The sequence below is a fragment of the Eurytemora carolleeae genome, unplaced genomic scaffold (assembly GCF_000591075.1).
Source record: "Eurytemora carolleeae unplaced genomic scaffold, Eaff_2.0 scaffold856, whole genome shotgun sequence".
NCBI classification, from domain to species: domain Eukaryota; kingdom Metazoa; phylum Arthropoda; class Copepoda; order Calanoida; family Temoridae; genus Eurytemora; species Eurytemora carolleeae.
Genome location: NW_019396743.1, coordinates 1 through 123912, shown reverse-complemented (window position 1 = coordinate 123912; position 123912 = coordinate 1). Strand labels below are relative to the sequence as shown.

The 123912-nt window shown below is 31.7% G+C and overlaps 4 protein-coding genes across 4 annotated transcripts in view; 1 reads left to right on the top strand and 3 right to left on the bottom strand.

The window, feature by feature from the left end:
* Positions 1–30684, bottom strand: part of LOC111708089 (uncharacterized) — a 34794-nt gene extending 4110 nt beyond the window's left edge. The window contains exons 1-27 of the mRNA XM_023481352.1: positions 30610–30684; positions 27897–27994; positions 26624–26763; positions 26455–26512; positions 25945–25987; positions 25432–25534; positions 25091–25140; positions 23124–23210; positions 18460–18528; positions 17575–17620; positions 17233–17309; positions 16867–16957; positions 15952–16010; positions 15805–15873; positions 15660–15739; positions 15345–15399; positions 14904–14993; positions 13468–13509; positions 7003–7062; positions 6364–6419; positions 5914–5961; positions 5788–5846; positions 5614–5636; positions 3824–3936; positions 2909–3004; positions 2236–2254; positions 1325–1404 (exon numbers count right to left, since the gene is read on the bottom strand). Of these exons, the coding sequence (XP_023337120.1) occupies positions 1325–1404; positions 2236–2254; positions 2909–3004; positions 3824–3936; positions 5614–5636; positions 5788–5846; positions 5914–5961; positions 6364–6419; positions 7003–7062; positions 13468–13509; positions 14904–14993; positions 15345–15399; positions 15660–15739; positions 15805–15873; positions 15952–16010; positions 16867–16957; positions 17233–17309; positions 17575–17620; positions 18460–18528; positions 23124–23210; positions 25091–25140; positions 25432–25534; positions 25945–25987; positions 26455–26512; positions 26624–26763; positions 27897–27994; positions 30610–30666 (1868 nt within the window). The 5' untranslated portion in view covers positions 30667–30684. The remainder of the gene's footprint in view (positions 1–1324; positions 1405–2235; positions 2255–2908; positions 3005–3823; positions 3937–5613; positions 5637–5787; positions 5847–5913; positions 5962–6363; positions 6420–7002; positions 7063–13467; positions 13510–14903; positions 14994–15344; positions 15400–15659; positions 15740–15804; positions 15874–15951; positions 16011–16866; positions 16958–17232; positions 17310–17574; positions 17621–18459; positions 18529–23123; positions 23211–25090; positions 25141–25431; positions 25535–25944; positions 25988–26454; positions 26513–26623; positions 26764–27896; positions 27995–30609) is intronic.
* On the top strand, positions 8236–11750 carry LOC111708090 (serine-rich adhesin for platelets). The gene is made up of 4 exons (XM_023481353.1): positions 8236–9898; positions 9950–10134; positions 10202–10473; positions 10929–11750. Exons 1-4 carry the CDS (start codon positions 8257–8259, stop codon positions 11647–11649), a joined length of 2820 nt encoding a protein of 939 aa, XP_023337121.1. The 5' UTR covers positions 8236–8256; the 3' UTR covers positions 11650–11750.
* Positions 30685–34872: 4188 nt separating the features above from the next.
* On the bottom strand, positions 34873–60522 carry LOC111708088 (uncharacterized). Its single transcript, XM_023481351.1, has 19 exons — positions 60404–60522; positions 58401–58449; positions 55573–55635; positions 55140–55213; positions 54258–54309; positions 53565–53588; positions 53261–53310; positions 48367–48532; positions 47490–47537; positions 45606–45680; positions 44385–44429; positions 43876–43954; positions 42237–42284; positions 41696–41770; positions 39871–39935; positions 37457–37607; positions 36386–36473; positions 35788–35901; positions 34873–34970 (listed from the first exon to the last, which is right to left on the bottom strand). The coding sequence occupies exons 1-19, from the start codon at positions 60501–60503 to the stop codon at positions 34873–34875; spliced, it is 1464 nt and encodes a 487-aa protein (XP_023337119.1). The 5' UTR covers positions 60504–60522.
* A 2937-nt stretch (positions 60523–63459) lies between these two features.
* On the bottom strand, positions 63460–123736 carry LOC111708086 (uncharacterized). The gene is made up of 52 exons (XM_023481347.1): positions 123098–123736; positions 120315–120415; positions 119947–120139; positions 119196–119473; positions 118291–118332; positions 117723–117953; positions 116658–116768; positions 115129–115209; positions 113101–113269; positions 111344–111405; positions 109794–109876; positions 104111–104174; positions 103637–103734; positions 102351–102410; positions 101527–101621; positions 101277–101350; positions 100802–100899; positions 98860–98919; positions 97007–97090; positions 95987–96037; positions 94480–94608; positions 92927–93029; positions 92587–92651; positions 91722–91806; positions 91000–91145; positions 90800–90924; positions 89187–89333; positions 87821–87876; positions 87280–87409; positions 86385–86458; positions 85374–85467; positions 83830–83896; positions 82431–82529; positions 81025–81098; positions 79931–80038; positions 78543–78631; positions 77832–77876; positions 77002–77053; positions 76314–76430; positions 75953–75994; positions 75805–75871; positions 75453–75533; positions 74764–74853; positions 73750–73853; positions 72741–72824; positions 71830–71895; positions 70520–70591; positions 69533–69600; positions 68207–68290; positions 67372–67431; positions 65741–65900; positions 63460–63625 (listed from the first exon to the last, which is right to left on the bottom strand). Exons 1-52 carry the CDS (start codon positions 123100–123102, stop codon positions 63460–63462), a joined length of 4989 nt encoding a protein of 1662 aa, XP_023337115.1. The 5' UTR covers positions 123103–123736.
* Between the last annotated feature and the right edge of the window lie 176 nt (positions 123737–123912).

The following is a 123912-nucleotide window of genomic DNA, read 5'->3' as shown; positions in this document are numbered from 1 at the left end:
TTTATTTTATTCTAGATATTCCCCTTTCTATAATTTTAAGGCATCAAGCAATAAGTCAAAAAATGAAAAGCTTAAATTTTCAAATTTTCATACATTTTTGGAGAAAGTTAAAGCTTATTTTCTCTTTTTCATTAAAATTATTTTTCTATTAGCTATATTTTTGGAGTGGATACAAAACGCCCAAGAACAAAATGTCCAATAACAAAGCACCTCAAACATAACACCCAAAAACAAAGCACCCAAGATTTCAAAATGTCCAAAGCAACAAAAAGCCCAAATAACAAAATGTCCAAAGTTACAAAATGACCAGAGATAAAAAATGTCCCAAAGTTACAATATTTCCAAAGTTACAAAATGTTCAAAGTTATAGAATGTCCAAAATTACAAAATGTCCAACTGTCCAAAATTACAAAATGTTCAAAATTTTCTAAAAATGTCAAAATAATAACATGTTTAGTTACAACTTAAAAACTAGCATTTTTATTTATGAACTAAAAAGATTAAAAATCCCTACTTACTAAGATACAAAGATACAAGATACTTAGTGTGCAAGTTACTAAGATACTAAGATACAAAATGTTATATACTACATTTAGTAATCAATGCAAGACATTTTTAGACAATGTAAGGCATTGCAAATTTTGGACATTTGGACACTTTGTAATTTTGGACATTTTGTAACTATGAGCATTTTGTAACTTATTAGTGAGTTTGTTGGTAAAAAAGGATTTTTAACCCACATAGATACAGAAAGATATGAAAAGTTGCATCAATGTTAAAGACCTTGTCAATAATGTTATAGACCAGGTCAAATGAACATAAAAATAGTACAAAAGAACCAAAAAGTTGTAACTTTGAATGTTTTATAACCTTGGACATTTTGTAATTTTGGACATTGTGTAATTTTTGGACATTTTGTAACTTTGGACATTTTGTAAATTTGGGCTTTTTGTTATTTTGGGTATTTTGTTATTTGGGTGTTTTGTTTTTGGACGATTTGTAGCGTTGGGCGTTTTGTTTTTGGGTGATGTGTAATTTTGGGTGTCTTGTTATTGGGAATTTTGTTTTTGGGCGTTTTGTATCCACTCCCTCTACTTTCTTATTATCAACTGCTGGATACCTGCACCCAGCAGTAAAATAAATAGTTTTATTCAAGCACAAAGCACACATGTACTAGTGTACTGTGTCCTTCATCATACAATAAATAAAAAGAGGAGTACAGCTCCCAAAACACATGCTCCTGTATACTGTATCCTATATCATACAATAAATAAAAAGAGAAGTACAGCTCACAAAAAAATTAAATAAAATCTTTGGAAAAAACCTGAATCCCCAAATTTTCCAAACTGATCCTCCAGCATCACCATAGCAGGCATCCCCAGATACTTGAGTATGCTGTGTTCCCTAAGGCAGTTTATTGTGTTCAAGTCCATTCCAGGTTTTAACGTTTTTAACGATATATGACACATTTATTTAATCAAATCAGGTAATGTCTGTTCTCTAGAAATAAAAGTGTTCAATTCTGATAATTCCTATGTTTTTTTCCTGCAGTATAAATGCAAAAGTCACTTTAGTATAGAAACCTTGCACGTAATTGAAAATAGTCAGTTTTCAAAAAATTTTCATTCCGTCAGCATATCTTTTGTTTTTCTTAATCACAAATCAGGTTACTTAAAATTTTGCTACATTTTTTACATATTTGAAATGGCATGGTCAAGGGATTTTCAAAAATGTATATTTTATTCTTTTTTAGTACATTTTTTTCAAAAATTTTTAATACATGATTTGATTTTGCTAAAAAATTAAATTTTTGAAATTTGCTAACTTTTGTATGCAGATTTCAAAAGTAGAGCATCAGAGCTTTCCAATAATGTATCATTTATCATATTTGGACATCAAACACGGGATTTAGAGGGGGGGGAAAATTAACCCCCCCCCCCAGCGTATCCTGGTTTTCAAGAATCCAAGCAGGGATAGGGTTAAAGTTCTATTCATTAAAAGTTGCAAAATTTCACAATGAGTGTCAGAAAGGAGAGTGTTAGGACAAACAAACTAGAGGGGGGGGGTGTCAAACGTTTTTTTAGGGTTAAAGGAATATAATTTGTTAAATTTGAGTCAATTTATTAGTTCCTTTATTTTATTCTAGATGAAAGAAAAGTATAATTCTTCAAAGCAATAGAAAAAAGCTTGAATATTTCATTTTTTCTTGATAGTTCCGATAAATTTGTTTAATACCTGATACTTTGCCCCAAGTCTTTTAGAAAACAAATCATAATTAAGTTTACTTTCTACTTTTCTTAAATTTTGCTAATATTTGTATAAATGATATGTAATCGAAAAGAAGGAAATCAAAAAGTTAAGGTTTAAATTCTATAATTTTGTTTACAGTAATTATCCGAAGCCTGGATGCATTTTTTTAATTCAAGTTTCTCAAATTTTGTCAAACATTTTTTAACCGAAAGGGAAAAAAACATTAAAAAAACTGTTGATGATGAAATAACACGGAGAGTGTTTTATCAATTCATGGAAATTATCAAAAGATAAGATGTTAATTTTGATAATTTTAATAAAAAATCAAATCTATTTTTTTCTTCCAAAAATAAAAAAAAAACCTATATAAACATAGGTAAAGAATAAGTCACAAAAAGCTTTAAACAAAAGGTTTAAATATTATATTTTCAAGAAATTGTTAGCATTAAATAAATGATAATAACTCGTTTTTTTTCTTTGCCAAACATTAAGCACATAATTATACTTTATTCAGAAAATTTGTTAAAAGAATATATAATTCGTTTAAATATTTTTTTTTTCAATTTGGATTTTTTTTTTAATCGGCTGGAATATTTTTATGTGAAGATCTAAAACTTGATTTTCAAGGCCACTCCCTTTAACATAATTCTGATTGTTCCTGATAAATGTTCCATTATTGTTCCAAGCAGGGTCTCCAGGATGGAACTGTGCATGCTTTCCGCTCAATAAAAGGAACTCCTCAGGATTTGTTGAACTAAATTATAAATTTTCAAAAATTTTTTTAATAAAAAAAATGGTGCAGCTAATTATTTTTTTATTATTTTTGTCGTCTTTAATCTCTTTTATTTTTTATTTCGGCTTCTTTATTATTATAATTATCATTTGTCAACATATTAAAGTACAACTTAAGATGCTTTTTGAAATTTATAAAATAAAATTGTGGTGCTTACAAGGAATGGTTGTAAAATCAGACAATTACAAATTTCAATAATTTCAATTTTATGATTTAACTAAAGCATTACATAAAGTAGTTTAAAAAATTAAGTTAAAAGGTTCTTGCTTTTTTAATTCTATGGAAAGTTGAAGATCAATGGTGGATTCGTTGACTGAAGTTATTCCTGGAGGGTATGACCATCACAGGATATCAAAGAGGAACCAAATTAATCCCGAGTTTCATAATTCAAAACTTCAAGAACTTTTTCCTCAGTTGCAATTTCAAAACTTTTAACGACATTGTAAAAATAAATAAGATCAAAAGACCAATAATTTTTGTTTTCATTTTGAAATCTGACTCTCTAGAGTTATGTAAACTATTTGTCAATATTTATAATTCATAAATCTATAATCTATAATATTTTGGATTTATAATATTCATAATTTATAATATTTATATCTATAGTATTTATAATTTATAGTATGTATGACTTATAATAAAATCATAAGTTATAATATTTATAATCTATAATATTTATAATTTATAATATGTATGACTTATAATACAATTATAAGTTATAATATTTATAATCTATAATAGTTATAATTTATTATATTTATAATTTATTATAAAAATTACCTTATCTTATATTTAAGAGTGTAAGCTGTTGCAAGTTTGGCACCGGTACAAAACTCTTTAAATGTATTAATACCATGACTGCAGTTTTCGTAAACAAATGCATCGACTGCAACCTTAAAGGAACAGAGATGGAATTTAAAGAATTTGAGCCGCAGTTTAAATCCGCCCAACCCCGGTTTAAATTAAGCGCCAGCTTAAATATTGAAACATTTGATACAATTTTAAGTGGAACCAACCATTTTAAACCGCGGCTTAAATTTAAACCGCCGCTTAAATTCTTTAAATTCGGCCACTGTTGGTATAATTACAAGTAACACTTCATTGAAAGGGTTTAATGACATATTTGCAACGGTTTTGTTTAAATCTTTATGTGAGTAGTAATGAGGAAGATATCGTTGTTTTATTAATAGAGATATTTTTCTTTTTTCCATGTCTCTGCTGCGTGAGTTTATAAAAGGGAGTGATGGATTTTTTATTGGAAAATTATAGAATCATTTGAAATTGAACATTTTAACTAGTTTATCTATACACCCCCCGCATGTTTTACTAAAGTGGTGACCCCAGACAAGAAAAGAATCATGGCCGAAAACACAGCCTCCTGGTCAGAAACAGCTCAAGAATCGGACGAGGATGACAATCTCAAGCTTAAACTTCTTATCCACGAGTTCACTATTCCTTCGTCCTACAATCAGCTTCTCCTGGAGCTAATAAGCTAAACCTCAGCTACTCCTGGAGCTAATAAGCTAAACCTCAGCTACTCCTGGAGCTAATAAGCTAAACCTCAGCTACTCCTGTAGCTAATAAGCTAAAACTTAGCTACTCCTGGAGCTAATAAGCTAAAACTTAGCTACTCCTGGAGCTAATAAACTAAACTTCAACCCTCAAGAAGCTAATCTGCTACACAGCTACAAAGGGAGCTAATTAGCTTCACAGCTACTCCCAGAGCTAATCAGCTAAACAGATACTTCTGGAGCTATCAAACAACTCAGCTAACATCTTAACCTACTCGTAGATATTTTGGACGCCAGTTCTCTACATGTTGAATCTATGCCCGCCTAACCTTCACTACAACAGATCTCTTTAAATGGCCACTGGCCAGCCTTACACAAGGTTGATCATGACGTGGGGAGGGGGCAGATCAGAAATTCACAAACAATTAGTTGTGAATAATATTATCACCCGAACTCCTTCTACTCCTTTTCCGTAAACACTTACAAGGAGCTAATTATCAGTCTCGACACTCTGTACTCGAGACTTAGGGGGGACTTCTGTAGAGGATATGAAATCCCCAAAAGAGGATTATGAAATCCGCAAATCAGTTGTGTCGGACCCTGGAACCGTAGAAGACCTGCTTCACTTCCTCTCCTTTTACACACTCGTTATTTATAATGAAATTATATCTAGAAGCAATAAATGTACTTCTAAAATGAAACCACAATAAAAAATATCATTTCTATAGAAGAAAAATGAGGATTTATTTAGTTTTTTGTCTCAGTCAAAGGTAATTCTTGTGCAAAAGAAGCATGTAACTCTTTAAGTGGAGGGTCACTAGAAATAAAGCCAACTCATAAATTATAAACCTTGAAAATGAAACAGATCTAAATAATTTAATGGTTCACATTTAATTAATGTTCATAAATCAAAAATATTTAGCAGATTCTAAAACTGTAGTGTCAATATCTTTTAGACAGTGTTAACAAAAATTTGTACTGAAACATTAAATAAACAAAAGCAATTGCTTTCTTATTTTCTGTCTTCTTTAAACCTTAATTCTTTTTAAATTGTCTTACCTCATGCGGGTACTCGTGTTTTTCTAGAATAGAGTACAAGTTAGCCATTTTTTATTTAGTAATATTATTAAAGTTTATAATTTCGTACCTAATATAAAGGTATACAATAGATATCAGATACAAGGAACGAAAAATCGTTGCGCGCAAATTTCTTTTAGAAATTTCCAACTACACCTGGTTGTATATATGCCTCATCGCATTCCGGTAAACACCACCCCCAGTTCGAATCCTCACTTAAAATACAGGGGGTATATAACAATAAACATGGGATATAACAAACTATTTATAGTTTGAACCTACCTGACAAGGTTTTCACAGTTTGATGAGTTAGATTGCCCTTGACACACACTTGAAATTATAATGATTTAAATGAGATAAATACTTGAGCACTTGCTAAAAAACTTGTCTAATCCCTTTCTCATTTTTACTGAATGGATACCTTCAGAAGTAAATTGTTGTCAATATTTAATAATTCCTTTTAATGAAATTAGAATTAAATCGACAATATATTTTATATAGAGCGCCTATGTCTATGTCAGCGTTTATGTCAATACAATAAAGACAATTTTTCTATTTAAGTTTGATTTCGCACATGCTTTTTAAAAATGACAAGTTTAAAAAGCTTTTAATTAAAGCTTCTCTTTATTTCCTTATTTATGTGTCATGCTGTTTAAAAGCCCGAGAAAGAAAATATTGAAATCGAAAGTCGTCTTCATTCATATCTACGACGAAGACTGCATAAGACTATACCTGCACCATCCGTGTTTGTATGGGAAGTCAAAAGCACTCCGAACTTTGCTTGCAGTCTAAAGAAGGAAGTGTAAACGTAATTTCAAGTTATTCTTTATTCATAGAGCTGCATGGTCAATTGACAACGGTAGTCTTAAAACTTTTGTCTTATCAAAAATAAAAAGTTTTTTTTCAATGACAGAGAAAAAACAACTACTTGGGCGCGCTTGTGACGCCCCAAATTTTTAATTAATGGTCATTATTAATTTATTCTTAACCTATGTTCACTATGACCTCCTTGAATGTACTCAATATTACAAAGTTACAGGATCCATTCATGGATAATTATATGAATGGTAAAAGTAATTATAAATTGAAATCATTATAATAAATCAATGCAAGCTACAAAATGCAATGTTTGTAAATAAAAGATTTCAAAATACATTCATAAACACATAGCACATGCCTTTTAAAATGAAGATTGTGCCAAAAACCAGTACCCCCCCCCTCCCCCTTGACCCCCTAAAATATCGATCTAAATTCAGCACAATATTTCTATGAAAGTAGGTAAGAATTTTTTGGGGGGATGATTTCAAAATTTCTAATATTAATGCTTGTTATTAAGATACCTACCATATATGAATAGAAATAAAAAGATACCTCAAAATTACTGAATGGAAAGCAGGTGTGAATCACATCATTTTCATCATAGATCTCAACCTAAATTCAACAAAATAAGATTAAAAGTTGATTGCTTTATGAACGAGGGTGCTAGAGGGTCAGGAAACCTGTCGGTCTTGGGGTGCAATCATAGGTACTGGAATAGGGTAAGGTAGTCATACTATTCTAGATTCTGTGCCTAACCTACGTCATAACCAGGTACAGGGCACAAAGTGGACACTGGTCCTAGAACTGTCTTGGGATACGATCTGTTGTAGGCGAGTATACGCATAATTGTGATTGGGATTTCTTTGGCGGTCTGAGAATTCTCCACCAATAGTTTTAATCAGTGACGTCAGACGTCACCCCGTACCTTATCCACCTTTCATTCGTGCGCGGGCCTTAATACCCTATTCCAGTACCTTTTAAGTCAACATTTTTTTCCCTGCGGCGTGAAATTTTGTTCCTAATTATCAATTTTTTTGTTCCTAAAAAATCTTGCCACCCCCTCACTTAAATCCTGTGTCCGCCCCTGGTACCCATGGGTGCAATTTAAACTACCCTTAACATGAATATTGCATACCATATTGCTATTCGCTGTTCCTTGTGATGGGTTATAGCTAGATTCGTTTTTTGCATTTGATTCATGGATAATTTTTAATTGTATGCTTTAAAATCTTCCATTGGTTTATACTACTCAAGTAAGTGGTCAATACTAAGAAGTCCCAGGAAAGTTAGTACAGAATCTTCTTTCTCAACTCTAAGGGGAAAATCATAAAATTGCCCAAACTTTTATATAATTTAAAAAGAAATTAATTTATAATACATTTCTAAACTAAAAATAAGTGGTTATTGTTGTTATTGTGGTTATTGTTATTTTAAACATAATAGTATAATTACTTCCTGTACAGATAATCCTATACAATTAAACAAATTTTTCTAAAACATCTGTAGAGGGCTTAGGTAATACTATTAAAACGCAGTAAACAAAAAATCATAACTTACATAAGTGACTAAACTTTTTTTTAAATTCCCCCGAATGTAAGATTTATTTTTAATAAATTTATCAAATATGAGAATAACAATGTTGTCTTATTTAAATTATGGAATTTTTCATATTCTTTTTTTATTTCATAATTGATTTAAGTCAACAATAATGACAAATAACAACCAAACAATGGCATAGAAAACACTTGTGTATTCTATTCATGATAAATCTGAACATTTTATCAATCAAATACAACAGTATCAAACATGACAGGAATAATGCCACCCATGCTTTTAATACTAGTCGTCTCATCATTAACAATTCCTACATTTGGTCAGCTTTGTCCAGCAATTGCATCCTATAGTAATTCCTGGAACAAAGGTCAAACTGGAACCCTTGATATAACATTTCCATCCTTGGTTTCAGAATGGCAAGTCTTGATGGTCTTTGATAAACCACTGACAGATTTTGACTTCTACCAAGGAACTGTTACAAGGATTGATTCAAAAACATTCTTGATAAAAAGTAAAACATGGATTAGTTTGCAATCTGCAGGATCAAAAATATCATGTGGTTGGAAAGCTTTGTTTAATTCAATGTCTGTTCCACCAAAAGTAACATCTGCTGAGCTTGTAGGATTTGAATGTAACACTTCTGGAACCTCCATAACAACCTCATCAGCACAAACCCAACCTACTACATCTACATTGTTAACAACATCAACCCTGAGTGAGACTTCTTCACCCACTATGGGGATAAATTGTCCAACAGCAGTATCATATGGTAACTCCTGGAATCAGGGTCAAGATGGAAACCTTGATATAACCTTTCCGTCTGCAGTCTCTGATTGGCAGGTTACTTTGATCTTTGATAAGCCAATAAATCAACTGAATTTTTACCAGGGATCAGTTACAAAGATTGATTCTAAAACATTCTTAATTAAAAGTCTAAGTTGGAATAGTGTGCAGGCCTCAGGATCTAAAATAGTATGTGGTTGGCAAGCACTATTTGATGCAACTTCCAGTCCACCTAGGGTAGTATCTGCACAGCTTAATGGATTTGACTGTGCAGCGTCTTCATCAAAAGCTCCTAGTTCTTCAACTATATCCTCAACTTCTTCAACAACCACAAAATCTACAACAAACCCCACCACAGCTTTTTCATCCATTAGTACAAGTACTGTCACCATCACTACAACTGCTAGTCAGGGGATAATCAAAATTTGTCCAACAGCAGTTTCCTATGGTAACTCCTGGAATCAGGGTCAAGATGGAAACCTTGATATAACCTTTCTGTCTGCAGTCTCTGATTGGCAGGTTACTTTGATCTTTGATAAGCCAATAAATCAACTGAATTTTTACCAGGGATCAGTTACAAAGATTGATTCTAAAACATTTTTAATTAAAAGTCTTAGTTGGAATAGTGTGCAGGCCTCAGGATCTAAAATAGTATGTGGTTGGCAAGCACTATTTGATCCAACTTCCAGTCCACCTCGGGTAGTATCAGCACAGCTTAATGGATTTGATTGTGGAGCATCTACATCAACAACTCTTGAATCTACATCAACTGCTTCCTCAGTGACAACTACAACTGTATTATCCACTGCAACTGCAACGATTCCCTCTTCCACTTTTACTGCAACAATAACTTCCTCCACTGCTGTACCAATCACATCCTCCACAACAATCTCTTCTTCTTCTCCTACTACAGCATCCACATGCTCTGTAATACTTAAGTATGACTACAATGAAGTAATTCATCTTTCAAACCTTTTCTACCAAGCTCAAAGGTCTGGAAATCTGGATGCATTTGGAGATTTCAATCATGATATGATTCCATACAGAGGAAACTCTGCATTGCAAGATGGTTCTGACAATGGAGTGAATTTATCGGGTGGATATTATGATGGTAAGATTGAAACTTTATCTCTTTTCTAATTCTAATTTTTATTATTACTAGCTGGTGACTTTGTTAAATTCAACTTTCCAATGGCAGCAGCAACTACACTGATTGCATGGGGTGCAATAGACTTCAAGAGTGGATATGAGGCTTCAGGAGAATATAATGCTACTCTCAATACAATCAAATGGGCTACTGATTACTTTATTAAATGCCACACAAATACAAATGAATTATGGGCCCAGGTAAAATACATAATTCCAATAGATATATATATATAAATGTTTTAAGTCAAAATGTTGAATTATTAAGGTTGGAGATGGAAATGCTGATCATAGTCAATGGACTAGAGTTGAGCAAATGACAATTCATCGACCATCCTTTAAAATAGATTCTCAAAATCCAGGCTCCGATCTTGCAGGAGAAACCTCAGCTGCTCTTGCAGCTGCTTCAATTGCATTTAAAGATGTTGATCCATCATATTCTTCTACTTTGCTTTTGGAGGCAAAGTCATTATTCAATTTTGCTGATACCTACAGAGGTGCTTACAGTGATTCTGTTTCAGCAGCAGGAAGTTTCTACAGGTACAGTAATGATTTAATAATCATAATGCAGCATCTAATTTGAGAACTGTGAGAGATTATGAAGAAAAGTTATTATCCTTATTTAACCCTTTGGCACCAAGAAGAAATTATTGGCAAGAAAGTCAGGGGCTTCTTAAAAATAGTTACAGAAAGCCATAAAATCCTCAATAATATGTAAACAATAAATATGTAACTTTGCTTTTTCTCTGCTTTCCTTATCCTTATATATTTATTTTTATTTTTTTGAATTTGGGGGAAACTTTTGGAGATTTTCAAATATGTTTTTCTGAAAAACTTAATTTTGTATGTTTTTGTTATATTTCATAAATAAATAATCACTTACTTACTAACTTACCTATTACTGGACACTAACATGCATTTTTCTTTTGAGGCAAAAGGGTTAAAATATTTTTAAGAAGACTAAATTCTGATTCTTAAACTATTCATTAATCAAGATCATGGAGTGGTTATATGGACGAGCTAGTTTGGGCAGGGGCATGGTTATACAAAGCTACCAAAGAAACTAGCTACCTTGACCGTGCAACACAGCTTTATGTTGATAAGTCAGTGGGTGAGTTTTCTTGGGATGACAAAACAATTGGCGGTCAAGTTTTGCTGGCCCAGCTAACAGGTGACATCAAATATATAAACAAGGTTAGTGACTTCTGCAATAGAATGATAAATTCACAAGTAAAGACTCCTAAGGGCATGGTTTTTATTCAACAATGGGGACCTCTTAGACATGCCTCTAATGCTGCCTTTGCTTGTCTTGAAGCTGCCAAAATAAATCACACAAGTATTGATTCAACAAAGTTTCAACAGTTTGCCATGGATCAAATTCATTACGCTTTGGGGGATACAGGAAGAAGCTTTGTTGTTGGATTTGGAACTAACCCTCCAACCCGCCCTCACCATAGATCCTCTTCCTGCCCAACAAATCCAAATGCTGTGTGTGACTGGAATTCTTATAACAATCCTGGACCTAACCCCAGCACCTTGTGGGGAGCTCTTGTTGGCGGCCCAGGTCTGGATGACAGCTATGCTGATTTAAGAAGTGACTACATCAAAAATGAAGTAGCATGTGATTATAATGCAGGATTTCAGTCAGCATTAGCAGGTCTTCGAACCTTAGCAACAGAAGGAAAACTACCAGGAAAGAAGGGATTAGTTTGCTAATTAGTTCCAAGAAAACCTCTGGAAAAGATTAATTGGATTCAATTTGGAAATAAATAATATTGGCTAATGATAATTTTAAACAATAAATAGATAATTTTCTATGTTTTATGTTTTTTTTTGTTTTTAACTCTTAAATCATATTATTCTTAGGGCTGGGTATATTAACCCTATTTATCCTGACGTCTGGTTCACTGGCTCTGGCTGCCTTTTTTTTTTTTTTTTTGGGGGGGGGGGGCAATTTGACCCCCCCTCTAAATCCCACGTTTGATGTCCAAATATGACAAATGATACATCATTGGAAAGCCCTTGGGATCTACTTTAATAATGTTAAAAAATGGCATGGCAAATTATATTAAGAAAAAAATGTGCTAAAACAAAATTCTACAAATTACAACAAATTATACATTTTTGAAAAGCCCTTGACCCAGCAAATATCAAATGTGAAAAACCATTTACAACATTTGTAAACCCTTTCTGTGTATTGCAGAAAAACTGAAAATATGCAAATTCCCTTTAAAGGTGTCTTTGCAAAAATCAGTGCAAAATTCTTTGCAAAAATTGTGCAATTTGCTTGCTTTTGTTATAGGCTTTCCAAAGAGCTATGCAATTAGAAAGCCAATGACTGGAAGTAGGTCTAAATTTTTTCAGTCCCTTTCAGCCTGAAAGGGAGTTCAAAGTGTACAAATCATGTAAATGTTCACAAATTATATGCAGTATGAGTATTTCGAATTTTTTAAAGCTGTTAAATAAACTTTATAATGAATTAGGTGAATAAAAAACATCTTTTGATTTATAGTTATAACGGAAAATCATCGTTTGTAAAGTGAAAGGCATAGAGTCTTTGTGAAATGATCATTGGTCAATTATGAAACCAGCCTATATCATAATTTGGTTTTCTTTTAATATTAATTTTAGACTTTCAACAAAATGATATTCCAGGGCCCAATAGGTTATATAGCATAAGTATGAAAAGTACACCTGCAGTATGGAAACAGTACAACAAAATGGCCGTTTTACACTTTTTTCTAATAAATTCCCCTCTAATATATATTCTATTCTCTTTGGGGATAAGGCCCTAACCCCGGAATTGTCAAAAAAGTTTAGACCATCCCCTCTGGTTAGTTTCCTATGCAAAATGGAAATTTATCATTTTACGGAATGGAAATGTGAAATTTATCTGGTTTACAGAATGGAAATTAGAAAAATATAATTATTCAGAATGGATACCCCATTTCCAGTTTCCATTTTCTTTAGGATTATCCTGGAATTCCATATATTTCCGGATTATTCCATTTTCTTTAGGAGGAATTCCATATATTTCCGGATTATTCCATTTTCTTTAGGAGTATCCTGGAATTCCTTATATTTCCAGATTATTCCATTTTCTTTAGGATTATCCTGGAATTCCATATATTTCCGGATTATTCCATTTTCTTTAGGAGTATCCTGGAATTCCTTATATTTCCGGATTATTCCATTTTCTTTAGGATTATCCTTATATTTCCAGATTATTCCATTTTCTTTAGGATTATCCTGGAATTCCATATATTTCCGGATTATTCCATTTTCTTTAGGAGTATCCTGGAATTTGGTATATTTCTGGATTATTCCATTTTCTTCAGGATTATCCTGGAATTCCATATATTTCCAGATTATTCCATTTTCTTTAGGAGTATCCTGGAATTCGGTATATTTCCGGATTATTCCATTTTCAAAAGGAAATTTTTTTTTCTGGAGTAATGTTTTAGATAATTTTCCTCTGTTAAAAAAAGAAAATGTCCAAAAATAGATAAAATCAAGTATTTTTTTCTTTCTTACTTTGGAAACGGATATACCAGCAGTAGAGGACGCTACAGGATCCTAAAACAAATATTTTTTAAATGAAGTATCTATAATTTAAAATATTTGTGGAATTTTAGATTTGAATTTTAAATATTATAATATTCTGATAAAAACATTGAGATAGAGAATTATATTTTACACCAGATTTTGTTTAAGATTAAATTAAAGAAGCCATAAATATGTCAAAAACAAGATTTAGTAAATGCTTTCCCCTTAAATGTTAATAATTTAGATAATAAAGAAAATGTAAACAATTTTGTAAGACTTATTTACTTTACTACCTAATGGTGTAAACCTTGGATATTAAAATTTTGATTATTTGATATAACAGAATTCATAGTTTTAATATCCAAGGTTTAGTGCATTGGGTTGCAATGATAAATGAAAATCAAAATTTGTGGCGAAGATTCAATTCCTCCGTTTATTATTTTTATTACTTATCAAAAACTTTGTATTTTTTAGTATTATATCTCCTTTCTCACTTAAATGTGTGTATGTTATGTTGTAAATGTCCTACTGCACTAATAGCTTCAGGTCTGTACCAATTTAGGTATAACCTCCCGTATTCTTAGGCAAGAATGTAATGCAAGGAAATTTAATTACGGTCGCGTAAACTCTGCGTACATTGAAACCAGTTCTCTCTGGGCAGAATTTGTAAACAAGAACAGATGCATCAGTGTTGGTTTAGTATCCGAGGAGGTTAAAAGCATTGAATTTTGATAATTTTGATAATTCACATAATAGTTTCTTATGACAAGAATATTGCATTGATTATTTATGTGAAAGATGGATCCCAGTCAGGCTTTGACATCCGTCTTGTGTTTACATTACCGCCCAGTGACAGTACACTGCAGTACAAAAGATGCGTACACCTCCTTGTTCTCAGGTATCTGTTTTACAAGATACAACTCAATCTTGATCTCAAGGTTCTGCTGTACTAGTCAATATCAATCCGGATACGACTGTTTACCAAGGTTGTTTGTAAACGTTGCAATTATACATTCGATTGCTCAATTACGGAAAAAATTTGTCTCCTACAGTAATATACAGTAAAATTCGTAAATAACGTCACTATTTGTAGTGGCAAGTGATTTACAGATTGCACTGTCTATTTTTAGGAGACGACATTTTAAGAACAGTGAGAACCAGGAAACTGTGGAATATTAATATGATATGAAAGCAACACAGTATAAACTGTTGTCGTTACATAGAAAATAATTTTACTTGTGATTTATGAAATCAATTATAAAGTTATATATGGGTCTGTTTTCACAACACTATTGCTTTGTCTCATGTCCTAACTTGACTCTAAAAGTCGTCTTCCTATTCCAGAGTTTTCTGGTTCTCACAGTGCATTGGAGCCGCATGGAGAGAAAGCAACCTTGATAAACAACCTAACTGTTCAGGTTTACCTTTCTGAAGTCTAAATCCATTTGTCCAGTTTGGACAATTCTCTGAATAAACTTTCTGCAGATGGGGTCATTCAAAGTCGGGTTGGACACCTAGAATAATGATGATTAACGGGGTGAACCCCTCCCCCCCCCCACTGTTTTGTATTTACCAAGGTTTTATAAAAAGGCTGGTTACTCTCGACGCGCTCCAATGTAATGTCGTCTCCTAAGATAGATAGATAAAAACCTCATATGACATCAATCTTGCCACTATAATCAGTGAGGTCATATGAGGTTTTTATCTATCTATCTTAGGAGACGACATTTCCCCTACATTAGAGCGCATGTAGAGTAACCAACCCTATTTTACAACCTTGGTATTAAGTAACCAAGCAGAGGTTAAAAAAATCAAAAACCGTTTAACCTTAATTAATAATAATGAATTTAAATTTGTTTACTTACATTAACTTGTCTCCCTTGCATTTTGTATGGATTCACAACATCCTTGTTACATTTTCTAAACAACCATTCTAATAAAGGAAATGAATCTTTGATGCCACAAACTCAAACTTTCTAATCCCTATATCTTTGCCACTTTATAGTGTAAACCTTTGATGTTTCAAACTTAAATTATTTGGCCGTTTGGTTACTCAAAAATCTAGGAAGTTTTACAAATTTCAAAATTAAAGTTTACCAAAATAAAAAACTTGAACAGAAAAAGATTCTAAAATTTCTTATCAGCGCTAATTTTTATTCAATAAGAAAATTATGATTTACCCAAAACAATCATGAAACATACTATCCATTGGACCATAAGCATTTGTTCTGCACTGGTATCTCAGACCTTTATCCCCATGCTGGAATAACAAAAAGATTATTACTGTAATAATAATGATACTAGAAAGTAAATAAATGATGTTACTGGGCCAGCTTCTCTGGCTGTGCTCCCAAAGGCTGTGATAAAACTTGTTTTGGAAAGCACGCTCACGCCCTGCAAATAAATTGTTGTAAAGATTTTCAAAAATATTTTAGATTTCAAAAAGAATAGTTTAACAATTTTTTTACTCTCCATTGGATCAGTAAATGCACCCGGATGGCATCTCAGAAATCCCTGGTCCAGATCAAAATCTAGAAGGATATTTTAAATAGATATAACCGGATCAAACTCTTGATATTTTAAATAGATATAACCGGATCAACCTCTAGAAGGATATTTTAAATAGATATAACCGGATCAAACTCTAGATATTTTAAATAGATATAACCGGATCAAACTCTAGAAGGATATTTTAAATAGATACAACCGGATCAAACTCTAGAAGGATATTTTAAATTGATATGATAAATATAAAAATTATATTATTCATAAGTTTATTTCAAAGCTCCATAACATAGAAATATTAAATATTAGAAATGATTTAAGATAAGATAAATAAAAATTCGAATTATAACAAAATGTAACTTAATTTTCAAACAAAAGTTTGAATAGACCTTTTATTATGTATTTTAAGAATTGCTTATTCTAAACTCAAGAGACAAGTTGTTCCAAATGTTGAGAAGAGAATTAAAAGGTAAATACTGTAATTAACTAGTAATGTTGAGAAGAGAATTAAAAGGTAAATACTGTAATTAACTAGTAATGTTGAGAAGAGAATTAAAAGGTAAATACTGTAATTAACTAGTAATGTTGAGAAGAGAATTAAAAGGTAAATACTGTAATTAACTAGTAATGTTGAGAAGAGAATTAAAAGGTAAATACTGTAATTAACTAGTAATGTTGAGAAGAGAATTAAAAGGTAAATACTGTAATTAACTAGTAATGTTGAGAAGAGAATTAAAAGGTAAATACTGTNTATAAACCAGGTTTCTAACCTCCAATATCATAAACCAGGTTTCTAACCTCCAATATTATAAACCAGGTGTCTAACCTTCAATATTATAAACCAGGTTTCTAACCTCCAATATTATAAACCAGGTTTCTAACCTCCAAGTGAAGGAAATGCATCAGCTCCATTGCTCAGGAAACAGTCCAAGTCTTCAAAACTTTCTTCAGGTTTTGTTTTTTGTAAAAACCTCTGAAATTAAATTTCCAATTGATTAATTTTAAAACATTTCTCAGTTGTCAGTTCTTAAAAATCAACTGGTGGTAAACATTTCAGGGTCAATTTATTTTTTCATTTTCTTTTTTGAAAAGTTCACTAGCAAGGGTACAAACCCTTTGCTTTTGTGTGCTAAATTTATTTCTAAATTACTCTTTCATTACAGGGAAAAGGGATCTTTGAGACAATTTGTAAAAAAGGAAGGTGGAGCACCAAATACCCCCCCCCCTCCAAACGTACAAAAAACTTACTGTTTGAAAAATTCTAGATATATTTGTGTTGCCAAGTCCAAGCTGTTCTGGAGTTAAACTAGGAGGAGGGGGAAGACCTGAACAAAAATGCTTGCAAAAAAAAATTTACAAATGAAAAAATTCTTTTAATTTTTACACTTTAAATATATTTTTATTGTATCCTAATGTTATTTTATTAGTTATAATTATGTATAAAAGAAGAAAATTTCTTTTTTATTAAGATAAAGTAGGTTTCTTTTAACATAAGATTAAAGGGTTCAACAAATTTTAAACAGATTTTTTTGATATTTAGCTAATAATGATATATAATTTATATTCATGTGTGCATAAAGCTCTACTTACAAATAGGAACTAAACCGTCGATTTTAGCATTGGGGTCTGTAATATCCTAAAATTTTAAAATAAATTATATGAAACGGCTGAACCAGTTGAATCAAATTTGGATTTCCCTATTCGTTAAAATGTGTTGTTGAATGTAAGCGCCAAAAACCGGTTTCAATTGAGCGCCCGCGCATAAATCTTGAAACATTGAATACAATTTTTAGTGGAACCAACCATATTTGAACCGCGTCTCAAATTCTTTAAATGTGGCCTCTGGACTAAATAGCAAAAATGCATTGTTAAATATTAGATTGTAAACAGTATTGAATTTAGAGCGAGTACCATAAATGGGAATAAAAAGGGGCCAATTGATTCGTCGTGGGGGGGGTGGGATAAAGATGGGTGTTTTTTATTAAGGAATATATGAGATTACACATATCTTTGTTATTTACTTATATAAAGATGTAATCTATGTATGAATGTCTGTCTGTTTGTTTATCCGATCATCATAACTCAGGAATTTTTTTATTGGGGACTTGGGAATGTCTACATATATAAAGTTTTAATCTCTTTTTGTCTGTCTGTTTGTATGTCCGATCATAACTCAGTGACCCATGATTAACCGAAATCACTCAAATTTTGATTGGGGAATTTGAAGGAATCACGGGAATTGTCTTAGTTAGTGTTTGAGATTCTAAGTCGAGAAGGTGGACTTTTCTAGGAAAAATAACTAAAATCGTAATTTAAGACCAAGCGCGGGTAAACGGCTGGGGTAACTATGAGTAACCTGGGCAACGCTGGGTTCACTAGCTAGTCTATTATAAAAAAATAATTGATTATCGATTTTTTTTTGTCTGTAATGCTAGCTGTATTTTGAATTTGTAAAAAAAATTGAAAATATGTGACCTGAAGTTGTATATCTTCTACAGTTTCCACCAATGCTACGTCATACGGTTGTGAAACTTCATTAGGACCCTAGATACATACTGGGCGTTACATCACAACAAAAACAAAGTAAATAAGTATTAGGTGTTTCACATCGTCTTTTAGGAAAACGGCTTTATTAAGTGAACCCAATTAAAGCGCAGAGCACTTCCTGATTCACAACAGTACACTAAAAAAAATTGTTTGATCAGAAATGAATGACATATTCATGTTTATAATTTTGAAAACTGATTCTACATTATTTCGACTGCACCGCAATGTATTTGTTAAGCTACCAAGCTATGGGCTGAAAACATCTAGATACTCCTATCACACCTTGTCATGCTCTGCTTAAGTTGATTGGAACTTCCTGCACAAGCCTCCTAAACTCTAGACTCGAATCTACTCTCTCAGATCTTCATCTCAAGTAAACCAGTGCTCTTGATATAGATTACACGGTTCAATATCTTTCAAATTGTTGATCAGGTTATAAGGGTACATTGTGAATCGGACACTCTTCCTTTTCAGGTCCTTTAATAACGAAATCTCACAAAAAAAAACCAGCTCCAATTTTAGAAAGCTCAGTCAAAAGACATATTTAAAGTCAGCTAAGTGGACAGGGACTATGATTATTAACATATAACTATGATTATTTTTCCGTTTTAGTTGTTTGCATGTCAAATCAAACTGCCCAAAGAGGATGATAATAATGTTGAATTATGCGCATTATGTTGCATGATGGTTTAAAGACTACTGTTGTGAATAGGATATACTAATCTGTAAATGGCGAATTATTGTAAATACTCCCATTATGACCAGGTTCCTAACTTAGGTTTCATAGTTCCAATATTATAAACCAGGTTTCTAACCTCCAATATTATAAACTTGGTTTCTAACCTCCAATATTATAAACCAGGTTTCTAACCTCCAATATTATAAACCAGGTTTCTAACCNGGGCACAAAATCAGGCAATAATCTCTTAATATTGTGGTTTAAGCTTTATGTGATGAAAAATATTGACGGAAATGTTTCTAAAAAATTATCTATATTTTCACAGGATTGATACATATTGCATTATAAATTATGATATTAAATATATTTACACTGAATGCAGTATTGATTAAAGTTTTTATAATGAAACTTTTATAGTTAAGGACAAAAGTGAGATCTTAAAGTATTTTTTCTATACGATGTAATTATACTTATATGGAATACATGCTCTAATTTCAAGTGACCCGCCATTTATAGAGTGGCTGTCCGATGTACCTTTGAAACCTTCATTTCTCCATCGTTTCTGAAGCAAGAAATGCGCAAGTCACTTTTGTAGTGAAACCACACAAAAAATATTCAGTTTTCAAAATGGGAAACATGGATATTTAACGCAATACTTGATCAGACAAAGCATTGAAGGGTATTGTTGTGAATCAAAATATATTTTATTTTTTTCTAAATATTTAAGTTTGGGTAAGTGCAATGCAATGCAATGTACAATGTAGATTGCCTGAGGAAGGGAAATGCAAGCTGATGTAATATTAAAAGAGCCCCCCATTATGAGTGCCCCATTCAGGGAGGGCACGCGTAGGAGGGGCCGGGGGGCTTGGCCCCCCTCGTATGCCAATGCAGGTTAGGGGAGGCCGAGCGCAGCGGCCACAAGTACAACTAGCTGCTGTAAAACAACATGCTAGTAGGTGGAAGTGTAGCATAGCGGATTTGGTGTAGAGGTCAGAAGGTGAGTATAGCGGATGTGCGTAGCTCGAAAGATACACATCGGGATAATTTAAATAGTCATGTAACGGAATGATTCCCGTTATACTTTTTATTGGGTATATTCAAATGTCTTACACAGCTAGCTCTAGCTCCATAAAATCGGATTTGTACGTTAATTGAATCGGTGTTTCCAGTGGTATCTTACATTGAATTGAAATGCCATCTTTATTCAGATCTGATGTATTTGAAAAGTGTTCTTAAGAATTGATTTAACAAACTACTAAAGAAACTAATTAGCAAAATCAAGTTGATTTATCTTTAATAAACTTTTATCTTTTCTCGACTGTTTGCGTAATTTCAATTGGGCCTTAATATAATTGTTGTTGTTAATCGTTTTTAAACGATCAAAAACCCGATTGATTTTTTCTTTGTTTATTTTTTATCAAAAAACTGATTCTTTTTCGCTTTGTTTATTTTTTTCTAAGTATAATCATTTCTTTTATGGAAAAAACATCGTTTTTGAAAATGAATCACTTGTTTTGAACTTTCAAATAAGGAAAAACTATTATTGTTGAAAACGATGGTTTTATAAAAAATATCTTTTTATTCAAACAATCGTTCTGAAAGGGTTATTGGCTAGGGCTGGGCGACATTCCTGAACATGAACGAACAGAACAATCAAGAATGATCCCATCATTCCAAAAAAAGAACGAACGCATAGTACACATTCTTAAAAATGTTGGAACGATATGTAAAGGAACGGAACAGAAATTTTTAAAAAGAACACGTTCCTATCATCAAGAACGCTTTCTAAGTCAAGAATGCATTTTAAACTTCTGTATATCGTACATTAAGGATTTTAGGACTCTTGCCCCTCCCCACTGTCTTACAAAATTATACATTGCTCGGCCCAGAAATTATCTAAGCTTATTCTTTTAACCTTAAATTTAAAATATATAATTTAAAGTATACTTGGGGCCCTCAGGAACTTTTTATTGTAAAATTGTAATTTTTTTTTACTTTTTAACCAACTCTTACTATTTTCTATAAAACTTTTGTCTTGGATGAAATCGTTCTTTATTAGGAATGGAACGGGGGATGGAAATGTTCTTGACTATAATTAACAGAACAAGAAAGATGGAACCGTTCTTGGACTAAGAACACCAAGAATGGAACAGAACGATTGAAAAAAGGAACAAGAACGGAACAAGTCTGAACGTGCCCAGCCCTAACAATGGCCAAAACTTTTTATTTAAACGATTCATGGCAAACACATTTAATTTTAAACAATTAATGACCGAAACTTTTTCTTGACAATGATCAATGGCCAATTTAAGGGACAATAATTTGTATTTGAAACGATTAATGGCCAATACTTTTTATTTGAAATGATTAAGGGCCAAAGCTTTTTATTTAAAACAATTAATGGCCAACATTTGTTGTTTGAAACCATTTATGTCCAAAAAAAATTTTTTAAAACAAATTACTGACCAAAATTTGTTTTTGAAAGGATTAATTATCAACACTTTTTTATTTCAAAGGATTAATGGCCAAAACTTTTTCTTTGAGACAATTTATGGTAAAAAAATGTATTTGAAATGATAAATGGCCGATACTTTAATTTGAAAGGCTTAACCCTATTCCCGCTGGGGGGGGGGTCAATTTGACCCCCCTCTGTAGTTTTTTTTACATAACTCAAAAAGTATTGGTCTGAGGCTGTTGAAATTTTCTGACTTTTCTTACATACCCAAAGCCCTCCCTTTAGGCCTAAAACCGGGCTTTAATACTAACTGCCTGAGTCCTAAGGCACACTGCCTGAATGACTGCTTTTGCCTGTAGCAAACTAAATCTTTGTTTTGACCCACTTTCACTTGTCAGATTTTGATAAAATTTAGCTTTTTGGAAAGCCTATGACATAAGGAAACGGATTGCACAATTTTTGCGAAAAAAAAATTGCAAATTTTTTTGCAAACAACCTGTCAAAGGAAATTTGCACATTTTTAGTTTTTCTTGATTAAAAATCAGGTTATTTAAAATTTTGCAAAGATTTTTGCATATTTGAAATGGCATGGTCAAGGGCTTTTCAAAAATGTATAATTTGTCATTTTTTGGACAAATTTTTTTTTGCAAACATTTTTACTATAAAACTGGATTTTGCGATAAAAATTCAATTTTCGGAAATTTGCAAATTTTTTTGCAGATTCTAAAAGTAGAGCACAAGAGCTTTCTAATGATGTATCATTTGTCATATTTGGACATAGAACATGGGATTTAGAGGGGGGGGGGTCAAATTGACCCCCCCCCCCAGCGTATCCTGGTTTTCAAGTACCCCAGCGGGGATAGGGTTAACGGCCAATACCTTTTTTTTGAAAGGGTTAATGGCCAAAAATTGTAAGAATGAATGGTATAAAATGAAAAATACTTTTTTATTTGAAATGATTAATTGTTAATACTTTTTATTTGAAACAATTAACAGTCAAAAAAGATATATTTAAAAAGATTCATGGCTAAGACTTTTTATTTGAAATATTTAGTGGCCAATACTTTTTATTTGAAACTTTTAATGGTGAAAAATGTATTTGAAACAATGAATGGCCATTACTTTTTATTTAAAGTAATTCAATTTCCAATACTTTTTAATTGAAAAAAAAATGGCGCAATTTTTTATTAAAATTGATTAATGGCCAAAAGTTGTTATTTGAAACAATTAATGGCCAACACTTTTTATTTCAAAAACTTAATGGGAAACATTTTTTATTTGAAACTATTAATGGCCAAAACTTTTATTTTGAAACGATTATTGGCCAAAACTTTTTATTTGAAGTGATTTAATACTTATTGGTCCTTTCTAGGACCAGCTTTACAGTTTCTGTATTTCATGTTCATTATTTCAAGGGTCGTCTTCCTACTGCATATTTTTATTGGTATGTGAACCTACCTGCCAATAGTCCGGATGAACTATAACAGTCTGAACAGCATAGGGTCCCCGCTTTCCAACCTTTGTACGCGGTGTTCCGAATTCAACCTTAATATCATACTGATTTCGACAATTTCGACTTTTTTCATTGAAATCTTGCCGAAAATTATTAATTATTAAAGTAAAATTGAAAACTGCAAGAATATAATGCAAGGAAGGTTAATTGCAGTTGCGTATACTATGCGTACATATTGAAATCAGTTCTCTCTGGGCGGAATTTGTAAACAAGAATAGATGTCTCAGTGTTCGTTTAGTATCAGAGGAGGATAAAAGCATTGAATTTTGATAATTTTGATAATTCACATAATATAGTTTCCTGTAACCAGTATATTTCATTGATTATTTATGTGAAAGATGGATCCCATGTCAGGCTTCGACATCCGCCCAGTGACAGTACACTGCAGTACAAAAGATGCGTACACCTCTGAAATAACTTTCCTTGCATTAAATCCTTGGGAGACTGCATCATATTGCAAATAAATGTTGCATAGATCTACACAATTGCCCTAGCTCTAAACTGGAATTTGCACATTTTCAGTTTTAGGGTTAAGGAGACATCACTCGTCCGTAGGAATAGGGTTAACAAATTACATTTACAATCAAATTCAAGGTTCAACAATTAACTTAAAGTATTTTAAGGGACTGAAGGCGTAATGTTAAGTGAGTTCAGACTGTACACAGCGCACACAGTGAGTTCAGAATGTACGAAGCGAGGGAGGGAACTCCCGGACGCCATGAGCCTCCGCTATGCAGACACAAGCCTCCCAGATTTGCTAGGCAGACCGAGCCTCAGCTATGCAATAATGAGCATGCGCAATACATCAAAATTGCATGTAAAATACAGGAGGGTTTTTTAAATTTGTGTTTTAAATTTAAATAAAAGATTTTTATACAAATTATTCAACAAAGTGGCATGGGAGGTTTCTCAAAAATGGGAAGTTTTTATCAATTAGCATAAATAGTGCCTAATTATGACTAATAAAGTGGTATTTAAAACTTTAAACATTTTTTACACGAAAAGGAAAATATTTAAAGAAAAAAATTTGAATTGAATTTCATTTTATCTTTTATAATCTTTGATTTAAGCAATACCTTTTTTTGTAGTTCAAATTAAATCTCGAAAATTTGTATCATTTATTTAAATCTTAACATTTTTCAAAACAAAAGGTATTGTTTAAGTCAAAGATTATAACAAAACAAATTAAGTTTACTCAAAAATATTTCTCAAAATATCTTCCTTTCTGCGTAAGAAATGTTTAGAGTTTTAGTATAATTCTTATAAACAACTTTAAGAGTTCATATATGTTTCTAATCATGTCAATCAAAAAATATTTCTAATCTTTAGTAAAATTCTTATGCCACAACGTCAAAAAAAAAATTGTTAAATTTTTTTATGACACATAAAACCAAGATTTAAAAAAGCTGTGCTGTAGAGTGGAGGCTTATTTACTGCATAACAGAGGCACGGTCTGCAAAGGGGAGGCTTGGTCTTCATAGTTGAGGCTCGATCTGCCTCGCAAATCTGGGAGGCTCGTGTCTGCATAGTGGAGGCTCATGGCGTCAGGGGGTTCCCTCCCTCACGCAGCACACACCGGAATTTGTAGCTAATCATACTAAAGGATTAAAATACGTTTACACACGTATCTTTGTACACAACGAACAAACAAAGCTTTTACGGGTACAGTTGTGAATCGGACATGGCCTTCTTTGTATGGAGGGTCACTTGAAATTATGCCCACAGTTTCTTTAATTGGAAATTTTAACAACATTTTAAATTCACTTTAATCTCATCTTTTTAATTTTTCTAATTTATCAATTCAAAGAATTTTTACAGAATTCTGAAGAAAAGGGAATTAGAGCTAATAAGAGTTCTTTCACTGTATTTTAGAATAAAAATATAAAAAAATGGTAAAATTTTTATTTCAAACCTGGATCCTTTCCATTTTGTTCTTGAAAATTTTCTCAAATCCTTGATTGGCTGAAACACAATAGTCTTATTCAATTCAAGTTAAATAAAAATAAAAACATTTAACTTAAAAGCTTGATAAACGAACGTTTCTTTATTTGGATTTTGGGTTGTCAAAGGGATTTTCTTTTAATGATTTTCTACCTTTCAGACTGCTTTTCGCTTTCTTAAAAATGTTTATCTTTTTAGAAAGAAAAAAAATGAATATTTTAATAGTTTTCTTAACAGACAAGCATAAAACAGTTATGTTGGAAATAACATAATAAATGAAAGTATCTTTAAGAAAAAACATGAAACACTCACCCACTGGACAGGGCTCAATAGTTCCACAAAAGCAATGTGCGGCAGTTATAAACCATCTTTTGTTGAGCAAAGACCCCGTACACTGAACAACATCAAAACTATCCTAAATCAAAGACTCTGTATAATAGACAACATCAAAACTATCCTTAATCAAAGACCCGTACACTGGACAACATAAAAACAAATCAAAGACCCCGTATACTAGACAATATCAAAACTATTCTTAATCAAAGACCCCGTACACTAGACAACATCCAAACTATCCTAAATCAAAGACCCCGTACACTGAACAACATCAAAGCTATCTAAATTAAAGACTCCGCACACTGGACAACATCAAAGCTATCCTAAATCAAAGACTCCGTACACTGGACAACATCAAAGCTATCCTAAATCAAAGACTCCGTACACTGGACAACATCAAGGCTATCTAAATCAAAGACCCCGTACACTGGACAACATTTAAAATATCCTAAATCAAAGACCCCGTACACTGGACAACATCAAAACTACCATAAATTGACGAATCCGCACACTGGACAACATCAAAGCTATCCTAAATTAAAGAGTATTTTGGGCCTAACTATGGTAAAAGTTATGATGACTGTGCAGTTGATAATAGTTTTTATTCTTTTTTAATGAATTTGTCTGTTTCAGTAACGCACGAAACAAGATCGAAAAAGTAAGGATAGTTTAAAAATGAAATAGTTTTTAATGTTGGTTATTGCGGGAACGAAAAAAATCTGGCCCTATCCTTAACATTAAAACTTTCTTCTAATAAATGAACTGAAAATGAAATGAAAATACGAAAGAACGTTTCTCTTTAAATCTATTTTAACAATTTAACAATTTGATTTCTCACAATTTACCCTATTCAGGCTGACTTCTGGTTTTCCAAATATAGTCTGAGGGGGGGGGGGTATTATTATGTTTATTATTATTATTATTATTATTATTATTATTATTATTATTATTATTATTATTATTATTATTTTTATCATTATTATTATTATTATTATCAACCTTGATTTTGGTTTCTCTATATCTTCCACCAAGTTTGCTCCCAATCCACAGACACAGTCTATAAGGAATTGCTTCGGTAATTTGTTTGTAATCTTTATTATACAAGGTACATAATATTTCTGGTTGGTTCTCAAACAGACATTGTACTCGAATTAAAAGAGTTCCTTACCTCCTACTGGAATCACAGGATTTGTCGGAGGAGGAAGAGTAGACGTTGATTCTGTTGAGTTTGCTGCTGTTGATGATGTTGTAGATCCCGAGGGGGATGGAGAAGGTCCCGGTTGCGGAGGAGTCGGTATTCCTGGTAATCTTTTAAAAAATACATTTTTTTTCATTTATATTCACTAATCACTAGGCTTCAAGGTTGCTTCGAGCATATATTCTATTTCAATTGTGAACATTTTCTGTTGTATTAATTGTAAAATTTGTAAAATCAATTCAGTCGTTTTGACGTTTATTGGATACAAACAAACCAACAAACACCAAAACAAGCAAAATTTAGATATTTGGCGAGTTTATGCCTAAAAAAGTCCAACTTGGCTATAGCGCCGCTAAACCTAGCAGGCCCAATTTGTATTTTGTGGAAACTCACAAAGTTAAAAAATGTTGCTTATACAAAATGTCGATCATTGAAATGTTAATTTATTAAAGTAAAATAAAAAAAATACACTTTTTATTTGTTGTACATTAACTTCACAAAAGATGAGACTTCAGAGACGACTCTCTTGAAATTATTCAGTCTTTTTTCATACAGCCATGGGTTTCTTGAAATTGTAAACCTGTTTTTTTTTTTCTCAAATATTTAAAAATACCATTCAAAGACTTTATTTAATTAAAGCAGAAATCCAAATGCAACCTTCAACCCGTTGCATTGTATCTAAAGAGCTTTAGGTCGTCTTTAAAGTCTTATCCTTTGTGGATAACCCTGTACACTTATATGATCACACCCGTGGACAAACTGAATAAAACTTCTAATTGATCCGGACAGCTTTTAAAAATTATGCATCAAATGTCAAGACTGGGTCTAGTTTCAATTGTCGCAAAGTTTTGGCCTTTACTAACTCAATTATTTTTGTAGGAAATATACATGCACAATTTCGAACTACCGCGCGTATTTCGAGATTTTGAAGTAATTGGCAAAATTCCAATAAACCTAAACTTAATTTGGTTCACATTCACTGTGGTTTAAAGGTCTTACGCTTTTAAGCAAAAATAAATGAGAATTTTGCCAATTACTTCTCAAAAACCAAAGCTAACAACAAGAATTTTATAGTGCTAAAATGTACATGTAAAGGGCTACAGAAAAGTTTAAGTGAGTTAGAGCGGTAAAATCTAAGCCCAAGGCGTAGCGACACTTCAAAGTCGACCCCCCTGTCTTAAAAATTGATAAGACTGATTATAAGCGGACTGGATATATGACTGTGATTTCTTTAACAACTTACTCGAAAGAGCTCCCAGTATCTGATGCTTTACTACCAGGTCCGCAGCACCAGGTTCCATTCTCATATTTTATCAGGGAGTAGTGACATCCAGACCCATCCTGGAGTAAACTAGACTACAAATATACTCCAGACCCATCCTGGAGTAAACTAGGCTACAAATATACTCCAGACCCATCCTGGAGTTAACTAGACTACAAATATACTCCAGACCCATCCTGGAGTAAACTAGACTACAATATACTCCAGATCCATCCTGGAGTAAACTAGACTACAAATATACTCCAGACCCATCCTGGAGTAAACTAGACTCCAAAGATACTCCAGATCGAGCCTTATTGGAGTAAACTCGAATTATAGAACATAAACATGGTTGAATTCAAATCAAAGAAACCAAATGCATCTCTTCCAGGTGGCTTTGAACAATAAAATGTTTACAACATCAAGTTGCAAAGATTTAGGGATTAGAATTGTATGGCAAATTTTAAGTGTCTGGAGTTCTGAGAAAGGATTTGTATTAGCTAAATACCTAAAATTTAATTATGAAATATCCATCTTAGGTCGAATGGTTTAGTGTTATTCATCCGACATCCAAGGTTATAATGCAAGGAAAGTTATTTCAGAGGTGTACGCATCTTTTGTACTGTAGTGTACTGTCTCTGGGCGGTAATGTAAACACAAGACATATGTCGAAGCCTGACATGGGATCAATCTTTCACATGAAAAATCAATAAAATATTCTGATCATAGGAAACTGATGCATCTATTCTTGTTTACAAATTCCGCCCAGAGAGAACTGGTTTTAATGTGTAATTAAAGTATGCGCAACTGCAATTAACTTTCCTTGCATTATAGCCTTGCCAACATCCAACATCTCAAAACAGTTTTTTGTTAAAGATTGTATTTATTAAAACAATGCAATAATTTTATCCAACTAAAAAATGAAAACCAACCAAAATCGTTTTTTTGATCTTCTTTGTGGATCAAACTTTGGCATAATGTAGAAAAGAATTGGAAAAAGATTCTGAAAATATACCATTTTAGCGGCGGCTAAATAAAAGACGAAAAGTCTAAGAACAACTAACTATATTTTCATTTTCAATAAACAAAGAAATAAAATATCAAATATGGCGACTCTATATATATATCACATGAGTTTGATCAGGTCAGTAGTTGCAGACATTACGGCGGAAAGTAGGACGACTTGTCCGCCACACCATGAGAGAATTTAACCAAAAACAAGCGTGAACGATTAGCATCACTGAGTCTAAAACTAAAGAATGCGCGAAATTTAAATTATATAGCATAAAATTTCTGAAAAATACTCTTAAGTTAATCCTGAAGGGAATTAAAATGTCACGGGAAAAATATCAATCAGTTAGATTTTGGGAATCACGGATCGACAGAGATTAATGCAACATCAACTGTTCTGGTTCGTAAGATTAATTTTTCTCGTTACACGTTAAAGCAGTGCTTAAAAACATATATTCAGGATTGCAGAGTCTGAATTTAATGAATTTGAGCTGTGTCTTAAATCCGCCAAAAACCGGTTTCAATGAGCGCCGGCTTAAATTTTGAAACATTGAATACCATTTTAGGTGGAACCAACTGTATTTGAGCCGCGGCTTAAATTTAAGCCTCTGCTCAAATTCTTTAAATTCGGCCTCAGGATGTATTTATTTTATTCCAGATTGAAGGAAAATATTTTTTTTTCTTAAATCGTCAGATTACAACAAAAGTATCTTCAGCTTAATAGTCAGGTTTAAATTAAGTCAGAAGTGGCATTTAAGCTGAAACTAAACATTTCAGTCGTAACTTTTAGTTCTTTAGTTTTGGACTCAGGTCGCATTTCTAGATCTTGAGTTAGTCTAATAAGACTGTTCACGGTAAACTAGAGATTCTGGTTTAAATTCCAGTAAGTCTTAACTTAACCCAATTATTTTCAATTAAATGTAGATTTTTAGAATTTACAACAGTGAATTCCAAATATATTTATACATAGCAAGATTATTTATAATGTCGTATTCACATTTAAGATCAAATGCTGCAGAAAAACGTGTTTACTATATCAATGGTTGTTCTTTATATTTCAGGGATATTGATTTACTTTGAATTAAAAATAAATGATATTTGAATATATTTTTATAAATCGTGTTCAACCCTTTGAAACTGCAAATATCTCAGCAGCTTTCTCTTTGAGCAGACCAATGATGATGCATAACACTGTCATACATTTTTAAATAAGTTTCAAGACGACATTTCATGCGCTCTTGCTATGTATTCTTATATGTGAGATGGGCCGTATATAATCATTTTTTGTTGATCTATCTATCTATTGAATAATAATAAATATACAAAGGATCTCTTATAACGCTATTTTCTACGGGTTTTGACTTAAAGATCCAACTATGACTGAACATTGCATTTAAATCTAATTAGTTTTACATAATATATCACTCTAGTATGTTGAGTCCATTAGCGCCTGATCCAATCAGGGTTCAGCAATGTGTTTGTTTGGTGTCTTTTCTGAACCAATAGAAACAGTATGGCGGTAACATCTATCTTTCTATCTATCTCATTATCCAATAAGAGATGAATCCTTATATCGGGGCTATACATAAAATGGAAATATTTACTTCTACTGAAACTATATTTATATATATATTGAAGCTAGAGACTTGAAGTAGGTGACAGTCCCTTTGAAATATTTACTAACCTGTATATAAAGATAGGCTAACACAAGGGATAACAGTCTTTTTTCAACCATTTCCATTTTTTTCTGTTTTTTAGAAATTAAACTTCTTTATATAACTGGCAAAACAAGCTCAAATTCAAACAAAGGAATTGAGACTTTGTAACAAACTCAAATTTTCTATTTTTGGCTAATTTCGCTGTCTAATGGTGTAAATCTTGAATATTTAAAACTTTATCAGTGAGCGAATTTAAAGAATTTGAGCGGCGGTTTAAATTTAAGCCGCGGCTGAAATATGGTTGGTTCCACTTAAAATGGTATCAAATGGTTCAAGATTTTAGCCGGCGCTTAATTTAAAACAGGGTTTAGCAGATTTAAACCGCGGCTCAAATTCTTTAAATTCCATCTCTGATTACATGGATTTTATTGGTCTAAACAGATTTAGGATTCAGAATATTAGAGTTTGAGTAAAAGACTCAATTCCAAAGTCCTATTTTTTATATGTTGTAGATCCTTTTATTTTCATAAAAAAATATTACTAACATAACGTAAATATTCTTCTAATTTGATTTTTTTTTTAATAAAGGGAAATAGTTTTCACATACTTTTGATAATGAAAATGTGAATATTATATTAAAAGTTATTTCAATAAAAATATTGAAGAGAAATTTGTTCATCCATTGAAAATTTTTAAAAACAATTTTAATATATTAAATTTCTGCAAGATTAGTAAGACGTACTGTGCAAGTGTTTTGTACATCTTTTTCATTTAGTTCTGGTGGACTAAGGTCAATTTGAATTCGAACCGGACCGGCCTCTTGTACCGGCCTTAGTGACGAGCGGCAAGCACCGGCCCGGCCAGACTTTCTGCAGATCTCGGCCTATCAAAGGTCTAATTGACCTACCTCGCTAGCCTAGTTTAATGTATAGTATTTTTGTAATATTTAAATTTTTATCCTGATAGAGACTGAAGCGTCATTATAATCTTCATCATTAAATACCAGGACTGTCCGATCTACAATGGTACCCTTTAAACCTATCACTGATCATTAACCCTATCCCTGCTGGGGTACTTGAAAACCAGGATATGCAGGGGGGGGGGGTCGATTTGACCCCCCCACTCTAAATCCCATGTTTTATGTCCAAATATGACAAATGATACATCATTAGAAAGCTCTTGTGCTCTACTTTTAGAATCTGCAAAAAAAATGCAAATTTGCAAAAATTGAATTTTTTATCGCAAAATCCAGTTATATAGTAAAAATGTAAAAAAAATTTGTCCAAAAAATGAAAAATTATACATTTTTAAAAAGCCCTTGACCATGCCATTTCAAATATGCAAAATTTTAAATAACCTGATTTTTAATCAAGAAAAACTAAAAATGTGCAAATTTCCTTTTACAGGTTGTTTGCATAATTTTTTTTCTCGCAAAACTTGTGCAATCCGTTTCCTTATGTCATAGGCTTTCCAAAAAGCTAAATTTTATCAAAATATGACAAGTGAAAGTGGGTCAAAACAAAGATTTAGTTTGTTACAGGCAAAAGCAGTCATTCAGGCAGTGTGCCTGAGGACTTAGGCAGTTAGTATTAAAGCCCGGTTTTAGGCCTAAAGGGAGGGCTTTGGGTATGTAAGAAAAGTCAGAAAATTTCAACAGCCTCAGACCAATACTTTTTGAGTTATGTAAAAAAACTACAGGGGGGGTCAAATTGACCCCCCCCCCCGCAGGAATAGGGTTAAGAGCAGAGAACTCCATGCGTTAAATTCTAAACCCAACACGACGTTACATATTCTATGTCCAACATGTTGTTCAATAATTACAAACATTTCTGTAAATAAAATTGATAAGTTCGTCATCATTGATCGGTAAAAGAAGGGTTTTATTGTGAATCAAACATGTCACTCTACAAATCGAGCACCCTTTGAAGTTTCATCTACAGTCCCTTTAAAATTTGAATGTTTATTTATATGTAAATGAAAGGATTGGTATTAGATAACTGAGGTGGTTTTAGGACGTGAATACTCAGAAATCTGATCAGGCTGCTGCATTAGTATTGTTCTCACTTAGAAAGGTTTTCATAATGCTATGCACAATACTGCTCATGAGTCATGCCAAAGAAATTTTAGAATTATTTAAAATTTCAGTTTTCCATCTTTAGATTTACAAAAAAATATTACGTTTTGAATTCTGACAGTGTCCTTTATTGTCTCTCTGCAGCAAAACTCAGAACGTCGCTCGAGCAGATTGTTGCAGTTATCATTTATCCTGAGGCCAAATCTAAAGAATTTGAGCCGCGGTTTAAATTTAAGCTGCGGCTCAAATTTTGTTGTTTCCACTTAAATTTGTATTGAATTTTTCAAGATTTAAGCCGGCGCTCAATTGAAACCGGTTTTTGGGGGATTGGAGACGCGACTTAAATTCATTAAATTCGGACACTGATCAGAAAGAGGTTTAATGGTACTGTTGTCAATCGGGCATCCTAAACCACATGGAGTGTCTCTAAAACCTATGTTTAGATGTACCTTTGTCCTTTTTATTGATCGATGAATGTCCATTTCATTATGTATAAATATACGTTTTTTTGTAGGGTTTAAAATCGTTTTAAAACAAAAGAAAACGATAGTTTTTCGTATCGTTTTTTCTAAAATCGAAGGTGTTGTTTTATAAAAGAAAAGTGCTTTCAAAACAATTGAAACATTCGTTAACAAGACGACGGGTAAAATCGTTCTCTTACAAAAGAAAAGTTTTTGAAAGCAATTTCATTAGAAAATTTTATGAATGCCTTATATAATCTATGTCGAGGAAAATTACCTTAAACAAAAATTTAAAAAAAAACTTCTTTCTTTTTTCCCTTATTTACGCCGTCAACAAAACGATCGATTCGTTTTTCAGAAAAGTGAAAACGATTCATCCCTATTTGTCTGTTCACAGAATTCTAAAACCTGATAAAGCATCCAAATAATTTGTCCAATATTTATTTTAGATTTTTCAATATTGACATATCACATAATTACATACATAACCAATACAAAATATATCAAACTTTTTTTAGAAATAATTTTATCTACAAAAGGGATAAATATTCTTTTTATACATCGAGTTACATAAAAATGTAGTTCGTTGCGTGACAACACATTTTTTCCATTATATCATAATATTTTCGTAAGTTATAAACATCATTTTAATTTTTTTCATGTTTTGATTAATATTTAGTAGTTTATATATTAAATCCAGTCAAAACGGAAATGAAAGGAATTTTAATTTTAAAAGATTGTGAACATCAAATACAAAGTTGACCTCAGATCACATTTTTGAAAAATTATGATAAATTTATTTTATTCATATTTGGTTTTAACATTTTAAATATTTTTAATTATCGGTGCAATCGACAACAATTTCAAGGATTTTTTTCACCTGACTTGTACACAAATAATTGACAAATTTACAAATAATGTGCTTACAAGTAAGAAAATAAGTAAGTAATCATTTATTTATGAAAAATAAAAAACAAACAAAATTAAGTGTATAAGGAAAAAATATTTGAAAACCTCCAAAAATATTTCCCCCCAATTCTAAAAAAAGGAAAAATTGAAAATAAAAGGAAAAAGAAAAGAAAGAAAGGAAAGTTACATATTTTTTGTTCACATCATATTTAATATAAACAAGTGTTGAATTGTTAGTATTTTTCGACAAAATAGAAATAAAAATGATATATTTATTTGTAATGTATGAAAAAATAAGATATGTTTTATGGGTTGTGAAAAATGTATAGGTTAAAAGATTCCATCATATAAAAGTTCATCTCCCATGGCCTTATCCACGGTGTGTATTATTACGACTATATGGATTATTGTGATTCAAAATTTCCGACATAAATCTAAATAAATAGTTTGCTCTTGTGATCTTAATTATCTGGAAAAAACACGATTATTTGAATATTGGCACATTACATTTTAAGATAATAGAATTTGAAAATACCGCAAAAATTTAAGATGCCGCAAAACCCAACCGAGACAAAAATATATTTTTTTAACTTACAAGTGATCTTAAAAAGCAGTCTTTTTAAATGTTAAAAGTTTTACTGTTTAAATGTTAAAAGTTTGACTGTTTTAATTTGAAAAGTTTGACTGTTTAAATGTTAAATAGTTTGACTGTATACATGCTGAGTAGTTTGACTGTTTAAATTTTGAGTAGTTTGCCTGTTCAAATGTTAAAAGTTTGACTATTTAAATTTGAAAGTTTGACTGTTTAAATGTTGAGTAGTTTGACTGTTTACATGTTGAGTAGTTTAACTGTTTAAATGTTGAGTAGTTTGACTGTTTAAATGTTGAGCAGTTTGACTGTTTAAATATAAATCCATTACAAGGTTGTTTGACCACGAAGTCCCTGAAATAAAAACAAAATAAAAAAAGTTAAATAAATTTAAAAGATTTTAAATTTTAGCATATTTTCAACAAATCTATTGTTTTTGAACCAAAAAGAGGTTTTAAATCAGACAAGCGATAAAACCATGCAGTAAAGGGACTGTAAACGTAATTTCAAGTAACCCACCATGCAAAGATGTCAATGTCCGATTTACAAAGGTTCCCTTGAATCATTTATCGAAAAAATTTTGGAAGATACCGCCGTTTTCTTAATACGAAAAAAGTATTTAATTCTGATAATTTCTTAATGGCTTCTGATAAGCAAGAAATACCCAAGCTACTTTTGTAGAGAAACCGCAAATTAAGATAAATAGTTTAAATAAACAAAAATATGGATATCTCATCTAAGCATTTAACTGTTAAGGGTACCGTTATAAATTGGACATTGTCAGCTTTACATGACAATTCATTCACAGTCCCTTTAGGCTTTAATACAATATTTTTGCAATAACGTTTCGAACTATTTTCTTTCAAAGAATTTAATCAGTTTGTTATTACATTCCAAAGGTGTTGTTCTGCTTCAAGATCTTTTTCAAGCTTTTAATATTTAAAATTTAGACAGACTTCATCGCTTGAAAGATTAAAAGTCTTCGGCTTGCAAAGAAATAGGGATTAAAAAATCAAAGATTGTTGCAATAACTAATAATTGACGAACTGATAATAAGCAATGAGTTAAACCGCTTCTCCCATATTCATAAGTTTTCAACACGAAACCAGAAATAAGTTTTGTTTCTAAAAAATACAAACATTATTTTATTTTATCTAAAATTTTTACAAACCTTTCTTTTCCTTTGTTTTGGGTGAAGGTTCTGGTTTAAGTTTTTTGTTGAGACCCATCTTTGGACTTTTAGACACATCAGATTTTTTGGAACCATCGAACCGTGACGTATTTCCTGAAATTTTAATATCTTGAATTTGCTACAGATAATGAATTTTTGATATAAAAAAACTTTTTTCTTTTTAAATTATTTGAATATACATTTAGAATCTTAAGTTCGTTTGCAATATCCTAAGTTAAGGGGAATGATAGAGAATTCTGTGAAACACACAATACAAAATGTCGTAAGGGAAGAGAAGATTTGAAACCTTGAAATTTAGGGGGAAAATGAGTTTTTGTCCCCAAACTAAAATTTTCTAATCCTTATATTTTTGCAACCTGAAGGTATACAACTTTTTTATTTCAAACTTAAACTATTATAACAGATCTATGTCTACGGAGTACGGACATCTATTTGCAAAAACCATGGATTAGATTATCAGAGTTTGTGACATGAGCTCAAATCCTAGAAAAATTAAATGTTTTAAATGCGGATAGAAGATAGGGGTGGGGCGGGGAGCATCCATGATAAATATAAAATCTATAAAAAATGTTCTAACCTTTGTTTTCCTTATTTTTGGAGAAAATGCTGGGGAGTTGAATCCAGGAGATCTTTACTTTCTCATGGTTGTCCAAGGATTTAGAAATCTAAACATTCAAAAAACAAAATTTAATTTCCAATTAATTACTTTTTCCATACAAAAAAGATACAATATCTTATCCTGTCTTGCTGCCTTGAGCTGTGCTTAAATGCGTGTTTAATCCTTTTAAAAATATACATGTTTTATTTTGGAAAAGAGATTGAGATTTTGCCAAAAAACTCAATTGCCTATTACCTAAATCTTTGCAAACTGATTATGTAAACCTTTGATGTTTTAAACATAGACATTTTGGTTTTTAGAATTTGTATTTTGAAATATCAAAGGTCTGAAAAATCTGGTTGTAAAGATATAGGGCTTATAAAAATCAGAGTTTGTGGCAAAACCTAAATTCCTTTGATTTATGCTTTTCTTTCAAGAAATTTGCAAAAAAAACTTGCAAAAACGAAATAGTGTCTAATGTTTATGTTTCTACGTCAAATTAATTTCGGATTTTCCGACCCAAACAGTGGGATTTCCCCCCCCCCCCCAAATCGTGATAGGATTTATCACGATTGGGGGGGAAATCCCGCTTCCACTGTTTTTTCCTAAATAACTTAAAAACGGTTAACATTAGATATCTAAAACTTCTTCACTTTATCAACTTCATAGTTGTGAAAACATTTTGAATTTTTTGTTTTGATGCAAAGGGTCTGGTGCAACAAAGTCGAACGGCGGGCCGATGTTTAAAAATATCAGAAAAGGTTGATAACTTTTTCTTAATAAAGCTGCAGGTCTAAAATGTATATAATTAAAAAGCCATTGAAAATTGGATGTAATAACATGTTTCACATGGTAATATTTGCTAAAAGTAAACATTTTTTTAAAATGTTTCCAACGTATTTTTCAAAGTTTTTTTAAATCCTCCCCTGACAAATTATACCCAGCACCATAATTTCACCCTCAACTAAGCTTCCGGTGTGTACTGTAGTGATTTGCGGTTCTCTAACCGAAGAAATGGGTTTTAGTGGAGAGTATAATTGTGTTTTTAACCTTGGGCTTTACTCTGTATACAGTGGCATGACAGTCAGGGATTTCTTCTTCATCATCCTCTTCATCATTTTCGCCTTCATGATCGTCTTCTTGTTTTCTGATCAAGTCTGTGTCAGCCTCCTCCATAACAGTGACTTCCATTTCTCCAGACCTAAACAAGCCGATTACTTGCCACAAATTAGGATTTTTTTGATTTCTTGAACTAGATGAAGCAACATAACAAACTGCAGACAGAACACAGACTAACTGTAGGTCATATGTTAGTAAATGCGATATTTAATCCACAGCAGGTTCTACTGGAGTACACAACCAATCAACAGACATCTTTCTCAGAGCTGAAAACTTTAGAATGGTGGATTATCAAGATTCATGCTACAACTCATAATTTTATTAAACCCCAAATTATTTTAAAACGCATTCAATATCCATGAAAGAAGTTATAAATTTAACCAATCAGCGTGTCATGTTAAGATGTACTCTTTAACTTTTGAAAAAGCCGGTTTTGATTAATGGTGTTGATGGTGTCATATCAATAAACCTAAACATCGAACGTAAGTTTTGGATTAATGTTTATTAAGACTAACAAATGACAATAGTCCTAAAATTTGTTTTTAATAAGTTCATATTAACATGATTAAATTTATATTTGTTTAAAAGCCTGTTTGTAAACAGCTGAATTTAATTCAGTCGGATATTAGTCCAATCGATATAGCATTGTATCTGTAATTGTTTTCAAACGTAGTTTGTATACAGCAGAAATATCTAAAAAGAGGATTATAAGAAGAAAATCAAAAGTGTGTACATTGGATAATCAGATTACGCGATCGTGATTAAGGATATCTCATTCTAAAGTTTTCAGCTCAGGCATCTTACAGCCATTTAATCTAGATTTAAACAATAGATTCAAAAGTTTGCTTGCCTGTGGGCCCACTTAATTACTCAAAATGAATATTTAAAAAAATTCAAATCATGGTATCGCATATTCCGTAGTCCATCCACAGCTGATCATGTTTTGACACAAAAGGACCAGATTACCTGTAAAATTTCCAGGGTGGATTTTTTACCCGTATCATTTCCTCTCCCTGAGTCCTCCCTTTCCTCCAGTTTAGTATTTTGCTGGCATTTTAGTGTGAAAGCTTTATATAAATATTCTATATATTTGGATCATCCATGTAATTGTCTTAAAAACTATTGTCAAGAAAAAATTAATAAGAATCAATGTTAAACATTTAAGGGTAACGTTCTTAATCTGACACTCTTATAAACAGAGGACCAATTGAATATACGTTTTAGAATTGTGTTGCCAAGATTTTAATCTGATGTGGAAAATCTTTGATATTTCAGAATTAATAGTTTAAGATATCCAAAGCCTACGAAATTATACTGAAAAGATATATTTGAATTAAAGTTCGTAAGAAATAATATTCCTATTCTAATTTTGAACTTTTGATATTTGTAAGAAAGAAGGGCGGAGGAATACCCCCCTTCCTCGGATAAATTTTCCCTAACCTCTAAAGTCAAAAAAAAGAAAAAAGTTTTTTTCATTCATTTGTGCGAATTTTTTACGATAAAAATAATTCAAACAAAATAAAGTTTTCTTATTTCTTAGACTTTTAAAAATACTTTCTGAACAAAATTTAAATTAAATAAAATTATTAATGTAATCTAAAAAAGAAAGATTGAAAATATCTATTTTGAGATGAAAATTTAAATTCAAAAAGTTATTCAAGCCAAAAATTGTGAATTCATGTCTTTAATAATATTGAAAAAAATCTGATTTTTAACATATCTTATTTCATTTCTGTGTCTAATGCTGCAAGATACTTTGATTGCTATAAGTTGTCCATAAAAAGATAGAATTACATGAAAATATGAATTATTTTATCAAAAGGTTTCAGAAAACCCTAAACAGGCGGTGGGGGGGGGGGGATAGTGTGGTAAGTTAGATGCCTCACTCATTTGTTTACACTTGCATTTTTATTTTTGATACTATATAACTTTAACATTTCTTTTATTTGTAGAAAAACTAATTATTTTTGGTTTTATTTCACTATTTCTCGTGTTCTTTTTGCAGCACTTAAAACTATATATTAAATCAATAACGTGCTTGATTCTAGCTTTAGTTGAATCATTGGAATTTAACAAAATTCAGATCTATTTGTTTGGATACCTTTCAGGTAGGTGGCTTCTTCTTCATCGGTTTTAATCTATTTGGAGACAACAAGGGTCGTCGTTAACGATCGTTAACGTTCGTTTAAGTAGAATGGCTGTTAAATAAATAACAAAACATCAAATCGCAAAAAAAAAATTTTAATTTCATTTTCTTTTATTTTCAACGTCGTTCACGAATCGATCAGTACTCGGTTTTTAGAAATTCGAAAACGATCTCTTTCCCTACTTGTGGTGCAGCTTACCTTTCTTGTTCCATGGATTGTGTCCGAAACCCCTCCTGCTCAATGTCTGTGAATTCTAAACCAGCCTGCAATTAAGAATGAATAAAACTTTATTTTTAAAATGTTGTTAAAAGTTATGGATGTAAATATGGCAATGCCCAATACACGTATATGTAACATTTATCTTCAATTAATACGACAGACATTAAGAAGAAACTTGAGCAGTAGAGTCATAAATTAATCAACAGTAACAGATATAATACTAGATGTCGTCTTTTCCACATTCGTGGTTTTTTTTGTTCACAATAACCCTGAGGCAGAAGCCCAAAGGAGTTACGCGTATGCCGCGTTGAATTACAAGACAGAGCAAAAACCCCAACGAGGTTATAGTGTATAGAGTGATGATGTACGCTAATCCTTTGCTAATTGTATAGACCATAAACTATACCGAGAGCGCACTGCATATTTGTTAATTATAAGGAGAATCGATTCTGGCCTAACCTTTAGTCTATCAATATTAATAAACATTTGTAAGTGTACAGTACAGCTAACCGAGCACACAGGTAGAGAACTATCATCCCCCTTGAAAACTCCTTAATCTAGTGTTCTATCGTTATTGTTAATTCATCTATGAGTAGAGTAATTGCAAAATATCAAGGAAAATAAAATATGGAAAATCATGAGTGATTGATTTGATCTTTATGTCTCTCATAATCTATATAATATTGGTTTTAATTGGGGTTGATTTGCATTTTCCACTCATTTCTGGGATTTACAAACTCAATCTAATAAAGGCTTCATGACATACCTTTCAGCTTTCACCTTGTTTTATATCTTTCATTATAGTCATTTATTTTACATTAACTACAAAGATCTGTAAAAAAACTGAATTTATTTAAGTTTAACTAAACTTTTTACCAAACATTGACAAAAAAGGCAGTAATATAAAAATGATAGTTTTACTCTAAGAGGAAAAAGATGTTACTTTTTGAAATCTTTAGAAAAGCTACTCTGCAAAACTTTGAAAAAATATGGTCATTACTCATTGTTAAATTTTCTTGTCGTCAATGTAGTATGTTAAGATCTTAACGAAATCTAATGTGGAAATGACATTATTTATAAGTAAGAAATAAAAATGTTTTTTTATTGTCCACACCATTTTTTTTCTTTTAAAAAAACATCTAATTTTAATGACATTGACTATTACATTAGAATTTAGAATCATTTAGAATATGTTGACTTAAAATTTGAAATATCTGATTCCGACGTATCTGCACAATGTTCGTATCCAATATTCATGATACGGAAATGGGTTATTAACGGAATTACCGTAGTATAAGCGACCCCCCTATTTAAAGAGATTCACAACGTAACATTTAAACCTTTATCTGACCAAACAGGAGGCAAATTGGTTTTGTAGCTTAAACAAATTTTAAATTTTGTCAACTTCATTCTTCTTCTCTGCTGAGGCATACAACGTTTTTAATGGAGAATAACTTGAAATTAGGTTTACTGTCCCTTTAATTGTGAAAAGTAATATTTTGTTGTTTAGATTTCTTGATCAAGATGAACTGCAGACCTGGATTAGAAACGTCCAGGAGAAAGAAATGAGAGAGGATACACAGGGAAAAGAATTAAAAAAATATTAATTAAAAAAAATTCAGTTTGTAATTTATAGAATAAATGTTACAAACGTGTACTTCTTTGAATCGGGCATTGCCATCTTTACATGTGGGGTTTCAGCAGGAATAGGGTTAATGCACAATTTTCTTTATTTTACGTGAACTCAGACTTTTAAAAATCCATTTAATTTTTAATTGTTTTTTTATTTTATTTTCATAATTACCTCAGTTCTTGTACCGGTGCTTCGGATAGTTCCTCGTTTAGTATAAAACAGGCTGGTAGCCCAAGCATTCTTCACCTACAAAATTTAAACTAATTAAAGGAACTGTCAACAAAATTTAAACTAATTAAAGGAACTGTCAACACAATTTAAACTAATTAAAGAAACTGTCAACACAATTTAAACTAATTAAAGGAACTGTCAACACAATTTAAACTAATTAAAGGAACTGTCAACGGAAATTTAAACTAATTAAAGGAACTGTCAACGGAATTTAAACTAATTAAAGGGACTGTCAACAGAATTTAAGCTAATTAAATGAACTGTCAACGGAATTTAAGCTAATTAAAGGAACTGTCAACGGAATTTAAGCTAATTAAAGTAACTGTAAACGGAATTTAAGCTAATTAAAGGAACTGTCAACGGGTTTTAGATTTAACAAGAATTATAAATAAAAGTTGTCAGAGATCTTCTCTCCTTTAGAGCTATACAAAAAAAATGAGAACCAGAAAAGTGTGGACTAGGAAGACGAATTTTATCTCACCTCGTCTAGGCTGTACAGATTTGACATACAGATCGATGAGAGAACCTCCTGAAGTAAATTCAATAATAACCAGAATAAAGTGGAATTAACTTGTATATAATATCTAGAGAACTGACAAATATTTATCTAAAAGTCTTCAGCCTCTGTTGAAGCATTTTCACTTATTTTCAATATTAATCCAATCCAGATCAACGGTCTACAATTTTGTGCAGTGGAGTGTTCTTTATCTTAAATATTGATCTTGCTATCAAATGTGGACATTTTTTTAATTGAAGGATAAATTACTGATCCATCTCCAGCCTGTTCCTCTAAACTCCATCTTTAACCTGTTCCTTTAAACTCCATCTCCAACCTGTTCCTCTAAACTCCATCTTTAACCTACTCCTTTAAACTCCATCTCTTACCTAATCCTTTAAACTCCATCTTTAACCAGTTTCTTTAAACTCCATCTCCAGCCTGTTCCTCTAAACTCCATTTCCAACCTGTTCCTTTAAACTCTATCTTTAACCTACTCCTTTAAACTCCATCTCTTAGCTAATCCTTTAAACTCCATCTTTAACCAGTTTCTTTAAACTCTATCTCCAGCCTGTTCCTCTAAACTCCATCTCGAACCTGGTCCTTTAATTTCTATCAATAACCTGTTCCTTGAAACTCAATCTCCAACCTGATCCAAATTTAAACTCAATCTCCAACCTGTTCCATTAAACTCCATCTCCTAGCTGTTCCTTGAAACTCCATCTGTAACCTAATCCTTTAAACTCTAAATTTAACCTGTTCCTTGAAACTCCATCTTTAATCTAATTCTTTTTAACTATATATATATCTAACCTGTTCGTTACAAACTATATTTCTAACCTTTTCCTTTAAACTATATATATAACCTGTTCCTTTAAACTATATATCTATCCTGTTCCTTTAAACTATATATATAACCTGTTCCTTTAAACTATATATCTATCCTGTCCCTATAAACTATATATCTGACCTGTCCCTATAAACTATATATATAACCTGTCCCTATAAACTATATATATAACCTGTTCCTTTAAACTATATATCTATCCTGTTCCTTTGAACTATTTATCTAACCTGTCCCTATAAACTATATATATAACCTGTCCCTATAAACTATATATCTATCCTGTTCCTTTAAACTATATATATAACCTGTTCCTTTAAACTATATATATAACCTGTCCCTATAAACTATATATATAACCTGTTCCTTTAAACTATATATATAACCTGTCCCTATAAACTATATATCTATCCTGTCCCTATAAACTATATATATAACCTGTCCCTATAAACTATATATCTAACCTGTTCCTTTAAACTATATATATAACCTGTCCCTATAAACTATATATCTAACCTGTCCCTATAAACTATATATATAACCTGTTCCTTTAAACTATATATATAACCTGTTCCTTTAAACTATATATCTAACCTGTTCCTTTAAACTTTATATCTAACCTGTTCCTTTAAACTCAATCTCCAACCTGCTCCAAATTTAAACTCCATCTCCTAGCTGTTCCTTGAAACTCCATCTTTAACCTAATTCTTTAAACTATATATATTATCTGTTCATTACAAACTATATATTTAACCTGTTCCTATATGCTATATATCTAACCTGTTCGTTACAGACTGGTAAATCAGGGTGTTTATAAACCTCGCCTCTTTTCCCTCTAACAGGCTGGGTCTTCAAGGATCTGAAAATGGAGTCAAACATTCACTCTCATCTCAAAATGTCAGGAATTATGAAAGCTTTACTAAATTCGAACTAGTTTCATAGTTCTATACTGGAATTTATTTCGACCCCCAATTCATGATATATTCTTTAAAAGCAAGAAAATCGACAATATCTCCAACATTTTTGATTAAATACAAATTTCAAGAGTACCATTGGGAATCCGGCATGACCCTCGGTCTAGATGGAGGGTCAACAGAAAATAAAACGAAAGTCCCTTTTATTTGTTTTCCCAAAAAAATACATCTAAATTTAACGATTTGAGCAACGTCAACTGCAGGTTCAAATTTAAAACACCGAATCACGGTTCAAAGATTAAGGAAAGATTTGAATCTGACGGAAGGCAGTTCAAATTCACTTATTCGGCCCCAGATCCTTTATATATTAATTACCTTCTTCTGCCAGCGTATATGGCGGGATGAAGTTCAACTTCTTCACTGTAAAAAAGTAAATTTAATAAGTTTATCACACACACTGTAAAAAGCAAATTTTATGAGTTTATCACACACACTGTAAAAAGCAAATTTAATGAGTTTATCACGCACACTATAAAAAATTAAAATCAATAAGTTTATCAAAACGAAAAAGAATGGGTTCATTCTTTCCTAAGCATGTTACACAACAATACTTATGTTACCCAAAATGATTATCCAATGTTGAGGGGGGGGGGGGCTGAAAGGAGTTTTAAGAAAGTTAGATTTTAATTCAACAATATTTATATTCTATATTTTTAATACTTTTTTTGCGTGTTTCTTAGTTTCTCAAAAGAGGTTAAACAATGTTAATCTTTACCTAATTTCAGTATCAAAAAGAGTATACTCACTACTCAGACTTCGAACCTTGGATAAAGAACATTTCTGTTCTACTCCTATTTACCTAATTTCTGTATCATGAAGAGTACTCAGACTTCGAACCTTGGATAAAGAACATTTCTGTTCTTCTCCTATTTACCTAATTTCTGTATCATGAAGAGCTCTTAGACTTCGAACCTTGGTTAAAGAACATCACTGTTCTTCTCCTATTTACCTATTTTCTGTATCATGAAGAGCTACTTCGAACCTTGGATAAAGAACATTTCTGTTCTTCTCCTATTTACCTAATTTCTGTATCATGAAGAGCTCTTAGACTTCGAACCTTGGTTAAAGAACATCACTGTTCTTCTCCTATTTACCTATTTTCTGTATCATGAAGAGCTCTTAGACTTCGAACCTTGGATAAAGAACATCACTGTTCTTCTCCTATTTACCTAATTTCTGTATCATGAAGAGCTCTTAGACTTCGAACCTTGGATAAAGAACATCACTATTCTTCTCCTATTTATTTCTGTATCATGAAGAGCTCTTAGACTTCGAACCTTGGATAAAGAACATCACTGTTCTTCTCCTATTTACCTAATTTCTGTATCATGAAGAGCTCTTAGACTTCGAACCTTGGATAAAGAACATCACTATTCTTCTCCTATTTACCTAATTTCTGTATCATCAAGAGCTCTTAGACTTCGAACCTTGGAAGAACATCACTGTTCTTCTCCTATTTACCTAATTTCTGTATCATGAAGAGCTCTTAGACTTCGAACCTTGGATAAAGAACATCACTGTTCTTCTCCTATTTACCTAATTTCTGTATCATGTAGAGTACTCAGACTTCGAACCTTAGATAGAGAACATCGTCGTTCTCCTCCTATTGCCCTGAAATACAGTAATAACTAGTTTTACCATAAATAAAAGTCGTCCTTGTTCACTCTTCTAATTGGCAGTAGGAATAGGGTTAAAAAGCTTAACTTTAAATCCTGTTTTCTATATAGTTACAGCTCTTCAGTTTGCATCGTGTAGAAATCAACAACCAAATTTCTATTGTTTTCAATTTTAGTTTATCTGCACTATAGAAACAAATCTCAAGAACTGAAGGTTCAAAATATATTTGTTTTAAATATGGAAATAACACCCACTTTATTTACTTTCTAAGATTTTAATCATCGTCAATGTTAAATTTTGTCCAAATCCTTAACCATTAACTAAACTGGTTTATGGTGAAGTGTAATTTATTTTAACATTTTTAACGAGTTGAAAAAAAAGTTAGAGAAAGATCTATTGGACCCAAAACAGCGGAATGACAGACAGTCATTTAAGCAATTTTTATGTGAATTGCATGTTGTTTTAAAGCAAATAGCTGTTTTTGAAATCTTCAGAAACCTCTTTATATATTGTTTAATGTTTCATAAACTAATGGTTACCCACAAAATATCAAATTTCAGACACGACTGCACAGAATTGTTTTATTTTTATTTCTCATATTAACGAATATCTGAATTCTATTTTAATTTGATTGTAGATTCATTTCCCCCCATTAGAGATAATGTTATTTAGTATGGAGAGGATTTGTGTATGAGTAAGCTATTTATAAAAATAAAAAATAAAAGAATAAAAAATTACGTGTTAAGCNCCAACCCCCTCCTATAAAGTGCGTTAGAACAAGTCAGAAAATGTAAAATTCCCACTCCTAGCAATGTTGGGGTCTTAGAATGCTTTAATGCGTGCTGTGTGAAAATGCATTTAGTACTATTTTTTGCAGGTTCTGTAAAAAGAATTAAATTTTATAATTCTGTAAAAAAAAAGTAAAAAATACTTTTCATTTTAACGTCAAGAGATCATAAAACTGTTTCATTAATTTTCCTTTTCCAGGAAATAGTTTTATCGAGATTGATTTTGAAGAAAATTTAAAGTTTTATAAGTGAATCTATAAACTCACTGACAAGCAGAGAGTTATTCATTTGTATAGAGGATGGGAGGATATTTTACAAGGTCTTGCAAAAAACAAGAGTGAAACAACGACTTTAAAGGGACTGTAAACGTAATTTCAAGTGACCCTCAATGCAAAGAAGGGAATGCACCCTGAACTACCGAGGGAGAGAAGCATTCGGTTTCTTTTATTTGAAATCAAACGTGTTTTCGTCTATAACTCAACAGTCTTTAGACTTACAGATTTGTTTATTTTATAATTTTTCATGTATATGCCAAAAAAATATTTAAGATAAAAGTCTATAAAATTATGTAAAAGGGGTTAAATTGTGATCGAAAGTCACAGTTTTCTGAAATATTGACAGAACCGTTAAATCCACGTGAATGTCGATTTACAAAGGTACCTTTAAAACCTTTCTTTGTTCGTCGAGTACAATGATGTGCTCCCCGGAATTTGCAGCTGATCACACAAGCTGCAGATTTAGATAAGTTTACACACATATATCTCTGTACTCGACAAACACAGGTTTTGATGGTACCGTTGTAAAGTTTTTTCCTTCAATATATTTTTCACCACTTTTCCTAGAAACTTTTTCTTTTTCTACATTTGCGGAAGTTTTTTCGTTATAAAATTATCTCATATACAATCAGATTGACTTAATAGTTTTTTTTAACGTGAATTACTATCATAGTCGATATTCGTAATGGATGATCAAAAGAAAATTTTTACTAAAATTATTTTTGAAAATGAAGACAAACCTGAAAGATGCTCTATTACGACTCATCCAGTCATAGATTTCACAATTCCTAGAATTCAATCTGTTTAGAAATTTTTGGATTCGTGCAAAGAAACTGAGTTTTTACCACAAACTCTGATTTTCTAATTCCTATACCTTTGCACATCATAGTTTCAGTAGTCGTAAATATTTCTTTTTACTAACAGTGCAGATTGAAGGATTCATAACTCTGATTGGATAATGAGATAGATAGAAAGATAAATATTACCGTAATACTATTTCTATTGGTTTAGAATAGACAACAAACACATGGCTTACCCCTGATTGGATCAGGCGCTAATGGACTCGGCATTAGCAACTCAATGTCGTAGACCTTTGATATTTCAAACTATGTTCCATCAATTGATTTATCAATTGAAATGGCAAAGATTTACACCATCACGTAGCAAAGATATAATAATTAGAAGATTTGAGTTTGTGGCAAAAATTCAGTTTCTTTCCTTTTTTGGACACATTATACATTTTACAGGATTTTAACCTGAGTATATTAAAAATATATTTTTAATCACGATTTAATTAACTTAAGCTATAATCGGATGGAGATTTTAAAAAAAAAATGAAATCAAAGTATGTTATTTTCCCCCAAAAAGATTGTCATAAGACAAATGTTAAAGTACCCCCCTATAAAAATATGAAAACATAATTACAAATATTTTCCTATCACCCCCTCCCCCCTCCCTTACCCCTCCCCCTCCCTTACCCCTTGTAGAGAGAATATTTTCTGAAAATTTAACTGAACAAAATCGATTATTTGTAATCCCTGGGGATCTTAACTATCAAATTCAGAGAATAGTTTGACATACACACAATATATATTTAAGAAATTTGTGTACACTTACTTTTCTTGATTAAGTTCTGGATCTAGTATCTGGGACGAACAGGAGATGGATTTAGATCTTATCTTTTCTCCGGGTTCTCCTGAACTACTATCCGTCCCTCCTCCACTCTTCTCTCCATCCTCCCTTCTCTTTTCCCTCCCTCCTCTCTCATCATCCTCCGGGCAACCTGGACAGGTTTCATCGTCGTTAAGTGAAAAATTGATTGGTTACGCTCCACGCATAGAGAGGAGCATATTCGACTTTTCTCATTCGTTCATTTTTTGTAAACATGCCAAATTTTCTTTGTGTTTTTCAATCGTACCAAAAAATAGATTTTATTCGTTTTCTCAGTGAACGATTTTTCAGTAAAATTGTTTGAATTCAGTAATATCGTTTGTTCAAAAAAATGGTTTGTTCATTTTCTAGTTACTCTAGAGATACCCATCTCTAGTTCTCTAGTCATAAACAAATCAATTTAATTCCAAACAAATCATTCATATATTACAAACAGTAGTCATCGATTATTTTTCGACGCATTCTTATATAGTTAATATTTCATAATATTTTTGAATTTTTTTTTTTTTAAATAATTTTCGCTGGCGCTGGATTTTCGAAAAATGTCGTCTTCATTATCAAAAAAATGTTTTCAAAAGTAACTCTCAGATCATGAAAAATACAAAATAAAATGAAATATCAACTATTTACGAATGCGTCGAAAAATGATCGATGACTATTGTTAGTAATATCTGAATGATTTGTTTGGAATTAAATTAATCAAAAGCGCTTTTTATCGCATTAAGCCTATACCCCCTTTCATTTGTCGCGAACACTCCCATTAAGGTACTATTAAATATGTTTGGTTTGGTAAGTTGAGCTTCAATACTGGAAGCCGATATCTACAGGTCTCCACAATTTATCATTAAAGGGGCTGTTTGCGTTATTTCACATGACCATCCTATTCGCTACGAACGGTACACCTTTTAATCTTTTTCTGAGAAATAATGAGGAAGACAGCGAAGTGTTTTTCTCTAGAATTTCCTTTCTCTGATTTCTCAAACAATATTCTGAGATTGTGATGCAAAAATAGTCTGAGATTGTGATGCAAAAATAGTCTGAGATTGTGATGCAAAATGCAAAATAGTCTGAGATTGTGATGCAAAAATTATCCATCTCTAGTTCTCTAGTTACTCTAGAGATACCCATCTCTAGTTCTCTAGTTACTCTAGCGATACCAATCTCTAGCTCTCTTGTTACTCTAGAGATATGCATCTCTAGTTCTCTAGTTACTCTAGAGATATACATCTCTAGTTCTCTCTAGTTACTCTAGAGATATGCATCTCTAGCTCTCTAGTTACTCTAGAGATATGCATCTCTAGTTCTCTCTAGTTACTCTAGAGATATGCATCTCTGGTTCTCTAGTTTCTCTAGAGATATGCATCTCTAGTTCTCTCTAGTTACTTTAGAGATATGCATCTTTAGTTCTCCAGATAATCTAGAGATGCCCATCTCTAGTTCTGCACCCTTGTATCTCTTTAAATGAAAGAATGGGATTTCCGGTAACAATTGCCATCGTTCTGAACAATTAACGAAGGCATACAAACGCGTTCTTAAAAACATCGTAATGATCATAATTGAAAACGCGAAACAAATGCTAACTGGTTGAAAAATTGCTGTAAGGTTTAAAAAATTGCCCATTTTGCCCACTAATGAGTTTGATAGTTGCATACTGTTCCCAAAAGTGGAATTAATAGATGAATACTTAGCCCACTAGAGGGTTTAATAGTTGCACAGTTTGGCCACTAGAGGGTTTAATAGTTGCACAGTTTGCCCACTAGAGGTTTAATAGTTGCCCATTTTGCCCACTAGAGGTTTAATAGTTGCCCATTTTGCCAACTAGAGGTTTAATAGTTAATACTTTGCCCACTAAGGAAATGCCCATTATGTCCACAAAGGTGTTAAATAGTTGCATGCTTTGTCCAGAAAGGGTTTAAATAATATAGTTGCCCACTGTAGGCGGATAAATTAACAAGGAAATGAAAGTAGTTTAACAAATATAATTGTATAATGGTGAAATATTTGATAAAGTAAGCTCTGGATTGTAATTAAAAATATGATTTGATTCCTAATACAGAAAATATATTTACCATAATCTTCAATCCTAATCTTTTTTGTAATATTTTGTAATATTAAACGAACTGAGATATAAATATTCAAGTCTCACTAAGTTACAACAAAGGTTATAAAGGGAGTGTTCGCGAAAAATGAAAGGGGGTATAGGCTTAATGCGATAAAAAAGCGCTTTTGATCGCTACTAATCTTACTTCTATCTGCTGCGTCTTGTCTGAGATTGTGATGCAAAAATAGTCTGAGATTGTGATGCAAAAATAGTCTGAGATTCTGATGCAAAAATAGTCTGAGATTCTGATGCAAAAATCTGCTAGACATTAATTGAGAAGAAAATTGGTAATTTAAAATTGTCAGTTTTCAAATCAGGAACCAAGGATATCTCTATAATTGTTTTATATAGGAAAACTAAAATTTTCGTAATCACTCCCTTTAGTAATAAGTCTAATCCGAAATATTATGTGTATTTTTTATATTAAAAGTATAAAGTTCTATTTAATTACAAATAGAGATATATTTCCATTATTTTTCCCTGATATTTTAAAGTTAAAGCGTTTGTAAATGTAATTTCAAGTAACCCTTCAATAGTTCGATTCACAAAAGATGAATTTGATTAAAAATGAAATAGATATCCATGTTTTAACACTTTTGAAAAAAGATTACTTTCAATTTTGCTTTGCAAGGATATATATAGTTTACTAAAACATAATAAATTTTGTGTGTAGATAGAGCCAACATTTTTATCGAGAATGAAAGTTTTCTAAAATATTTTTTTGTAAAGATAAATAAATAGCTCCGAAATACACGGCACATGTTATCCAACAGCTTCATATAGTTGGCGCTACAGTACATATCATATAATTCTCAGTGACATAACCAAGTGAATAGTGATAAAGACGACATTTTAAAAATTCTTCCGATGTATTCATATTTGTTAGTTACACTGTACAAAATTGACTTGTAGATTTTAGCTTCTGGAAAAATCTAGATCACATTTTTTCAAGGAGAAAAAACGGCAATAACTCTCACAGTATTGAAAAGATAAAATGCCAAGGGTACTGTTGAGAATCAGGCATATCCCTCTTTTTTAAATGATAGATAAAATCGGCATCACGACGACAGTTTCGTTAAGAAAAGATTATTTAATCACGCGAACAGTCCCTTTAAGAGAGGATTATTTAACTATGTGAACAGTCCCGTTAAGAGAGGATTATTTAATTACGTAAACAGTCCCTTTAAGATTGATTTATTTAATTACGCGAACAGTCCCTTTAAGAGAGGATTATTTAATTATGTGAACAGTCCCTTTAAGAGAGGATTATTTAATTACGTGAACAGTCCCTTTCAGAGAGGATTATTTAATTACGTAAACAGTCCCTTTAAGAGAGAATTATTTAATTACCTGAACAGTCCCTTTAAGAGAGGATTATTTAATTACGTGAACAGTCCCTTTAAGAGAGGATTATTTAATTACGTGAACATTCACTTTAAGAGAGGATTATTTAATTACGTGAACATTCACTTTAAGAGAGGATTATTTAATTATGTGAACAGTCCCTTTAAGAGAGGATTATTTAATTACGTGAACAGTCCCTTTAAAAGAGGATTATTTAATTACGTGAACATTCACTTTAAGAGAGGATTATTTAATTAAGTGAACATTCACTTTAAGAGAGGATTATTTAATTACATGAACAGTCCCTTTAAGAGAGGATTTTTAATTACGTGAACAGTCCCTTTAAGAGAGGATTATTTAATTACGTGAACAGTTCCTTTAAGAGAGGATTATTTAACCCTATAGTCCTATTTGACCCCCCTGTAGTTTTTTTACATAACTCAAAAAGTATTGGTCTGAGGCTGTTGAAATTTTCTGACTTTTCCTACATACCTAAAGCCCTCCCATTAGGCCTAAAACCGGGCTTTAATACTAACTGCCTGAGTCCTCAGGCACACTGCCTGAATGACTGCTTTTTCCTGTAACAAGCTAAATATTTTTTTTTGACCCACTTCCACTTGTCAGATTTTGATAAAATTTAGCTTTTTGGAAAGCCTTTGACATAAGAAAACGAATTGCACAAGTTTTGAGAGAGAAAAAAATGCAAATTTTTTGCAAACAACCTGTCAAAGGAAATTTGCACATTCTTAGTTTTTCATGATTAAAAATCAGGTTATTTAAAATTTTTGCATATTTGAAATGGCATGGTCAAGGGCTTTTCAAAATTGTATAATTTTTCATTTTTTGGACAAATTTCTTTTTTTGCAAACATTTTTACTATATAACTGGATTTTGCAATAAAAAATTTAATTTTTGCGAATTTGCAAGTTTTTTTTGCAGATTCTAAAAGTAGACCACAAGAGCTTTCCAATGATTTATCATTTGTCATATTTGGACATCAATATGGGATTTAGAGGGGGGGGAGTCAAATTGATCCCCCAGCATATCCTGGTTTTCAAGTTCCCCAGCAGAGAAAGGGTTAATTACGTAAACAGTCCCTTTAAGAGAGGATTATTTAATTATGTTATTAGTCCCTTTAAGAGAAGATTATTTAATTATGTGAACAGTCCCTTTAAGAGAGAATTATTTAATTATGTGAACAGTTCCTTTACGAGAGGATTATTTAATTACGTGAACATTCACTTTAAGAGAGGATTATTTAATTACGTGAACAGTCCCTTTAAGAGAGAATTATTTAATTACGTGAACAGTCCCTTTAAGAGAGAATTATTTAATTACGTGAACAGTCCCTTTAAAAGAGGATTATTTAATGACGTGAACATTCACTTTAAATACCTGGTGTCTCGTCCTCGTCCTCAAGATCTTCCGAATATCCATCTCCAAAACTTAGTAAACAAGAAGAATAATTGATAAAATTATAAAGGAAGTGGCCGGCTATGTAAGGTAGTTGAACTGAGTATGCAGTGTTGTGAAAAACTTCTTTCGGAATCATTTGAAACATATTAAATCCTGAGTTTGAGCGCAAATTCGACGTTCAAAACTCCTACTTTGGGGGTGGATACGTTTTCAGAATTTGTTTTATTTAACAAAACGCCATGTTAAACATTAAAAAAAATTATACGTTTAAAACTTATATTACCTCACATGGAACGGAAGTTTTTGTCTGGCAAAATTTGACCAAAGTTAAAGTTAAAATTAGATCTGACAAAATTACATTAAAACTTCATACACATGTACACCAGACCCTTTCAACTGTTGAATAAAAGACGACTTTAAAAACTGATAAAATTTAGGTATATTCTTCAAACACACAGTCCATTTAGTTTGAAAATTTACAAAATTTTAAACTCAATTCCTTTTATCAAGAGGTATTGGTAAGAACAAAGTGTTTTTTTTCGCTCCAGAGACCGTGTAGCATTAAAATGGGTTATATGCCACAAATGTCGAACCAGTGTAATTGAAATGAACTTCTTCGTTTGGTGTGAGATTTGGGTCAAGAAGAGCTGGGAACTTGGATACGCAAAATTTTGATCTCGATATCCGTCGTGGACACTTTTAATTAGAGGATCAATATTTTTAATCTCTATAGTTTACTTAATATTCGAAGGTATTATCATTATGCGGGGATATTGCATAAAGATCAAATTGAACCGCAGGTTAACAAAAGAGCATGATAAGGCATTGATCTCCATATTCACATTACAAGAGTTCACACCTCAGAATATAAATTAAAGTTGATTACTATTTAACCTTCAGACAACCTTTCTAAAGAAATGCACTATACATTTTTTTCTTAATTGCACTTGACATTTTTTTTAATTTGGTTAAATTCCTTGGTGGACATCCTACATCTACTGAGAATGCTCTCTTAGCTTCGTGTAAGTCTAAATAAATTTGTAAATAATAATTTGAGACAAACAAGCATAAAAATACATAACAATAATAATATGTAACAAACTGTGTTCATGCCACAACTCCCTTTATCTTTGCAAATTTAAGCCATTGTCGTGTAGATCTTTGATATTTCCAACTATGAAGTATGTTTCATCAAATACTCTAAGTTTGAACTTTTAAATGTTTAAATCAACACAGGTTGGAAAGATATAAGGGTTTTAGAATTATAATAGTTGAGAGAAGAACTTAATTTTTTTTGAGTACTCACAATGAATTGCAATTAAGGTTGTTAATTGAATTCAAAAAATGATTGATGGATGAATTTCATGATCAAACATCAAAATAATAAAGAGTAAGAATGTCTTGTACAAGAACAATCGATATTAAAGGGAGTGTTTGCGAAAAATGAAAGAGGGAACGGCGAAAAATAACTACTTTTGATCGCTACCTTACTTCCATCTGTTGCGTCTATAAGGACTCATGCTGAAGAACAAAGCGTCCATACAAATTTATAAAGTTGCAACATTTAACTCAGATCGTAAAATAATCATTTTTATTCCAAACAAATAGATCAGATATTACAAACAAAAGTCATCGATTATTTTTTACCTGTAAGCCTATATACCCCCTTTCATTTTTCGCGAACACTCCCTTTAATTGGATTGTTTGCATTTTTTAAATAACAAATAAACCAAAATTTTTAAAATCAGACACACAAAAAATCCATCTGCACTCGCACTTAAAAGGTCGGAATAATAATAATTTTGACCCTAAATAAAAGGTATCCGACTTTTTTTTTTTTTTAAATCAAATAGTCAACCTTTTCTCAGCGAAGATTTTTTAGGTTTATCCAAACTCAGCTGTTTCTTTGGTTTATCCATGTGCCGGGTGTTTCTAAACAAAAATAAATATCTATAACAGTTCTCATAGTAATAATAATAGTAATATAAACTGGTCATATTTTCTCAGTCAAATATAGGCTCTGGCCTCTATACCGGCAGTTTTGAAAATTTCAGATTTAAAAAGTTTTAATATACCTTTTCTTAAAATAATTAACAAAAAATTATTTTTTCTCATAGAGTTGATCCTGATCTTGATCCTGATCTTGATCCTGATCTTGATCCTGATCTTGATCTTGATCCTGATCTTGATCCTGATCTTGATCCTTATCTTGATCCTGATCTTGATCCTGATCTTGATCCTGATCTTGATCCTGATCTTGATCCTGATCTTGATCCTGATCTTGATCCTACCTGAATGTTTTTTTGATCAGTTTCTCTGTTGAATATGTTTTCATTTGTCTCATACTCATTGCCCTAAAATCATATTTTATTTTTATACTATTTTATATTTATCTCAATATTATAGCAAGGGTATTTTTATACTATTTTATATTTATCTCAATATTATAGCAAGGGTATTTTTATACTATTTTATATTTATCTCAATATTATAGCAAGGGTATGTATCCAATGCATGTAAATGTTTTTAGTATTATAATGCAAGCAGTTGATAACTCTTTTGTAAAAGTGGATTAAAACTTGCTTTTTATCTTGCTATGAATTCTGTTAATTCAAAAAGTCTAGGTTTGAATTAAAAATTGTCTAGTTAAATATTGATTGAGGGGCATACACTTAAAAATTTAAACCTGAAAGAAGGGTCAACAGAAACATATGGTTTTTAATAATAATAACAAATAACCCATTAAAAGACTTTTTTCAAGGCAGTCTCATTATTTGTGGGTAACCCTGTATTTCCAGGAACACTTCAGAATTTAATCATATTAAAATTGTTCGCTGAAAAATATTTTAGAAAGAATTTGCTAATTCCAACTTCATTATAAATTCTAGAGAAATAGTATTTTCCTCTTAACTCTACTCTCAAAAGATTTAAACAATTTCTTACTTAAAGACTTTTTATGTCTTACAGTAAAAAAAATGAAACAACAATTTTAAAATGTTACTGTTTCTTTAAATTCCAAGGGATTACTGGACTGTAGACGTCACTTCAAGAGACCGTATATTTAATACAGTTGGAGTTCTGAAACACTTTCTCGACCTTGAAACCCAGCATTAGAGGGGGTAATGCTAAATTTAGGCCTTAAAGAAACCAAGCATTTTCTGCCTTATAGAAACCGAGCATTATGGGGGTGATGCTCAGTTTCTGCCTCATAGAAACCGAGCATGAGAGGGTAATACTCGGTTTCTGCCATATAGAAACTGAGCATTAGAGGGTAATGCTCGGTTTCTGTCTTATAGAAACTGAGCATTAGAGAGGTAATGCTCGGTTTCTGCCTTATAGAAACTGAACATTAGAGAGGTGATGCTCGGTTTCTGTCTTATAGAAACTGAGCATTAGAGAGGTAATGCTCGGTTTCTGCCTTATAGAAACTGAACATTAGAGAGGTGATGCTCGGTTTCTGTCTTATAGAAACTGAGCATTAGAGGGTAATACTCGGTTTCTGTCCTATAGAAACTGAGCATTAGAGGGTAATGCTCGGTTTCTGTCCTATAGAAACTGAGCATTAGGGGGTAATGCTCGGTTTCTGTCCTATAGAAACTGAGCATTAGAGGGTAATGCTCGGTTTCTGCCCTATAGAAACCGAGCATTAGGGGTTAATGCTCGGTTTCTGCCCTATAGATACTTAGCATTAGAGAGGTAATGCTCAGTTTCTGCCCTATAGAAACCGAGCATGAGAGGGTAATACTCGGTTTCTGCCCTATAGAAACTGAGCATTAGAGGGTAATGCTCGGTTTAGAAACCGAGCATTAGGGGGTAATGCTCGGTTTCTGCCTTATAGAAACTGAACATTAGAGAGGTAATGCTCGGTTTCTGTCCTATAGAAACTGAACATTAGAGGGTAATGCTCGGTTTCTGTCCTATAGAAACTGAGCATTAGGGGGTAATGCTCGGTTTCTGCCTTATAGAAACTGAGCATTAGAGAGGTAATGTTCGGTTTCTGCCTTATAGGAACTGAGCATTAGAGAGGTAATGCTCGGTTTCTGCCTTATAGGAACTGAGCATTAGAGAGGTAATGTTCGGTTTCTGCCCTATAGAAACATTATGGCCATTTCGTTTGAGAGCCCCAATTTTTCATTGGAGACCCCCAGATTTTCATTGAAGATCCCCAAAATTTTTAATTGAGACCTTAAGATTTTTATTGAAGATCCCAAATATCTTTAATTACGAACCAAATTTTTTTTCGGAGACCCCAATATTTTCATTTAGAATCCCATACTTTGCGTTTTAAATCAATTGGAGACTCAAAGATTTTCATGGAGAACTCTTAAGTCCCCACGTTTTTGTATTTAAACCACAATTTTGGGTTTCCAATGAAAATCTGGGGTCTCCAATACAAATCAAGTTGTCTCCAATGAAAATCTTGGGGTGCCCCAAAAAATTATGGGGTTCTCCAATGAAAATCTGGAGGTCTCCAAAGAAAATCTTGGGCTCCAATGAATTTTATAAGGTCTCCACAGAAAATCTGGGAGTATGTAACGAAAATCTTAAAGTTTCCAACAAAACTCTGGGGTCTCCAATGAAAAGTCTGGGGTCTACAATGAAAATTTTGGGGTGTCCAATGAAAATATGGGGGGCTCCAATGAAAATCTTGGGGTCTCAAATGCAAATCTTGGGTTTTTCAACGAAAATTTGCGGGTCTTTGATGAAAATCTTGAAGTCTTCAACGAAAATCTTGGGGTTTCCCATAACATTCTGTGGGTTCCTTAAAATTCTGGAGGTCTCCAATGAAATTCTGGGGTCTCCGATTAAATTCTTGGGGGCTTCAATTGGAATCTGGGGGTATACTATGAAATTCTGGGGGTCTTAAACGAAAATCGTTGGGTCTTCATTGAAATTCTTGGGGTCTGCAACGAAAATCTGGGGTCTCAATAAAGAGCTGGGGGTCCTAATGATAATCTGGGGGCCTTCAATGAAAAGTTGGGGTTTCTGTAAGGCAGAAACCGAGCATTACCCCCTAATGCTCGGCTTTAAAGTGTTAAAGTTCCCAAGCCGACTACAGCGGAAATATTGCGTGTCCTTTTGTTGTAAAGCTTATTCCCTTGAAAGAAGTTTTCCTTACTTTTGTCCGGGTGCTCCCCCGTCTACAGAACAGGTTCGCAGTACGTTATCTAAACATTTTTTAAAAAGGGACTGTAAGCGTATTTTCAAGTGACCCTAAAAGCAAAATTGACAAGAGTACCCTTAAAGCTTTGTCTTTTCAAGATATATGAATGATATATCAATATTTGTAATTTAAAAACTTATTAATTTGAATTGTGGTTTCTCTACAAAAGTGAAGATAAACACTTTTAAACCTGAAAAAACGACATTATCTCAAGGCTACTGTTGTGAATCGGACGTATTGCCATCTTTGGTTGAACGATCCCTTGAAAATACGTTTTAGTAATTAATGAAGGGTGATGGATGGAGAATGATGAGGGAGAAAAGGGAAGGGGATGTTATATGTTTGCATCACGTCTTCTTAACATAAATTATTACTAGGCTTTTATTAAAAAGGGAGGTGCAAGATGGATTAAGATTTTTTCACATTACTTTATCTTAAATATGTCAAGCTGAGTATGAAGCTTANGAGGGTTGTAAGGGGAAATGGAAGGCGAATGGCTAAAGAGGTGGAATGGGAGAGGGAGATGGGAGATGGGAAAAGGGAGAAGGTTAAGAACGGGAGGGTTAGTCTCATACCTTGTGTCATCAACCTTTTTATTATTTAGTCAATAGATGGGGGTCATTTTCTAAATTTTACGGAAGATTCCGTTAACAAACGTAAACGAAAATATATTTACGGAAGATTCCGTTAACAAACGTAAACGAAAATATATTTACGGAAGATTCCGTTAACAAACGAAAATAACGTCCAGTTCGTTAAAGAAGGAAAACAACTGTTACTGAAAATAAGGATGGGAATTTCGATAAACGGGCGTACACTTCTTGAGAGATAATCTCGTTAATTTTCGTTTTCTATACTCTTGTTAAATCTCGTTAAAGAACTGGACAGCTAATGAAAGCAAAGGCACTTTAACCCTATTCCTGCTGGGGGGGGGGGTCAATTTTCCCCCCTCCATGCAGTTTTTTTTACATAACTCAAAAAGTATTGGTCTGAAGCTGTTGCAGTGGTATTTAGAGCAGGTTCTGTTTGTTGTGTTAACTGATAGACCTGGACAGATGCGTCTTGAGTAAATTGTTATGGAGTAGGTATTTCCTACTGTAATAACTGATAAAGTGATCTTTTGGTGTTGTAAATAGTTCAAGGGGGAAAAATATATCCCTTCCCTCAACTGTATTGTGTATAGTTATTCTTAGCCCCACGCGCGCCAAGTGGGGCCCATGGAGAGTCAGGAATACCGGTCAACGATTCACCTGAGAATCCGGAAGATCGGGGATTCTCGGAGAAAAGGAGCTGGTCAACATAAGAGGAGAAGGAGTTAGTCTACGATGATCCGACGGAAGAGGAGGAGAAGAATCATGATCGTGACTGTCTAGGATATTTGTGTACATAATTCATAGCTCAACCAATAATTCGTTTTCTTTGACTATTTAATAAAGTATTTGTTTCGTGTTTCTTGTGTAATATTAGTCGAGCGTGTGAACTAGTTTTGCGTTGTGCATAGGGATGTTAACATTTTCATTTTTTTTGAAAAACGATCGTTTTTTTCGTTTTCCTATCGTTTTTTGTTTCGTTTTCCGATCGTTTTAAAAACTATCGTTTTCTTAAGTTTTTAAAACAATTGTTTTTAAAATGATCGGAAAACGAAACAAAAAACGATAGGAAAACGAAAAAAACGATCGTTTAATGATCGTTTTCAAAAACGATTAACAACCCTAGTTGTGAATTTAGCAAATGTGGATTCTTTCATATAAAACATTACAACTTTCCAAATCTGTATCATTTGTCATATTTGGACATCAAACATGGTATTTAGAGGGGGGGGGGGTCCAATTACCCTCGCCCTCCCCCTCTAGCGTATCCTGGTTTTTAAGTACCCCAGCAGGTATAGGGTTAAGAAATTCGTCAGTGTCTAACGTTGAATACGCGTGGTATAAACGTGAAGAATTTAGAAGGCTCACCTTTTTCTCTCACAGGATTGTTATCAATCCTATCAACTGAACCAAATTCTGGATTTTTTAACGTTTCTTTTAATCGTATTCTTCCGGAGACAGAAACCATTTTATATTCCAGGTTTACCTTTTCTGAAACCTAGATATTTATATTATGAAACCTAGACTTATATTCTGAATCCTAGATATTTATATTCTGAAACCTAAATATTTATATTTTGAATCCTAGATATTTATATTCTGAATCCTAGATATTTATATTATGAAACCTAAATATTCATATTCTGAAACCTAGATATTTATATTCTGAATCCTAGATATTTATATTTTGAATCCTAGATATTTATATTCTGAATCCTAGATATTTATATTCTGAAACCATGATTATTATATTCTGAACTCTGTATACTTACATCCATGAAACCCTAGATATTTTGTAATCTAAATCTATCTTGTGAAATTAAGCTCTGTATTCTTAATCCCAAGAAAATTGTTTTCGCTTCACACACAATTACCATTTTAAAGCTTTATAATTTGACTTAAAACCATTACAATTGCTTTCATAAGTTTGGAATAGTTAAATTTAATTCTTTTGTTGTTTAGTTTTAGGTATTTTAAATTAAAAATATGAAGTTAGTTATATCTAGACAGAAAAAATAAAAAAAATAGATATAAATGTACTATTTATTTTTTGAGAAAAATTCTTTGTTTGGTTCATTTGGTTAATTTTTGTTGTTTGTGTTGAATGGTGCATATTCTGTAATGTTTGATGTTTCAGATCAAAAAAACAAAAAACTGCAAGAAATTTCCTAAATTTCAAAACTTTGGGTTGTATTGTAAATAAAAGAAGAAATTCAAATGAATGCAACATTACTGACAAGAAGTTTTGGCGCTGTAGGGCTGGGCACGTTCCAAATTTGTCTAGCCTTTTTCGTCAACTGTTAGTTCCAACCATAAAAAAAATTTCAGGTAGCCGTTAATTTTAAAGGTAAGAACGGAACGATCGTTTCGTTACCGGCATTTGCCTTTTTTAACATGAACATCTTGAATTATTTTTATCGAATGTTTGGATCATAACAATTAACCAGAGCAACAAAAATGAAGAAAAAAAAAGAATTTTTTTTTCAACAAGTATAAGAAATATTTTTTTCTCGGTTTTTATTAGAAATTCAAATTATTTTTAATCTTTTAAATAGAATAAGATGAGTTGGGACAAAAAAATATTTCAATCAATTTAAATTAATTTCTATCAATTTCAATCAATTTCAATCATTTTCAATCTTACGAGCAGTTATCTTCAGTTAGACCTGTTTGTTTTGTGAACCTAAAATACTCAAATTAAAAAGTGCCCGCAATCAATATCGGAATCAATTGCATTCAAGATTGCAGTTCCTCCATCGTGTAATAATGATACCTTCTTCATTTTTCATTGTTCATTGTAAAGCAACAAGAACCAAGCAACAAGAAAATGTTTTGATATTTTTAATGGTAAATTTAAAAAAAATATTGCCAAACATTTATTTTTATTTTAGACTTATCTTCCACCTTTGTCTTAATTTAAATATTTATTACTTTAAGTGAGTGTTTAGTGTTTTATTCGACTCTCTAACAAGAAAAAAATAGATCTTTCAATCGGAAAAACATTGTTTGGACGCTAACGTCAAAGGTTTCAAAGGAACAGGAGATAAAATAGAGTTTTTCTCAACGAGATCTTTCAGCGATATTCTTTTTCATGTGAATCAATAGAAATATCTAAAATTGTATGACATGTGAATCAATAGAAATATCTAAAATTGTATGACATGTGAATCAATAGAAATATCTAAAATTGTATGACATGTCAATCAATAGAAATATCTAAAATTGTATGACATGTGAATCAATAGAAATATTTAAAATTGTATGACATGTGAATCAATAGAAATATTTAAAATTGTATGACATGTGAATCAATAGAAATATCTAAAATTTCAAAAAAAAATGTTCTTCTTTAAAAATTGTCAGAAAACTGAAATGTATTTTTTTTGCAATTCTGAAACTATAAAGTTACAATAAATTGTACTTGGTTTTTAAAAAGCCAATAAAACAGTGACTGAAATGTAAAATATGGTATTTTTAGATAAATCCATATGTTTTTGACAATTATTTTATGTTCCAAACCCCATTTTATTTGTCACAGAATTAGAGTTTTCAAGAGTTCTTTATTGTGTTATTTTTCTTTTAACCTAAAGATTTAGATTTTAATGGCATCGTTTTCAATTTCTCAAGACACTGTATATCAACCGATTAATCACTTTAAAATATGATTCACCAATTTTGTTGTCGCTCTACAAATATACAGAGAGATTAAAAAAACTGTGGAATAATAAGCCGATATTTAAACAATCTGAAGTGTTTCCAAGTGTTGTTTCAAAGCAAACAGTTTTAATACTATAGGCAGTAATAGTTTAAAAATTAATAGATCAAGTGCAGTGGGTTTGTTTACACTGCACACTGTATTTATATCATACTAGCTGAAGAGCCCGGCAATGCGCGTGGAAAAAAAAGTTTAAAAGAAAATAAATTGAAAGAAAAAATTCTATTTTTTTTTAGCCTATAACACCCCCCGGCCACCCATGACTGTACAGAAACACTTTCCGCCCAATCAGTCCAGCCGTTTGGCCGGCTATACGCAACATATATATATATACGAATGTCTTGTTTTATTAAATAGATTTATTGGAAATTTCTACGAATCAATTTGTCTAACAGTTTTTTTCTTATTCTATAGATTTTTGGGTCTCCCTGTATATTCTCTTCAAAAAATAATAAACGTATATATGTCACTCTCCTCCACTAAACCCCCGTTAATTCTTTGGTCTGAGTATACAGCAAATTAGCACAGAACACACCGAAAGCTTAGTTGGTTAAACTCGGTCCGGTACTATAAATGAACCGGGGTTTACAGTGAAAGAGGTATTTAAAAAACAACTTTAAAAATTCATTAAATGTGTGTCCAGTCCCTTTAGTTCCATTATTGCAGGTGTTGTTCTGGAGAATAGGTTTGCTAGAAGAGTTTAGAGAGACTAATAGTTTAGAAACCAGAGATAATTGAACCTCTCTTCTCCTTCTCCTCTCCCAGTTTCCCTCGTGAATACAGGTTCGGTGTTTTCTCTGTATTGAATCGAGGACCTGGAGTTGGGATGAACATTGCTCAGGGTACTCACAAATACTGGAACTTCTAAGTACCCACTTAGAACATACAACTTGTAAGAATCAAGACTGGGAATTAATGTTGTTTAACAAGTCTAGTAGTTCAAGATAGATGCAATATGCAAATAAGTATATTGTACAGTGCACTGTTCTGTACAAGATAAGGATACAGGATACAGAATACATGATAAAAATATAGAATAATGATTCAAACAGGAAAAGGTTACTGGATACAAAATACAGGATAAATTGATACAGGACAAAATATACAGGATAAAGGTACAGGATAAGGATAAATATACAACATAAAAATACAGGATAAAGATACAGGATAAAGATACAGGATAAATATACAGGACAAAGATACAGGATAATGATAAAGGATAAAGAAACAGGATAAAGATACAGGATAAAGATACAGGATAAAGATACAGGATAAATATACAGGACAAAGATACAGGATAATGATAAAGGATAAAGATACAGGATAAAGATACAGGATAAATATACAGGATAAAGATACAGGATAAAGATACAGGATAAATATTCAGGATAAAGATACAGGATAAAGATACAGGATAAAGATACTAATGAATAAAACAGGACAAAGATAGAATACAGGATACAGAATACAAGACACAGGAAACTGGGCATAGGACACAGATAACAAAATTTTTAAATATTGAAATTTTAAAGCAAACGAAGTAAATAAAATTTCTTTTGAACACTTAATTCTACACAAATTTTGTTTTAGAGATTATAAACAATATTCAATTATATTAATTTCAATTTATTACGAACTTGTATAAATATATACATTTATCTTCTATTATATATTTCTTTACAAATATCTGATATTTTAATAAATGAATAATATTGCACTTCCTCCAGAAATATTTCTTGTGTAGTTTTTGTATAACTATAATAAATCAAATGATGTTTTTTATTAACATAATTATAATAATAATAATAATAATAGTAACAATAATGAAAATCAATATTCCATTTTTCATTGATTAATTTAATCAAATATTCCTTAGAAGAAGAGATAAAGAGAAACCTTAGAATAAAAAGTAGAAAGTTATGCTCAAGGTACTACTGCAAGGAAAGTTAATTGCGGTCGCGTATAATCTGCGTACATATTGAAACCAGTTCTCTCTAGGTGGAATTCGTAAAGAAGAATAGATGCATCAGTGTTCGTCTGGTATCCGCCCAAAGACAGTACAAAAAATGCGTACACCTCTGAAATAACTTTCCTTGCATTATAACCTTGGTTATGCTAGAATATTTTTAATGAATTTGAAACTTTTAATATTACCCATTTACCAATATTTTTACTGTCGCTTTAATAGCTTATTTTTCATAAATTAAATTTTCAATCTACTATTTCTATTTAATTGTATAACTAGAAACAAAAAAAAACAAAAAAAACTTGTTGAACGATCAGTTTTCTTAAATTGTTTTATTTTAATATTGAATCTAAGAAAATATCAATTTTTGAGAATGGAAATTTACAGGGCATGCTAAATCACATTGGATTACATACGCTTTTACGTCAAAATGCGTTGCAGAATACGCATTATTACGCAATCAATATTTGTATTTTTATATATACAAAGGCTTTTTTATCTTATACATTTTTTTACAATTTCTTCCAAATACCCTATTTAATGCAAACCACGTCAAGCTTAAGTGACAATTGCACCTGAGATAAAACCTTAAATGTTTTCACTCAGAACTCCTTCAATTGAAGAGTTAGTTAGTAGAAAAAATGTTTTGAATCGATTTTCTGTAACAAAATAAATTGACCCGAAAATATGCAAGATTTCAATCAAAAATAAAAAGGAATCGAGTTTTGCCACAAATTCTAATTCCTATATCTTTACAACCTGCTCTCGGAGACCTTTATTAGACGCGGTTCAAAAATGAATGTCTCAACTTAAAATTTGAATGTTACAAGATTTGAGCCAGCGCCGACGATTGGCGGTTCAGCGACGCGATTGCAATTCATTAAATTCAGCCTCTGGCTGCAAACATTTTGGGATTAGAAAATCTACTTTTGTGACAAAAACTCAATTTTTTATTTTAATTTGTCGTGAAAAAAAAAACACTTAAATATTTTACTAAGCCAGGTGAAAAACTAAATTGTATTACCTAGATCCTATTTTCTTGAGTACAGGTGTATAGCTGACCCCTCGACTGATGGTATGATATATACTGTCCACCTCTCCTCCCTCATCTTCCTCTTTATATAACCGGGATATCGTAGGACTACGAACCGTATCCGTGTCAAATCCAGAGTTTCTCTCAAAATCTAAATTTTAATTTAGTAAAATTCTTATTTTTATTTTCAATTAAACCGTTGGAAATTGTATAAGGATAGATCCATTGAATATGTTGATTTTGAATGATAATTAAGTAGTTTAATCTCATCGAACAAAATACGATCTATAAAAGATTTCTTCTTTAAAGGAACAATGGATCTGATAACTCGTCTGAAAACACTTTTATTTTAGAAAACTTTTTCCAATTCAAACTTTGAATATTTAATCTATCAAAGTCATAGTTTTCAGTATCAATTTTCTATGTTTTTAAAACATATGTTCTATAACTAGTGTTTTTACGGTTCGTTTTAAAGATCTCTTAACCCTATTCCCGCTGGGGGGGGGGTCAATTTGCCCCCCCCCCCCTGTAGTTTTTTTTTATATAAATCAAAAAGTATTGGTCTGAGGCTGTTGAAATTTTCTGACTTTTCTTACATACCGAAAGCCCTCCCTTTAGGCCTAAAACCGAGCTTTAATACTAACTGCCTGAGTCCTCAGGCACACTGCCTGAATGACTGCTTTTGCCTGTAACAAACTAAATCTTTGTTATGACCCTTTTCACTTATCAGATTTTGATAAAATTTAGCTTTTTGGAAAGCCTATGACATAACGAAACGGATTGCACAAGTTTTGCGAAAAAAAAATGCAAATTTTTTGCAAACAACCTGTCAAAGGAAATTTGCACATTTTTAGTTTTTCTTGATTAAAAATCAGGTTATTTAAAATTTTGCAAAAATTTTTGCATATTTGAAATGGCATGGTCAAGGGCTTTTCAAAAATGTATAATTTGTCATTTTTTGGACAAATTTTTTTTTGCAAACATTTTTACTATAAAACTGGATTTTGCGATAAAAAATTCAATTTTCGCAAATTTGCAAATTTTTTGAAGATTCTAAAAGTAGAGCACAAGAGCTTTCTAATGATGTATCATTTGTCATATTTGGACATAAAACATGGGATTTAGAGGGGGGGGGGTCAAATTTACCCCCCCAGCGTATCCTGGTTTTCAAGTACCCCAGCAGGGATAGGGTTAATAAATCGTTTTAATTATATCACAACTACTTTACAGGGAAGTTAAAGAAATATTACTTTACCAAGGGTTCCCAAGACCAATTTGGTTTACAAAACATCCTAGAGCACAGCGAAGTAAAATTTTCAATTTCTTGAAAAATTTTATAGTCTTTTGAGATGAAAATGCGCGAAATTTTTCCTAAAAAACTACGCAGAACGGGTGGTTATTTTACATAACTGTCCCAAGGGACGTTAGGTAACCTAACCTCCCTCTGTTGGGGAATTTTGCAACTATATCCTAAATTAAAGCTAGTTTTTCTTATTTCTCTCATTTAAAACAACCAGCAGTGTTTAAAGAGGTTCTGGCTAAATTAAAATGTAATAATTGTGCGCTATCACAGCTGTTCTTGTTATTCAGTAATATATATATATATATATATATATATCTACCTTTGTCCTCACTGTCGTCAGTGTATGCTTCTACTTCAAACATCTTCATATTGACCGGTCCTGAAATTAGTGTTGTTAAATTAAGTAAACTTCAAATATGTCAAAACTGTATTTTGTTAAACTTTGCAATAGCTTTCACATTAAATTTTTTTTTTAAATCCGACCATGATCGTTACGACTTACGACCAAAGAAAATAGAATATACAATAGAGGGGAATTTACTAGAAAAAAGTGTAAAACGGCCATTTTGTTGTACTGTTTCCATACTGTAGGTATACTTCACACATTTGTGCTATATATACCCTTTTGGGCCCTGGAACATCATTTTATAGAAAATCTAAAATTAATATTAAAAGAAAACCAAATTATGAAATGGGCTGGTTTCATAACAGGCCAATGATCATTTCACATAGACTCTATGCCTTTCACTTTACAAACGATGATTTTCCGTATAACTATAATAAATCAAATGATGTTTTTTATTCACCCAATTCAATTTATAAAGTTTATTTAACAGCTTTCAAAAATTTGAAATTGAAGTGGATAGTCTAGGGAAAATACTGTATTAATGTACTCTATTGCATATAATTTGTGAACATTTACATGATTTGTACACTTTGTACGCCCTTTCAGGCTGAAAGGGACTGACAAAATTCATACCAAGGGATTTTCTAAATTCCACTCTAATAAATATTCTATTCTCTTTGCTTTGACATGTACATTTTTTTTATCGTTTTAGGGTAGTTTGCATAATAAAACAAGCATTATTTAATCTGGAGATTAAGAAAAAGAGCATTGATTAGTGCCTACATTTTAGAGATCATAGTGTACATACCTGAAGTATTCTGTCGACCCTCAAACTGTACAGCATGGTAAATATCCTCTCCAAGTATAGAGTTATCTTCAAACTCAGGCATCGCTAAACAAAGTACAATTATTGCCAGCTAAACCCTGATAGGTGCTTATTAGTGATATGATAGATATTTTATTTAATGATTAATTATAAATATGTCGCCTGATTTTTTCATATTATTTTGCATATTTTTGTAAGCTATATTCTCAAGAACAACAAAATGTTAACTACACCATAACTACACCATATGTATATTTATTATTGTATTGTATGCCCATCTTTGTGTGTGAATAAATCTTTTACAATTTAATCATTATTTGGACATTTTCTTTGTTGCAAACATATTTGATACATAAATAGCTAGATTTTGCGCAAAAAATCGTATTTCTAAAAATTTGCCGATTTTGTGGCAGATTCTAAAAGTAGAGCATAAGAGCTTTCCAATGACGTATTAATTTTGCCTATTTGGACATCAAACATGGGATTTAGAGCCCCCCCATATCCTGGTTGTCAAGTACCCCGGTATGGATAGTGTTAAAATATTATAAACTGTACAATACAAACCTATAAGGCAGTGTAATTTTATAAACTGTACAGTGCAAACTTATTATCCTTGGGAATGGAATATTATATCTGTACAGTACAGACCTAAAATCCATGTGCCGTGCAATATTATAAACTATACAGTACAACTAGAATTCCTGACAGTACAATATTTTAAATGTACAAACCTATAACCCTTGACAGTACACTGTACAATATTATAAACTGTACAAACCTATAATTCCTGGCAGTACAATATGTTAAACTGTACAAACCTATAATTCCTGACAGTACAATATGTTTACTGTACAAACCTACAGACCCTAGCAGTACATTATTATAAACTGTACAAACCTGTAATCCTTGACAATACAATAATATGAAATTTAAAAAACTATAATTCCTGGCAGTACAATATTATTTACAAACCTTTAATTCCTTGCAGTACAATATTATTTACAAACCTATAATTCCTGGCAGTACAATATTATTTACAAACCTATAATTCCTGGCAGTACAATATTATTTACAAACCTATAATTCCTGGCAGTACAATATTATTTACAAACCTATAATTCCTGGCAGTACAATATTATTTACAAACCTATAATTCCTGGCAATACAATATTATAAACTGTACAAACCTATAATTCCTGGAAGTACAATATTATAAACTGTACAAACCTATAATTCCTGGCAGTACAATATTATAAACTGTACAAACCTATAATTCCAGTCCAGTACAATATTATAAACGGTAAAAACCTATAATTCCTGGCAGTACATTGGTTCCGTAAGATCTGGTAGTAGATTGAGAGTGTGTCGGGGACTCACTATGGGATAGTTTATATTGTTTAAAAGGTTTTCTTTCTCTAGAGAACAGTTTCTATTATTTAATTAAAAAGAAACAGTAAACAGCTAAAAACACTCTTATTTAAGATAAGCTCATTACGAGAAATGTTATTGGTTCTATAGTCACGGAGAAAAAGAAATATACCATCCAACATTGGAGAAACATAAGAAAAACAATAATGTTCAATAACATTTTATGAAAAGAATTATTATTAGAGGAACATTAAAATTGATAATGTTCAATTTACATATACACGCACCTCTGACCTTTTAGTAAAAGTAAATTCAACCTGAAGCCTGACCGCGTCAACATTGTTGCACCGGCTAGTCCTATTGAGTGCCTGCATTATTTAACCCATTACAAACTGGAACCGGAAAGGTTGACCCGGCTCGGAAATTCAAATGTACTACGGCTGCCCGTGTCTTGGTATCTTCTTGCAGAAAGAAACTGAACATTTGCCGCATACTTGTAAAAATTGATCACAGTATCTTTTGAATGTAATGTAAATATTAATTATGTTAAACTCATATTTTGATATCTCGAAGTTTTACAATATCAAGATTAGGAAAGAAAAATATTTTAAGGCTTAAGTAAAATAAACAACAGTTTGTGAACAAGCCCGCAGGCCTTACCATCCTGTTCAGTAAAAAAGAGAAATTTCTTTATAATTGTTGTTTCAAGGTGGTTCGGACGAGTGAATGAGGAGAATGTGGCTCGGACGAGAAAATGTTGTAGTTGACCTTCCTCCCCTCGGCGAATGTTATACAAGTTATTAGTTCCCGTATTCGCCGCTGCATGTCCTTGCTGTTTACTGTTTCTCTTATTGACAGACCCCATACAAAATAGACAAAATAGATATGATATTAATAGATGAAAAGAAAAACAATATAAATATTTTCCTGAGTAATATGTTTGACATTAACTCTAGTTTAGTGTCTAGTTTACCAAACTCTGAGAGCTCGTATAGTTTCCTAAAAATATACAGATGAATGAATAATCGATTTTAATTTGAAAAATGAAAAAAATTATGATTTTCAGACACATTGTGTCAATACTTTATTGTCACATTAAGTAATTACTCCTTACTTTACAACCACACTGCGACATTAATTTCTCGCCACACATGTTATCATTACTTTCATGCCACAGCCCACACTATGTCATAACTTTACAACCACACTGCGACATTAATTTACCACCACACATGTAATCATTACTTTCATGCCACAGCCCACACTATGTCATAACTTTACAAACACACTGCGACATTAATTTACCACCACATATGTTATCATTACTTTCATGCCACAGCCCACACTATGTCATAACTTTACAACCACACTGCGACATTAATTTACCACCACACATGTTATCATTACTTTCATGCCACAGCCCACACTATGTCATAACTTTACCACTGTGTCATTAAAATCCCGCCATACTGCGCTATTACTTTAGCATTCGCGCCACACTGTATCATTACTTTCCTGGCAAACTCCGTCATTACTTTCCTGCAACGCTGCATCATTACTTATTATTATTAATTTCCTGCCACACTGTGTTATTACTTTCCTTCCGCACTGTGTTATTACTTTCCTGCCACACAATGTTATTACTTTCCTGCCACGCTGTGTGATTACTTTCCCGCCACACTATGTTATTACTTTCCATTTCACACTATGTTATTACTTTCCTGCCACACTGTGTTATTACTTTCCTGCCACACTGTGTGATTACTTTTCTGCCACACTGTGTTATTACTTTCCTGCTGCACTGTCTTATTACTTTCCTGCCATACAATGTTATTACTTTCTCCTGCCACACTGTGTTATTACTTTCCTTTCACACAATGTTATTACTTTCCTTTCACACAATGTTATTACTTTCCTTTCACACAATGTTATTACTTTTCTTTCACACAATGTTATTATTTTCCTTTAACACTATGTTATTACTTTCCTTTCACACTATGTTATTACTTTCCTTTCACACAATGTTTTTACTTTTCTTTCACACAATCTTATTACTTTCCGTTCACACTATGTTATTACTTTCCTGCCACACTGTGCTATTACTTTCCCAGCACACTGTGTTATTACTTTCCCACCACACTATGTTATTACTTTCCCGTCCCACTCCCACTTCCATTTAAATGAGCAGTTTTTAATGAATAAACGAAGAAAAAAAAATTCTGATTTTGTATGTTCACCTGGCATAAACACAGACTAGAACAACCAATGCTGAGACTACTAAACCAAGGACTGAAACGGGTTCCCTACAAATAGTAAAAATATTGTCAAAACTACCCACAAAATCATCAAATATTTCCTTAACGAAAACAAAACATTCAGTCAATTAAAGTTAATTTGTTTGTGAAGTATTTAAAAATTTTAAAATATTTTTTTCTTTCATAGTTGAAAAGCAAAATCACAATTCTTAAGTATTGCTAGGCACATGCCTTCCAAATTTAGAAATTCTAAGTAATAATTTTTTGCCACCAGGTGGTGTAAAAGTTGCGCCATGGTTGCGGGTCCAGAAGTGAGACCATTGCTTTCCAGATTATTGAAAAATATGTTTAAAAAAACTTGTCCCCCTTCCTATACCTGTATTTGCAGTATAGTATATTGATGAGTACCCCCCCCCCCCAAGTAGTCCTCCCTACCCCTCCTACCTGTATTTGTGGTCTAGTATAGTGATGAGTACTCCCGTATAAGTCCTGACCACCCCTACTACCTGTATTTGTAGTCAAGTATATTGATGAGTACCCCCCAAGTAGTCCTCCCTACCCCTCCTACCTGTATTTGTGGTCTAGTATAGTGATGAGTACTCCCGTTTAAGTCCTGACCACCCCTTCTATCTGTATTTTTTAGTCTAGGGTATTGATGAGTACCCCTCATAGAAGTACTGGTTACCCATACTACCTGTATTTGTAGTCTAGTATATTGATGAATGTCCCCCAAGTAATCCTCCTTATCCCTCCTACCCTCCTACCCTACCTGTATTTGTAGTCTAGTATATTGATGAATGTCCCCCAAGTAGTCCTCCCTACCCCTCCTACCTGTATTTGTGGTCTAGTATAGTGATGAGTACTCCCGTATAAGTCCTGACCACCCCTACTACCTGTATTTGTAGTCTAGTATATTGATGAGTACCCCCCAAGTAGTCCATATAGTGATAAGTCCAAGTAAGCTCAGCAAGCTCCATCTAGAATTAGCAATATTAGTAATACAAAAAAAATATTTGTGTTAATTCTTTACATCCTTAAGAATGATAAAACATATATCATGACTATTGTTAGAATCAATTAAGTTTGCAAACATATATTTTTAAAAAACAAGATAAAATAAATTATATGTCATGCATTATGGATAACCCTGTATTATGTATTAAGATTATGTATTAGGTCGACTTCTTATTTTTTATATTAGATAAAAACAAGATTCATATTTAAGGAAAAAAAGAGAAAAATACATTTATGAATAATATTTTTTTTCTTTCAGAGAAGGTTTTGATAATGTATTTTATTTAATAACGTCCGTAAACCCAAATTAACCCTAAATTACAGGGGGTGGGGTCTAGTTTAACCCCCACCCCCTGCTTTCGTACAAAAAATTGTACATTGTAGATTACAGAAAGATTGAAACTTTTAAATAAAAGTTCTCTTTGGGAGGATGTCGATTGATGCTGGTTCGTTTGTTAACAATTGGGAATATACACATAACATATAGGAAAATGCATAAAGAAGAGAATAAATTCAACTCATGGTGCATTCAAAAGTTTGGGAATTGGTTCAAATCAGATTGGTTAATCTCACCAAGAGGAGTGGTTCAAAGAAGATTGGGTAATCTCACCAAGAGGAGCGGTTCAGAAGTTTCTATCTCAAGCTGTATATTACGCGGCTTCTCTGTTAGAAGAGCAGTATTTAAGACAAGCTAAAGCAACCATCACAGTGGTTAAAGTTATCTAGTATTACCTAGCTTCTCTGTTAGAAGAACAGTATTTAAGACAAACTAATTCAACCACCACAGTGGTTAAAGTTATCTAGTGTTATCTAGCTTCTCTGTTAGCAGAACAGTATTTAAGACAAACTAATTCAACAACCATAGTGGTTAAAGTTATATAGTATTACCTGGCTTCTCCGTTAGAAGAACAGTATTTAAGACAGGCTAAAGCAACCACCACAGTGGTTAAAGTTAAAACAAACAGCCAACTGTGCATAAATATGACAGCCTCCTAAAAAATTTCATAATTATAAACAAACTCAAAATTATACTTCTTAAATCTTTTTAACCTGATGGTGTAAACCTTTGATATCTCCAACTAAGACTATAATTCCATTCATAATTTGAAATATCTAAGGTCTACGACACATGGGTTGTAAATAAATTGGGATTTCAAAATCAGAGTTTGTGGCAAAGACTCAATTCGTTTCCTATAAAAGTGGCAAAAAAAATAATAATCTAGTAGTTAAATTGATACAATTAAAAAAAAACACTTTTTGTAATGATCTTATTTATATATAAAATATGCAGGCAAAAAAAAATTCCATTAAACAGAGATGGGGGACTTTAAAATATCTTGGGAATCAATGCTTCATCTCTTGATTTCAATTATCACTTCAGCGTGTATACGATCACCATGCGGGATGTTAATTAAAGATGAAATGAATCTGGAGATTAACAAAAGGTCGAGATTAAGTATTGATCTCGATAGGTCCTATTAAAGGGAGTGACCGGCTCGACGTGGTAGTTCAGCTGAGAGAAATTTTTCAGGATTCATTTGAGACCTATGAGAAGTATTTACGGTGTTTGATTGTACAGCAAGAGCGCTAATTCGATCGTTCAAATCATTCTGGATTCTCCATTCTGGATTCTCCATTCTGGATTCTCCATTCTGGATTCTCCATTCTGGATTCTCCATTCTGGATTTTCCATTCTGGATTCTCCATTCTGAATTCTCCATTCTGGATTCTCCATTCTGGAGGGAGGATTTTGATTTGTTTTTTAATGATCTAATATCGACGACAAAATATGAAAATTGTTAAAGTATTACAGTCCTATTTTATTAAGTGACCCAACAAACTACTTTGTTGTTGTTTTAACATTAAATTTAGTTTGGCGGCGTATTTGGTAAAATCCTGTACCTCTGCCTGAAATGCCTGACATCTCCATGTTGTGTCAACTAGTAGAGGAACAGGAGGATTTAAACCCAAGATAACTCCAGTTATAATTATCTAGATAAAATATTATAAATTTCCTTATTAGCTACACAAAATATTTTGTACAACTGCTGTTTGATTGTCTCGATGTCCGTCTGTATCCAATAAACATCAAAACGGCTAAACCGATCGGGCCCACATTTTGTGTGGGACCTCGCGGAACCCCAATGAAAGTTTAAGGATGATCGAATTTTCAAAGAGTCTCCATCAGAATTTTATTTATAAACATTTTAAAAAATCCACAAAATTTCTTTTATAAATCTGCGAAATTTTTTATTGTTTTTGTTTTACAGTGTACACAAAGAAAGAAAACATGTTCACAATTGAAATAAAAGATGGGCGCGAACCGCACTAAAAGCCTATTAATGAAAATAAATCTGAGCATTTTTAAAAGTTTTTTTTCACTACGTTAATTCATAATTGTTCCGGTTTCTGCTAAATTTGCTAAATAAATAAATAAATAAATAAATAACTAAATAACGAATGCCATGGTCGTTAACATTAACACTCGTTAACTAAAGAAGCAATTTCTGTTCAAGTATGTTTTAAAGCTAATCTCCAATTTTTTAAAAATTGTAAATAAAATAAAAACACTTTAAACTTGTAAAGACAACCTGGACAAAAATGAGACAGAAAGCTGAGAGCAAGAGTCCGGCTGAGGATTCTGAGCTTGGATTGGAGATACAGAAACAAATCTTAAAAAGACATATTAATTATTCTTAATCTCAACTCTAACAATAGTGGCTTGCCTCAATAAAAGTAATTCACTTTAGTTTTGTAAATCAGGCATTGCATCTTTGCATGGAGGGTCACTTGAAATTACGCGTATACAGAGAACATATCAAGCTGTATTTTTTTGAGTTATATAATTTAAATTTGTTCACATAATATAAAAACCTATCCTAGATTTTAATTAAAAGCTAAAGTAATGTAAATTTGAAATGTTGTCAAATTATACAATTGAACCTGGGAAGCTGCTGGGTTCACGGTATAAATAGTTCGTTTCCAGGTAGACACAAGGTTGACCAGCATGCTAGCAGATAAAAATAATATGAAAAATAATGATAACAATAATGATAATAATAATAATAATAATAATAATAATAAAGTATACCTAGACAGTATTACAGCAAAGGCTACTCCTGGCAGTAAAGTTCTAAAAAAAATGTCATAAAATAATTATTCATTTTTAAAGCTCCCTTTCGAAATTTTCTGGCAAGACACTAATTGTTTTAAAAAACTTTTTAAACATTGCCAAAATTCAGCTTAAGATCCAGACAGATCAAAAAAGATGTATCAATTGTTTAGTACAGGGTAGTAACGCTTTAGCTTTTAAACTCGCTGACACACTTCATCCACTTATTTGTAGCCCTGGGAATGTAGATTTTAAATCTAAAAAGCATTGTATGAGCAGTCAATACTGTAAAAATCCTTTAAAGTTTGAAGAAAATTGTGAATCATAAACTGCAACTTACCTAAGCAGACATGAAAGGTTCCCTACAGGGAAGAGAAGAGGAAGGGAAGATGAGAAGAGAAGAAGAAGACCAAGAAGAAGAAGATAATGAAGGGGAAGACTTTGTAGCTCTGAATCACTAAATAAACAAATTTTATAATCTTAATTTATTAGAAGGGGCCGGGGAGGGGAGTGGTTTACATGAATTGTGAAAAGACTGGACTTTATTCCCAGCTTGAAGCAAAAAGTGGGCTTTAACATAATAGGGGCGCCTTGAACAGGAGGGCGAGAACCTTTCAGATCGATAAGAAGAAAAAGTATGTTAATTTCACTGAAGAATTTAGTTTGATAGTTAAAAAATTGAAAATCTTGTCAAAATTGTCAAATACTTATTTCTCTAATTTTTATCCATGGTTTACCAATGTGGTTGAAAATGCACTTGACTATTGAATTTTCTGAATTTGCATATTGAAGATGGAAAATGTTAATTTTTAAATGGACCATGTTTCCACTTACAATTCTTGTTTTAAACAGTGAAAATAAAAAAGGAAAAAAAATATATATTTAATCCATTGAGAGTAAACACCTAAGAAGAAAGATAGACCGGTTTGTTGTAGCTGTAATGTAACGTAATAAGCAATTACAAATGAATCATTAAAATAAAACTTTTTTTTAATTAGTCCTTCATAAATTTAGATATTTGCACTTACCCCGTGAAATCAGCTCTGTCCTTCCTGGCTATAGTTAACCCAGTGTACAAGCCTAAAAATGAAAATATGTAAAGTCGCAAAAAGAAGTAAAAAATGAGAACCTGCAGACCTGCGGTTCAAAAAAGGAGAAAAATATAAACATTTATAATTATTAAATATTCCTCGTACCATTTCAATTATAAAAAATCATAAAAATAAATCGTTATAAATAAAATTGTAAGATTAACCAGTTGTTAATAAAAATATTAATTAATCAATTAATGGATCAATTAATGAGGAATAATTTGAAAAAGGACAAATTAAGTTTAGACTCCTAGATGAAAATAAGCCCGCTTTAAAAAATGTTTTTACATTTTATAATAATAAATAAATATTTGTTCAAAATGCTCTTATGCATTTATAAAAACTATCACATTTTTGAGTTTTTATTAAAATTGATAAATAATAAAAGGAATACATTATTGAACATTAATGAACAAGTTGTTATTATTATTGTTAAAGCAAAGTAAAATTCATTTGTTTTATTTATTTATTAGTTATTTATTAATTTAGAGTAATGAAATATGTTAAGCATATGTGCATAATGATTTGTTTTCTTACAGTGCACAGGCCATATACAATTAAGCCAGTACTGCGATATTTGCATTTATTTACTTTTTAACAGTGCATCTAAACATCCTTTGTCATTTACATGTACAAAACGGTACCATGTATTTAAGCTTTAATTTTTAACAGTGTATCAATATGCATTTTCGACTTATTTTTTAGCTACGCTTTTATAAATTTATTTAAAAATTTTACTTTTTAACAGTGCATTAACCCTGTCGTACCTGTAATAACAAGGATCAGCATCCCGAAGGCGGATATCCCAAGAGCTAAACAAATTAACCAGTTTCAAAAATAGTTCATCATCCATCTTAAACGGACCGTGATCGATTTTATTGTCTGTCTGTATTGTTAAAAGCTTCCGTCGAAAAAAGACACGACCAAAGTTTAAAATATCTCAAGTGTCTCAAGGTTTATGTCGAAACATACTTTTATAATTAGTGAATCATCTGTGGCACTCATTCAGTTGAAGGAATTAACTAATATCTTGCCACAAACTTTTTATCCTTATCTCTTTGCAACTTGATGGCAGAAAACTTTGATATTCCAAAATATTTCATCTAACAGAATAACAGTTTAAAATATGAAAGATCTTCGACATCGGGTTACATCGGGTTCTGAAATCAGAACAACTCTAAAAGTTAGTCTTCAAAGTGTCGCAACGCCTTGGCCTTTGGTTTTCTCACTTATACATTTTTGTAGCCTAGACATATACAATTTAAAATTGCAACGTGCAATTGTTTCTAGCTAAAATATTGTTTGCTTGGTTTGCAGTGAGGTAGGGATTTAAAAAATCAAAGTTAGTGGCAAGAACTATTGGTATCAAGCACAATCAAATTTATTGGTTAAATAAAAATAGTCAAATTTTGTAAATATTTAAATTCAAAAATAAATGTTTCAAAATGTTATTTCTAATGAAAAAGGTTAATTTGTCCCTATACTGCCCCACAGTGACTGTAGGTTGGACTCTAGAACAGATTTCAGGAAATCGTCATCATATTCAACAGTAGAATTTATACACAATCTAAATTTAACAACAAAAAAATCAGTTAATTTTCAGTTTAATTTTTTTTTTTAATGAATGTTGTTGTTTTTTCTTTAAAAGTTTATTTCTGTTTTTAAATGTTTTAACGTAATGGAAGATCTTTCCAAAACATTTCTAAGCTGGTATTCTCAAGGATATATTAATTTGAAATTATAACATGAAAGCGACATTTTTAAATTTCCGATCCTTTTTAAGTTTTCAAAAAAGATCGGAAAAACGATTGATCTCAGTTTCGTTTTGGATTTTTTAAAACTAATTAACATTCGTTTTTAGTAAAAACTAATTGTTTAAACTAACGATGTTTTAGTTTTAAGCGAGGTTTGTTAATTCAACTATATCTTTTATTTTTCATTAAAATATGCCACATTTCTCGCTTTATTCTAATAAAGGTAACTTTAAAAAACGATCGTTTTTACAATAATCGTTTTGGTTTCAGATTTTTTTTCATCGTTAACAAGTGAAGCGAACATTTTTCAAAAAAGTCGAAACTGCCCATCCCTGTCTTTCGATATTATATATTTACATAGAAAGATGTTCTGAGATTTAAACTTTTGTATTTTACGAAGTCAAACTTAATCTGCTCTTGTCCTATGAGAGATAGAGTCAATACAAGTCAGCTAGTTTTTACAGATTAAGAACTTCAATAAATTCAAATCTGAAATTTTAAAAGCAATTGTCGCGGGATCATAGTAGTTTCACACGTCCAGTATAGCCTCGGATCCAATCAGGGTTCACTCACGTGTTTGTGTGTACTCAGGACCAATAGAATAGCAAAGGTGACAAGATCTATCTATATATCTGTCTATTCAATTATTATAATCCCATTAGAGATCTATAAGTAAATTAGCGGCAACCAAATAGATTCAAGTACAATAGATGGCAACGTAGACTTTGTACACTCTCAGTACAGCTGTATTCTGACGTCACAAGTGTCAATTCAGTTTTTGTGTCCGACAAAATTATTAATAATAGTGATAATTTTAGAATAAAGTGCTTATCTTACAGTAAAATAAGTGCCATTTTATGTGTTCTTTATTTACTGTTTTTACACTTTTTTTATTTAATCTTGGAAGAAATGTCAACTCATGTGAGAAAATTTCGTTTTTCTTTTTATATTTGACACTTGTGACGTCGCTTATAAATTGGTTCATTGCCACCAATTGTACTTGATAATCTATTTGGCGGCAACGACTAATAGATTACTTTACTTATATCCAAACTACGGTTGGATTAGATATTATAAAGCACTATCTCCATCAAAAGTGTCGGCCCCAATACCTGTCCTCTTCCTCTAGTTGTATAGAAGGATAATTATTGTAGAGATTTAGATAATCTCGTTTATAATCCCCTGCTAGCATAAACAAACTCTCATCCATGTTCACAAATCTGAAATATTTATAATTTTTATTTATTTATTTTTTTAAGTTTGCGAAGAAATATTTGCTAAGTTTATAATGAATAAGCTATAGATAAAACCTTAGAATAAATGACATGAATTTTGTAATAAATGAAAAATTTGAAAAATAAATAGTTAAAAATAATATTGGAGAAGGAAAGAAGCATAAAAGATTCCTGAAATAATTTGAAAAAAAACAAGCAGACAAGACAATTTATTCAGTAAACAAATACGAACTAATAATTTAATGAACTAATTTAAAAACATGATAAAAGTTATATGCAGCAGGGGGTTAAACAAAATATTTTAAATTTAAGATATTTATAATTATTATTGACTTTGACTTTTGTGAAACTTAAAAAACCATTGGGAGCTGGACAAATATTGAATAAAACAAATGATGAATAAATGACCTTAATAGATAGAAATATATTATTAAAAAGATAAATAAATGAATAATATAAATGAATGAATGAATAAATGAAGAATATAAAAGGATGGATGAATAAATCAAGAATATAAATGAATGAATGAATAAATGAAGAATATTAATGAAAAGATAAATAAATAAAGAATATAAATGAATGAATGAATAAATGAAGAATATTAATGAAAGGATAAATAAATGAATAATAAAAATGAATGAATGAATAAATGAAGAATATAAATGAAAAAAATAAATGAATAAAATAAATGAATGAATGAATAGGTAAAGAATATAAATGAATGAATGAATAAAAGAAGAATATTAATGAAAGGATAAATAAATGAAAGAATATAAATGAATGAATGAATAAATGAAGAATATAAATGAAAAGATAAGTAAATGAATAAAATAAATGAATGAATGAATAAATGAAGAATATAAATGAATGAATGAAAAAATAAAGAATAGTAATTTATGAATGAATAAATAAAGAATAGTAATGAATGGGTGAATAAATAAAGAATATGAATAAATGAATGCATATATAACCTGGATGGGTTTAATTGAAGAATATTATATGATTCTATCTCATTAAAGGAGGAATCCATTTCCGCACGAAACTCCTAAACAAGCAAATAATAAAAATATATTTCACTGATTTTTCAGAGAACAAATTTACAGAATTTTGCGGCTTAAATTTTAGACGCGGCTCAAGTATGGTTGGTTCCACTTAAAATTAGATTCAATGTTTCAAGATTCAAACCGGCGCTCAATTGAAACCGGAATAGGGTTAAAGTGTAATAGTGCAAAACGGAATTATTGATGAAAACTCTTTAAAAAGGTTTAACACTTTCCGTTTTATTAAATTTTGTAAAGGAGAACCTTGAATAAATAAAATTAGTTTAACACTTACATCAAAGGAAACCAATATGCATTAAACACAGTATCATTTTATTCCATTGAGATAAAACCCAAATTAAAGAAGGTTAAATATAAAAAAAGAAAAAATTTGGATTACAAAAAAAAGAGAAAAGCAAAACAGTAAAATTAACAAAATGAATTTCAAAAAAGCATACATCATCAGAATTGAAGATAGTTATAAGACAATAGATTCTAGTAACAATAGATGGCAACGTAAAATGTGTACACTCTCAGTACAGCTGTATTCTGACGTCACAAGTGTCAATTCAGTTTTTGTGTCCAACAAAATTATTAATAATAGTGATAAAAGAAAAAAGTTTTTATCTTGCAGTAAAATAAGTGCAATTTTTTGTGTTCTTTACTTTTTGTATTTACACTTTTTTATTTAATCTTGGAAAACCTGTCAACGAATATGAAAAAAAATTCGTTTTCCTTGTTATATTTGACACTTGTGACGTCGTGTATAATTGTTTCATTTCTCTGTTGCCACCTATTGTACTTAATAATCTATTTGGTTATAAGGATGTAAATCAATAAAAAGCAAGAATTAGTAAAAAAAAAGATAAAAAGAGCAAAAGCTAGAATTAGAAAAAAACGTTGAAATTGAGACGAATGAAAGAAATAGTCCAATCATAAATGTAGATAATTAATAAAAAAGATCTATTTGTTAGAAATGTTTAAGGAACCAATAATAAAATAAAATAAGAATTAGATCATATGAAACAATAAGAGAACAAAGGGAAGAAAATATTAATATTACACTTGTATACAAAAACAGGGGGGGGGGGCAAAGAGAAATGTGATGAAAGGGGGGGGAGAAACATGAAAACAAATCTTAACAAAAGAAGAATTAGATGGAAATTTTAAGATGGTGTAATTGGCGGTTTACATCTTAATCTCAGTTTGTATGCAAATAAAGCTTGAAATTAACAACGAAAAATAATAGAAACTAGACAGTTTTAACAACAATGGGAGAAGCAGAAAAGCTTTCCGTCAATATTTAAGCTGTAATATATTATTAATGTTAAAAACACCTGAATACAAACTGTTGGGTTGAATAAGGCTGGTTCACAAATCTGCTTGGAGAAAGACTCCAGGTCCTCACTTATACTGCTGGATATACTCCGCAGCCCCTGAAAATTACAGACGTTTTGTACACTGGTCGGCGTTTATATCAATATAATGAAGACGACTGACTTTTCTAATCAAGTTTTTATTTCATACAAGCTTTTTTTCAAGTAGATGTCTATTGAGAGCATAGATAAATTAACAATAGCACATAGATGGATACTTGAAAGGATGTTGTCTTTTCAAGATTTTTCGTTTACAATAACCCTGAGGCAGATGCCAAAAATGAGTTACGCGCATGCGGCGTTGCATTACAAGACAGAGAGAGAGCATACGCGTAACTCCTCTGCTTTAGGGTTATTATAAACGAAAAAACCCTGAACCCTGAAAAGACGACATCTAGTGTCCGATCTGTTATTGTTAATTAATTCATGATTGAGAGATTCTCTATCTTTCCATGTTACATGTGTATCCATGCTGTTTGAACGCTTGGTAGAAATGAAAAGATTGAAATTGAAAATGGTCTTTATTGTGTTAATGTTTGCGATCGATAATGACTGTAAATAAATCTGGAATTTCACGTACACATAAAATATGTTTAGACACTTTTAACCCTATTCCTGCTGGGTGAGGGGTCAATTTGAACCCCCCCCCCTGTAGTTTTTTTTACATAACTCAAAAAGTATTGGTCTGAGGCTGTTTAAATTTACTGACTTTTCCTACATACCCAAAGCCCTCCTTTTAGGCCTAAAACTGGGCTTTAATACTAACTGCCTGAGTCCTCAGGCACACTGCCTGAATGACTGCTTTTTCCTGTAACAAACTAAATCTTTGTTTTGACTCACTTCCACTTGTCAGATTTTAGTAAAATTTAGCTTTTTTAAAAGCCTTTAACATAAGAAAACGAATTGCACAAGTTTTGCAAAGAAATGTTTGCAAATTATTTGCATACACCCTGTCAAAAGAAATTTGCACATTTTTAGTTTTTCTTGATTAAAAATCAGGTTATTTAAAATTTTGCAAAACTTTTTGCACATTTAAAATGGCATGGTCAAGGGCTTTTCAAAAATGAATGATTTTTCATTTTTTGGACAAATTTTTATTGCAAACATTTTTACTATATAACTGGATTTTGCGATAAAAAGTTCAATTTTTGCAAATTTGCAAATTTTTTTCAGATTCTAAAAGTAGAGCACACGAGCTTTCCAATGATGTATCATTTGTCATATTTGGACATCAATTATGGGATTTAGAGGGGGGTCAAATTGACCCCCCCCCCAGCATATCCTGGTTTTCAAGTACCCCAGCAGAGATAAGGTTAAAAATAATTTGGACCTCCTCTAACCCTCTTGAAAAAAAACATACCTTCACAAGTTGAGTTTCCTCAAGAGATTCACAATATTCGCATTCATCAGCAGATATCAGCATCATACTGGACAATTGAAGTTAAGTTAGTTGTAAGGGACTGTTAAGGAAACATTACAGGGTATAAGGCTGGAACTTTAACACCTTTCATCGCAACCTATTTAAGTTCCATCTGTTGTTTCTGTCTCGAAAAATTAACATAAAATGTGTCAACGTTTTACCAAAACTGATATATATGAGATGTGGTTTAAAACTGATATAAGATGTGGTTTATAACTGATAAATATGAGATGTGGTATAAAACTGGTATATATGAGATGTGGTATAAAACTGATATATACGAGATGTGGTATAAAACTGATATATATGAGATGTGGTATAAAACTGATATATATGAGATGGATTCACCGACAAAGGGTCAAACGACCCAGGGTCAAACGACACAGGGTCAAACGACATAGGGTCAAACGACAGGGTCAAACGACAAAGGGTCAAAAACGCGACAAAGGGTCAAACGACACAGGGTCAAACGACAAACGGTCAAAAAATGCGACAAAGGGGCAAATTTTTTTAAATTCTGTCAGTTAGTTTTTTTTTTATTATTATTTATGCTTTGGTTAGGTACATTCTGGGCCGAGCGCTGCGGCTAGGACAGACTAGGGGGCCGAGCGCTGTGGCCACATGGTCAATTATATCCATTTATTTATTATTATTTAGGGTTAGGTTAGGTTAAGACACTTTCTGGGCCGAGCGCTGCGGCTAGGACAGGCTAGGGGGCCGAGCGCTGCGGCTAGGACAAGCTAGGGGGCCGAGCGCTGCGGCAACATGGTCAATTATATTGCCAACCCGACCATTATGGAAGCCAGAATCAGACTAAAGTTTTAAATCTTCAAAAAAGTTTGGCGGATTTTTGTGATTAAAATTGCGAGTTTCCTATGATTCAAATCAAAAAATATTTTTATCATTTTGACCTTTTGTCGTTTGACCCTTTGTCGCACTTTTGACCCTTTGTCGTTTGACCCTTTGTCGTTTGACCCTTTGTCGTTTGACCCTGTGTCGTTTGACCCTGTGTCGTTTGACCCTGTGTCGTTTGTCCCTTTGTCGTTTGACCCTGGGTCGTTTGACCCTTTGTCGGTGAATCATGAGATGTGGTATAAAAATCAAAGTTTCAGCAACGAATTAAAATTACGACAACCATTGGGATCCATTTTCACATCTTAGGTATTTTTAATAAGGCAAAGCACCAGGATTTGACATTTTTCTTTTTACCTTTAATCTGTTTAAATATGTTGCTAATTTTTTGCTTGTATTTATGCATTGTGATTATAAAAGCACCTCAACCCCCTCTAAAAGTAGCATGATCCGAGCCGGTACAACATGTACTGTATATGCATTCAGTCGTACCGTCCAATCTGGACTACACACTGTAGAGTACACCCAGAAAATTTAATGCAACAAATGTGGCCTGGTAAGATCACAGTGCATGCTTTAAGATATAAGATTAGAAATATTTAATTTGATAAGCAAGATAAAAAAGTACTTACTCAATATCTGGAAGATGTTCGGCCATGTTTGACAAACTGTTGGAGGACTGTAAATAGGACCAAGCTATGCTATCTAACCAAAACTCAATTTCGTCTAAACACATAAAAACAAATTTAAATTTTTGCCTTACGAGAAGGAAAGGCAGGTGGCTTTAAGCCACAACATTTTTCCCTCCAATGCTACATATTAGCTTTTTTGTCTTCCAGCAGCAATAAGCCACAATAACTGCCGGAAGACTAAAATGCTGTGGCATGGAAGACCGTAAGGTTTTATCTTATGGATTCCTGAAGACAAAAAAAGATAATATGTGGCATGGAAGGGGAAAATATTGTGGCATAAGGCCGCCTGCCTTCCCACACTCGCATTACTCATCTTATCAGATGTATTAAAATTGAAATCAAATTAGTTTTTTGCATGATTCTGAAGAAACTGTAACTAAAATTAATTTGTTTAAAAAAAGTATGTTTTAAAAAATTTGGAATATAAACATTCTGAAACGAGGTTTATAATCATGCTGAGTTAGATCAAGGTTGTATCGATGAGCTCCAATGTACGAAAAATGTCGTCTCCTAAGATAGATAGATAAAAACGGATGAAGATACAGATCATAGAGGGGAGAATGACGTCATATGAGGGATTTATCTATCTATCTTTGGAGACGACATTTTTTGTTCACTGGAGCGCATCGATACAACCTTGATCTAACACAGCATGATAATAAACCTCTACTGATCTTTATAAAAGCTCATTGTTTTTTCTTTAAAAAACTAACAAGACATTTTTTACTTTTGGAAACTATCGTTTTCAAAACAGGGGAACAGGGGGAGGGGGGCCAATAGTGGTCCCTTGTAGCGTTTATTATAAACTTGATATCTGTCATTTAAAAACTTTAAATTTGGACAAAGGTTATATAGTTGTGAAAACCACCATAAAGTTAAAGCTATAAATATAAAACACTACCATGGTTTCAACGCTAAAGTAAATTTCTGGGAAACAGTCCATTTCTTTACCTGATTTGGCCACCATAGCGTCAATAAGATGAGATATTTGATCTGGACTCTCAGATATTATCACAAACTTGGAACTGAAACAAAACCTGATAACTAAACACAAGGATTTAATGCAAGGAAAGTTATTTAAGAGGTGTACGCATCTTTTGTACTGCAGTGTACTGTCGCTGGGCGGTAAAGTAACCACAAGACGGATGTCGAAGCTTGACATGGTATCCATCTTTCACATAAATAATCAATGAAATATTCTAGTCATAGGAAACTATTATGTGAATTATCAAAATTATCAAAATTCAATGCTTTTAACCTCCTCGGATACTAGACGAACACTGAGGCATCTATTCTTGTTTACAAATTCCGCCCAGAGAGAACTGGTTTCAATATTTACGCACTCAACGCAGAGTATACGCAACTGCAATTAACTTTCCTTGCATTACATTCTTGACTAAATGGAATAATGAAATCTATGAAAGCAACTGTTTAATTAAAAAAACAAATATCTAAATGATTAAAAAAAGTTTTCATCAACTTTTCTAGAAAATGTTGAAAATAAGAATTTAAACATTCAGATTTTATCATTAAAAAAAAATTAAAAAAAGATTTTAAATAATTTCAAATTTGGAATAAAATCAGGCCATTTTTTGCCATTACATTGGTGCCTCATACTATAGAATTTAAAAACGAAGTTGACTTCATTTAAGGTTGATATTAATTTCATTTCAAAAATTGTTAGTGTCTCTATAATCTACTATTAAAAGTATACGATTTTTTTTCGTTTGTTATGATGCCCTGGACACCTAAATAATCTATAGCCAATTCATGATGAAAGGGTTACTACTAAAATACCTTCTGCAGTTCTAAATTCAAAATGCTAAAAATGCTAAACACTTTTTACCTAGACTTGTAGAGATCTAATAGTTTTTTAAATTCTTGTGTTTCAATATAGTTCAGGTTTAGGTTTATAACTGATGTTATACACAGATCTGCTTTATTTAGAACTGATAGAGCTACATCCTCCCCTACTCCTAAATATAGTTTATATGTATAAACTGGACACAGATCTCCTATATTTAGAACCGATAGAGCTACACATAGTTTAGATGCTTAACAAATGATAAAAACTAACAAAAAATTCTAAATTTATAGTACTCATTAAACGTACAATATATATCTCAAATACACTTTCAGATAATAGAATGAATTTAAATCGCATTCAATTGGAAACTTTTCAATCTTTGAAATATATTTTTCAAATAACTATTCAATAATATTCTTCAATGCATATTAATAAAAAAGGCAAAACAGTAGCTTTTATAGATGTAAATGCCCGATTCACAACTGTACCCTTGAAACCTTAGTGTGCTCAAAAATGTGGAAGACACAGTAGTTTTTTTTTACTCCAAAAGTGTTTCTAAAATCTATAAAAGTAGAAATACCTGAATTAAAGAAAACTAAAACAGCAGTACTCCAACCCAACCCAACTCCTAGATCACTAAACAAAATCATGTATATATATATATGCAATGTATTTAAATATATAAAGCCAATCTCACATAAAAGAATACATAGCAAGAGCGCATGAAATGTCGTCTTGAAATTTATTAAAAAAGAAAGCTGATGTGATGTTCGCAGCTACAAAGGGTTGATTAAGTTTATAAAAATCATCCAAAAATCATTCTAGAGTCAGAAGTTTTTTGATAAATTTTAAATGGAGTGTTCGCGAAAAATGAAAGGGAGTATAGGCTTAATGCGATAAATAAGCGCTTTTGATCGCTACTAATCTTACTTCTATCTGTTGCGTCTATAAGGAGAAAATTGTTAAAAACGACTCACACCGAAGAACGTAGTGTCCAAACAAATTCAGAAAGATGCAACATTCAACTCGGCTCGTAAACAAATCAATTTAATTCCAAACAAATCATTTAAATATTACACACAGTAGTCTTCGATTATTTTTCGACGCATTCGTATATAGTTAATATTTCATAATATTTTTGACTTTGTTTTTTTTTAATAATTTTCGCTGGCGCTGGATTTTGGAACATTCCTGGAAAATATGAAAATGTCGTCTTCATTATCAAAAATCCTAGAAAACAGGAATACATGTTTTCAAAAGTAACTCTCAGATCATGAAAAATACTAAATATGAAATATTAACTATTTACGAATGCGAATGAAAATCTAGACAAAAAAATCTGGACACTCCTCTTTACAAAGAGAATAGAATACATATTAGAGTGGAATTTAATAGAAAAAAGTGTAAAACGGCCATTTTGTTGTACTGTTTCCATACTGCAGGTGTACTTCACATATTTATGCTATATAACCTTTTGGGCCGTGGAACATCATTTTATAGAAAATTTAAAATTAATATTAGAAAACCAAATTATTATTCCATAAAGGGTCACTTGAAATTACAATCTCTTTAAGGTAAAATAAAAAAGTTTAACATTTCGGAAAGTAAAAGTTGTGAAAGAAATGAAATCTTGAGTTTAGAAATCATGAATGAGAGAAAGAGTCAGCTCAACATAATAAAATATTAATCTAGGTAGAGGTCAGAACTAATTATTCGGGAGAAACTGCTGAACTAGAAATAACTTGTTAAACTATTTCTCTCAAGTGAGTAATTTCTACCAAGCATTTCTACAGCATGGATATTGGATACACATAAACATGGAACCAAAGAGAAGCTATCAGTTAAAATTGAAAAGTCGTCTTCATTGTATTGCTATAAACGCCAACCACTGTACTACAATAGATTAAAAAAACTTGACCTGATTTTTGCCCCAAAAAATAAATCACCTAATTATATTAGCGACTGTGTGTATGTCCTGGTGTGTGTCCGTTAAATCTTGTTGGATAATGTTAAAATGTTGAATATCAGGATGAATGATGGAGGTGTTTTCATCAACGGATACAGTGGCAACCACATTCTCAGCAAACTCATATCTGGGCAAAAGCAAAATTGCAATTTTTTGATTTATGTAAAGTAAACTATGTATTTGCCACAATTTCTGATTTTCTAATTCCTATATCTTTGCAACCCAATTTTGTAGACCTTCCATAATTCAAACTGTGAATTCTCTCATATAAAATAATTCAAGTTTCAAATATCAGGTTGTCAAGATATAGGGATTTTAAAATTTGAGTTTGTGGAAAATAGTTTTTCCTTTTTTTAAATTTAATGATATTAACTGATTTGTTTATAACGACTAGGTCTTCAGGGCGCTTTGCAGCCCATAATTTTAATGTAAAAGTTTTCAAGTGGCTATATTTTCTTCGTTGAACCACAAAAATTTGCATTTACAGATTTTGTAAATATTGATATTAACGTTTTTAGGCAAAAGTTTTCGATTTAAACCATCCAAAAATTTTTCCTGGTGTCGTGTGATCTGCCACAAACTCTTATTGTTTAATCCCTATATATCTTTATATATGTCGCTCACCTTAGATATTTTAAACTATGAATTCTATTAGATCAATTAACCTAAGTTTGAAATATCAAAAATTACAACATCAGATTAAAAAGATATAGGGATTAGAAAACTTTGAATTTATGGCAAAGTCTCAATTACTTTGGGCCCGATCGGTTCAGCCATTTTTGCATTTATTGGATGCAAACATACAAGCAGAGTAAGTATGTATAGAAAAGATAAAGATAGGAGTATGTATAGATAAGATAAAGATAATAGTATGTATAGATAAGATAAAGATAGGAGTAAGATAAGATAAGATAAGATAACGTTTATTGCTAAAATAAATGTATCTGTATTGATAAAGATAAGAGCATGTATAGATAAGATAAATATAAGAGTATGTATAGATAAGATAAAGATAGAAGTATGTATAGATAAGATAAAGATAAGAGTTTGTATAGATAAGATAAAGATTGGAGTATGTATAGATAAGATAAAGATAAAAGTATGTATAGATAAGATAAAGATTGGAGTATGTATAGATAAGATAAAGATAAAAGTATGTATAGATAAGATAAAGATAGGAGTATGTATAGATAAGATAAAGATAAGAGTATGTATAGATAAGATAAGGATAAGAGTATGTATAGATAAGATAAAGATAGGAGTATGTATAGATAAGATAAAGATAGGAGTATGTATAGATAAGATAAAGATAAGAGTATGTATAGATAAGATAAAGATAAGAGTATGTATAGATTAGATAAAGGTAAGAGCATGTATAGATAATATAAAGATAAGGATAAGGGTATGTATAGATAAGATAAAGATAAGAGTATGTATAGATAAGATAAAGATAAGAGTATGTATAGATAGGATAAAGATAAGAGTATGTATAGATAAGATAAAGATAATAGTATGTGCAGATAAGATAAGGTTAATGAATCGGTAATGAAATCTGAAAATAAAAAGTTTGAAATCCTAGAAATCCTAGAATACCTGTCTAGCATATCTCTTGATATATGAACACTGCCAATGTTAAGGCCGGGTCTTCTTGTAGAATATGTTTCAGTTTCAATCATCTGATGAATTCTATCTTCAGACCCCTCCAGTCCAATATGGTTCTAAAATAACATATTTCATATCATACTTGGCATACATAACACCTCAAATAAATTCTATATTATTCTGAATAACACCTGGGATATGTAAATAACACAGGCAGTAAACTCCGAACAAGCAGAATATCTTGAATCCTCAGTTGTAGTATCCAGTATATTGTAAAGCTCTAGGGGGGCAGGAAGAACACTGGAGTTTAAGAGACTAGAGTCTAGGAGACTGATGTCTAGGGTTTTTAATTCAAATTTTATATCACAGAATTTTAGAAAATAGCAGAACAAAATACAGATGACAATATGTAAACAAAATGTCTGTAAGTTTAGATGTGTCTAATGTTGTTAAAAAGGAAATAATTTTTCAAGTATTAACTAGAAAATCAACTTATTCACGGTAGCCGTCGTAGTACATTTGAATTTCCGAGCCGGGTCAACCTTTCCGGTCCCAGTTTGTACTGTACCTAGATCTATGGACAGGACTAGCTGGTGCGACAAGGTTGACACGGTCAGACTTTATACTTTATATAGGTTGAATTTACTTTTACTAAAGGGGCAGATTTGCGTGTAATAAGTGATTTTGATATGTGTATACGTGGCATGAAGATTTTGTGTTTCTTGTACATAGTATTATTTAGGTCACAAAAATTGAGTCTGACAGGCCTCTTTCTATTTCTCAGTTGTGTAGGTCCTACTATATTACATAAAAAATCTTAAGTTTAGAGAAATTGAAATGAATTTTCTATAGCAATTTAAAAATTGTGTAAAAAATTTTTTTGGCGGAAATAATGTTTGATTTTAACCCCTACTGGAGGTTGTGAGGCTGGTGGTGGTTGTGATGGTGGAGGAGGACGAGGTCGCCATCTCGGTAATGTAATCCTCATCATCATCATTCTTAATATATAAAGTTGTAATCTCTGCGTGTCTGTTTGTTGCTTCATATGTCCGATCATAACTTAGAAACCCCTTGACCGATTTGCCCCTAATGGTATGGATATTCGGTAATATCGACCAAGTGCGGGTAAACGGTGGGAGTAAGCTAGTTAAAGGAATTGAGTTTTTGCCTTAAACTTTAATTTTCTAATCCCTATTTCTTTGAAACCTGAGGGAGTAAAAATTTAATATGTAAAACTTAGAATTTATCATATGACAAAGTTCATGGATTGAAATAAAAAAGTCTGAGACATCATCAGGTTGCAGAGATAAAGGGATTACGAATTAGCGGCTGTACCCTAGCTAGACACCCATATCTGATCAATATTGTGAAAGGAATCTAATTGTGATAATTTCTTCAGTGTTTCTACAGAAAATTTCGCAAGTAAATTTTTCTGAGAACCCGCAAATAAAAAAAAACAGTTTTCAAAAACAAAAACGTGGATATTAATCATATTCCTGCGAGGGGGGGTAATTTGAACCCCCCTCCCCCTGTAGTTTTTTTGACCCCCCCCCCCAAAAAGCGTATACTGACAGGGATAGGGTTAAATTCATCTTGATCAGAAAAAGCTTTTAAGTGGTCGATTGGGAATCCGAACTAGAGGCTCACTTGTAATAACGTTTACAAAACCTTAAACCCTTAAAAAGTTAGGACGCCCAATTTTTCAGGTTAGTTCATTTGAAAAAATTATACCTGAAACGTTTTTATTAAATCTTTTTTTAATATATTTGCATTCATACCATTGTTGTGCTCTCTACAGTAGTAGTGGCTTCTTCATCAATTATGTTAATAGTGGAGACGGTTTCTGAAAAACATTTATGAATTATGAATCACATTTTCTTTCAGGGATTGTCAAGTGTGTCTCTTTAATAGAAAAAATGTCTAAAACTAATAAATTGAAACCCGCTTGACCAAAGCAGGCTGGGAAATTTGTTCGATAAAAAATTTCTCAGGCGAAGAATTTAAATTTAATTAGTTTCGTTTAGAGTTCATTATTCTGGCATTATTGATAATCTTTAAAGTATCAATGTAGTTTATTTTGTTAAGAATAATTTATTATCAACGTGTTAGACAGTTTACCTGATATAATAACTTTAGGTGCCACAGTTCCATTCCCAACTGTTGAGAAAACTGCCCGAACTGTTGTTTTCTGACGAGAAGGAACAGTTGTGGAACCCGGAATCTACCCAAAAAAAAAATTGAGATTAAAAAAAATAATCATTTCACACACGGCTTATATGACGACCCCCGTTACTCATAACTGATTTTGTTGTGTTACTAAAATGTGCAATAAATTGGCAAACTTAAATTAGCAAACTTTGATAAGATCACACTTCAAGTTACTCAACTTGTATAAGATCAATTATCTTTGCAACCTGATAACATTGCACATCGGGTTATTTCCATCACTCGGACCTAACCCTTATGCAATTGCTATCTTTGCAACCTGGCAACATTATACTTCGGGCTATCTCCATCACACGGAGTAAACCTTTATATAATTACTTGCTCGTGCAATAATTAACACCCAAAGTAATAAACATGCTTTCTATAGTGTTGATACATTTATTTACATATTCATAAATGCATACACACTATTAGATGGAGATGATCTGATGATGATGATGATCAGCCATAATCCCTTTACTTGTTAGCTTTCCTAGCTTGACCGTTGAGCACCTTCTCAGTTAATCTACCAAGTCTAGTGTGCATGACTGATATATTCTTCAGTCCGTCAATCAGTTCTATATCTCTGTTATTCCAGGTTTGCTGGTTGATCCGCTCGTGCATGATCCGGAGCAGATCCAACACCTGGTTGGACAGTCTGTCACTGATCTCTTTTCTACTAGATTTAGGATACAGTCTGTACTCACTCTCCCAAGCCCTCCCTGTGTCCCATACCTCAATACGGGGGACAACAGGGGACTAGCTAGTGTCCCCAAGAGTAGGGGACAGGATACTTCTCAACTCCTGGTTGAGTTCCTCCAGGCTATTAACGCCTCCCGGAGAATCTGTGGGACATCCTCCATCTCCTCATCCTCATCCCCGTCCTCTACAACATCCTTGGCTACATCTTCATCCTCCGAGGCAGGGGCAGTGACAATGGGAGCATTCCCACTGACAAGAGGAGTAAGGTCAGCTGGATCAACTTCATCTTCATCCAGCTCAACATCTGCAACGTAGGCGGGGTTGCGCACTATGACAGAAACTTGGTTCATCTTCTTTTATGCAGCTCATCCAGTAAGGTTCCCTCTGTATCCTGTATGTTCGCTGTATGTCGTATAGGTCCCGGAACGATAGTGGCAGACTGACGTGTATAGTTACGTGTCTACTCTTCTAAGGTTCGGGCTGTACTGCTCCTCTGGCATCCGGTTGTATTCAAGGGACTGTTCACTCTTATTAAGAACAATCTGGGATACAACAATGTTTCTGTCAAATTTGAGATTAAACAAAATTATTTTCATGACTTTTAGTGTATTTTTGTGTTCTGCATATTTTTCTGTTTTCACTGGTGGATTTTAGGAAAAAAAATCAAAAATGATTATTTTGACCGTCGAGAACCCATCTCTTTGGTTATGTAAGGTCATGCAAAAAATATCAATGATATATAAAATAAATAAGTATTGATAAACCTGTAGATCTACTATTTCATCTGTAGATGAGGAAGTGTAAACTATCAGCATATAGGAGCTAGTACTCTCTCTTCTTTGTTTCAAGGTTGGGTTAAAGTAATTCTCCAGGTAGGTAGTAGAGCTTAGATCCTAGATATAACAGGATTATATAGTCTCCAAGAAGTAGAGCTTAGATCCTAAATATAATAAAAGCGATCGAAGAACGATCCAAACTTGTTATTGATCATTTCAGGAACATATTTGAGTGGAGGTTAGGTATATGCTTAGTTATGCTCCATTGGTTAAGCCCATAATGGCTTAACAGCTATTATTAATATGCTTAACAGCATTTAATAGCTTAAAAGCTATTAAGACTTAATATTAATAGCATTTAATAGCTTAAAAGCTATTAAGGCTTAATAGTATTTAATAGCTTAAAAGTCACGTCAAACTAATGTAAATTACAAGTAAGATTGAAATCTGTTATGTTTTTAATCATAATCTCTCTTATTGAATCGTTATTGAGAAGACCGGATAGATTTTCATTTCGGATATTTGTTCATAAAATCCAAACTACATAAGCTCCGAGTTCACCTTCTCCTCCTGGCTAGTTTACCGTGATTGTAACAGTTATATTTGTAACAATTAGTTTTAAATCAGTATCAATATCTGTATAGAGTGCTGAGTAGAGATGGGCATCGTTTTTTATTAACGAACAAAATATTTACGAACAAAATTTTTGTGAATGATTGTGTCGTTCAGAGAACAAACGTTTCTTATCGACAAACTTTTAAATAATGATCGTAATGACCAATTAAGGCCAACGATTTTACTAAACAATCGTTCACTGAGAAAATGAACGAAATTATAGATGGAAAATGAACGATATTTTTGAGAACGAACGTAATCAATTTTTTTGAATGATTAAAAAAAATTGAACAAAATGGATTGTTCACGAATAATGAACAAACGTAATAAAAAAAAAGTTGAACGCGCCCATCTTTAGATAGAGTGGTGAGTTCTATATAAACCATTAATGATGGTATAAATAGAAATTAATGGTTGCACTGATTATATTACAATTAGAGGAAAGTAGAAACCAATCCTTTCTCTTCTTTACATACCTAGACATCCAGGACGCTTTGTACCACTCTTTTTCTAGCTTAGATTTCATGCACAAGTATGTGAGAAGCATTTGGTGACATATTAGAAATTCGAAACATTTGTTGTTATTCTTAATAACTTTTCAATTAAAGGAGTTAGGATTGGAAACATATCAGACTTCAGTCTTTAGTGAGATTTTCTTCAGTTTGATGTGGAGTCCACATTAATTTCGATCAGAACCAAGTTTGAAAATGATTATTAAGCAGAATTTAGTGTTTTGTAAATTAAAAAGAAAACTTCATTTTAAAAAAACTGTCTGGTTGTCAAATTTTTCTTCAGATTAACGTTATACTTTTTTTATAGATTAATGAGTGCTATCTATTTTTTATGAAAAATTAAGTGCGATATCTTTTTATTAATTCACCTTTAACCATTGACATATTCCCTTCTCTCCTCTACACACATCTTTCCAGGCCTGGTAAACAAAATTATGTGATAAAGGAAAAAAGAATAAAGGAATTGAGTCTTTGTTACAAACTTTGATTTTCTAATCCCTATCCAATGTTGTAGAGCTCAGATATTTCAAACTATGAATTCTTTTAGATCCAAGTTTGAAATATCAAAGGTTTACAGCATTACGTTAGAAATATACAGGGATTAGAAATTTCAGCTTTGGTAAAGACTAAATTCCTATCAGGGTTTCCAACGCAAGCGGATTTTACTTGCGCGCAATGACGAGCCCTGTAAATTCCACTCAATTCCGCGCAACGGAATTCCGAATTGGAAACCCTAATTACTATTCACAATTTTCTACAAGATGTTGACAATTAGCATATACAGGATTATCTAACAAATGACGAACATCTCTAAGTAGCATATTGTCAACTGCATTTAACTGGTATACTATTTGCTATTTAAAGAATGAATTAAGAATAAATAATGAATGAATAATGAATGAATAAAGAATGAATAAAGAATGAATAAAGAATGAATAAAGAATGAATAATGAATGAATAAAGAATGAATAATGAATGAATAAAGAATGGAATGAATAAAGAATGAATAATGAATGAATAAAGAATGAATAAAGAATGAATAAAGAATAAATAAAGAATGAATAAAGTGTAGGGGAAAAATGAATTTTACAGTTTAGTTGTCTCTGTAACCCTGTATGTAACATGTTTCGGTTATATACAAGTTTTCCAATCTCTTATTTTGAAGCTTATTCTTTTGTCTGGGTATTAGCATTATAACTATAAGTTTATGAGATCATTTTCTAATTATCATTAGGAGTTTACTCTTTGCCATAAGCTCTGATTTTCTAATCCTCATATCATAGCAACCCAATGTCGTAGAACTTAGATTTGATTTGAGCATTTGACACATGTGGCAAAAACTCAATTCCTTTGCTACTAGTTTGGTCAATTATTTTTAAATCTATTACCTGATTATAGCTTAGTTGAAGTAGCTTTAATATTTCAATATAAGGCAGGGACGTTTCAACAGCTAGTAATCTACCAGTATTATTCTAAACAATATTTCAATATAAGGCAGGGACGTTTCTACAGCTAGTAATCTACCAGTATTATTCTAAACAATACTTCAATATAAGTTAGCAACGTTTCTACAGCTAGTAATCTACCAGTATTATTCTAAACAATATTTCAATATAACTTAGCCACGTTTCTACAGCTAGTAATCTACCAGTATTATTCTAAACAATATTTCAATATAACTTAGCAACGTTTCTACAGCTAGTAATCTACCAGTATTATTCTAAACAATATTTCAATATAACTTAGCCACGTTTCTACAGCTAGTAATCTACCAGTATTATTCTAAACAATATTTCAATATAAGATAGCAATGTTTCTACAGCTAGTAATCTACCAGTATTATTCTAAACAATATTTCAATATAAGATTACAATGTGTCTACAACTACTAAACTACCAGTATTATTCTAAACAATATTTCAATATAAGAGAGCAATGTTTCTACAGCTAGTAAACTATAATTATTATTCTATACAATATTTCAATATAAGATAGCAATTTTTATACAGCCAGTAAACTACCAGTGTTATTCTAAACAATATTTCAATATGAGATAGCATTGTTTCTACAGCTGGTAAACTACCAGTATTTTTCTAAACAATATTTCAATATAAGATAGCAATGTTTCTACAGGTAGTAAACTACCAGTGTTATTCTAGGCAAAATTTTAATATAATGAAAGTAGTGTTTCTACAGCTAGTAAACTACCAGTATTATTCTAGACAATATTTCAATAAAATGAAAGTAGTGTTTCTACTGCTAGAAAACTACCAGTATAATTCTAGACAATATTTCAATATAAGATAGCAATGTTTCTACAGCTAGTAATCTACCAGTATTATTCTAAACAATATTTCAATATAAGTTAGCAATGTTTCTACAGCTAGTAATCTTTCAGTATTATTCTAAACAATATTTCAATATAAGATAGCAATATTTCTAAAGTTGTAAACTACCAGTATTATTCTAAACAATATTTCAATATAAGATAGCAATGTTTCTACAGCTAATAATCTACCAGTATTATTCTAAACAATATTTCAATATAATGAAAGTAGTGTTTCTACAGCTAGTAATCTACCGGTATTATTCTAAACAATATTTCAATATAAGATAGCAATGTTTCTACAACTAATAATCTACCAGTATTATTCTAAACAATATTTCAATATAAGATAGCAATGTTTCTACAGCTAATAATCTACCAGTATTATTCTAAACAATGTTTCAATATAACTTAGCCACGTTTCTACAGCTTGTAATCTACTAGTATTATTCTAAACAATATTTCAATATAAGATAGCAATGTTTCTACAGCTAGTAAGCTACCAGTATTATTCTAAACAATATTTCAATATAATTTAACAATGTTTTAACAGCTAGTAATCTACCAGTATTATTCTAAACAATATTTCAATATAAGATAGCAATGTTTCTACAGCTAATAATCTACCAGTATTATTCTAAACAATGTTTCAATATAATGAAAGTAGTGTTTCTACATCTTGGTTCCAACATAAATCGTCCTTTTCTGTTAGATTTTATTTGAGTTCAAGTTTAACCCAACATGAAAATTAATTGGATGAAACTCATTTTAGAAAAGATTTAAAAGTTGTAGAAAATATTTTAAATTAAATTCTATAGTTTCCAAATTGTAAAGAAAGTTACGAAAATTTCATGTCATCTTATAAAACCAATTAAAATTTAACAAATAAAAATAAAAATATGTTTTATTGTTTCACCTTTTGTTTAACAGTTGTTCTCAGAAGTCGTCGTGAACTGAGAGGAAATATTGACATCACCTTGAACAATATAGAAACAAATATATTTTAATATTAAAGGGAGTGTTCGTGAAAATTAAAATTGGGTATAGGCTAATATTGAATCGAATTAGATATCGATCGGAACTAATTTTACTTTTATCTGTTGAATATATAAGGAGAAATGGTTAACCCTATTTAGCCTGACGTTTGGTTTACTAACTGACTACCTGGGGGGGGGGTGAAATTGCCCCCCCCCCCTCTATTTTCATATTATGATACGTTTTTGGAAAGCCCTTGGGCTTTACTTCAATAATCTGCAAACAAAAATGGTAAATTTACAAAAATCCAAATATTTATTGCGATGCATTTGTGAAAAGTTAATATTTCATTTTTGCCACAAACTCTAATCTTTGCAACAAATGTCGTAAACCTTAGATATTTCAAGCAATGAATTATGTTAGAATAGTCCAAGTTTGATAAATCAAAGGGTTGAAAAGATATAGGGAATACATATTTGCGGCAAAGACTCAATTTCTTTACGAAACAATCTAAATTTAGGAAACATTTTCATCTTAACCTTCTACATTATTCTGGAGACCACTTACTTTTTACTAAAATTTATTAATGATTTTGTTGACCTCCGGTCATTACAACTTGACATGAAGCACACTCTAAACTGTTAATGACAATGACAAGGGAAATTATACAGATTATATTTGCACTTTTACTAATTAGAATTAGGCTGAAACATTTGCAGGAGTCCATCACAATTGTGTATTATCTCCACAACTCTCTAAACGTTGTATGATCCAATACGATACATTATTTACTGTATATGCAAATAGAGTCGTACTGTCCAGTTTGGACTACCTGCAGTACCCAGTGTAGAGTGAAGATTCGATCAAGCCCGTTTTATGCAACAAATGTATCCTGGCATGCAAGATTTCGCAGTGTTCAAAATCCAGATTGTTCATAAACGGCATCAATGTAAGGCTGAACTAGACTTTTTTTCGGGGAGGCTTCACCTCCTTCACCTGTTGGCACTTATGCTTGCCGCTGATTTACCAAAAAGTAAGATTTTTTTTAAGTATTCACATTTTTGGATGAATTAATACAAATCCAGGAAATATTCAAGAGCATTAAGAGAGCATGTGGACAGTAACTAGTGTACATGCACCCCTGACCCTTTAGTAAATTGACCGCGTCAACCTTCCTGCACCGGCGAGTCCTATTGAGTGTCTGGTTTATTTATCCAATGTCCGGGCGATACAGTACAAACTGGGACCGGAAAGGTTGACCCTGTTCGGAAATTCAAATGTACTACGGCTGCCCGTGACTGTAGCGAAATAAACATTCAGAAATAAAAAAAAAGAAAAACAAAGATGAAATCAAGAAAGTGGAGATTCAAAATTATATATATAATAAAGCTCTTCGCTCATATAAATATGTCAACTATAGGTGGCCAAACTGCTGAACTAAATGGGCTGAACCCTTGAGTACCACGGGGGTAGCAAAGGCCACAAAAATTAGATTTTTTTTAATTCGAAATTATTTTCTTTTAAATCGAATTTTTTTTTTCTATTTTTTAAAAATTCCACGGGCAACTCCAGGCACTTTAGCTAGCTAATTATGGAATGAAAAAAAAAATCTTAAATAAATGTAAAGCTAATTAAAAATGACCAAAAGTATATCTCAAAATGTTTAAACCTAACTTAAATTTTTGTTTGCCAGGTGAGGGGAGGAGTAAAGGGCAAAAAGGGTATCGATTGAAGTCTTTGTTCTTGAGATAAGTTGTTCTATCTGGATGAGAACCTTACTACTCAGAATACTGGTGAATATTTCTATTCCTTTGTTCTTGAGATAAGTTGTTCTTTCTGGATGAGAACCTTACTACTGAGAATACTGGTGAATATTTCTATACCTTTGTTCTTGAGATGAGTTGTTCTATCTGGATGAGAACCTCACTACTGAGAATACTGGTAAATATCCAGGTAAACTGAGCAGCTGGTTCAGCCAGCCCTAGAATATACAATAAATCAATCAATCAATCAATCCATATATCAATCCATATATCAATCAATTAATTAATCAAGTAATCAATTGGACCATTAATTGATCAGTCGATTAGTCAAAAAAGCAATCAATAAACTCATCAATAGAAAAATCAATCAGTTAATTAATTAATTAATCAGCCAATCAATCAATCATTCAATCAATAAACTAATCAATCAATAAATCAATCTATAAATCAATCAATCAATTAACCATTTAATCAATCAAACCATTAATCAATAATTCAATCTTGTGTTTGTAAAAATTATTTAACAAAATTGACAAAATGGTCCATTCTGATTTCTTCTAATCAAAAGTAATTGATTTAAGTAGAGGGGGCTAACCTGACAGTTGTTCAATGAGAAGTTCAAGTTCTTTTCCATGAACATCAGCTATTATAGTATCAACATTTCTCAAACTAGAAAAGTATAATTAATAACGCATGAAGGTATGTGCAATGTGCTGAAAACTCGGGTTCATTGGAAATACCATACCCACTCTTAATCAGCTATGGGTAAGTTGTACAGTATGCTGTGCACACATACGGAGACGGAATAAATATCAGAACTGCGTATTATATTGAGATATACTAACCTAAGTATATCAGAAAGGGTATCTGGTGAGTATATATCGGAACTGCGGATTACATGGAAACGATGAATTCCAACTTTCCGCAGAGCTTTCGCCAACTATAGATTATAAAATGATAATAATGATGATGACGAAAAAAACTACTTATGATAATGATAATGATTATGAATTATGAAGATAATGATGATGATGATGATGAAAATAATGATGATTATGATGAAGATAATGATGATGATGATGAAAATAATGATGATTATGATGATAATAATGATTATGATGTTAATAAAAATTTGTGAAAGAGATTTGTTGTCCCCAGGACATGATCTGGTTGTGACTGTCAAATCTCGGAATTGTTCTATTGCGAAAGTTTGGTGTTGTTTGGGTTTATATTACTACCAGGGATTGTAATCTGGCAGCACATTCATCCATCCATGCTTCATTCATACAAAGAATACATGATGATGATGATAATGATAATGATGATGATGATGATGATGATGATGATGATGATGATGATGATGAAGATGATGATGATGATGATGATGATGATGATGATGATGATGATGATGATGATGATGATGATGATGATAATAATAATGATGATGGTGATGATGATGATGATGATGATGATGATGATGATGATGATGATGATGATGATGATGATGATGATGATGATGATGATGATGATAATAATAATGATGATGGTAATAATGATGATGATAATGATGCTGATGACAATACGGTTGAGGATGATGATGATGATTATGATGCTCATGATGCTGACATTGATAATGATGATGACGATGATGACGATGATAAATTCTTGCCTCTTGAATTTGATTTTTCCTGGAAACATTAAGTATCTCTCGCCCTGCTTTCATCTTAATCTAGAAATAAATTCAACATTAATTTTCCAAATTTTATGGGTTTTTCAAATTTTCACTTCACATTGTCAAGGATTAGTTAATCTGCAGTTCATAAATTAAATTAATGCTATGCAATTCTATCTCCTTAATTATAAAACTGAAATTGTGTTTGTCATAAATAAGAGAATCCAAAGGATGAAATATCAAGAATTAGGTATACAAGCTATATCTAGTTAAACTAGTATAATAGCTATACAAGCTATATCTAGTTAAACTAGTATAATAGCATACTCTCGGCTGCACTGCAGTCTTGCAGACATATTTCATCTATCCATATCTAGTTCAGCTACCTCTCACTGCAGTCTGCAGAATCCAAGTAGTATTCTGATTGAATTGAGTGCCGGTACGTGTCTGAACGCCGGATCACTGTAATGAACGTAAGCAGGATTATGCTTGTTTCGATTTCTGATGATTGAAGTAAGTAGAATTCAAGTGAATGTAACTAGAATTTAGCGTACAGGCCGTAAATTGATATCAAGCAGAATTATCGTTGATATATTACAACGGATCTTCATGGCTTGGTGCGTGAACTAAATACTGTTGATTGTAAGCGGGTTTTTCTAACAGTGTACATGATCCGGATCCAGCCCATTCGGATCTATAGGATTTCGATCCAGTCAATGCAGATCTGCATGATCTGGATCCAGCCCATGAGAATCTAACGGATTTAGATTTAGTCCAAGGATCTATGGATAGGTGGCAACAGAGAAATGGACCAAATATACACGACACGTCACAAGTGTCAATTATAACAAGTCAAACAAAATTTACTTACATTAGTTGACATGTTTTCCAAGATTTAATAAAAAAGTGTAAAAACAGAAACTAAAGAACACATAAAATTGCACTTATTTTACTGTAAGAAAATTACTTTATTCAAAAATTATCCCTATTATTGATAATTTTGTCGGACACAAAAACTGAATTAATTGACACTTGTGACGACAGAATACAACTGTACTGAGAATGTACAAATTCTACGTTGCCATCCATTGTACTAGAATCTATTTGGATGCATGCAGACCTACAGAAATCAGATCCAGTCCATTCAGAACTACATGATCCTGATCTAGTCCATGTGGATCTACATGATCAGGATCCAGTTCATGCGAATCTACAGGGTCGGGATCCCGCCCATGGGAATCTATAGGATCCGGATGTAAAAAAATAATGTATTAAAATCTCACCAAGTCAGATGTAGAGTTCAAAGAGTTTCTGAGTAGGAGAAAACTTTGGTTAATCCTCTTCTCTTCAGCACCCAGGCATTCATCCAATACATCTACATCTAAACATTCATTGATTGATTCATTGATTCATTTATTCATTCATCCTTTCTTCAACACCCAGGTAATCACCCTATACATCTTCATCTAAACATTCATTCTTTAATTCATTCATTCATTCATCCTTCCTTTCCTTCTCAGCATTCATCCTTTCATCCAATACATCTATATCTAAACATTTATGCATTTATTCATTCAACTTTTCATCCTTCTTTAGCATCCAGTCATTAATTTATCCTTCCTTTCTACATCTAGACATTCATTCAATAAATTTTTATCCTTTCACTTCATTCATTATCTTTACTCTCTCTCCCACGACAAAATGTTACCTCAACTTCAAAATACCTAAAGGCTAAAATTAAAATATGTAAATCTTACTCATCTGAATTCCAGATTCTTGTTCTAAGGTTTCCTTAGCTTTCATCTCTAGTTCAAGTATACTCTAGAATAAAGAAGAGTGAGGCATTGCTTCTATCCGTTTTTACAGTTTAAGCCAGAACTTGAGAAACATCGAAAGAATTCATCAAATGCCGTCTTGACAATTTTGCAGCTGGATTTATGCTGATACAGGGTGTCCCACGAAACATGACAGTATGCAAGACGACTTGAATATCGTCTTGATTTTTGATATAATTTGCTGCATTTATTTGTCAACCTAATTTTAGAAGTAATTTTCTAGAGATAATAATCACAAAATTCCCCTAGTCCTGCCATTTCCAAAATGTGGTCTGCATTTTTTGTGCTTTCAATATTGCCCGAGATATGAAAAATTTCGTTCAGATTTCGACAATTTTGCTTTTATTTAACAAAATTGAAATCTGAACCAAACTCTTTATATCTCCGGTAATATTGAAAGTAAAAAAAAACGCAGACCACTTTTTGGAAATGCCAGGGCTAGGAGAATTATGTGATAATTGTTTCAAGAATCATACATGTTAAAGTAGATAGAAGACTAAATGTCACAAATAAATTCAAATATCAAAGACGACTTTCAAGTCGTCTTGCTATTGTCATGTTTAGTGGGACACCCTGTATCTAAATCGTAGTAATTGTAAAAATAAATAAAAAGCCATGAAATATGCGGAAACATTTGTTAAAAGCTTTATATAATTATTCAATTAAAAATAAAGGTAGGTTTAGAAAACGACATACTGTACATTCTTTAGGTGTCTCCGAAGTACTGGGTTAAACATATATAAAGTAACGCGGAATTCAAAATTTTATTTGCTACGTTTGCTTCTATAGATTTTGGGAAATATTGATTCTGGCAGAAGATATAAGTCTAAACGAAGCCAAAGAATGAATGTTTAAAGGGAGTGTTCGCGATAAATAATCGCTTCTGATCGCTCTAATTCTACTTATTGTATTTAGATAACTTAATTAAAATCTACAAAATTGTGTGATGTAATTATCTACAGGGTGTCCCAATAAACATGGGAATTCAGTGACGAATTCGATATCGTCTTTTTAAATAATTCTTTGATTTAGTATAGTGATACCTACTGAGAAAGCTGTACTCTGTAAGAGTTTCGTCTGCTATGTTCACATTTTGTTTGTTTATGTTTTGACTGTATACGGCTGTTCTTAGTAAAACAAGAAAATTACAGTATGCAAACAGAGTAAACTTGTCCGTCTTCACTGTTCATCTTGCGGAGACATTAAAGACACATCTTTACAGTCTTTTACCCTTTTCATTAAATAAACTCTAGCAGACATAAGAATATTATGGCTTTTGAAATTAGGTATTACAATGCTAATTCATAACAAAGTCGATATCGAATTCGTCACTGAATTCCCATGTTTTTTGGGACACCCTGTATATATATACTTTGCTTGTCTGTCTGTTTGTATCCAATAAACTTCAAACCAGCTGAACCAATCGGGCCTAAATTGTGTGTAGGACCGGCCTCACATGACCCCAGAAATGGTTTATAAATGATCAAAATTTCAAAAATTTGCCTCCACCAAAATTTATTTTTTATTAAATTTGAAAAATCCGCGATTTTTTATATAAAACCTGCGAACTTTTTTTAGTTTTATTTTACAATGTATACAAAGAGAAAATTTTCACAATTGAAACAGAAGAAGCTAAAAGCCTTTATAATATATACAATTTTCTACTGAATAGCAAAAGTTTAATCCTGTATTGAAAAGAATAGTTTTAATTGAAAAGAATTAACTTTATATTATTGAGACCTCTGTTATCTCAAAAAAAAAATATTTTAATTAAAAACTTGAAAGAAAAGAAATTTAACTCGTAGAATTTTTTCTTGTAAGTGTCGTTTAGTTTAAAACTCAAATTCAATTTATGAAAAAAAAGGTTTACAAAATATTGTATAAATTCCAAATAATAGAAATCCCCGCATAGAAAAGGCCATGGAGTAAAGGTATAGGGGTTAGGGGATGTGAAAAGCTTAATGTTTCATGTAGAGCTCATTAAAAATTAGACTACTTGCATTTACAGTTTTGGTGCTGGGGAGTAAAAAGATATGTCGGAAAAATGAAAAAATACATTTTTTTTGTTTTTCACAAATATTAATATGTGACAAATATAAATATGTGCGAAATGTGTTTACATTCATTTTTCATGGGCTTTTCAAAAATATAGTTTTTAGATCTGTAGCTTTAATCATTAAATTGTTATAGGCTATCTATAGGCTATCTATAGGCTATCTTGTTTTTTTTTACACGGAACGGCCTTTTAACCGTTTTGTTTCCTACTAAATTTTTTTTTTTTAAGTTTAAAACTTCTTAAACTTATTATTCCTTAAAAGTAAAAAAAAATTCAATGTGAGAGTCAAAAGTGAGAGTTACTGTTTCTGGCAGAAACTGTAATAGGAAAAGAAATGAGTTTTTGTCACAAACTCTAATATTTTAAGTCTCCTATACCTCTCAATGATAATAATTTAACCAAATATATGACTGGCTCCGATTGTGAATTTTTTTTCTTAAACTACAACTCCTAAAATTATATTAATATGTTTATTTATGTTTTATATTTATGTTACGAGGGGGCTCTTGACACCTGCAACTATTACTCGCTGAGCCCGCAATTGTTCAAAATGTTTGAATAATTGAATTAAAACTATTGTAAAGTATGCAGAAATACGCCAAAAAAAAAAACTTATTATTAGTATTGCACTTATTTTGTCATAGACCTTTAATATGTCAAACTATTCTGTAAGATCAAATAGTCTAATTGTTTGAAATATAAAGGATAATAATGCACACAAACTCTACTCCCTCAACTTTGGTTTACTCACATTTATAAATTGTAAGTTTTGATGTAAATATATAATTGGCAACCTTGACTGATTAATGATGGCCATAGGAGGGGTTTTATTTAAACAAAGATGCATAACATATGTCGAATCAAATCCTTTATTACGATGTAAAAATGTATGTTATAGGGAGTTGACCCTATTCATGTAAAGATGAGGTTAAGGGGGGTTAAGGGAGGGGCATTGAGAAACCCTTTCTCGAATAGAAAGGTTCATTTACACAACCTTAAAACTATCTGGAGGGCTGTCCAAATTTGTATACTTTTTTGACAGGTTTTGCAGAAGGAAATGACAAGCTACAGGGTGTCCCACGAAACATGATAGTTGGTAAATAGTTTTGAATGTCGTCTTCCATACACTGCATTAGATATTAAAGGCTGTTTGCTGTTTATTTCGTTAAAAAAAATTTTTGCTAAAATATATTTTGCTTTGAAGTTAATTTTACTTTAACATGACTCCTATATAATATTTTTTATTATTGTATGGAAGAAGACATTCTAAACTATTTACCAACTGTCATGTTTCGTGGGACACCCTGTATTTACGAACATATTTTTACTTTTAATTTTTAAATTGAGATACAGGTAGAACCACAAAACTGTAAAAATATTTATAAAATTAAGCAATCAATACTTGTATTTATCGTTGTTATAAAGTGAATAGAATAGCAGTAACTAGATATTCAACTTGTGAAATATAGGGATCTGAGTACACTGCACAATTGCTGTGTTTTATGTTTATATTAGACCGTTTAAAATCATAACATGAGTCTAACAATCCATGAGTCAAACATCATATTACGCAAATATGGATGTTTATCATAACATTTAAAAAATCATTTTAAATTACATATTTTATACAATTGAAAGAAAGGGAAAGTTTTATGATTATTATCAAAGACCATATGGTAAATGCTGCGAAATCCTACTTAAACTCAGCACCACTTAGTTTTAACTACCAAGAAAATTAGCTTTTTTTACCCAAATTAGAAATTAAATTTGACATGAAAAATATATTGGTGGGCTGACCATATAATTCAAATTGACCAATCAATAATATTTTTAAACGCAACAGTTTTGATTCTTCAGTTCAACAACAAAAAGAAAATATCTTGACAATTACGTTGCTAGTCTGGGCTGCATAAATACACTTTTTATAGTTAAAGGGACAGTAAGCGTAATTTCAAGTGACCCTCCATGCAAAGACGTCAATGTCCGATTTACAACGATACCCTTGAATCCTTTATCTAATAAAAATGTGGAAGATACCGTCGTTTTTCTGATACGAAAAGTGTTTATTTCTGTGAATTTCTCTAAATTATTTCTTCTAAGAAACGCAAATGAAAATGAACTGTTTATAAAGGGTACCGATGTAAATTGTGCATTGCAATTTTTGCATAGAGGGTCACTTGAACTTACGCTTACAGTCCCTTTAAAATTGTTAATTTAAACTTTAAAACGCCCCGTTTTACTGGGTGCCTTTGTATTTATGCATAAAAGTGGGTGAAAGCTTTAAAAAGGTTTGAATACATATAAAGGACTATATAAAAATATATGGAAAGGACTATATATATATATATATATATAGATTATTAATAAAAATATATGGAAAGAAGTATTCAACACACGATTTGGGGTTTTAAGATTATGTTTCATACCAAGCATTCTTCAGTATAGGAGACAATTCTGAGCATCCATAAACCTTCCCTGGGGTCATAATTTGGGCCCAATCGACTTCACTGTTTTGACTTTTATTGGATACAACCAGGCAGACAAACATACAGACACCCAAGTAAAGTATTTATATGGACTAGGATTTCAGGATATATATATATATATATACTAGAAATTCAAGGCGCTTCGCGCCCTTCTTTCTAGCCTTAGAGGGCGCTTCGCGCCCATCTTCTAAATTAATTTTGGTTGAACATATCACGGATAGATTTCACTTCATTTATTTCTATCTCTCCGGGTCATAATTAGACCATGGCGGCCACAATTATTTTTAAATTAATAATTTTTAATTACATTTCATGATAAAGATGTTTTTTGACACAAGTTCAATCCGACCATTATTTTTGTAATTAATGTGCAAAAATCTGTTTCTGATTTTAATACTGTTTGTTGTTTGAAATATTGCTTCTAAGAATATACTATTGTTAGATCTAAATTAATAAATGCAGCATCCATATTAGTCCAACGTCTGGGTTTTACAAAATGTGGTCCAATTACCATCTTTGCATATTGAAAATTAAAAAGATTTTCATATTTTAGTTAATTTTATATTGAGGAACAAAATGTGATAACTGTACTGTAAAAACACTGAATATATTGTACTGTACTGCAGTGTATACCTGTATGCTGGATATATTGTACCTTATTGCAGTTTATTCCTGTATACTGGATATATTGTACTGTACTGCAGATGCAGCGTATACCTGTATACTGGAGATTTTGTACTGTACTGCAGATGCAGTGTATACTTGTATACTGGATATTTTGTACTGTACTACAGATGCAGTGAATACCTGTATACTGGATACATTGTACGGTACTGCAGTGCATACCTGTATACCTTCATACTGGATATATTGTACGATACTGCAGTGCATACTTGTTTACCTGTATACTGGATATATACTACTGTACTGCAGTGTTTACCTGTATACTGGATATATTGTACGGTACTGCAGACGCAGTGTATACCTGTATACTGGATATATTGTACGGTACTGCAGTGTATACCTGTATACTGGATATATTGTGCAGTACTGCAGTGTTTACCTGTATACTTGATATAAGACTGGATCTCCTAGGTCCTAGACAGTCTAGTTCTCCGGTACCCTCTTCAGGAGATATCAGAATACCTGGATAGTAATATTGAAATCATACAATGAGAACCAGAAAACTGTGAACTAAAGATCGTCTTTGTTTATATTTGTAAATTGCAAATATAAAATGCTTCGTTCAGTGGCGAACTTCACACTTTATAAAGAATAAAAAACGGTGAGAAGTAAACTGTTTTTGGATCAAACTGTAAAAAAGTTCTTTTTTTAAAATCCTATCCCTAAATAATAGTTGGCGGAAGACGACATGACTAAATCTTCTCAAAATAAAAACTTTGCAACGCAAAACATTAAAAAACTTATTATATGTTATATATCTTATACAAATTTTAAAACTATCACTAAGAAGACTAAATTGTGCAGTAAAAACAAACTTTAATAATTGAATTGTACTCTACTGCATAATTTGAAAGCAAAGTTTACAGTTGATTGCATCTGTACCTAATGTATACGAAAGCAACAACAAAAATTACTGTGATATCGAATATTGCCGAAAAAAACGAGATAAAGTATAAAATGTGCACTGATTAAACATAAACTAAATGTAAGGTATAGAATGTCATTTAAAGTACAGTAGTGAATGTGATTCAAAAAAACTTATACTGTATCTCATGAAATCAAAAATAAACTTTATTGTACCAAAAATAAACTTAAAGGTAGCGAACATGAATAATAATACAGTATACTGTACCGAAGATGACCGATAATAAACAATACTGTACCAAAGATGACCGATAATAAACAATACTGTACCGAAGATGATCGATAATAAACAATACTTTACCGAACATGACCGATAATAAACAATACTGTACCGAACATGACCGATTATGAACAATACTGGACAGAATATGAACCATAATAAAGTATAATGTACCGAATATGACCAATACTGTACTATACCGAACATGACCTTTAATAAACAAAGCTGTACCGAAAATTTAAGATAACAAAATATATTGTACCGAACATGACCGATCATAAGGGTATACTGTGCCGAAGATGACCGATATTAAAGTTTACTGTACCAAACATGACCGATAATAAAGTATACTGTACCGAACACGACCGATAATAAAGTAGCTGTGCCGAACATGACCGATAATAAACAATTATGTACCGAACATGACCAATAATAAAGTATACCGAAGATGACCGATATTAAAGTTTACTGTACCAAACATGACCGATAATGAAGTATACTGTACCGAACACGACCGATAATAAAGTAGCTGTGCCGGACATGACCGATAATAAACAATACTGTACCGAAGATGCCCGATAATAAACAATACTGTACAGAAGATGACCGATAATAAACAATACTGTACCGAAGATGACCAATAATAAACAATACTGTACCGAAGATGACCGATAATAAAGTATACTGTACCTAAGATGACCAATAATAAACAATATACTGTACCGAAGATGACCGATTATGAACAATATTGTACCGAAAATGCCCGATAAGAAAGTATACTGTACCAAAAGTGACTGAATCCTCTTGGTTCAACGGTCGGTTTGGTTTAGAGTAGCTTGGTCGTTTTCTAAACATTCATAATACAAGATTGGTAAATAAGTAAGAAGGTCTAGATACAAAATTAAGGTAAATAGATACATATATGCTCTATAACATATATTTACACACATAAAGTAATTGTGTCACTTAGTTTTGTTCAAAAATGAGAGAAAAATTGGAATTTTTCATTCATAACGTTAGTAAAGTTATTAATTGTATCCTTCGAAATAGTTATTTTTCGATAAGATGGGGTTGAACTATTTTTATAGCCATTCAAAAATAAACTGGAAATAACATCAGAGCAATTTAAGACTTCTATATCATCAAGGAAATTGAAACCCAGTTTAGAATCTTCAGTTTCGTGTTTTATAAAGTTTCCATCAATAAGCTAAAAATATTTTGTAAGCGAACGTGTCTTGTGAAAGATTAAATATATTTAAAGCTTGAAATTTATACTTTAAATAGATAAATAAAGGATAATAACTTTTTCTCGTTGGAAACCTTTAAATTTCAAGTCACGAGGATTATTGCAAGGATAGAATTTATAAATCAAGGTTGTCAACACTACTGGGAGTACTGAGAGTGCAGGGTGTCCCCAAAATGGAAAGACTTTATATTTTCTTAGATTCGGTCTGTATTTTTTTTCTTTAACAAAAGTTGTAAAACATCAAGTGAAACAATTACTAATAAAAAATAATGTGGTCTCTTTTTTTAATTTCAATTTACAAAATAAAACCAAAATTACTTTTTCGTAAATTTTTACAGCGCTACCCACAAAAGATGAAACTTTAAAGACGACGAAAACTCTTAAAATTTGACAATTTGTTGCTTGATTTTTGGGACAATTTGTAGCTTGATTTTTAGGACAATTTGTAGCTTGATTTTTGGGACAATTTGTAGCTTGATTTTTGGGACAATTTGTAGCTTGACTTTTGGGACAATTTGTAGCTTGACTTTTGGGTTATATCTTCAATAAAGTATTTAATGGTTTACATAATTGTTAAGCACAGAAGTAAGCCAGTTAAGACCTGAAAGTAAAAAGATGGATTGAACAAATTTCCTACAGTCATCTTATCTTTTGTGGGTAACCCTGTACTCAAGAGCCAGCCACCATTTTGAAAAGTACATTACAAATCACAAGATGTACAGCATGTTCTAAAAATATTATAATATATTTGAAATTTATTGATGTTTCAATATTTAATTCCCATCATTATTGGGACAGAGTGTGGTAAACCCAAGATAGTTTATCTAATGGCTTGATTTATCAAAAAACTCCAGGAAGCAGGATAACGTGCCTTCAGGATACAAGGATACGAAGGATACAAAGATACAAAGATACAAAGATACAAGAATACAAAGTTGCGAAGATACAAAGATACAAGGATACAAAGATACAAGGATAAAAGGATACAAAGATGCAAAGATACAAGGATACAAAGATGCAAAGATACAAGTATTCAAAGATACAAGGAAACAAGGATACAAGGATAAAAGGATACAAAGATACAAAGATACAAGGATACAAAGATGCAAAGATTCAAGGATACTTAAGAATAAAAGGATACAAAAGAACAAAGATACAAGGATACGAGGATACAAGGATACAAGGATACGAGGATCCAAGGATACAAGATACAAAGATGCAAGGATACAGGGATAATATATCTGAAATGCAATAATGTAAATCAAAATTTATTTAAAATGAATAAAAATATTTTACCTGAAATCCCGGCTGTTTATTTTGTTTTTTGGTTTCCATTTTTTCTCATTATCATATTTTTCATCATTGTGTTCGAGGTCTTCCGTAGGATCTCTTTTTATTTCGTCTTTATCTGGTTGAAGATAGGGTAGTCGTGCGGATATAGGCTCAGCAGAGAAATTAATGGAACCTAAAAATATTTTTTTCTGCTGCATTATGTTTATTATTCAAAGGATTTGAGACTTTGCCACAAACTCTGATTTTCTTATCCCTATATCTTTACAACCCAATGTCGTAGACCTTAAATATGATTTCTGTTAGATCAAATAATCTAAGCTTTAAATATCAAAAGTTTACACCATCAGGCTGCAAAGATATAGGAATTAGAATAGTTCGTGGCATTTTCTTTTTTTCAGTAATAGGCATGTTTTCGACCTTAATGATGGCCACAGCAATCCGAAATGTGAGCGCAATGTGCAATGGGCAATGTGCAATGTGCAATGTGCAATGGGCAATGTGCAATGTGCAATGTGCAATGTGCAATGTGCAATGGGCAATGGGCAATGTGCCTCCTCTTATGCAAAAATCGATCGGGACTTTGTCAATTACTCTTTTTATCTGTAGCTAGAAACAAGCATGTTATAATTCTTAGATGTACATGTCTAGGGCTACGAGAAAGCATTTGTCAGTTTATAGGGTGAAACCAAAGACTTTTATTCAGTTTTTTTTCTTAAACTCTTTCAATTTCAAAGAAATCCTTCCACGCCAAAAAAAAAACTAATTTAAACACGTTTAAAATATTTATATCTTTGATTGGTGTTTAGTGTTTATTGTTTAAATTTACATATATGCACCCTGAGTGGGAAACTTTAGAATTGTGGATATCGAGATCAATGCTTTAGCTTTTTTTTCTTGAAGATAAATATTATTTTAAGTTTTTATTCACAAAAGGCTATACAAAACCAAACCAATAGAGTGAGTTTGGGGGATTCGTACACAGTCAATCAGAGAAGCCCAGAAATTTCAAATTTTGCGCGCCATTCAATGAGTGGACTCACATTAAGTCAAGCACACTACGGATATCCAAAAAGAAAGAAAAAGAGCGAATTAGGAAGAAAATTAGAAGTGTCTACATTGGATATTAATATTAGTATCCCATTCTAAAGTTTTCAGCTCTGATCCGATAGACATTATTGATACTTTTATCTGTTAATTCTGCTAAATAAAAAACTTTAAAATCAATGTTTTTTTTTAAATTTACACCACCAGGTTGCATTAATGTGAGTTTGCTTATTCATATAAATAAAGAGTTTTTTTTTCATTCCAATTACATTTGAAGAATGCAAGTTGAATCAAATCATTTGAAACGAAAGGAAGTGTTTTTTTTAGAAAGAAAAAGAGTAAATAATAATGTTTCATTAAGTATTTTATTAGCACCTATTCTTGAACCATAAACAATACTACCAATTCTATTTAATTGAAGGCAACATAGATAAATATATAAATATATCAACACCAGTTGGTTTAAAACTAAAAACCATATGTTTGTATAGTTGGTACGAACCAGAACACCCCTTCGGCTTAAAGGGACAGTTATTATAATTTCAGCAATCCCTTCATTTAAATAGAGATTGTCGGATTCACATTGGAACCCTTTTAATCTATTTTAACCGATATTTGATAACGATATCGTGGTTTTCTACTTTGAAAAGTGTTTAATTCTGACAATTTCATTCATTGTTAATGCTAGCAGGATTCCGCAAGTCACTGTTATAAGTCCACATGTCACAATTTTGTTTTATATTTGATATTTATTTAGACGCTATTTTAAAGTGACGTATTCTATTTTGGGAAAAAATTTAATTCTACAATTTAATAAAGTAAATATATAATCATATGTCACAACCTTCATTTGTGAATTTTTAAAAAATATTTTATTTTTTTTTTCATTACTTTATTACATTAAAAAAGTACTTGTTCCTCAAAGCAGATTTTTTGGAGAGATCCCCCCCCCCCTACCTCCATATTGTTCCTGTAGGTGTACGATACCTGGGTGTGCTAAGGTATCCTCTGTAGAGTATTCAAGTTCGACGCCAGAAAATTCAAATTCATCAACTTCTACACTTTCACCTGAATATATTCATTTCAAGGGAGTGTTCGCTTTAAAAAAAAAAAATACAATTTTTTGGTTATTTTACAAAGGCTTTATCCTAAACGCCCACTTCCCGAGGGCAACTTTCCAAATCTGTCCTAGCCGCTGCGCTTGGCACCCTAGCCCATCCTAGCCTCAGTGCTCGGCTCACATTGCAGTCTACGGCGCCTCAAAAGACCTGACCTCACTTTTAAGAAGTTACTACTTGAGAAATTGTCACTTGGTAAAACGCCTTTTGGGAAAAACTCCAAATTTTTGAAACTGAAACACAACCATTGTTTAATTAGATTGGTTCCAGGTTATTTCGAAGGTTAAATGCTTTTAACCTTCTCGGATACTAAACGAACACTGATGCATCTATTCTTGTTTACAAAGTCCGCCCAGAGAGAACTGGTTTCAATATGTACGCAGAGTATACTCGACCGCAATTAACTTTCCTTGCATTAGTACCTTGGTTCCAGGAGAAGAAAGTTCGAAAGATCGAAACTTTTTGTTAGAATCCGAAAATCCAGTTTAAAATATCAAAGTTGTTAAGATAAAGGAATTAGAATAAGTCACGTCAAACTAAAGTAAACTAAAGTAAAGATTGAAGTTGTAAATGTTTTCAATCATAACTTCTTTATTATAGAAGAGATATGGAGAACACCATTGTTACAGTAGAAGTAAATATTTCCATTTACTGATAGCGCCGATATAAGGATTCATAACTCTAATTGGATAATGAGATAGATAGAAAGATAGATGAATAGACATCAAACACATGACTGAACCCTGATTGGATCGAGGCGCTAATGGACTCGGCATACAGGAGTGAGAAGACCAAAAATGTTTGTAAATTTCTTATATTTAACCGGATAAGTTCGTTTTTCTCATACTTAACACATAAAATAAAACTATAATTTACGATTTCACAAAAAGTCGCAGTTCTATCTACAGCATCAGGTTGCACAGATATAGGGATTATTAAATTAAACTATAAAGAGAATGATCGGTCCTTTTCCCCTCTAATAAAAAACATGATAAAAGACAATAAATGATTTAGCTTGTGTTGTTTTCTTCAATGCTAAACAGATTTAGATAAAGACCATGTTGCTACCTTGACATTCATCATAACAAAATGATCATCACTCCTTCTCTATACTTTTAATACTAAACAGGTGTTTATGTCCGGTGAACTGTAACTCTAATAATGACACCTTGACGAAATATATTTTCTCTGAAAATTATGATACAATAATTGTTGTCAAAGATCTGACAAAAGTACAAAATAAATCGTTACTATTCTCAACATTTGACTAATATGAAAATAAGTAAAAAAAAATCAACGACAACGAAGCAAAATCGTAAAAAGACACAAATTTAGATTTTTTATTTTATTTTATTTTCGGTCTATGGCTTTCTTTTAACTATCAAAAAAAGTTCTTACCTGAATATGGCTCGAGCCGGGACCTATAGGCAGGTCGTTCAAGCGAGCTAGGAGAACTGGGCCGGTCAATCGAGCTGGACAGTTTAGAAATATATCCAGTATCTGCAGATTCTGAAGAAAAAAAATCATAGAAGAAACAAATATTTGGAGAATATTTTACAGTATAAGGTTGAAAAAAGATGCAAATCTCGGAAAAAAATAATTCAAAATTTTTCCATTGATTTTTTCACAATTTCTTAGATTACCTCTACTTAGAAAATGCAATGGGAAACTGTATAATTATTATTCAAAGAATTACTTAGAGTTGCTTAACTACAGTAAGATCCATAAAGCTATGGTTTAGGAAGAAAACATGCTAGTAATTCGATGTGTGGTTAAAGTTGTTGTTAACTAAATAGTTTTACCAGAGTCCGAATTTAATGAATTTTAGCCGCGTCTCAAACCCCCTAACAAACCGGTTTTAATTGAGCGCCGGCTTAAATCTTGAAAAATTTCATACAATTTAAAATGGAACCAACCATATTGAGCCGCGTCTCAAATTTATGCCGCGGCTCAAATTTTTTAAATTCGGTCTCAGTACCTGTAAAACTAATTTTAAATTGAAATGGATCTGTGTCCACTGCACAATTTTATCGGAATTTTTAGAGTCATAACTTTAGTCTACCAGTCGTCTTCCTATTCCACAGTTTTAGGAGTTTTAAGGTAATTAAAACAACTACTGTGGTAAGCGATTATATTAAATACAATCAAGACGACTTTCGATTTCAATTTTTTATAGATTTATTTTAAGTTGTTAGACATCATGGATACACATAAACAATTAATAAAGCTTCTCTATGATTACTTGTAAACTTGTAATTCGATAAAAGCTTGTCAATAGTCTAAGTTTAAATAAAAATGTCGTCTTCATTGTATTCGCCTTCCGCTTGAATTTAAACGTTGTATTTCTTATCCATAAAAACGTGTGAATTAACATTAAAACAATAAATTTTCATTTAAAAATTTAATATTTTCATAATTTTTTAAATCCTTTATTTTTTCAGATTTCACACAATTGATATTTACCTAGAAGGGAGTTATAATGGGTTTCCAGTCCAGATATATTATTAGTTCCAAGTTGTACTGATGATATTGAGTATGGTTCCAGGTCACGGGACGGAGAGGAGGAACTAGAACCTGGAGAAGAACTAGTGGGTGTATAGGTACCAGGAGAAAGGTTGGGTTTGTTATAAACCTCCAGGTGTCTTACTCTAGGTTCAGTTTTAGAGATGTAGGTTTCGGAGGTCTTTTCAATGACTGTTTTAACAGATACGCAATTACTTTTTTTAAATGTATTTTCCAATCAACTGCATTCTATACTGGCCATGCTATCAATTTTTTTTAAGAATGGCTAGGTATTTGAAAACTTTAATGAAGTTTTATTTTAATTTATAAACGTTTTCAAACTTTCTATCTGAGGTATTTTATAATTGCAATTAATCATAAGAAACAGATTAAATCATAAAGCTTTTATGTCAATCTCATTTAAAAGTTCCCAACCTTGGCCATGTGCATCAAATAGTTTGGCAATTTTAATCGGTTTAGTTTATGTTTATTTTATTTTGTTGAAAATAATAATAATAGATATCTTTTCCTGACGGTCTGGTGTACACTTCAATATCGCGTTCACTAAATCCTAAAAGAAGTGTTTTTGTTAAGGCCCTTACGAAATCGGATAATTTTGCCTCGCAAAAATATCAGGATTTTAATAAATTTTGGAAATTATGAAAATAAAAAATCTGCTAAATTATTTTGCGATGCCCGAAGAAAACATGGTCTAAGCTATACATTACAAGAGAGGAGCTTTTTTACTAAAAATTAAAATAATTCATAACGACTTTTTGCTCATTAGAAGGGCACACGCAAAGCATCATAAACATGCATTTGTATAAAAGGTATGTATTGTTAAAAGGTCATCATAACGATTTAGTAATTTTGAATAAAAAAGAAAATATGTGAGTGAAAACTGCCTAAATGAGTGAAATCTAGATTCTATTTATGAAAATATTTACTAAATTATATCAAATTTTGTGATTTGCGGTTTTACATGTTAGATTTTCTATTAATATGACACTTATTATTAAATTGGATTATTTTATATGCATTTTTTATCTCTAGTTAATGATACTTTTATTATGCAATACATCATTACATTTTGAAATACAATATTTTAATTTGACACCAAATACACAAACTAATGGCAATTTGCCAAGTTAAGTTTCGACATTTTTAATAATAAAGTTGCAATCTCTGTTTATCTGACTGTTTATATGTCTGTTTTTTTTTGTCCGATCGTAACTCAGGAACCCCTTGGACAGATTTGCTTCAAATTTAAATTAGGGAACTTGGGAGACTTTCTAGAATGTTCTTAGCTTGGTTTTGAGATTCTAAATTGAGAGGGTCTACTATAGGGAAAAATAGTTAAAATCGTAATTGGTGGGACTAACTATGACTCCCCTGGGCAACGCTGGGTTCCCAAGCTAGTTTTAAATAATTTACCTTTACTGAATGTAGTCAACATCGTAGAGGAATAAACTCTTTTAGGAGGTCGAGTAAACACCTCTGTTGTTCGGTCAACATTGGAGGAGTCGTCTTCTGCGCTACCTTGGTATAAATCGTTAAACTCTCCTGACTGTTCGAGAAGAGAGCTCAGCTGTTTATCAAGATTTGAACTAAATCTACTTTCACCAGTAAGTGCGGATTTGTAGGATGACGGATTTAAAGGATTTTCACGGATTTGATTTCCAAGATTTCCCATGACATTAGACTCATCATATCTGGACAGAGTTGATACTTTTCAAAACGAATATAATTACTAAACACTTAATTTTAGAATTCTAGAATATGTTACACGAAATTTTAATTTGTTGAAAGACATAATCTATAAAATGCCTTATTTTTATACACGTAATTTTCTTGCAAATATGTTTTTCTTGTCGAAACAACCTAGCTATTGGTCTGGTTTTATGAACCACTGGAGCTTAATCCAAAATATTAGGTTATTTTTGTTTTACTTGCACTTTTGTTTAAAGAAAAAGGGCTCTAAAACTATTTTTTTAAAATAATTTTTATTTTCTATCTGAAAGAGGTAATTTTTTGTTTGTTTTTGGTTGGAGAAAAACTTTCTCTAAGTGCTGCGACGTAGAAAATGAAAGTTCGTACGTAAAGGAAATTTTATTCAATAAATTATTTCTTTAAAAAAAAGAAAAAAAAAATGTCGAACAAAATTACAAATAATATCAACAAATTCCTTTGGGGAGTAGGAAACTGAATTGGTTTAAATTCATCCCTTGCTTTGGCACTTTCTCTAATGGCACTGGAATCTTTATATAAAAACTTATTTTCCTTGTTAGAATTCCGATTAATTGTTTCATATTTCCGTCCCTCGGATAATTCACTTCTCAAATTATCGGAAGAAGTTCTCACATCAGAGTTCAACGAATCTGAAAATTTAAAATATTTGTTTTGGGAGTAAAATGCGGGCCTCTATTTTGCAATTAAAAATGTTTAATATTCTCTTTTTATTAGTGTTTTCTTTTTTGTCATATAAAGATTAAAAGATTTTTTATAATACTGTGATTCCATGAACAAGTGAAAACTGAAGACGATATTAGTTACCTGATGCTCTGAATTGATTTGACTGCATAAATCTGATTGAATAAATAATGTTTGTGGAGAGGAGAGGGATGATCCATACAATCCAAATAATCTTTATACACCTGAACAAAATGGATTAAGTTAATTTAGGTCAACTAAACACTTTTTACACAGAAATGGTTTGATTTCCCTGCGTTCTAAAATAATTTCGTTCCTACAAGATAATTTTGATGTTTCAAAATCAAACTAAATTTTCAGAAGTACACAAAAAATTAGAACAAAACTCTTCTTAATAAAATAAGAAATTTGTTGAGAATTGTCAACCTATTTAAAAAAATGTGTACATTGGTTGGCGTTTATATCAATACAATGAAGAGGAATTTTCTATCTAAGTGTTGATTTCTAACAAGTTATTTCAGATTACATGTGTTCTATTAAGTAAACAAAGATTAATTGTTAATTGACTGCTTTTCTCTGTTTCCAGGTCTTATGTATTCATGCTGTTAGAAAGCTTGGTAGATATGGAAAATTGAAATCTAAATTCGTATTCATTGTATTAATATATGATATATATATAATCTATATATACACGACGATGACGGTAGCCTAGCCTACAGAGATAACCAGAAAACTCTGGAATAGAAAGTCGACTTTTAAACTCAAGTAATGAAAGTAGTCCAATGGACTTGAAGCCCAGCAGTTGTGCAGTGTAAACAGACCCATTTCACATAGTAAGTGATATAATAACTTACTAGTAAAACTATCACCTTTGAAACAACATCAAATGCACTTTAGTATTGCAAAATGTCGTCTTCCTATTCTACAGTTTTCTGTAGTTAATATTTGCGTGCGACACTCTGACAGTTGAGAGACAGCTAGAAAAACGAAAGAACATAGAAATTGTATAAAATGCATTTCTAACTTGCATTTTTACTACACATTGTCTTGTAAGTCTAACTTTGCAATTACAAATCTAATTACAAATGTCATGTTGAGAACATATGACAGGAAATAATTTACTAAATACTTCTATGAGTATATAACAATACATTTTATTTACTATGTTGTCGAAATTTGTAAATTCTGACTAAGGATAAAATAAAAGATTAGATCTTTTCCTTATTTAAGACCTGGACAACGTCGGGTACTCCAGCTAGTATATTCTTCTATTCTTTTAAATCTATATTTTCATATTATAATAAGATATTATAAAGGCTTTTGCCTTCGGGTGTTGTGCTGTTATTATAAGATGCAAGGCACTAATGCAAGGAAAGTTATTTCAGAGGTGTACATATTTTTTGTACTGCAGTGTACTGTCTTTGGGCGGAAAAGTAAACACAAGACGGATGTCACAAAAATTGTCAATTTTCACAAAAATAATCTATGAAATATTCTGGTCATAGGAAACTATTATGTGAATTTTCAAAATTATCAAAATTAAATGCTTTTAACCTCCTCGGATACTAAACAAACACCGATGCATCTTTTCTTGTTTACAAATTCCGCCCAGAGAGAACTGGTTTCAACATTTACGCAGAGTATACGCGACCGAAATTAACTTTCCTTGGATTAGTACCTTGATAAAATGTCAAAACTGAAATGTCTAAACCAATCAAGCCCTTTTTTCTTCTTTTAAACTCGCTCTCTGTAGAATTAAAGACAGAGATCTAGAGCATGTTCTACGCCGACTTCGCGTAACTCCTTTGGGCCTCTGCCTTAGGGTTATTGTGAACGAAATATTTATAAATCTTGAAAAGACGACATCTAGTGTCCTGTCTGTTATTTGAATTAATCTATGACCCAGGGAAGATTTATGGCCTGTCTAAACTTATAATCATTACTTTAAAAGTTTAAAGTTTAATAAAGCCTTTTTAACATTCTTCTTTCTCTAATTTCATATACTCCTTTAACCTTTATTGTATTAACATTTTTCAAAAAATTTTATTTCATGTTTTCTTCTTCTTTATTTCAGTCCTTTTTACATTTATGATTTTTGCTTGATTCCTCATTTATTAAATGATTTCTAAGGCCAACACATGATCGAATCAATATCTTTTACATTCATTACAAGAGCCTTGAAAATAGTATTTGATATAATGTCATTGAAATCAAACCAAATGCAGCCAAATAGCATAAATTCTCGGTATTTCCAATATATTTTATGACGATTAATGTTTTCAAAAGTATAGTAAACAGAACAAAAACTTTGGAATAGGAAGACGACTTAAAGACTTAATATATGACTTTATATAGTCCAATGAACATGAGACACGGCAATTGTGCAGTGCAAACGGACTCATTTCACAAAATAAGTTTATTTTCAACCTAATGCTAAAACTATTTGCTTTGTAACAACATTAAATAATTAGTTTAGTTCAATTTCAAACTTTAAGTCTGAGGTTTAAGTCTCATTTTAAAATCTCAAGTTTAAGTCTCAAGTTTAAGTTTCTAGTTTAAGTCTCAAGTTTAAGTCTCAAATTTAAGTCTCAAGTTTAAGTCTCAAGTTTAAGTCTCAAATTTAAGTCTCAAGTTTAAGTCTCAAGTTTAAGTCTTCAGTTTAATTCTCAAGTTTAGTTTAAGTCTCATTTTTAAGTCTCAAGTTTAAGTCTCCAGTTTAAGCCTCTAGTCTAATTCTCAAGTTTAAGTCTCTAGTTTAATTCTCAAGTTTAAGTCTCTAGTCTAATTCTCAAGTTTAATTCTCTAGTCTAATTCTCAAGTTTAATGGAAAATATTCAAAAATATTTTACTTCTAGATAACTTTAATTTTACTTTGCTGAAACATTTAAAACCCTATTTATTTTTACCTCATTGTTGATATTAAACTGATTTTTTAAAATTTGAAATCACAAAACTACAGTTACATCACATTTTCACTTTATCACTTATTCATGGAGATTACACTGATTCCTGGTTAGATAGATCGATAGATAGATAGTTATATAGAAGGATAGTTTCACATAATGGTCACTTTCCCTCTGTTCCTTCTTAGTGTACTGGGAACCCGGCGCCTACTGTTTCTCTCGAGGCGCCCTGCGCCAGATGATACAAATATAGTTTAGTGCAAGGAAAGGGGGGTGTATTTGTAGATTATAGTTTAGTGCAAGGAAAGGGGGTTGTATTTGTAGATTTTATGATTCACATTCAATTTGTCGTTTTTGAAAATTTGGTTTTTTATGTGTTTGTAAATGTTTGAATCTACAAATTTATAACACCCCCCGGACATCAGTTTCGAAGATTTCTCCGTCCGAATGCTAACACGGAAATATCTTGATCGAAAGATGGTCAATGCTTAAGATTAGATATTTATGTGAAAGTTCACAATTTGTAGAGGGTATACAAGGAACGAACTAGGTTCATACAAGTCTAGGCTGTGTCGAAATAACTGTTAGGAAAAGCGAAATATTAAATTCTAGACAGCTGAAGTACCCGTGAAAAAAAAAATAATTAAAAAAAATTGATTTAAAGGGACCGTTCACTTTTTTGGGTAATTTCAGGGTAAACTAAACAGCCTAAGCGCTATTCATCGGTAATAGTCTTACTTTTCAAAGACAACTGTGGCCGGAGAAAAAGCCGATTTTTCGTTCAGAATTTGAGCGCAAAGGAACGGTTCCTTTCTATA

Excerpts from the sequence above, each read along its gene's own strand:
- LOC111708086 (XM_023481347.1), bottom strand. Across the intron at positions 109,877-111,343 it reads AGAGGATTCAGTCACTTTTG|GTATTCTGATATCTCCTGAA; the intron begins GTACAGTATACT and ends ATTACTATCCAG. Across the intron at positions 72,825-73,749 it reads TCTTCTAACGGAGAAGCCAG|ATGGAGCTTGCTGAGCTTAC; the intron begins GTAATACTATAT and ends TGCTAATTCTAG.
- LOC111708090 (XM_023481353.1), top strand. The coding sequence starts at position 8,257 with ATGACAGGAATAATGCCACCCATGCTTTTAATACTAGTCGTCTCATCA. Across the intron at positions 10,135-10,201 it reads CAAATGAATTATGGGCCCAG|GTTGGAGATGGAAATGCTGA; the intron begins GTAAAATACATA and ends TGAATTATTAAG. Across the intron at positions 10,474-10,928 it reads GCAGCAGGAAGTTTCTACAG|ATCATGGAGTGGTTATATGG; the intron begins GTACAGTAATGA and ends TCATTAATCAAG.
- LOC111708088 (XM_023481351.1), bottom strand. The coding sequence starts at position 60,503 with ATGGTTTCTGTCTCCGGAAGAATACGATTAAAAGAAACGTTAAAAAAT. Across the intron at positions 54,310-55,139 it reads AAAATCTTCGCTGAGAAAAG|ACTTACACGAAGCTAAGAGA; the intron begins GTTGACTATTTG and ends AAATTTATTTAG. Across the intron at positions 48,533-53,260 it reads GGACGAGGACGAGACACCAG|GTTGCCCGGAGGATGATGAG; the intron begins GTATTTAAAGTG and ends AAACCTGTCCAG.